This window comes from Gadus morhua, chromosome 3 (assembly GCF_902167405.1).
Source record: "Gadus morhua chromosome 3, gadMor3.0, whole genome shotgun sequence".
Taxonomy (NCBI): domain Eukaryota; kingdom Metazoa; phylum Chordata; class Actinopteri; order Gadiformes; family Gadidae; genus Gadus; species Gadus morhua.
This window is the reverse complement of record NC_044050.1, coordinates 5,967,035-6,086,849: the sequence shown is the minus strand read 5'-3', so window position 1 is coordinate 6,086,849 and position 119,815 is coordinate 5,967,035. Positions and strand designations below refer to the sequence as shown.

General features: G+C 42.8%; 7 protein-coding genes and 2 long non-coding RNA genes across 11 annotated transcripts; 7 read left to right on the top strand and 2 right to left on the bottom strand.

Annotated features, from left to right (window-relative positions):
• The first annotated feature begins 17,219 nt into the window (after positions 1 to 17,219).
• gtf2e2 (general transcription factor IIE, polypeptide 2, beta) lies at positions 17,220 to 27,892 on the top strand. Its single transcript, XM_030350654.1, has 8 exons — positions 17,220 to 17,417; positions 18,298 to 18,459; positions 24,308 to 24,399; positions 25,478 to 25,585; positions 25,775 to 25,957; positions 26,499 to 26,592; positions 26,929 to 27,044; positions 27,255 to 27,892. The coding sequence occupies exons 2-8, from the start codon at positions 18,303 to 18,305 to the stop codon at positions 27,381 to 27,383; spliced, it is 879 nt and encodes a 292-aa protein (XP_030206514.1). The 5' UTR covers positions 17,220 to 17,417; positions 18,298 to 18,302; the 3' UTR covers positions 27,384 to 27,892.
• smim18 (small integral membrane protein 18) lies at positions 19,079 to 23,138 on the bottom strand. The gene is made up of 2 exons (XM_030350656.1): positions 22,971 to 23,138; positions 19,079 to 20,723 (listed from the first exon to the last, which is right to left on the bottom strand). The coding sequence occupies exon 2, from the start codon at positions 20,715 to 20,717 to the stop codon at positions 20,376 to 20,378; it is 342 nt and encodes a 113-aa protein (XP_030206516.1). The 5' UTR covers positions 20,718 to 20,723; positions 22,971 to 23,138; the 3' UTR covers positions 19,079 to 20,375.
• Positions 27,893 to 28,112: 220 nt separating the features above from the next.
• On the bottom strand, positions 28,113 to 30,175 carry LOC115539830 (dynactin subunit 6). The gene is made up of 7 exons (XM_030350655.1): positions 30,037 to 30,175; positions 29,767 to 29,831; positions 29,554 to 29,659; positions 29,339 to 29,427; positions 29,143 to 29,190; positions 28,913 to 29,055; positions 28,113 to 28,420 (listed from the first exon to the last, which is right to left on the bottom strand). Exons 1-7 carry the CDS (start codon positions 30,063 to 30,065, stop codon positions 28,328 to 28,330), a joined length of 573 nt encoding a protein of 190 aa, XP_030206515.1. The 5' UTR covers positions 30,066 to 30,175; the 3' UTR covers positions 28,113 to 28,327.
• A 119-nt stretch (positions 30,176 to 30,294) lies between these two features.
• hgsnat (heparan-alpha-glucosaminide N-acetyltransferase) lies at positions 30,295 to 39,501 on the top strand. Its single transcript, XM_030350651.1, has 18 exons — positions 30,295 to 30,586; positions 31,303 to 31,418; positions 31,578 to 31,714; positions 31,956 to 32,071; positions 32,277 to 32,346; positions 32,575 to 32,644; positions 33,015 to 33,118; positions 33,608 to 33,684; positions 33,770 to 33,800; positions 33,935 to 34,095; positions 35,059 to 35,174; positions 35,374 to 35,495; positions 35,780 to 35,906; positions 36,753 to 36,839; positions 36,941 to 37,018; positions 37,255 to 37,325; positions 37,750 to 37,862; positions 38,467 to 39,501. The coding sequence occupies exons 1-18, from the start codon at positions 30,328 to 30,330 to the stop codon at positions 38,646 to 38,648; spliced, it is 2,037 nt and encodes a 678-aa protein (XP_030206511.1). The 5' UTR covers positions 30,295 to 30,327; the 3' UTR covers positions 38,649 to 39,501.
• Positions 39,502 to 39,893: 392 nt separating this feature from the next.
• Positions 39,894 to 49,729, top strand: LOC115539828 (recombining binding protein suppressor of hairless). 2 transcript variants are annotated; one of them, XM_030350652.1, is made up of 11 exons: positions 39,894 to 40,093; positions 40,658 to 40,696; positions 40,834 to 40,929; positions 41,085 to 41,250; positions 41,525 to 41,717; positions 42,913 to 43,050; positions 43,463 to 43,575; positions 43,815 to 43,955; positions 44,824 to 44,979; positions 45,945 to 46,048; positions 46,805 to 49,729. In XM_030350652.1, the coding sequence occupies exons 1-11, from the start codon at positions 40,074 to 40,076 to the stop codon at positions 47,148 to 47,150; spliced, it is 1,512 nt and encodes a 503-aa protein (XP_030206512.1). In that variant the 5' UTR covers positions 39,894 to 40,073; the 3' UTR covers positions 47,151 to 49,729. The 2 variants fall into 2 exon arrangements, with proteins under 2 accessions (XP_030206512.1, XP_030206513.1); XM_030350653.1 differs by having other exon boundaries at positions 39,896 to 40,093; positions 41,525 to 41,699.
• A 1,568-nt stretch (positions 49,730 to 51,297) lies between these two features.
• On the top strand, positions 51,298 to 68,438 carry LOC115540702 (stromal interaction molecule 2). The gene is made up of 12 exons (XM_030352207.1): positions 51,298 to 52,175; positions 53,678 to 53,808; positions 55,582 to 55,693; positions 55,966 to 56,077; positions 56,831 to 56,946; positions 57,677 to 57,854; positions 58,336 to 58,513; positions 59,166 to 59,327; positions 59,408 to 59,508; positions 64,822 to 65,072; positions 65,584 to 65,782; positions 66,234 to 68,438. The coding sequence occupies exons 1-12, from the start codon at positions 52,025 to 52,027 to the stop codon at positions 67,642 to 67,644; spliced, it is 3,102 nt and encodes a 1,033-aa protein (XP_030208067.1). The 5' UTR covers positions 51,298 to 52,024; the 3' UTR covers positions 67,645 to 68,438.
• Positions 68,439 to 81,524: 13,086 nt separating this feature from the next.
• On the top strand, positions 81,525 to 85,234 carry LOC115540565 (uncharacterized). Of its 2 annotated transcripts, none has more exons than XM_030351977.1 (6): positions 81,525 to 81,608; positions 81,778 to 82,149; positions 82,969 to 83,001; positions 83,688 to 83,816; positions 83,980 to 84,044; positions 84,456 to 85,234. In XM_030351977.1, the coding sequence occupies exons 1-6, from the start codon at positions 81,530 to 81,532 to the stop codon at positions 84,576 to 84,578; spliced, it is 801 nt and encodes a 266-aa protein (XP_030207837.1). In that variant the 5' UTR covers positions 81,525 to 81,529; the 3' UTR covers positions 84,579 to 85,234. The 2 variants fall into 2 exon arrangements, with proteins under 2 accessions (XP_030207837.1, XP_030207836.1); XM_030351976.1 differs by having other exon boundaries at positions 83,685 to 83,816.
• Positions 85,235 to 98,649: 13,415 nt separating this feature from the next.
• LOC115541135 (uncharacterized) lies at positions 98,650 to 100,444 on the top strand. The gene is made up of 2 exons (XR_003976277.1): positions 98,650 to 98,699; positions 100,403 to 100,444. It is a non-coding gene; the product is annotated as an uncharacterized LOC115541135 (long non-coding RNA).
• A 13,024-nt stretch (positions 100,445 to 113,468) lies between these two features.
• LOC115540973 (uncharacterized) lies at positions 113,469 to 114,131 on the top strand. Its single transcript, XR_003976244.1, has 2 exons — positions 113,469 to 113,613; positions 113,736 to 114,131. It is a non-coding gene; the product is annotated as an uncharacterized LOC115540973 (long non-coding RNA).
• The last annotated feature ends 5,684 nt before the right edge of the window (positions 114,132 to 119,815 follow it).

Below are 119,815 nucleotides of genomic sequence, written 5' to 3'. Positions count from 1 at the left end.
ACATACATATACACACAAATACATGCACAAACAAACAAACACAAACACACATATACACTCAAACACACATGGACACACACACACACACACACAGACATAGTAGGTGATTAGTCACTTTTAATAAATCAATGAAAATTGTATTTATAATTTATTTCATTATTACAAATTAATTATTAATTCATATTTTTGTGTAAAAAGAGTTACATTGGGGCGCCCTGGTGGTTCACCGAGTAGAGTGCGTACTATTGAGGCCCATCCTTTACTGCAGCAACCGGGGTTTGATTCCTGCCCGTGGTCCTTTGCTGCATGTCTTCCCCTCTCGCTCCCATAACTTCCTGTCTTACTCTACAATAAGAAAAAGGATAAAAACATAAAATACACAAAAAATCGTATATATATATATATATATTAAAAAATATATATACATTGCTACATTCCTGCAAACAGCAATTGCCTTTTTAAAGTATTGTGAAAACTCTCCTTTCTCCTTGCTAACTCCTTGCTAAAATAAAAGCAATTCATTCATCCATTTTCCAATAACTTTCCACCCTGGGCAATTATGTGTGCGGTTCTGCCACCTCTATCCAACCTTTCAATAAACTGCTCATAAAAGAGACAGGCCAAGATGTCAATCAAGGCCATGATTTGAAGCAGATTGCTGCGAGTGTGAGGAAATGAGGCAATGAAATTGGGAGTGAGAGAGCTGTGCTCAAAGATGTGAGAAGATATCAAGAATGAAGGCTGTGTTTAAAATGAGCAAAGGAGTAAAAAAAAAAAGTACAAAAAAAATTGGCAGCAAAATTAAGGGAGAGGAAAGAGACATTGAAGGAAGCAGCCGTAAATTGGCAAGAAAGGAAATAAAAGAAGGGAAGCTTTTCGCTCGGCGCACAAAGTCACAGGGATAAGAAGCGTCAAACGGAACCTGTTCCCCGTCAGGAAATAAATAATCAACTACTTTCCAAAGATATTCGAAAAGACTCCCACAAGCAACTCATGTCGGCTTTCGGAAGCATTGCCTTCCAAAGAAAACTCCTAGGAAAACTCGCCGTTCATTACAACTAATTAATTTCACTTTCTACAAGGGAGGAAAATACCCACTTTTATACCCAGTAAACAAACGCACATTTACCACTCAAAATGTATGACTATACAATGTATTCTGGTGGGTTGGTATATTCCTTCATTCTTGCTCTGTCCTGTTTTTACAAGGCAGCCTTCTCCTTGCAGCTTGATGCAGGAGGACACTCGATGGACGCCATGCCGTTCTGCACACTACTGAGGTCTGACACAAACAAAATCGGCATCCCCCTGTCAAATGGCGGGGTAGGTTGGAAGATCCTTAGCACCGTTAAAGTAATTGCCTGAAACTGCATCAAATGCCAACCCTGTCTCATTATGAGTCAATGCAGACGCCCCCTGAAACTCAGCTTCTAAATCTTCGGAAGATATCAGGCGATGCTTAAACATAAGAGTTCTTAGTGGAGTGTTAAGAGGCGGGACAGGTTCTTAAAAACAAGACACACGTCATCGTGACGTTTCCCCTCGGGCTTCAAAATTGCATCTCTGTCTGCTCCTAGTTTTGCTGGTGAAAGAATGCTTCGAGAGCAGAAATGCATCATGGGAAATTACTCAACGGTAGAAAAGCCAACATCCAAAAACGCATTAAAGAGACTTTATGTGTGCAAGCTGGAAATCCACACCCTATAGACTATATATTACTGCATGGAGACGCACTACAGGGCTTATCGTACTGCTTAAAGGCTCAGCCATATTCCTTGATATTCCTGATACACCTCTATGACAGTTATCAGTAATCACAAGCACGCTCCTCCGCTTACACTTGCATGTTTTGTAGACACTGTCAAAACTTTATACACAAGCTCACTCACAGGCAGGGAGGGAGGTGAGCCTGAAGCAAACAAAGCACCAAACCCTGACGCTCACAAAGTCAACCGACGCCGGCGTGAAAATGTGTTCCCATTTCGAGATGTGCTTATGTTGATGACTTTTGATGGTTTGATGATTCATGCGCATCTTGATTATAATTGGAATGCATAGTCAATGAGGGGCACAGGATCCTTGTGTTGGAGGTGCTTATGCGAGATGCATTTAGTACACAACCTCGTCTCCAACACCAACCCCCTGCTGTGTGCGTCCCCATTGATTGTTATTCTCTCCCCCTCTCTCCCTCCCTCTCCTCTGTTTGACTGGCTGTTTACAGGTAAAGCTCTCCAGAGGAGGATAAAAATATCCCATGAGGCAGAGAAGGAGAGATATTTTTGCTGCCTACACCTTGTCTCCGAGCGACGAGAGAGAGAGAGCACACATGGAAGTGGGAGAGCACCATAGAGATGGATAGAGAGAAAGAGAGAGAGAGAAAGGGAAAAAACAACTAGCAGCCAAGGGAAGCTAAGAGAGTGAGAAAGAGGGGGAGAGAGAGAGAGAGAGAGAGAGAGAGAGAGAGAGAGAGAGAGAGAGAGAGAGAGAGAGAGAGCGAGAGAGAGAGAGAGAGAGAGAGAGAGAGAGACACACACACACACACACACACACACACACACACAAACACACACAGACAGAAGCAGGGAGTTTGCCCCGGGAGGTGTTGCCTGGGAGCAGTGAGGAGTCATTATAGACGTGGAGGATATGGGCCGACAAAAGCCTGAGTGACACATGAAGTGAAGTGTATTCCTGCTACCATGCCATTTGCATTCATAAACATCCAGTTGGCGATGGCAGTATGATGTAAGGCGACATACCTTTCTGAAGCACAGCGTAGGTATTTCCTAGGCTGCTGATGTAGGTTATATCCATCAGAAAGGAAGTCACATCATGCAGCCCATTGGGGTTAAGCGCACATAACCATAGACATAGAGATTCTCTTTTTAATACCAACCACACTCAACCATAACCCATAACCCTAACCACACCCTACACCCCAACATACGGAACTAACTTTGTGTGCACTCACGGACATATACACACACTAGTACACACGAGCACAAACACACACACACACACACACACAAACACACACACACACACACACACACACACACACACACACACACACACACACACACACACACACACACACACACACACACACACATTGCACAGCTTTCATGTCCACTACTTGGATTCATCCATTAGCAAGGCTAAAGTGCCCAATGATTGCTTAGCGGGATGATATTTCAAACCTGTATTCATGCATGCATGTCTGTGTGTGTGTGTTGGTGGGTGTGCGCACGCTCGTGTGTGTGTGCAACTCTGCATGTTGTGTGGGAATGGATTATTATTATTGCTTAGAATTATAAAATATCTGAGCCTGCATCTTCTCTCAGCCTGCGACGGAAGACCAAATGGAGAGAGAGAGAGAGAGAGAGAGAGAGAGAGAGAGAGAGAGAGAGAGAGAGAGAGAGAGAGAGAGAGAGAGAGAGAGAGAGAGAGAAAGATAGAGAGGGGGGGAGAAAGGGAGGAGGGGGGAGAGAGAGCAAGACAGAGAGACACAGAGAGAGAAAGACAGCGAGAGAGAGAAAAAGAGAGAGAGAGAGAAAGAGAGAGAGAGAGGGAGAGAGAGAGAGAGAGAGGGAGGATTAGGTGGCTTGGAGAGATTCTAGCACGGTAGCTGTCATCCTCCTCTCACCGCTATCTGATCAACCCAAATGGAAGGGGGAATGAGTCCATCCATCCACATTAGACATACTCTAAAGATCCCCCAACTGCCTGAAGTGCTCCGCTGCGCACACGCCACCACAGCAGTCACTTCAGTCGTCTCCAGTCGGGTGGTCGGACACAGGTTCAAATCCAAGCTCTGAGATTGCAGACAAATATGCAGGACACTCGAGGAAGGGGTTCATACTGTCGTCTCACAACATAACCAGCCTGGGACCCAGACCAATCTGCCCGCTCATGTTTTATTAGCCCTGTCATTTGCGTCCGCCTCCCTTCCCGTTAAGACAGATTTCCAGCAGACCCAGTGCCCGACGGGCCAATGACAATCATTGATCTAGTTTGGGGAGGGGTTAATGAAATGAATGACAAGAAGACCACCCTATGGGAGAGGGTTGAGAGATTTTCGTTAGCAACCAGCTGCTGCTGATGTGTCACACGTTTCATTGCTCTGATTGGGTGCAGGTCGGTTGTTTTCAGAGGCCTGTTGGTCCCCGCCCGTCGATAACACTCCTTGGAACGAGAAAATGCATGAGGGGCTCAAGGCTAATGCGCATTTTCCGGATTGGTCTGACGAGGTCACGCTACAACCAAACTACAAAAACAAGTGTCATGATGATCGGGGCATTTCATGAACCATTGTCATAAATTGAAATCGCGATCATTTCTAGATAATCAAATGAAACGCTTCATGAATCTTCCACATCATTTCTTTCAGCCATTAAAAATGATTGCATTTAATCATTTGTTTGGCTGTTTAACTTGTCTAGTAAAGAGGACGGGGTAAGGAGATATATCGAGCCACTCAGATTACTGTTGTCTTGTTTTTGGCATGGGAAACACTGGAGAATGTGGAAGTCTGCTGGGAACGGAGCATGTGCCAGTTGAAATGTGGGAAACTCCAGAATAAAATAAGAACATTCACATGTGTTCACACGCACACAAACACACACACACAGAGGCAGACACACACAGAAACGCACACACACACACACACACACACACACACACACACACACACACACACACACACACACACACACACACACACACACACTGGCACACACACACAGACAAGCACACACACAGGCAAGCACACACAGACACACACACAGCTACACACACAGGCACACACACACAGACACAGCCACGAGCACACACAACCACCCACACATGCACCCACATACACAAACACACACACAGACACTAACACAAACACACACACACACACACACACACACACACACACACACACACACACACACACACACACACACACACACACACACACACACACACACACACACATACACACACACAAACACACACTCTGAGAATCACACAGGACTGGTCTTTAATGTTCCCATGACTTTTACTACTGCAAAGCCCAGTAGGAAACCCACCATGGAAATTCTAAATTAAAAAAGAGTAGACTATTGTAAGGGCATGACAATTCGCCCTAAAGTACATGATATGTAAACATTAGTCCTAGCATTACTTTAATGTTTTCACTTTATAACTCAAAACTGACTAGAATATCAGTATGCCGCATGCTGTTCTAGCAGAAAATTATCAAATTAATTATTGATTTTCATCAGTCAATAATTAATTGATGTCTTAATTGCAACATATCTTTACTGAGACAGCGAGTTATTCAAAGATTTAACCCATCCCTAATCCTAAAATAGATCATATTAATATTGCATATTTGATCCCTTTTATTTTAACAAATCAATAATGCCTTATCAGTTGGCTTTCCTGCGGCTCTCCATGGTCATGTTCAATTCACATGGAAAACTTGACATCATCATTTGGCACATTGTGGTCTCTGAGAACACGCGATCCATCTGTTTTCTGTTGGGGTTGAAGTTCACTGCCACAATTCTCTGTGTTTCCAAAGATATTTTAAATCATTCTACGCCGTACGATGAAATTAATTCCTAATTTAAACAACTAAAAAACGATTTATCTACCAGTATGTCAGATGTCAATTCTTTGTAATATAATAAATAGACAGCCAGTCGATTTGTTAGTTAGTTAGTGAGTTAATTGGTTAGTGCTATTATTATATGGACTTTCAATACAATTATGTTTTTAATTTTTTTATTATTATTCTTGCGTTGCAGTATTGGCATAAAGCAGTATTACCTGTAGGAATTGTATGGGCAAGAGTCTCTTTGGCAAATGTCATCATCTTACAAATCAAACATCAGTGTCAACTAACACAGCATCACATTCCGGAAATAAGAGCCAAATGTGGCATTAGTTGTGTCCAGACTTGTGTCATCGTGCTCCCAAAGCTTTCGATCGCATTGATCGATCTATTTATGTTGTAAGATATTTTTCTGGGAAGGGCACAGGGCTAATGCAATGGCTTGAAACTAGCTTCACGACAGAATCGCCCTGGTTTAATGGCCGTGGTTGGAAGATTCTGCCAGTAAAACAGTTCCCCGGGGCAAGGTGAGCAGCTCCTCTTCAGTCTATTATTTTACAACCTGCTGTTTTTCACTAACACATGGACTACATCTTCACCTATACCTATAGGCCGATCTACTACATCTGCATCTATACCTATAGGCTTATCTTCTACATGTTCATCTATAACTGGGCTGGTCTACTACACCTTCATCTATACCTATAGGCTGATCTACTACATCTTCATCTATAACTATAGGCTGATCTACCACAAGTTCATCTATAACTATAGGCTGATCTACTCCATCTTCATCTATAACTATAGGCTGATCTACTACATCTTCATCTACAACTATAGGCTGATCTACTACATCTTCATCTACAACTATAGGCTGATCTACTCCATCTTCATCTATAGCTATAGGCTGATCTACTACATCTTCATCTACAACTATAGGCTGATCTACTACATCTTCATCTATAACTATAGGCTGATCTACTACATCTTCATCTACAACTATAGGCTGATCTACTACATCTTCATCTATAACTATAGGCTGATCTACTACATCTTCATCTACAACTATAGGCTGATCTACTACATCTTCATCTATAACTATAGGCTGATCTACTACATCTTCATCTATAACTATAGGCTGATCTACTACATGTTCATCTATAACTATAGGCTGATCTACTACATCTTCATCTAAAACTATAGGCTGATCAGGTACTGCATGTTCATCTATAACTATAGGCTGATCTACTACATGTTCATCTATAACTATAGGCTGATCAGGTACTACATGTTCATAACTATAGGCTGATCTACTACATCTTCCTCTATACACCTATAGGCTGTTCTACAACATCTTCCTCGATACCTATAGGCTGATCTACCACCACTTCATCTATAACTCAAGGCTGAACTACTATATATTCATCTATAACTAAAGGCTGATCTGCTACATGTTCATATATAACTAAAGGCTGATCTACTACATGTTCATCTATAACTAAAGGCTGATCTACTACATGTCCATCAATAACAATATGGTGATCTACTACATGTTTATCTATAACTAAAGGCTGATCTACTACATGTTAATCTTTAACTATATGATGATCTACTACATGTCCATCTATAACTAAAGGCTGATCTACTACATGTTCATCAATAACTATGGACTGATCTAATGCACCTTCATCTATACCTATAGTCTAATCTACTGCACGTTCATCTATAACTATAGGATGATCTACTACACGTTCATCTATAACTATAGGATGATCTACTACACGTTCATCCATAACTATAGGCTGATCTACTACATGTTCATCTACAACTATAGGCTGATCTACTACATTTTCATCTATATCTATAGGCTGATCTACTACATGTTCACCTATATCTACAGTCTGATCTACTACATGTTCACCTATAACTACAGGCTGATCTGCTACATGTTCACCTATATCTACAGGCTGATCCGGAACTAGATGTAGATGCTGTTGTGTTGTCAGCGGGTGAGGCCACCAAAGTGAAGTGTAGTCCGAGAATAAAGTTTTCCATATTCATTTGAAAAAACCTTGTAAAAGTTCTGGCTTGAAAGTTGCAGAAACTGAAAAGTGGAGAAACATTAAGATTAGTCATGAAGTAGGCATAAGACACAATTAAAAGAGCATAATGGCCCTGCCAACCATGTCTGGTTTGGCCTATGGTTGCACAGTGATTGAGTCAGTCCTATCTTTCGGAGCAATTTTAGTTGATGGCTGCCATTAAATGAGGCTTCACAGTCACCACTTCATACTTGAAAGCTCAATCTACAAGTTTACCTTAGAAAAAGAGAAAACTCTATAATTTAAGCTGGACAAAAACGTTTGCCTCAAGACCAATGGTTTTCCTTGATTATAAGTGTTGTGGTTGAACTTGAAGTCACTTGATAATTCCTTAAATTTGAAGCACTACGAATATATTTTAGGGCAGATTGATAGAGCCAAACACTTTTATGTTCCCATGCTAGATGGTGCCTAAAGCAACAGTGAATGTAGCCTAATTTGACCCTGTCCACATTCATAATATGATCATATAAATGATCATATTATGGATATATTTAGATATTTTTTGCCTTTTTTTCTAAACAACAGTTGTAAAGAGAATCATATAAATTTCCCCAACTACTTAAATAGTCATTGTTCTTGTCATAGATACAGATGTTAGTGTAGTGCCTGGTTGGATAGGCCAGTTATATCTTACTTCAAATAGACCGCAGCATATTAATTTGGACATTGGTACATTGTGTCATGGCCATGTTGTAAATAATGCTGAGGAGAATTTTATGTTGAAGGTCAGGAAATGTATTTTTGTATTTTGTTCATTTGTGCGCTTTGCTCATGAAACCACATAAGTTTCTGACTCTATACATAGTGGAGCGTAGTAGTCCTATACTTTAAACCTCACTTTTGGCAATCACTTCAAAAGCATGTCTAAATCTCAGAGCGTAAGTAAAGCAAGTAAAAAACATAATACAATTCATTATATTCGACTTCCTATTCGACTACACTGATACAACACTGAAGGTCAGATTCTTCTCCATTAATAATGCTCATTTTAGAACTGGATGTGTCGATTATAAGATAATTGTCAAATTGAATAGCTTGATTTAAAATGCACTGAGAAACGTGTTTAATGTGAAAAACACAGGCCATGGTAATCTCACTGTCAATGCCATAACTTCCTCGAGGGGTATATAATGCGGAAATGCCTGTTCTAACTGATTTTTATCTATAAATTATCTATCATATATCAATATGCAATTAGCAAGGGAATTCCCTAGCATGTTTCACAGGTTGGCAAATTAAACCATTATGCTAATGAGTATCAATAATGCCAGTGCTCGGGGTCAGGAGCAGCCATGTTGCCTTGGACAAAGCCAGCGAAGTAGCAAATTAACATAATTGCTCCCTTAGCTTATTCTATCATCCTGAGAAATGCGTTCCGGCTAAGTCTAGCCTCTTACCAGTCATTTCAACGACTTAATGCTAAAAATATAAGTTACTGCGCTGAAAAAATACTATGTGTTCCTACAATTTTTAGAAATAAGTGCGAGGCGTGTCCCCGAGCAGAGAGATCCACGTGGTGGCAACAGGGAGATTCTCGGGCGAAAGTCGCTGCATTGCAGGCAGTGGCCATTACCAATTCAGTGAGAGAATGTAGAATGTGATTCTGAGTAGCGGGAAAAATAACATGCATACACTCACACACACACACACACACACACACACACACACACACACACACACACACACACACACACACACACACACCACGCACACACACACACACACACACACACACACACACACACACACACACACACACACATACACATACACATACACACACACACACACACACACACACACACACACACACACACACACGCACACACACACACGCACACTCAAACACGCACACTCACACAAACAAACACATACATGAAGAGACATAATTTACTCATGCAGTACTGAAGTAGGCCTGCCCACACATGCATGATCTCTTTCTGTCACAAACTCAAAGATACATGCTCTAACACTCCTTTATTACTCATTTACACTATGAACATACACACACACTGCCCATGAACCCCTCCCCCTCAGGTGTTGCCCCTTCTGTGACATTTAGAAAGGGCAAGAGGGGCATCACACAGACACACACACACACACACACACACACACACACACACACACACACACACACACACACACACACACACACACACACACACACACACACACACACACACACACACACACATATATGGGCACACACACGCACACACACACACACGCACACACACACACACACACACACACACACACACACACACACACACACACACAGCGCTGACCTCCATGCCACCAGGTGTCAGTGAGGCCCCCCATACAGCAGTTCAATACTCAGATTAACATGAGAAACCAGGATTAGTGGCCCCCCCATAAGGTTTGGACAACACACACAAACACACGCACACACACACACACACACACACACACACACACACACACGCACACACACACACACACACACACACACACACACACACACACACACACACACACACACACACACACATACACACACACAAACATTCACCTGGCCTGCTCTGGTGCACAGCATGATATACACACCCACCCACCCACACATACAAACACACGCACACACAGACACACACACACGCACACACACACGCAAACACAAAAACACACAAACACCCACACATCCGCAGACACACACGGAGGCCTCTCCCATGGAACCCTTCTAATGGCAGTTTCCTTTGAGGTTCTTGGAATGAAAGGGGGCACAAACAGAGTGGCGCAGTGTGAGACGCTGAACTAACAGCCCATAATGAAAAGCTTGATGTGATTAGAGACACTGAAGGCTCTCGTGTGTGTGTGTGTGTGTGTGTGTGTGTGTGTGTGTGTGTGTGTGTGTGTGTGTGTGTGTGTGTGTGTGTGTGTGTGTGTGTGTGTGTGTGTGTTTGTGTGTGTGTTTGTTAATGGGTGAGTGGTTGTGACAATGCAAAAAATATATTGCAAGTATATTGTGCAGCAAATGATGAGTATGATTATCTACTTACTCATCATTATTGAATAGTATATTGCTCTTTGTATCTGTTACACATACATCGGGCAACACTTGAAAATGAATGGATGCATTAATGAATGAATTATGTGCTACAGTGAACACAGCGGTTTAAGTCCTTTTGACTCTGTACTGTCTTTAGTATAATGATGCTCAACAAGTTATTAAAAATAAATTATGCAGAATCATCATCTTTCTTTTTTAGTAATCCTAAAGCAAAGATTCCAATCTTATTTGGTCCTGTCAAAACATCACTCAAACCTTGGATAACATCATTGGTACCTCTAACAGACAGATTTCAAAGAATATCTTAAAATGGAATCGTCGAAGGCTCTAGACTTAAAAGCTAGACTAAGAGGTGATAGACTCCTATTACTATTATGTCCTCTTCATCCTCATGAAGCCTATATTATTTATATATGGGCATGATAAGGATCGCCCTGGGGGAGCATTTGATTTGAATTTTTGTTTGTTTGTTTAGATTCTTATGAGGTCATGGTGGTCTTAGCGTTGAGGTCAGCAGCAGAACTATAAAGCCCAGAGATGGGGTCATTATAGTAGGACTGGCGGCTTCATCTCCTGGTATACTCGCTATACTCGCTCGCCGGCCCAGCATCGATGTGGTGTTTAACTGCCACCCTGTGGATACTTAGGAGAAAGCAGTTAAAGACTAGCCGTTTATTTATTTGGTTTACAAATCAAAAAGGAGAAACAAATTAATGAAATTATGAAATATGCAATATAAAAGCCATTAAGTATTTGCTGGAATTTGACAGTGTATCATTATCGACTACTCAAATGTTAAAATTTGGCTTGTTCAATTTTTACAAATTGACTAACATTATTGAACATCAACACAGACATAATTACTTAATTGGAAGTGCCTTTTTTTCATAATGTGAAAGATCATGATTTATCTTTTGATCTTTTTTCATCTCTTTTTTTTTTGTTCTCAGTGATAAGGTGTAAACAGCCCTTTGCATTTAATATAGCACGATAACAATCTGATAAAGAAAGTGTTTTTCCCTGGTGTATACCTGCATGGAGCGATCTCATTTCAAAAGTTGTGACATTGAACTGTCAAGGCATACACACACACACACACACACACACACACACACACACACACACACACACACACACACACACACACACACACACACACACACACACCCACACACACACACACACACACACACACACACACACACACACACACACACACACAAAAACATTGCACTTTCACTCTTACACAAACAGACAATCAGGCACACTCACAGACACACAAGATGGCCATTTTCTCATAACGGTGTAATTGAAAGCTGTCAGGTTGAGTCGATTGTCCTCCGGGATTTTTTCTGGCTGGCTAAGGCCTCAGGAGTCCCTGCTTCTTCAGTTTAGATTAGAGTATACTCTGTCTCTCGACTCTCCCTCTCTCCCTCTCATTCTCCCTCACTCTCTCTCTCTCACTTGCTTTCTAAGTCTCTCTCCTTCATCACCCTTTGTCTCACTCTCAATCTCTCTTCAGTCTGCTTTCTTTTCGCTTCTCACTCTCTTTCTCCACCAAGCTTTCCTCGATCTCCTTAATCATTGCTATTTTTCACACACATTCCTCTTAGCCTCCACCAACCCACCAACTAACCGTTGCCAATAGAGTAATGATTCTATTTTTGTAGTACAAGAACTTTCAATAACCCGCTTTATAAATAGGACATATTTAGCGCACCCTATGAATCAGAAATATTCTCCAAAAGTACGGTGACAGTTTGGGTGTAATTGGCCCTGGCTCCATTTAGATGGGGCTAAGCTGGCGTTCTTGGCTGTGCCTTGAAAGTTCACGTCATCTGGGAAATGGAAGAAAAAGATGAATAATGGATGTACATCATCTCATCAGACGAATCATTCAATAGTGTTTATAAAGTCTGAAAACACTCTCTCCCTCTCTCTCTCTTCCTCTCTCTCTCACATGCGTGAGCATGCTCTTTATCTTCCTTTGCTGTGAGGGAACAGTGAAATTCATTCATTATGGAGTAGGCGCTAATTTGGGTTAGCATGTAGTTAATCATTTATGTGGACTCTCCTCTTTGACTGGCCTGCTAAATAATGAATTAGGAGTTTTGGAAATGTTCATTTGTTCTGTGATCCGTGGGAACATCTGAGTTACATGAATTACAGGATGTTTTTGTACCTGTGAGGAGTTGTGTGTGTGCGTGTGTGTGTGTGTGTGTGTTTCTGTGTGTCTGTGTGTGTGGGTGAGGGGGGGTGGGGCTGTCTGCAGGTGGGCGATAACGATAAGGAATACAGACTCAACAAAAAGATGTGCTATATGGGTTTGAACTGAGAATATTTTCTTCCTAATACATTACTCACACTCACAAAAAATTTCAACCGTTTACCATTGTTCAAACCATTAAACAAATCCACTTGCATCTTCAATAATATCCAATCGGAATTTCGATATTTCGATTTAGCTTAGCTACCGAGCCCCTTCCGGCAACCATTGTATGCTGTACGTCCTGGCACTTGATGTACACACGCACTTTACTTTTCATAGTACTTAAAGAGATACTTCACCGGTGGGAATATGAAGGTTTTATGAATTAAATAATTCAATGTATTATAAATGTGGAAAGAAAATTGAAATCGGTTCATCCTAGCCTGAAAAAAGGCAGAAAGAGTGTTTTCATGGTCTCTCTGGCTCAAAGTAAGAAAACCTCCAACTACCACAGTGCATTGCGCTCGCTGCCCCGCCCACCTGTCGGTCTCCCGTCCCCCTCATTACCCCTCAGTACGCGAGCTCCCGCCCCCTCTCATTCCTTATTGGTGGAAAAGTTTGCCACCAAAAGTGTGTTGTAGTCCTCGGCCCTTCTAGCGGGACAAGAGGTTTCTCCCGAAATGACGTCAAACGCGTCATTTGACGTCATTTCGGGAGAAAATTTGATGAGAAAAAATGGGCCAAGGGGAGACTGGTTTAGACTGATATTTATTTATATATTTATTTATATTACAATAGCGATTTTATAATGATAGAACGCCGGTTCTAAATGGGTGAAGTATCCCTTTAATTGTGTAGCATCTGCAGTAGCTGCTATCATTGCTGTACATGGGGAATGGGTTAGCCTAGTGATTGTTAGTAGCCTACTTGCACTTGGTTCTATGAACATCTTTACTGTACTGATAGCGATATATTGTTTCACTTCTTATGACAAGTACTTGTAAGTCACTTTGGCTAAAAGTGTCTGCTAAATGCCCTAAATGTAAATGTAAATTTACGTTGACACTGGAGCGTGATGACACACACACACACACACACACACACACACACACACACACACACACACACACACACACACACACACACACACACACACACACACACACACACACACACACACACACACATGCACACACGCACACACACAGTGCATTACCTTTGATGTTTCAGATTCTTCAGTTAAATTCATTTTACATTTCTGCATTTTTAGCAATGCTTTGCGCTTTTCATTCAGCGGTAACTATATTTGTTTCCAACCATTTACTGTTTTCTTAAATGGTGTGCATGTTTACATTGTTTGCACCATTTAGACTTTTGAGCTTTTGTTCAAATCCCTTAATTTGCCATTTAACGTTTCTTCATGTCTTAATCTATGTGGCTTTATTAAAAAAGATTTTCATGGATGTTCACTTTGTACCACAGCACTCACTGCATTTTCTACAGGAAATGCATTTTCTAGTTTTTATTGTTTTTATATTAAGATTTCCCTTAGTTAGAATACATAATTCCTAAATTATAATGAATGAATCGAATTATCAACTGATCCTTCATCCATCCAAACAGATACAACATACACCACACAAAAAAACATGCAATGTCTTGGCAACACATTAGGTGGCGCTCCATAGTAAATTTGGTAAATCCGAGTTTCGATTGTAGCCTATATATCCGCAACATCGAAAAAGGAGCTGCACAGAAAATGAGCTTTAAAAATGCAAACATCCAGTGGGTTAAAAAGAGAAACGTATATTCAAAAGATTGGCTTCTGGAACAAAATAGGCAGATCAACTCCGATAGGTAGGGTATGGGGTATGATAAGAAAGATGAGCAGCATCCAAAGAGATTGGCAGTATCCAGTATAAAAAGCGGGACAGGAAACCGCAATATCAAATGAAGATAAAGCAGAAATAATAGCACAGACGTTCACTGAAATGTCTAGCTCCAATAATCTAACAGAGGAAAGGAAACGAAGGGGAGAAGAAACTAAAGGAGCATATCCAGAGATTTTACAGAGGCAAGAGTGTAGGCCTATAGGTGGTTCAATGGATGCACCTTTTACTATACATAAACTAGACATAAATATCTCCAGGGAAAGACTAAATTTGTTGGATAATGTTAAACAATGTACGGGGTTGGACTTTAAGGAATACATAATGAAGTATGAGAGGAAGTATGGGTACCTATCAGTTGGAAAGATGCAGTTACCTGCATACCTAAAATAAAATCAGGAAAGGACCCGGCAAGTCCAACAAGCTTGACCAATTTCACTTACTTACCGACCGTGTTTGAAGGATAATGGATAGGATGATTACAGAGAGAATGACATTTTATGTAGAAAGAAGAGGATTGATTTGATTTCTCCTTACCAGAATGGGTTTAGGCAATGCAGGGGAACAATGGATCCAGTCATTTAGAAATGAGTATAGCCCAAATTAATAAATAAGCCATATTGGCAGTGCTTTTTTATGTACTAGAAAAAGCATATGATATGGGTTCGAAAGAAGGATTAATGGTTCAATTATATAAAATGGAAAGTAACAGAAAGAACTTTTAATTGGATTAAAGATTTTTTATTTGATAGATCTATTGAGGTTTAGATGGGATCAGCTATCTAACAGGTATAATGTTGATAACGCAACTACTCAGATCGGCCCAATAATTCTTTCCATTATGATTAATGATGTGTATTCCAACATGAATTTGGACATAGGAAGATTGTTATTCGTCCAAGATGGGGGCTTATGGAAAAGGGGGAAGAATGTTATATTCTTTGAAGGTAAGAATAAAGCAGGAGTTAGAGTAGTTGAGAAATGGCTATGCTCATGGGGATTTAGGTTTTTAGTTGAGAATACAAAATGGATGGTATTTGCTCGGGAGAAGGTAGGAGAGGCTGATGTATATATATGATGTAGGTTTTTGGTTTTTGGGGGGTTTATTTGATACAAAGTTGACCTGGATTGATAATATAAATAAGATAGTGAAAATATGCAAGACGGTTCTAAATGTAATGAAATGCCTGACAGGATCTGAATGGGGAGCAAGTAGAAGTTCTTTGAGGAAGATGCACTGCTTTGCTTGATTGATTGTGGGAGTGTAGTATAAAGGTCAGCGGCAAAAACATTGTTAAATAAGATGAAAGTCATACAAAATCAGGCACTGAGATTATGCTGTGGGGCCATTAAGACTTATCCATAGCAGTCCAAGTGGAGATGGGAGAAATACCACTTGGCCTAAGATACAAGCAACTAATGTTGATTTATTATGTTATTGGGCAAGTCCAAAATGAAGGAGATCATCCATCTGTAAAGGCTCTTAGTCCATGCTGGGGAGAGAGTGGGAAAGTGAAGGGTGAGTGTTATGTTTGGGCCGTAAGTAAAATGGCAAAATAAATAGGATACCATGAGAAAAGATACAGCTCCATAGTACCTTACCATGTGACTCCGAAATACTGGGTTTTCTTTTGTTGAACAAGTTCTACATCTAAACATTAAGGAAAGAATACCAGACCACTTAACAGTGTATACAGTTAGCTATTAGCTGCATCGCAGTGGATAGAGCAAAGTAAGCTAAAAAAGTTTTTATGCTCAGACTCGTTATCAGCGCTGGTATCATTGCAGTCCATGTCATCCCAAAACAGCAGAATTACACTATGAAATATATGAAACACTAATCATAATATTGAGACATACAGAAACAGCAGTCCGGTTTCTGTTGATTCCTGCTGGGGCATTGAGGGGACTGAAATGGCCAACTCTCTAGCTAAAGAGGCGCTAAAACAGACCAGAATGGTGGAGGTTGATTCCAGTAAAGCTGAAGCTAAAGCTATAGTTCAGCACCATATCATGACAGCCAAAGGCATTGGGAAGCTAGTGAACCAAGGGCGTCATTTATAAAATAAAGCAAAAGTGGGAGGAATGCAAACAACAGTCAAAAAAATCCCAAAACAAACAATCCTATCAAGATTGAGGTCAGGACATACAGCTTTACATAAAACAATGCATTTAATGGGGACACGTGTGGCTTATGAGAAGAACAGGTCATCTGTCGCCGACAGAAACACTGAGAGAAAAGTTAAAGAATGAAATAAAGAAATGTGGAGTGGGAGTATTGGATCCTGATAATCAGCATTGAGGAAGGACAATTTGAAACCTTGTTTACGTTTTTAAAAGAAACAGGGTTAATAAAGATGGTTGAATGGATTTGTTTTGTTGTTGGGGAACTTTGAGCCCCATTCCGGTCCAGTAGGGGGCGGTGATGCGTCTTAACGCTGAACGTCGTAGCCATTATACTGAAAAAGAAGGAGAAGGAAGAAGAACCTGATTGTCGGATTCAACCAACATTTCGTTGAGTTGTACGGAGAAGCATCGCGTATCCGCGTTTCTCTTGCCTAGCGGAGCGTGATCCACACACAAGGTAAAGTAAGGACGGTAGTTAACTCCACGCAGCTAGCATGCCGACACCAGCACTGTCAAAACTTTTGTTATTCCTTTGATCAGGTGTTTTCATGAGAAAGCGACACAATAAAGCCTAATGTGGCTAGAAACGTTGGGGTCCAAACCTTTTGTTTCAACCCTGTCAGAGGCGTGTTTCTGACTCCAGGGACGGGTCTATGTAGATCCTAGATCTCCTCTTCAGCTTAGTGTTGTTCTGATGTATCGTTACTATTACACAATCTAAATACTGCCATTTCTCACATGTACAGATCAAGTTAGCTCTACATACAACTGGTACTGGTCTGATGCAGTATCACACTAATACACAATCTAAATACTGCCCGTTCTCACATGTACAGATTAAGGTAGCTCAACATACAACTGGTACTAGTCTAATGTAATATTACAATAATGCACAATCGAAATACTGACAGTTCTCACGTACAGGTCAAGGTAGCTCAAAATACAACTGGTACTAGTTTGATGTAGTATTACACTAATACACCATCGAAATACTGCCAGTCCTAAGTTTTTATGTAGCTCTTGACTCTACATATAACTGGTACTAGTCCGATGTAGTAACATTATCAAATCTAAATACTGCCAGTTCTAACCTTCACAGAGCTATGTCACAGCTCTTCTCATAGACATAAGTCCAAGTAGTTGGACCAAACTGTTGACTTGATCATGCTGTTCAACATAGTTCATTTTGTATTGATAATTCTGGTGTTATGTTTTGTGTTTTATTAAGTTGTAAGCACTGTATTAATCTCATATCTGAGCAGTGTTATCCATTAGGGTTATTATCGATTAAATGAAAAGACTCTTTCACCTTATGAATTGTGTTTGTGTTTTCACAGTCGAGATGGATCCTTCTCTGTTGAGAGAGAGGGAGCTCTTCAAGAAGAGAGCTCTCTCCACCCCGGCGGTGGAGAAGAGACACGCCGCCGAGTCCAGCTCACACAAGAAGAAGAAGTCCAAAGCTGATAAAGAGGGTTCGTCGGGCTCAAAACAAGGTGGAGGTAAGCACATGTCATTCCTAGCTTCATTTATTTTCTGTTCTGTTTTGGTGCAGCCTATTTCCTGGTGCTGTTCATCCACCTGGACAGAATATGTCTTGCTCTGTGGCTTCAAGAGAGTGAGTCTGGTGTGGCAGACTTATGTGTTTCAGTATTCTCTAGTTCTGTATACTACTTGTCTCCGGTATTCAATAGGCGTACATTACGCGGCAGGGGGATGCAATTGAGCTATTATGCTCATTGTGTTACAATTTACTGAACCTCTTAATTTAATTGCTAATGGCCTTTAATAGCCAGGACCTATATGGGAGAGGGTAGATCATGTATGATGACGTACATACATCACACAAATATTTTCTGCTGCCCAAATAACATCAAGTCGTGGTCTTGGGAATATGATTTAGCCATGTTGTCTATTTAGTGCATGTACATCAAAGCGTGACCCTCTTTCGGTACTGGTGCATTCTGCTGTACGAGTTTACAATGCTAATGGGTTGCTTTTTTCCATTATAATATAGTCCATGTTCATCCAACCCACTTAGGTTTTACTATTAGGACATTATGGGATTGTGTTTTTATTATTTAGGAAGAAGGGGAAAAAAATGTGATCATTTACAAAGTGATCATTTTACCATTTATTGGACATGTTGTGTTAAGGCATATTAACACATAGTGTGCTTAAAAGGATTATAGCTACTTGCATCACTGTGCAGATGGGTTCACTGGCCAGCACACAGTGATGCAAATCAATACGTATTTACCACATTGGCAAGTCAATAATGAGAATACTGGAGTAAACAAATCCACCTAAGACAATTATATTATATATTTTTTCTGTTTTCTGTTGTTCATGGTTGTTGTCAATACAGTCCATAGAGTGATGCCACTTGAATGATTTCCCCTAAACACACAAGGGGTTCTCTAAGGGTACTTTTTCCCAAGGTGTTCTGTAGTGTCTCAAAATGTTAGGGGCACATGAAGAAAAGAAGGGGCACACAAGATGTTTGTGTCATTGAATGTATTTGCCCACTGCAAGGTCCATTCCCTAAAGTTATAATACTTTTGTCTCTTTATAATAATGTAAATAATAATAAATTAAACAAAAGTACAAAATATACTTTATCACAACAAATCGTCCTAAATTGTATTTTGGGAGCAGATCTCTATTTGTAGTTGCATATAAGTGAAGAGAATGGGCTTCAGTGTGGAGCCCTGAACACACACACACACACACACACACACACACACACACACACACACACACACACACACACACACACACACACACACACACACACACACACACACACACACACACACACACACACACACACACAATGATCCCATTTGACAGGAGATTTGCCAAATCTAAAGAATGTTTAGCATGTGGTAAAAGTTCTCTATCATCCTGTGAAATGGATGTTTAATAATGCTGTTGATCAATACAAAATGAATTCATTGTGTTAAAGCAACCGAGGTGGAGTCTTTGTATTAATATTTTCTATTTCATGTACACCAATTTGATGGCTCTTAGTTGTTATTACGGTAAAGGTAAAATAGCTCTTTGGGGCTGCGCTTGCGTCTGACATGACATGGTGTTCAGAGGTGCAGCGTTAGCTTTCTTCTGAGGGAGATAACAATCTGTAAATTACCATGCACAATGCATAGGCATCAACTCTTTATATCCATTGACTACAGTCTCTGTCTCATCTGCCCATTTGCTTGCATCGCGCTGCACCCCATGTCAGCGACGTGCTCTTAGTGTACTACGAACCGCTTCATATGTCCTTTGGGGACGGCCTTGAATGCTGTAGTAATGGACGGTTGAGAGCTCCTGCCTCCGGCCCGCCTTACATCCGCCTCCACCTCCCCTTCCCCCCCTACCCCCGACTCCTCCTCGCCTCCACCTCTCCCTCGCCCTACACCACCTCCGTCTGGGACACGTAGCCCGGGCAGTGGCAGCCACTGCAGGAGGCTGGGCTCTCCTCGCGGAGCTGCTGGTGGGTCTTGCCCTTGGCACAGCAGCCACAGTCCAGCAGCTCGTAGAGCACGGCCAGCACGGCCAGGGAGATGACGGTGAGGATGAAGAGCAGCAGGATGACGAAGCAGGCCACGTTCCAGCCGTCGTGGAAGGGGTAGACCTCCTGCACCTGCATGGAGACCCGGGAGAGCAGGGCCACCCCTGGCGGCCACGAGAGACCGCCGGGTAGGGCCGTGGCGTTGGCGGCTGTGCTGGTGAAAACGGTGGTGCTGTTGGCCATGGCGGTCTGTAGGGGAAGAGGCGCGCAGGTTGTTACTTGTCGGGAGTTTGCGACTTGACCTGTTTTTAATTGGAAGGCCACAGCATGAGGGAACTGTAGAGCGTGTTGGGAGCTTCGAGGGAAGGTGTTTGTGGTTCGGCCACCGGAGGATGGAAATTCAAAGTAAAAGCGGTTATGAGAGTGGCACGATAAATGGATCTCTTCAGTGAAGGGAGATTTTAGTAGAATTGATTAACATTATATTCATGACAGGACCAAACAAAAAGTAACCGCGCACAAATTTGCTTAAGGAACTGTTGGACTTTCAGAGAGATGTCACCCAAGAGTTTTGCTTTATAAGTCAACTGTAATTATGATCAAATGCATATCGTGCCATATCATACCATAGGCTGGATTTAAAAATAATAATAATAATTCTACGTATATTAGTTGTTTGTATAGTATGATACTTAAACCGCACGTCACAGCAGGAGACACGATAACCGCTTAAAGAACATATAACTCACATTCCCTATCCTTCATAATGTCAATCTGTCTTGTTGGATGAAGCTAGCTGCAGAGCAAACGTCCTGATCTGCTCTATAACATGCAGTCCTTTGTGGTGGCCAGCTCAGCTCATGTCCCGGGGCGAACCACTTCCCACCAAGCCACCCTCATAGCTAAAGCCTTGACAGGAGCTTCCTCCACTTTGCTGTGACATCACAGGACGTTCTTCCCCCCTGTTGTTGAAGAGTTCATGCCTTCAAGCAGAGATTGAACAATCACCTCCTCAAGATCGGACTGCATCCTAAAGCAAAAGGGCTTCAGACGTACACCAATCATGCTTGTATATAGTCCTGAGTAGCTGCACATCAGCGATTGGCTGTCTGAATTGTTTTCATAAACCTTGCGTCTGCAAAGGCACACAAGAAGAAAATACAATGAGAACCCTTGAGGATAATTTAACGATGATTGTCAGGTGTCTAGATTTATTTATGTTGTATTCAATGCTACTGTCTCAGGCGGAAAGAAATGAGGTCTGGACAGGCTTGAAGTGAGAAAGCAGCAAGCCTGTCTGAGTGGCCCCCCCTTGAGTCCTCGCATCCACCCACCACACGCACTCCCCACTCCAACAGCCTCTTCACAGCCGGCGGAGAAGCTACATGGCCTCTCTCTTCTCTTTCTCTCTATCAAATAATGTAAACAACAGACAGGGATGCCTAAGACAGAAGGATAGAAGCAACAACAATTTGGGGAATTTAAATTGGAAATTGATTCCGAATCATAGAAGATGAGAATCGTGATTCTTGCGTTAATTGTTATATTTATTTCCCACCATTCAAACTGGCTCTGGCCTCTGAAACATGTTGACGACACACACACTTCAGAAGAAGTGACTAGCGTAGTCAACTGACCCACTTTGCTTGAGTGGGTCGAACAGGAAAAGGAGGATGGGGAGGACCAGTTAGTGAGGTGGGTTAGCTTTTCCTGTTGTATTATTATTTTTTTCTCTTAAGAGTTTGCCTGTAGCATTAGCTAATTTCCAGCATGTGCATTAGAAATTGATGCATACCTTAAAGTGTGTGCGTGCGTACGCCCACCCGCCCGCCCGCATGCGGCTGCTTTGATAATTGAATTTATCCCGGCACCATGACGACAGGCTCCCTTCCACCCACCTAGTATGTCTCTCCAGGCTTTCCCCCGTTCCCCATCAGCCCCCCCTCCCTGCTCTCCCGATGAGCATCAAAACACAAGGACATATTGGGGCTATCTGCAGCATCTGCTCTCCCTGGCCTCGTGAAGTCCCACCTCAGCTCTACTACTTAAGGTGGAATGGCAGTGCAGGTCATTCTGACTGCACAGGGGGACTTCCCTTCTACACACACACACACACACACATACTATACACACATGGCTATGTGTTGGGCTTCATGCATTGGTCAGCCCCGTATTGATTTTAGCTTGGATCTCAAGCATCCTGCTGGAAAAACGACACACTTCAACGCAGATGACAAGGCTTGTTATTTTGAGTAGGATTATGTAAACATATAGTACATGCTACTACATTAAGTCTTCTTCCAAGTTGAGTAATAGAGTGAGGATGGCTTGTGCTCATTTAATGATCGGAAAGGATGTGACTTGTAAGAAGAGCTGTGTAAGAAGCATGACGTCTACACACAGATTGAATTCAGCCTGAATCATTCATGTATTCCGCTTACACTGATCACATACTAATACGCCAACAATGACAGTGCGCCTAATACACAGACTCACCTGTGTATCGGTGCTTCTCTCTCACAAAGGATGATCTCTCCTCTGGTTTGCTCCACCTTTTGCTCTTTTCTTCTGCTCGCCCCCGACACACTCCTCCCGCTCTCAGGCGCTCTCAGGCACTATTCGGCTCGCGCTGCCACTCCTTGCAGCTCTCTGCGTCTCAACCTAACGGAGCAGATGCTCCCTGCTCTATCATTGGTTATGGTTAAGAGCTGCTCCTGCATCATTAGCCAGCTGCCTCTTCAATCAAATCCCATGTCCCGCCCCTTGAGCTCGACATGGCCAACAGAAGCTCCCGCCCACACACACATGAATCATTCAGTAGTCTGTGCCAATCGGCAGGTGTGATTGGCCCGAGGCAAAGCACATAGTCTGCAGGAGGGCAGCATCTTGATTTGGACTCCAGTGGCGAGTTCACTAGGATGACAGAAGTGGCTTGTGATGGCTTGTTTTGGTACACACTGTATGTTTGTGTCTGCATGTGGTTCTGTCTGTACAATGAAAAATATATAAACATAGTTATTTGCTATACCCAATAATAACTTTACTTCTTATCCATCCCTTTTTCCAAGAAACTGCATTTTTATTTGAAAATAGTTACATTATACACACAATTAGGGGGAATGTGTACAGTCCTGACACAGGTTGACCTTCAAAATCATTGAAATGTTTTAATAAATGCATGCATTCTTCTGCAAATGTGTGTTAAAGACCACAGGTTTTAACCCCAAGTTATTTAATTTGTGGGTGGAAGTATGTACCACATTGAAAATGCATTATTTTCAATATTTTGAATTTTGTAATGAAACTTTTTCACGGAGACCAAAAACAAACACAGCTGAAGGTAAGCTGGAGCCAGAGGGAATGACAATTAGAATGGGAATGTCAAGCCTTGTTGTGGAAAACCTTCTAACTGACAGGAGGGATGGGACGCCGCAGCCACAGCATTTCTTTATCATCTTTCCGAGGTGGAGGAAACTGCCTACTATAGAGGACCGAGGACATGGAAAGATGAATCAATGTTTAATTTGCCTCAAGGCTCTCATTCTTGTCAGTGCGATTCCACTTGCCATTACAATTTCACTCTAGCATTTGTCATGCCTTCAGTTTCTTAATGTTCAAATCTGTATCTGCACATTGCATCACTAGAACAGGTCCAGTGGTTATTCCAAGTTGACAAAATGTAAATCATTTCGAAAACTGATTTGCTACATACTTGCCCCTAATGAATTCCAAACAGCAACTTGTAGATGTTAAACCTCTTGTATAATCCCTTCTGTTTTATACATTCAACTTGACGATATTAAACCTCTTGTATGATCCCTTCTGTTTTATAGATTCCAGTAATGGCAGCTTTAACCTCAAAGCCCTCAGTGGAAGTTCTGGGTACAAGTTTGGCTGCCTGGCCAAGATCGTCAACTACATGAAGGTCATACTTCTAACGCTTTGAATGTATACTTAATTGATCATCTGTTTATTGTCTTTCAAGTTCAGGATATGCAGGATTTTAAATTGAATAAATCCCATGGCTCCAGTTCTCTTAAAGGAAACGTTTGGGGGCTTGGGGACAGCAATATTTGACATCGGTTCAGAATTGAGGAAGAACGTTAAGCTGCAATTTGTGAAACGTGACGCGATATAACACTTTGGGGCAGCACATCCCATAATTGCGGGTCTTCTAATAGTGCTTGGTTTGGCACTGACATGCTCCGATTTGCTTGTGTTTGATAATATCTGACAACTTTATCAAACGGATCCCAATACAAGGGTTGCTTATCCCTGGCTTGATCCGGTGTGTTCGTTATTGTGCATAAGCAAGTCTCGATCACATTGAAGTCTCGCTCAATACTGGCATTAGACCAATGTCTAAGGTGTGTATGTAAAGAAATCCCTGCGTCTTCCTTCAATGCGTGGCCAAAGGGGCCAGTAATGAAAAGGACGTACTGATTCTTACGAAAAACTGATTCTTTTATTGCACATGATTTTGTTATGCTAAATCTATTATTTTAGTCTTTACAGCCTGACATTTTTACATCCCGTCATCTTCAGTGTTTTAGGATCAAAACAAAATGCTTTTCTCTTGTTGTGTGAAGTCTATGAGTCACTCCTGTCCTCTTTGTAACATTTGGTGCATGATAACAGCTTGTGTATCACTCTGATGCTCTGTTTGAAGTGATCTCCCCGAACCGTACTGCCTAGCTGACTCATCCTCTCCTGCCTTGATTACAGCTCTCACTTTGACACTACTAAATGCTCTTTCCAATCCTTTTGAAAATATCTCACCATTTGAGTTTTTAAAATGTTATGCTTTCTAACCAAGGTTGCACATTTCTCTGTTACTCAAATACTGTCAAGATAGATTAGAACACCTGTCATGTTCTAACTTTATATGCAATCTTTTTTCAACCCTTCAACCCAATCTTTTTAACCACCACATTAAACACTAAAACCAAATGCATGATTTTAATGTTGCCCTTGTTGTTCTGTCTATTTCTGTCCACTCTTAGACGAGGCATCAGAGGGGGGACACACACTTCCTCACCCTGGAAGAAATCCTTGATGAAACCAAGCTGTTGGACATTGGCATGAAGCAGAAACAATGGCTTATGTCTGAGGTGTGTGCGTGCACGTGCGTGTCATGAATCATCAAAGACAAAACAGCATACATGACAAAGGGATAGCGTTGGAAAGGTTGAAATTATTATCAGTCATTTTAAACCAAGAACATGGTTGCAACAAAATGAAATCAACCCATGACCTTGGATTGTGAGACTCATCCCCCAGTTTCCCTATGCCAATGCTAGGCCTTAGCCAACAACCCAAAGATCGACTCGCGAGACGGGAAGTACGCCTTCAAGCCCAAGTACAGCCTCAAGGACAAGAAGGCCCTGCTTAGGCTGCTGGACAAACACGACCAGCTGGGCCTTGGAGGAATCCTGCTTGACGATGTGGAGGAGGGGCTCCCCAACTCTGCCAAGGCCATAAAGGTACCCTGAGCCCCCTTGTGTATAATGTACGTCATGCATCCGGCCTTTAGCAAAGGCAGGTGCATAGGCTTCAGAGGAGATACGGCTGTGTTCAGGCAGCCTGGTAACCCAGAGCAGTTGGTAGCTGTGTCTGTTAAAAAAATACGAATGAATAGGCTGGTAGAATTGTCTAACCAGTCTGATAAACCCATTGTGCCCCTCTACAAAATGATCTCATGTTTATATGAAGATATATAAACCATCTTGTATCATTATTGTAGAATTTTTATACAGCCTTTCTACATTGACAACAAACAACGAAAATCAAACTATTAAATGTAACTCTATTTTTCAACTGGCAATAAAAACCCAACAGACTCGCTATTCAACTCACTAGTGTGAAGTCCCCTCCAGAGTGTTTCCACTCTCTGCTAGCGATGCCCGTAAACTGACTTCCAACTGACAGACGTCACACAGGCGACATGGTCTGAATCTCTGAATGTTATAAACGTTCTACAAGAGGTCCCTTTTCATTAAAGTATGTATAAATGATGTCCCTCAGACATTGGGAGATATGATCACCTTTGTGACCAGACCAGACAAGAAGAAGGTCTTGTTCTACAACGACAAACACTGCCAGTTCCTGGTCGATGAAGGTGAGCATCCGCTTGATTTTATTTCTCAACTGTTATATAAACGTTAATCGAATTTCCCCTTGTTTGTTGCCCAAAATAGCAAGCCAGTGTACTATACATTGCAACCACTAGCTAATGAAATCATGAAGGATCAATACACATTCCTCCAACATTTGGCCATCTCCCAAGGGCAGGTCTTCCTGTTTACAATTAAGATCATGCAACCATGCACTTCTGAAAACCTTACTGTCTAAAGTGCTTTGCACATGTTGTCGAAGTGTGGGGTAAAATCTCAGACTGTATATGATCCTTCTACACAATGGCATTCACACCTGTTCCCTGTGTCCATCTCAAAAGAGTTTCAGAAGCTGTGGCGGAGTGTTCCCGTGGACTCAATCGATGAAGAGAAGATAGAGGAGTACCTGAAGAAACAAGGCATCTCCTCAATGCAGGAGACGGGTCCAAAGAAAGTGGTCAGTGTTCCTTCTGTCTACCATACCATATAGCTGTTCCTCTCCATAAAATATTTTAGACAATGAATTCGCCTCTCCATAACATGGATGCACTTCTCCATGACATAACATAAAATTTGAGTTGAGCTTTGAGTCTTAATCAATTGCATTTATGTGCCTATACTTGGGTGTTTGGATGTGACACTAAAGTGCTTTGGTTTCCATGTGCAGTTACCAGTGCAGAAGAGGAAAAAGCCTGGTGGACAGAAGAAGAGTCGCTTCAAGACTCACAACCACCATTTGGCTGGAGTGCTGGAGGACTACTCAGAGGGTGTGCCAGTGAAGAAGGGACAGAACTAGCGCTGGCTGGCCAGAGAGCAAGAAGGCCGGAGCTTTAGCCCAAGGGATATTGGCCTTATGCGCCTCTACAACCCAGACTGTTGAATTGTTCTGAAGTGTTGGTTGGTGGTTTTATTGTTACTTTGAGTTTATTCTTTATTTTGAATTATCAAAGTTCCCGATTGCACTTATCGATCCCATCATTGCTTCAATGATCGTCGATAATGGACTCAAAGGATTGGATTGTGTTAGCTCTCCACACAAGACTTACTGCATAACTACTTTCCTCATTGGGATACTCCAATGACTTCATAGTAAAAACACAAACCAGAATACTATGGAGTTGAATTGTGGTTGACACTGCAGTGGTTAGAAAAGTCAAAAGCTCAGAAAGGTCAAATGTTCAAAGGACACGGGGACCAATTTGTTGTAAAAACTAGTTTAAGTATGCTGCATACTACACTTAAGTACTGACCATTTGTTTCATTTTGGAATTTGTATGCTTCAGATAAAGGCAACTGCTCATATGGGCTTATGTTTCATTTTACTGCATGACCTTGTTGAAGAAGCCAATAATAACACCACTTACCTCCCTCATACAACCCAGGAGATATTCAACATGTAACACTTCAAGCTGTACCGTTACCCTTCAAAAATAGGATCTTAATTGTTTGAAAATGTGCTTTAACTTTCGTTAACCGCTTCATAGCTTAAACTGCAGTAATTTATCTCTATGAAATAAAACCAAACCAAATTTTAAGCATTTAATTAGATGTATAAAATCTAAGGCATTGGAAGTGAAATTTCTAGTCAAACAAGTAGAAAATATTTGTTATAGCATTAACAGAAGAGCATCAACTACCAAAGCAGCCTGAATTTTCAGTACTATATACATTTGCACTTTGGGGAATTTAAGAAGCCTGTTATAGTTTTATAAATAGATCCGACATTCCTAGTAGTTTGTTTTAGCTAGGGTTCTGGCTAGCCTTCACGGTTTTCTTTAAGTGGTGGTAGTTGGGCAGAATCTTCATCAAAAAGTCCAACTGGAGGGTCTGGGGCTGTAGAGGAGGAAATATGAACAGAATGTTGACGTACAGCGCATACATCCATCGCAAAACAAATGGAAACCCAAAACATTGGCGATTCTTTTTTGGCGCGTTTCAAGAAAAACTGATACTTTTGTGTTGAATCACTGCATAAACAAACATTCAAATCCACTTTGTTGCCTCATACTTGGTATACACACAGTATCATTGCAGTTTTCATAAGGAAATGCATATAGCGGGCCCCTTCAAATAACTGATTACTAGACAATGGAAGGTGGTTAAAAAGTACAGTAATTTGTCCTCAGCCATCCTCACGGGTAACCGTGTGGGTCTCCATAGTGACTTTACTTCACAAATGATCATACAGCGCTGGGGAGACCCATATGTGGCAAGTCTTTATATTACTTCCCAGGGTATTAATTAAGTAGACGTTAAAGACTTAAGACATCCACACAAATGTGAAGAATCTAAAAAGGAGATGCATAGGATAATAGGATGGGATACCTGTGGTCTCTCAGTTTGAACCCTCCTCAGACACCCAGAGCCATAGAGGACCGTGTTATCAGGGATGACCTCACAGGTGTTAACTTGGCAGAATGCACCGATGATGCATCCACTGGTAAGGATAACATTTCTACCCACGTCAGCTAGACACCAGGAAAGAAGAAAATGTAGTCAATGTCAAATATTACATCCAAATGTTTATATTTGACTTTTCCTTCCACTTTACACACCTTTAGATTCGATGACGTTGTTGTCCCCAATTTTCAGGGCTTGAGATACTACGGGTGATTGGTTAAGGTAAACTTCACTCATCTAGGATAACTCACAATTTTTGAAGGCTGCACAACCTAAACATGTATTGGTATTGTGAATTCAAAAGGTTTTGGGTCCAGGATTTGGTCCCTCTATGATAACATAAAAGGATACCACATCCAACCTCGAAAACATTGTTAATACCGATGGTCATGGTCTTTGGTTCAACTCCCTCAGAGTCAGGTGTGATATTTTCTGGGTAACTAATGGACGACCAAGGAAATCAAACGGAGTAAGTAGGCATCGAAGGGCATGTAGAAGGATGAAGATATGCATGCACCATACCAATACTGGCTAGACAAGTCGACAACACAAATACAACAAATTACCTATTAATAATCAGAGCCTGCTCCTCTATCAAGTTCCCTTCCCCGATCACGATGGGCCCGGCTTCAGCAATGATCCGTGCTTTGGGGTGGACCACTGTCCTAGGTCCTACGGACACAAGACAATACATCTCACTGTGGTTCATTTTTTAAATTGTGGTAGGGATCATAAAGCAAGATAAGCACAAAAATAAATGAAGGTACAATGCCCATTACCAATCGTAACATCTCCTCTGATTTCACTTTCGACACACACAACTGCTCCAGCAGCTATTTTGACGCTATGGAATAGAGAAAGACATTGTGGGGGTTAGATTATGTGGAAAGACCATGAAAGTTTTGGCTAATGCTACCGTTGCACACTTAGCTAGTGGAGCTAACTTAAGGTTACTTTAGCCAAAGAAACGTTTATCGATGTCAGACTTTTCAGTCTGTCAAAAGTATTCCAACGAATAATTGTAGCGATAGTTATGGAGAATAAGTTACCTTTTCTGTATGTTTTGTTTATCTGTCATAGTGAAAGATTCAGGGAGGAGCACTCGGATATAGATGTATATTTCTCTACACCGTAGCTTGTGCGCATGCGTTAGACTTCAGCCCTTTTGAAGCAACTGTTCACACGAATATTTGCTGAAAATTTTAAATATGTATAAATATATTGAATAGTTAACATATATTCTCACATAATTTCATTCGACTACTACTATTCATTGGAACAACTGTAAACTGACCACATAATGAGTGTAAGTGTAGTTAAGACACAAACCCTTGACCTGTATGTACTTTGTACCTTCTCTCTCCCACTACTCTTTCAAAACAAGAAGGGACCGGAAGAGGCTGATGTACAAAAGGAGAAAAAAGGCCAAAGTGGAGTCTAATAAGGGCTCCGAGAAAGAGAGCCGAGAAACAGACCATCAGAGACCTGATGTTGTTAAGATGATGCCCAGACCACAGAACCGTGCGTCGCGTTTCATCCCACTCATTGCCTTGGTCGTAGCCATCTGTGTGGTTCCGCTAACAGCTGACATATCTTCATGTAAGTATCGCACCTTCTAAATCACTGGTATTGTTCCTTCTGCTAACATTAGTAGCGACCAAATCCATCTCTCTGAAATCCTATTCCAGACATGTGAAAGATAGACCCAACTTTGAAAAGTCTCACAGTAATCGCTCAGGAATGTCATGTTTACAACACTAAACAAACAAACCACAAATAGTCTTAAATCATACATTGAAAGATTGGCATGATTGGGCGCAGTAAGTGGAGAATGTTCAGTCTTACGTCTTTGAATGTCCCTCCAAAGGAATAGTTAATCTTCTTCAAAGCCCATTGATCTAGCATGTGACCACGGGTCCCTTGTTTCACATGCCTGGTTATTGACAGTAGCTTTCTGCCTAGCCCCTAGCCTTAACAGCTTATTTTCAGTTGTCTTGTTTTGATGATCTAGCTAATACATGCCTCACCATCTTAGATCGATGAGGTAGGTTCAGCTTCCTATATAAAAAGCAGCCATTCAAAACTTGCACCATTGGTTGCCTCTTTACTACAACAGACAAACTAGCAACTAGCAAACTAGCTGAACTTAAGCCAGACTGTGTCTGTGTCTTTTGAAAACACAGTGGATTCACACTTTGGTGTGGTCTGATGAAGATGGTTGCATGAGATATCTTCAAGTGGAGTTATCCAGCTGTAAACTAACAGATGTCAATTGAACGGATTATCATAGTGTGCTGTTCTTTCCATGTATTCAGCTTCGCTTCCACATCGTAAATCAATGTCGCTGAAAATGGATGAGGCATTCCTCAAGGTCAACAATGAGTTGGAGACCAAATTGGTGGTGTCTTGGATGTCCAACCACTGTTATCAGGTAGGCGTATTCGCATTCAACGCCCTATATAGGACTAAGAACAGATTTGTTTTTGACTGAGATTAATTACACATATATGGACAATCACATATTTGTATTAATGCTGTCAGTGATGATCTTGATGTTGGTGTAATCATTGCTATTGTCGGTCTCTGTCAGTGCTTGTACCAGACCTTGGGGCTGGTTCCTGCAGGTCCGGGCCCTGGCAAGTCCAGCTTTGTAGACTTTATAGTGGGTACGCGGCATGGCATCACCCTGCAGCTGAACAACTCAGATCCCAATGTGGAGCTCTGCAGGTGGGCTCAATACATGTAGATACATGTTCACCAAGGTTTTTGTTATAAAATGCTTATAAGGTTATTTATTTAAATAATTTGCATGACGTTAACAAGAATAACACATATCAATTACTTCATTCAATGTTTGATGTGTATACTATTTGAAGCAATTGTCTTTCAATACATTTCCGATAACATTGGATTTGCTCAAGAGGTTGTTTTTAATGGCTGGGTACCGTGACTGACATCTCTTCCTCAGGGTTCCATTCTCATTTGGGGAGCACGGCAACTACTCCCTCTGGGTGAAGAACCAATCAGTTTCAGCAGTAAACTGCTCCATGGTCACTCACTCAGACCCGGTTAACAGTTACCTGCGTATGTTTTGTCTATTTATTCCTCAAATTCACACTGCATTCTGCTGTCTGATTATGATATATGATGTATTACAATTGATGCGACACTGTATGACATTCATTTTATTTTATTTTACTAACTATAAATTTGGTGACGTCTATGTTCTGAAATCTATAAAATATATACATTTGGAAAGTAGATTTTCTGAAATCTGTTCTTTCCACAGCAATCTTGATAGCATTCATCGTGTTGGCTGGACTAAGCATGCTGTTAGCCATTGGAGGTGCAATAATAAAGTAATTAATTATCCATCTATTACAGTATTTATTTGCATTACATTTGCTGACTGGTGTTTTCATCTGTAAAAGTATTGCAACATGTGACACTTTACATATGTAGCCTATACTAGCCTATGTTAAGTAGACTCTGTGGCCCCTCTCAGTACTGCATTAGTTCCAGTGTGCTTTAGACACTGTGTTGCTGGTTGCATTGGCAAAGGAACTCATTTAATTATTTTTTCCCAGGCTAGATGTGGTCAGGGGTTTGCTTCACAGGCTGAGCAATTCCATGGAAACAGAGAGGCTCATCAACTCGGTGAGTTGTCTGTGCATGTCGTGTGGTCGGTGATTGGTTATCAGTGTACTTGCTTTGATTGGATGGCTGGTAGCCCAAAGGGAAAAGGAATTAAGGATGACAAGGGATTAATGAATGAAAATGCTGCATTATTTTATACCCATGGTTTAAGTAGCACACAAACATGGATTTGATGAAACGGCGGAGGGACATTTCTGTAAACCTGCCATTGTTCACTGGCTAACTTACATATTTCTTCATGCATGACTCGGATGGAAAAAGTGCATGACACGCATGACTAAAGGCTTTAAACGGCTTAATCATGCATTTCCATGTGTAAATGCGGCCCAAGAGCATTGCGTCTCTCATATGAATCTTGTTCGCTCTCCAGGAGCTGGGATCACCAGGCCGGCTGGTGGAGTCGAGCAACGACAACATCCTGCCTGCACCAAGTGTCCTCAGCAGAAGGCTACGATCTCTGGACACATTCAGAGGGTGCCTTTGTCTACCACATGCAAAAAACCACACCAATGATGATTGCCATTATTGTTTAACATCACATGATGATTGTTATGATCTGCTGACAATCCTGTTATTATTAAGGAATGCGCTGGCTGTGTATTACCATCATCTTTCTAGATGTATGTAACTTATGTAATATATAATAATAATAGTGGTATAGTAATAACCTGTAACTTATTTGTAGCTACTCCACCTTACCCTTTTCCCTAAAATTACTTGAACTAGGTAAATATCTATCTATAAAGAATACAACCTTACAGCTCAATAAACCCCAGGATTTGTCCAATATTTTGGTCTTTTTCAAATTATGATTTGCCAGTTTTTCCAAGAACAGCGGGACTATAATGAGAATAGGACGTACTGCAGTAGTTTAAGCGTGGTTTGTGGCTTAGTTTGCATATGCATCTTCACATTCCGAACCAAATGCTGTTTAGCAACGCTGTGTTGTATCTGCTCACCCAGGATGTCCTTGGTCGTCATGGTGTTTGTGAACTACGGCGGAGGGAGATACTGGTTCTTCAGACACGAGAGCTGGAATGGCAAGTTATTGTTGAACTAACTAGCTTCACTCTCAGTACCTCTCCTTTCACTTTGATGCATTGAGTTTATATTTTTTCATTATAGGTCTGACTGTTGCTGATCTGGTGTTTCCATGGTAAGCTTATACATATTTAAGTAATTTTCAGCTTTTCAGAAAGATAATCAAACTGAAAAAATGTGTCCTTCTAAATCTGTTGTCCATTTTTAACTCTGTTTTTAAATGATTTCTACCCTCCTTCGTGGCCCTAGGTTTGTATTTATAATGGGGACATCCGTAGCCTTGTCCATGAACTCCCTGCTTCGTTCAGGCTGGTCTCGCTGTTCTCTGCTGTTGAAATCAGTTTGGAGGAGCCTGCAACTCTTTCTCATAGGTGTCCTAATCATCAACCCCAACTACTGCCTGGGCCCCTGTAAGCAGCACACACACAAGCACACACCGATGAGCCTCATCAGGACACTGCACACTTGTGGTTTCATAGAGTTACTACATGTTTTTGAATTACAGATTTTGTCTTTTTAGCACCATTGACTAATAAACTAGTCTAGTGGCCTTGTTATAGTTGCTATTGTTATTGAACTGCATCTCTTTCTTTCGCTTCATATTGGTTAAGAACAATCATGTTGCTGGAACAAGGATCTGTCAGGGCATTATTGGCAATTGACAGCGAACGCAAACTCTTAACAGCACTAGTACATAGTAAAAAACACTGTGTAGACTATAATGATAGCAAGAATCACTTCCTCTATTCGGTAGAATAACGAAACCGGAAACGAGGCGATTCTCACTCACCTCACTTTTCTGAACTATCTTCCCCCAGAAGTTCTGCTATAACATATGAAGGCTGGATCCGAGACTACTTATAAACTAACTATATATTTTCAGATCCTTCTATAAACAACCACTAATAATGTTCTAAAAATGATATCCGTATGAATATTATTGAATAATATTACAATTAATATTATTATAGTACAATAGTCCAAAGATGATACAGTTAAAAGATAACAGGGCCTAGTATATATTTTAAATTATTTGGTATGGCTCATGATTACATTTTCTCAGTGTATGATCTCAAATCACAAACACTGCCAATGAGCTGTCTGTAGTGGAGGCAATTGCTGTCCCAGAAGGATCATAGAACATGTTTGTGTTTTATCTGGTGCAACAGTGTCTATCTATGGGTGTTTGAATATATTGAGTAGTCACTCCCTATATTATTAACACATGGAAAATGGATCAGTAGAACATGGTACCTTCGTAAGCATGCTTGTAGGTTATTTACTGATTAATTTATTAAAAATCCCAGCCCATACAAAGTATGCCTAAATAACCTCTTTCCCCCCCTTTGCGCTTATTTCCCCCTCCCCTGCAGTGTCCTGGGACGGCCTGCGGATACCAGGGGTGCTGCAGCGGCTGGCCGTCGCCTACCTCCTGGTAGCCATGCTGGATTTACTGGTGGCCAGAGTTCACACCGACAATCTCCTAGTGGTCAGTCATAACCTGCGAATACCCTGTGTTTTTACTATGATTAGAACTGCACCAATAAGGGTTTCACACTTGTTTTGCCAGTATTCCCAGAATTACTTTTGTACACATTATTCCCCACGTTATTCTCAGTCTCGGGTATTATTTTTGTTGACTTCATATAAGCCTCTCTTGGGTCATGTGTTCTTGTTACCTCTCCCAGGATGTTTGGTGGTATCCTGTTCGTGATATCTTGCTCTACTGGCCAGCCTGGATTTGCGTGCTCTGCTTGGAAGCAGTTTGGCTGTGCATCACCTTCCTTCTTCCTGTCCCTGGCTGCCCCACGTGAGTGGCCACTACTCGTGTGTGTGTGTGTGTGTGTGTGTGTGTGTGTGTGTGTGTGTGTGTGTGTGTGTGTGTGTGTGTGTGTGTGTGTGTGTGTGTGTGTGTGTGTGTGTGTGTGTGTGTGTGTGTGTTTTATTCACTATATATGTATGTCAATAGGATGATTTTATAACATACATCAGTGTTTTGAGTAAGAATACATGCATCCCTCAGTAGCTGTCATCAAGTCCTTAAGTTTGCCTAAGTCTGTCTGTGTGTTTGCCTGCCTGTCTGTCTGTGTGCAGGGGGTATTTGGGTCCCGGTGGAATTGGGGACATGGGTCTGTACTCTAACTGCACTGGTGGGGCGGCTGGATACGTAGACCGTTGGCTGCTGGGGAACAACCACATCTACCAGAACCCCTCCTCACGGGTCAGGAACTGGCAGTCATAATGCACATATTACACAAGACAGCATCACACACACTCTTTTGGTCATTAAGGCTTGAAGGCTCCGTCTGGCATTAGTGAATCGTTCTGTCACTTCTCAAGACTCCACTCTTAATAAGTGGTATCTTATGTATGAAAGAGAGTCAGATTAGGTCTTCATTTTCTACCCCAAATGTTAAGTAATTATTTATTTTGTATTTTTCATGATGTTGCACAGTAATAATACTAATAATAATGATAATAATACATTTTATTTGTAGAGCACTTTACATTCAAAAATCTCAAAGTGCTACAGAGTTAAAAGAAAGAAAAAGTGGTTGTTGAAACATATAATATACAGTTGAAGAGAAATAAGCAAAAGGCTTTTTTTAAAAAGATAAGTCTTAAGGTTTTGTTTAAAACAGCTGTAGTCCTTGGGGCCTTCAGGTGGTCAGGGAGGGCGTTCCATAGTATTTGGGCAACAGCGGATAGAAACTGAAAGCTAACATTATATCGCAGGCTTGATGGCGATATCAACCCTACCATATCATTTTCATAACTGTAATAGCTACTTGGCAAAGCAAGTGACCACAGACCAGGTGTAAATTAGCTGCTAATTGATTAGCCCATTACAGAGGATTTCAGGTTGGAAGAGAATATGCGGTTCATAAGGTTTCCATTTAGATTTTCAATTCCTTCTGAGGATTGTCATCTTATCAACCTCATCAGCTTTGCAGAGCAGTTCCATTTGGTCCTTTATAATGACGATTATTTACTTGATTTATGTTGTTATATAAATGCATAATTCTGAATTAGTGCCATAATGATGGCTTCTCTCATCTCATTCAAGGTGATATACCTGACCCACACGGCGTACGACCCTGAAGGTATTCTTGGTAGCATCAACACTGTCCTCATGGCCTTCTTTGGATTACAGGTGTGTAGTGTTAACCATATGTTATGATGATCTATTCTTGAGTACAAACTCATTATGTGTTTTTAATTTTGTGTGTTTTCGGGCGGGATGGGGTTTACCAGGCAGGAAAAATCCTCTTGCACTATAAAGACCTGCACAGCAAGATAATAACCCGTTTCCTCATATGGGCTGTCATATTGGTAAGATTGTGATTATGATGTTCCTTCATTTGTTTAGATAAAGGATCATTGAGTAATATCCTCTAGTATTGTTTCTTTTGACTGACAAGGTGGATAAGCATTACTACGAGTTTCACAAAGTACCTTCTCTGATAGTAAGCGTAGGCTAATCCGGGAGTCAAATGTGTATGCTAATGTCACTATACTGGCCGCACACGTCTCTTGACTTTGTTAAAGATTCTGCTGGTCTCACACAGGGCATATTATCAGCAGTCCTCACCAAGTGTTCCAGAAACCAAGGATTCATTCCTGTCAACAAGAACCTCTGGTAAGGGCACCTTGTTTGTTCACTGGTTGTTTCAGTGGCACGGAGTCTGAGTTTGGCGGAATGAAATTTAACCAGCTCTTACCATAATTTAGACTAAATTTGTCTGCAATTTAATTAGTGAGGTGACGTTTTGATCACCATGGATGATTGTGGTTTAATATAAACCACAATCATCCGTGTGTTATGTACATAACACACTGTCATGTACACCGTCATGTACACTGTCAACACTGTCTGCATGTTAAATGTTGAGCGAAAGTAAGACTCCATTTATGAAATGTGTTATTGCCTCGTCGTCTCCAAGAACGTCTTCTACAACTTTAGGTTTTTGTTTGTTCTTGACATAAAATATGTAGAGCGGGCCTCTCTAGATGCACATTTTTACGATGTGTGTCCGTGTATCCGTCCGTCCTTGGTAATGCAGGTCCCTTTCCTATGTCACTACACTGGCCTGCATGGCCTTTGTGGTGTTGCTGCTTGTCTACTACGTCGTGGATGTGAAGAGTTGGTGGAGCGGAGCACCCTTCCACTACCCCGGTGAGCTACAGCCTCTACCTCCTAGTTTCTGTTGACGTTGTCCATCGTAGGGGAAGAAGCATGGATGATGCTGGTTCATCATGTGATGTTGTCCAAGAGAACCTGTCTCACTATAAAAACTAGATATTTAGTGTCATATTTAGTGTTTATCTATTACCACAGTGGTTGGTTTGATGTCACGGTACCCTGGAGATGATTGTAAAAGCTGCTTATATTATTGTTCATGAATATACTGCCTGAGAATGGGCTTAAGTCTCAAGTATGTGTGTACGACCAACATATTCAACAAATACTTTATTGTTTATTCATTCAAGTCAAAGTCATTATTCATTCCAAAAAGTATAAGGTACGTTGGTCAATTTGAGCTAATGGAGCCAAATTACAGCTTTGATTTAAATTGGGTCACAGTTTACAAAACTCATTTTTCTTTATCTATTCTTGTTAATGACATGATAATATTCTGTGAAAGCCTTAGGGCCAGATCACATTGAATAAATCGTATACGACTCTTGTTTTGAGACTGGTTTCAGGTATTTCGGTACTTGTTGAGTCTCGTCATTTCTCTCACCTGACATATCACTCCTGTGTCTGCGCTCCCTTCCAGGTATGAACTCCATCCTGGTCTACGTGGGCCACGAAGTGTTCGAGCAGTACTTCCCCTTCCGCTGGCGCATGGCCGACAGCCAGTCTCACGCCGAGCACTTAGCCCAGAACCTGGTGGCTACCTCCTGTTGGGTCTTCATCTCCTACCTCCTGTACAAGAAAAGAGTCTTCTGGAAGATTTAAAGATTTAAAGCCAAAAAAAAGTGCTGAGCAGACAGGTCAAGGACAACCGATAGGATTCCCACATGTTGGATTTCTGTGAGATTTACTGACTTGCAATTGAAAAATCAAAGGACTTCTTCCTTAAAAATCAAAAGATGGAATTTATTTTTATAAATTTCGCTGTATGTATATAAAATCTATATATGTTATGTTTACTTTAGAAAAGAGCTAGACCAAGACTAAATTAAGATATTTTTCAATGACACTGGCCTATGTTGTGTGTGATCATCAAGGAGTGACAGACAAGTCCCTGTTGGACAGCAGAGGCAGCGCTACAACATTTCATGGTGGTCAAATTGTCATTTCTGTTAGATATTTTAGTCTAAAATTGTGTTTTCTCATTCCATTCATTGTAATTTTTTTGCCAAGTGAGCGTTACCTTTTGTTTTATTACTATTTTTTTATTTGGTATTTAGGCATCATATTTTTCATACTTTTTACCACTGCACAATTAGAAATACGGGAACTTTTCACTATTTTGCCATAGCCTATTATACTTCCAAATACAACATTTTAGTTTGTAAAAGTGTGCCAATGGATTGACATGCTATCATTAATGCACACACTTTACACATTCAATTGATTCTATAATGAATAATTAAATGATTAAGCTCATTCTGTGCTGGCTACATGAAGATGCAAGTGGATGAGGTGTCATATCCCCCTCCACACACACTACGTAGTGCTCTGAGTGACTTGCAAAAAAGTGCTACATAAATGCAATACATTATTATAATTATTCATAAATAAACATGTTTATACCATTAAGAAATACATAAAATGTGCCTTTTAGGACAACTACTTTTATCATGTACTTTGAGTCTGAATGTTTATTTATTTATTTACTATCACCTTATGAGATGTAGAGCCAAGGAATATTTCCCATGAATAAGTGGGTCACTTCTCAATGATCTGTTTTCTTATCTCTTGTCAAGCGCAATAGACATTCTCCATTATATTGGCCTCAGTTCATACTAATCCTTATCCCCAAGTTGCGCTTTCTAGCTCTCTGCTGTAGGGGATGTGTGGTTGGTTTATTGCTCAATAAGGCGTGGGAATCGAATTACAGTATGCTACCTTGTGAAAGCAGCTCAGGCAGGTTATAAGGGTATCACCGAATCTCGCGATAGCTTTGGCCATTTTTCATTATTGTCTATTATGAGAGTTTTTTTGTTCTCGCGCGACATTCGAACTTTCCCACGCCTGTTGTTGTGGCGTCTACCCTCTGCCCGTCGCCCCCTCCCTCCCTTCTCACCCCGTCACACCTCCCGCTTCTCCCTTTTTCTCTCCCAGTCTGGTTCTTCTGTTGTCCGACTCGCCTCGCTAAGGGGCTGGGGGAGGGATCTCGCGATTGTTGGACTTTTTTTTAGAGAGAGTTATTGGAAGATGGCGCCCGTTGTGACGGGGTAAGTGTTGAATTTCAGAACAAAACGAATTTAAAATTGTTAAAAAGTTGCACTTCTTGGTTTCGCCAAACGACTGCTCTTTGGTGGAGTTGTTGCAGAATGCCGTTTATAGTGGATCTCTTCCCCCGTGTTGTCTAAACTGGACTCTAACTACATGCTACTTTGTCTGTGGCTCAGTGTCGGGCCACTTCTCTAAAACTCGCCACCCTAAGTAGTACAATCACTACCTTATATTCCAACGGAGAAACAACAGTGGAATGGTTCATTTGAATTAACGCCAAACCCTGTGGGCACATTGTCTATGCTCCGCTTCGTTTTGAGTTACTTAGTTTGCATCCAGCGAAGACAATCGTGTCGGGAAAGTGTCGCTAAACATCAACTTAAATCAAACCAGTGGCAGCGCTACGCTGGGTTTTCCATTTCCAGTGTCACTGACTGTCTCCTCCGCTATGCAGTCACGTAACATCAAGACTGCAGCTCCACCGAGGCTTTCACACGAGTTTAATCTGTGCCACGAGAAGATTGACTCCACGATGTTAAACAAGTTCATATTTTGTTTTGCAGGAAGTTTGGTGAGCGACCTCAACCTCAGCGTTTGACAAGGTAAACCACGAACCAGAACTGTACTGCAGACGATGCTGGAGAAGGCTTTGAGAAAACATGTTCAATGTGGTTTCCGATGCTTATACGGAGTATACGCTGTTTACTGCGTTTAACATGTCAACCTATTTTCTCTCCAGGGAGGCTATGAGGAACTACTTAAAAGACAAAGACGATCAAACGGTCCTCATTCTACACGCTAAGGTTGCACAGAAGTCCTACGGGAATGAAAAAAGGTTGGTGTACTACAGACTGTATGGTATTACAGTCATTTCATTTGGGTTTTGGCCAAAAGCCCAAAGCGCTGTGATCGTCTAGCACACTTGCTAATAAGCATAATAATAGTGTTGTTGCCGTTGTGTTTACCTTTCCAATCGCTCCCTCGTCATAGGTTTTTTTGCCCTCCGCCATGTGTGTATCTGATGGGGAGTGGCTGGCAGAAGAAGCTGGAGAGTATGGAGAGGGAAGGGTGCACGGAACAAGAGGCCCAGCCCTGCGCCTTTATTGGAATTGGCAACAGCGAACAGGAGATGCAACAACTCAATCTTGAGGGCAAGGTTGGCATAAAACACCCCACACTTAATTTCCTCTTAATATTGGCTTTCTTTGCCTCTGGTAACTTATGAGGAATACGCATTTTGTTGTAAGAACTTCTGGAGGGCTGTACATTGGATAAAGGAGTTTAAATTATAACATCTTCCTGTGAAAAGTTGATTATCTATATCGAGTGGGTATTTAATATACATAATTTGCAATCCTTCTCCTGTCACAACGATTCAGATCTCAAGAGAGCAACTCATGTTTCTTGCACCTCCCTTCACTTCCTTGTAGCACTTCTGCACCGCTAAGACGCTGTACATCAGCGACTCGGACAAGCGCAAACACTTCATGCTGTCGGTGCAGATGTTCTACGGCAACAGCGCCGACATCGGAGTCTTCCTCAGCAAGCGCATCAAGGTGATCTCCAAGCCCTCCAAGAAGAAGCAGTCTCTTAAGAACGCTGACTGTAAGTGGAGAACAACATGTGCGTGTCCACACACACTCTCACACACACGCACACACACACTCTCACCCACACACACACACACAGACAGTCTCCTGTGTGTTTTGATGGGGTCTCTTCGTCCTTAGTGTGTTGTTCATGGTCTCTCCAGTGTGTTGATGACGGTCCCTCTGTCCTAAGTGTGCTGTGTGTGTTTTGGTGGCCTCTGGCTTTAATGTGTAGCACGGTTTGCTGACAGTCTCTCAAGAGTGTGTTGTTGCAGTCACTCCAGTGTGTGCAGGTGACGGTCGCTCCAGTGTGTGTGTGTGTAGGTGACGGTCTCTCCAGTGTATTCTGTGTTTCTGAGGTCTCCAGTGTGTAGTTTGTGATGTTGACGGTCTCTCCAGTGTGTGGGGGTGACTGTTTCTGCAGTGTATTCTGTGTATCTGAGGTCTCCATTGTGTAGTGTGTGTTGGCAACTGACTTTCCGGTGATTATAAGGGATGGTCTCTCTGTGTCCCCAGTGTTTGGTGTGTCTCGGTGATGGTCTCTCTGTCTCTAGTGTGTAGTGTGTGATGAGGGATGTTCCAGTGTGTGTTGGTGACTGTCTCTCCAGTGTGTGTGTGTTGGTTAATGTTTCTCCTGTGGGTGTGTGTGTTGATGAAGTCTCCAGTGTGTGGGGAGGACTGTCTCTCAGTGTCCAATGTGGATATTGCGTGTGTTGGGGATCCTTCAGTGTGTGAGAGAGAGATATGATTATATACAACTTTATTGTCCGGTCACACAAGACAGTGTCTTGCATTATACACTCCTACAATCATCAACAACATCAAAGTATATCTGAAGAACCACAACATCTGATAAATCCATCTGTTGTCATCCACGCATATACACATACACATGTCATTTTATCGCAGTCTGTGTGTGTTGGTGGATGCATAGTCCATGTGAATGTGTGATCACAGTGTGTTTGATGGCCTCTTGAGTGACTGATGTGTCTATGTGTATAGCTTGTAGATGTCCGTCCGTCTCCAGTGTGCAAAGCATCGGTGTGTGTGTTGATGTCTGTCCCTCCAGTGTATAAAGCGTGTGTGTGTGTGTGTGTGTGTGTGTGTGTGTGTGTGTGTGTGTGTGTGTGTGTGTGTGTGTGTGTGTGTGTGTGTGTGTGTGTGTGTGTGTGTGTGTGTGTGTGTGTGTGTGTGTGTGTGTGTGTGTGTTGATCCCTCTGTCTCCCCAGTGTGTATAGCGTCAGGGACCAAGGTGGCATTGTTCAACCGCCTGCGCTCCCAGACGGTCAGCACCAGGTACCTGCACGTGGAGGGGGGAAACTTCCACGCCAGCTCCCAGCAATGGGGGGCCTTCTACATCCACCTCTGTACGTCGCTCCTGTGGGCACCGCTTATTCACCTAGTCTACGCTCTTCTGCATCCCTCCTCATTGTTAATGTGTTGATCTTTTGAAATGCTGCTTCAGATGGTTATTGTGTCAATTTAGTAGTAACTTTATAAAAAGTCCTGGTGTGGTATAGATGACCCAATGCGTCAACATGAATCTGGGCTTGGAGGGACTTAAAACACACTTCTGTGTTAGAATCAAGTTCATGGGTGCAGGATAGTTTTCTTGTTTTTGACTGAAGGGTTCCGGTTCTGGGTTGGATCCTAACTGTCCGCAGCCCATAGGCCCTATCTGCTCCTTGTTGACATGCATCTGTATTCACTGTCGGCTCGATCAAAGCCAAATAACTGAATGGTAAACAAAAGCATGAATTTCTATCTGCTTTTGTGCAGTGGATGATGAGGAGTCTGAAGGAGAGGAGTTTGCGGTCCGGGACGGCTACATCCACTATGGTCAGACGGTCAAACTGGTGTGCTCTGTGACTGGCATGGCGCTGCCTAGACTGGTATGTTGCTATGCGTGTGTGGGTGTGTGTTTGTGTGTGTTGATGTCGGGTGGGCAGGGGCATGCGGGGTATACTGTGTGTACAAACGTGTCTTACAAACAGTTGATAGTTTTTAAAGCATCAGCGACACGCAAATGCTGTAGATCCTGTCCCGAGGGGAACATTCACGGTTTGTGTGCTCTTGGGTATCTGCATTCTAACCAAGTGTCTGATTCCCCACGGACCTCCCCCGCAATCAGGTCATCCGTAAAGTGGACAAACAAACGGCCCTAATGGACGCCGACGACCCCGTGTCCCAGCTCCACAAGTGTGCCTTCTACCTGAAAGACACGGACAGGATGTACCTCTGCCTGTCCCAGGAACGGATCATCCAGTTCCAGGTACCTGCGTGCACACACAACCAAAAGGCCTCCAGGCAGGCAGTCTTTCTCCAAAGCCTTTTAATTGAATTGCGTTTCTGGCATGGTGGTCGGTAGAGCTGCTCCGTGCATCAAACGTTTTGCTCGACGTTGAGTGTGTAGTCTAAATAACGTGAGAATACAATGCAAATGTATTCCCGATGGCGTTATTGATTCTTTATTGTAATTCTTATTGCAATGTTGTCCTTTGGAGGTGTAGCTGGTAATCTTGGCTAGTGGGCAGGGTTTGTTTTGGCACTGCCTCATGTTCCCCTTTTTTATTTTTCCTTTAACTACATCCAAATTATCCGAAAGTGTTAGGCTCTGTTAAGGCTGAAATGTGACTTGTTGAATATATTTACTGTATTGATTCTTCCAACAAAGCTTTTTAAATTACTTAAATTGTACCTTTTTGTGAGGTAAAAACGCAAAATAAAAAAACGAATGTCACTGAGGCACATTTGTGCAATGCACTATTTAACCTTTCCATTGCATCTATTTAGTTATTAAATCATCAGAACTAGAATATTTCCAAAATTAATTCATTTAGGGAATTGTTCTCTATGTATTGATCGTTTTATTCTTGTCCACTTATGAAGAAGGGTATTCGTGATGGTAACATTTTACTAAATAACCCTGTAAGAATCCTTATCATGAATGAGTTGCCTCTCATCCATCATACAATCCATTGTCGTGTCTGTTTCACAGAAGCAACATTATTCTTCTCAGATTTTGTCTTACACCTCCCCCAAATGTGTCCCACTTATAAAACCTCTGCAATGTTCCAATATGCTTTATAGGAACTACATTGTCCACATTTGTCTAGTTTATATTTAACCTCTGTTTGCAGGCTACGCCATGTCCCAAAGAGTCCAACAAAGAGATGATCAACGACGGGGCGTCCTGGACGATCATCAGCACAGACAAGGCCGAGTACACCTTCTATGAGGGCATGGGCCCCGTGCCCAAGCCCGTCACCCCCGTCCCCGTGGTGGACAGCCTGCAGGTACAACCATGGCCGCCATACCTGTACTACCAACCTGTCTCTTTGAGTACTTCTTCTTTTCTTTACGTGCGTTTCCAAACCCTCTTGTTCTGAGCTGGGACCTAAATTCGCCAACCGTAGATTCAAGAGGCAAAAGGTGTTTTCTTGGATAGGAAAACCAGACTCCATAAGTCCTTCTTACCTTTTCTATAGCACTGTCATTGGGCTTCCGACTAACTGTGCTATTCCCCGGATCGGTGATAGCGAGAATCGTATTATCATTATTACAACAACGTTCATATTTATTTGGTTTCAATAACAGCTCATGCAGAAGCAACCCACATTCACGCAGCAGTTATTAAAGGAAGTATGACACAGCTACATTTAAATAAGCGTGAACATAAATAAAACAATTTCATAAGTACAACTGACTTGTCATCGTAAACTCACGTTATGCTCATTGGTTGCATGCTGCTTTTGCATTAAGTTTCCCTCCTCAACTAAATTGCAGAGGGAAACGTTTCAAATTACAACGTGCCGCAAAATTGGGTCCAAGCAAGCCTGCGTTATTTTGGAGGATGTGTAATACTGATGAGTGTTATAGCGTTGGTAAAGTGTAAGTATTGCGTTGGGATTCGGACTGATCCCAGCCCAACTCTCGATAAATGCAGAACGTTTGCAAGACATAGGATGTAATTTAAAAGGGGCCTCAAATGGCCTTCTTTACGTTCAAAGCATGCGGTTGGCTTGCATTGGGAGCTATTGCCTTGTTTCCTGGTCACGTCAATCAAACATTCTGGCCTCATCTCTCAAGTCTGATTGTAGCGAGTGGGAGTGCCTTGTGAGTGAAAGTAAAAACCTTAGATGGTATAGGTTCAGTGGTATAGGTTCAGTGGTATGGATTCACTTTAGATAGTGAAAGGGACTTGTTCCAACCTGGTGTTTGGTTTATCTTTAACACACCTTTCCCTGCAACCCTGGTCTAGTTGAACGGAGGCGGCGATGTGGCCATGCTGGAGCTAACGGGACAGAACTTCACCCCTGACCTCCGAGTGTGGTTTGGAGATGTGGAGGCAGACACCATGTACAGGTGTGTGTGTGTGTGTGTGTGTGTACACAAAAGATTGAGAGAGATGGTCTTTTTTTTATAATTTGCAATGTTGCTTGCATGTTGAAATAATTGTCATACGCTCTATAAAGTGTTGCAATTGAGCAAGTGATCAGTCAATCAGAAAGCGGCACTGTCAATCCTGTCAAAGAATTGTAGATCTTAGTGTAGTTGTTGAACCAGTGAATGCACTTTAGCACTGTGTGTACCAAAATGCAATAAAAAAACATAGGAAAGGCAATATATGCATTAAATGTGCTCTAGCAGGGATCTATGTTAATTACACCGATGCTACGCGGGTAACTAAAGCCGCACTCTCCGGTATGAGTGTGTCTAATGGTGTATGTGCTGCCAAGGAGACGCTCGGGCAGCAGCACCACTCTATTGAGCGTTGTTTGGTCCAGACTTTCTAATTACAAAATATCCTTTCCTTAACAATAGCCTGACTAAAATGTAATCAAACCATAGACGTCTCACGTTTTGAAATGTTTTTAATTGATTAAGATGGCTGCTTTAGAAGTGTATCCCGCTGCAGAAAGGTAAAAAGCATGTTTGGTACTGCGTGGGCAGGTACCATTGCGTGGGCAGGGCAAGGTAATTCCAGCATCAAACGAATTGGCGCCAAAGTAAACTATGATTTAAAATAGTCTGTTTAAAAGCATTCATTTTAAAGAAACAGAAGAGCAAACCGACCATACCACCCAGCCAACCCCCCCCCCCCCCCCGTGCCCCCCCCAGGTGCGGCGAGAGCGTGCTGTGCGTGGTGCCCGACATCTCGGCCTTCCGCGAGGGTTGGCGCTGGGTGCGGCAGCCCGTGCAGGTGCCCGTCACGCTGGTGCGCAACGACGGCATCATCTACGCAACGGCCCTCACCTTCACCTACACGCCGGAGCCGGGCCCCCGGCCCCACTGCAGCGCGGCGGGGGCCATCCTGCGCACCCACAGCACCTCCTCCTCCTCGCCGCTCTCCTCCTCCTCCCCCTCCTCCTCCTCCTCGCTGGGGGGCGTGGGCGAGGCCCAGGGGGCGTACCCCACCAGCGACTCTGCCGCCAGCATGGCGTCGGCCATGTCCGTGCTGTCATAGTAGCGGCGTGTGTGTGTGTGTGTGTGTGTGTGTGTGTGTGGCGTGTGTGTGTGTGTGTGTGTGTGTGTGTGTGTGTGTCTGTGGCGTGTGTGTGTGTGTGTGTGTGTGTGTGTGTGTGTGTGTCTGTGGCGTGTGTGTGTGTGTGTGTGTGTGTGTGTGTGTGTGGCGTGTGTGTGTGTGTGTGTGTGTGGCGAGTGCGTGTTTCCCAAAGGAGGCGCATGGACCCCGGGCAGAACAGCACGCCAAGCCACAAACTGAATCAAGAGAGCAACTGTCCTCCGTGGAAATGGACAATGGTTTTTCCTCTTTTAAAAGACACAGACTTTGGGTGGGGTGGAGAGGTGGGGTGTAATATCTTTTATTTTTTTACTCCCCACTCACTCCTCTTTAGCCCCCTCTTGTGGACAGTTGTGGAGTGAGAACGAGTCCCAGTCTGAGGATTGTACGGTATAAATCAACAGCGGGGATGCACACGACTCCCCCCTGCCACCGACACAGACAGTCACTGAAGCCTTTCATGTCAAAGAACTCTTGTTTGTTTTTGTAGCTGTGGTTTTGTAGGAGGTCTTCCCCATGCTTACTTTATACTAGTGTCAAGTGTGTCTTTGGTTTTTGTACTGAAGAGCTTGGCGCCGGTGTGCACGGGAGCGGCTGTGGGGCTGGGGGAACTCATTGGGAGGGTTTTTCTTATGGTAACATAGTTTTTACGGACCAAGGAATATTATATTATTTTATTCGTATTATATTTTATAAGCTTTAGTTGAGGTACATTTTCACTTTTTTTTTTTTTTTTTTGTATGATATCGCATTAAGTTCACATTTGTTACCAAAACGAATAGGTCTTTGGACGGCTAACTTGAGTGAGATGGCGAGGGCCGGGTGGCGAAGGGGGACCCCCCCCGGTTTGCTACTCATGTTCATTGGAGCTGGAAACTCAATCCTAGTAGCCATTTCAATAACCTTCCAATAATGTAAACAAAGTACTAGTACAAAATACTCAATGCCTAGTCTTTAGGAAGAAACGGTAGAGCGCTCCCCGACATTCTGCTTCCTTAGATCTTCCACAACGCTCGCCTTTTCTGATCTGTGTGTGTGTGTGTGTGTGTGTGTGTGTGTGTGTGTGTGTGTGTGTGTGTGTGTGTGTGTGTGTGTGTGTGTGTGTGTGTGTGTGTGTGTGTGTGTGTGTGTGTGTGTGTGTGTGTGTGTGTGACGTTAAATTCGAATGCACGAGTAGTGTGCTGCTCCCACATGAGGCCTTTGATTTCCAACTAGTCCAATTTTTTTTTTTCTGAATGCTCCAACTTAAAGTTGACTTAGTTCCTTTGTAACTAGTAGCCCTGTGACCCCCTCCCCCACAGAACACCCCAACAAAAAGCGTTTCAGCCTTAGAGGCTGGTAATGAGAACTAATACATTGTGTAAATAATTTGAGTTTAAACTCAGTGTTTTTATATGATCTAGTGCCCAGCGCTTTGCTGGGGAACTTTAGAAGGGGCCTTGGGTTCCCATTGGGGGGCAAAAGTACTGAACAGCTTTAACACCACTCCTGCCTTGTAGCACAGACTGCTCCTCTTGCCCACCATTGAACTGCTGCTGTTGATGCTCAACACCATGTGGATTTTGAAAACAAGCAATTTCCTACGAAGATAGTGTTTTCTACAATCAAATCGGATCACCTTTCGGTGTTTGGATCTCTCCTGCGGTCCACTACAACAATCTTCTGTGTTCCCCAGATGTTATGTTGCTTTTCATAACCTGTGTTCATTGTGCATATCAATTTTGGTTGAGCCAATGAGACCCCCCCCCACCACACACACTTTCCTCCTTCCCGTTGTTGTTTAGATCACATTAAAACCAAACCACTACCTGTATGGTCCAGCCTCTGCCCTCTCTGTGTAGGCCTCCTTGGTTAAGCTAGGGGCTCTGTCTCCTAGCTCTACGGTAAAGGCAGCGGAGCTTCTCTGTCCCCAACACTGTTAGATGGATGGGTGGGTGGTAAGCTCCTAACCTGTGTTTTTTTGGTGCTGTAATACATATTAAAAAGGATAGACACTTGTGGCTACAGGGAACTGTCTGATACGCCATCACTGCTCACTTACGGAATAATCTGCCTGGTTTAGTTTCTGTCTGTCTTTCCTAGTACCGGTCAATCACAAACTGCAGAACTAAACTTTCCCTCTTTAATGCATTGGAAGGAGGCCCTCTCTGGTAGTTTAACCTTGTTTGGTAGGTTAAGTTGTATCGTACAATACACTCATTTTTATAAAGGTTTGAAAGTATTCCAAAAAACAGCCTGAACGCCTCATTGCCCAATTTAAATTCTCCCAACGGCGTCTTGTTTGGGTTGTTTTCCCCGTGCAGCAATAGGGCGGCTATTTATTATAACTTGGACTAATCAAGACAACTAAAAGCAGGCTAGTTTCTGGGCTTGCTCCTTTCATCATCTTCCTCGTGTATGATTCTTTCTCTATCTGCCCCTCCATTTTGTCAATGCCTCTGTCTCTTTGTAAATCCCTCTAAGGAGAATCACTGCCAGTGTTCCTCAGCGAAAGGTCATTAATAAAAAAGAAGTTGAATTTAGTTATTTGTTTTACTTCATTTTGAATTGTTTGGTGTCTTTTTACTTACAAGAACACCAGGGAATATATTCCTATTGAGACTGTCCAGGACTGTCCGATTATATAACTGTACAGGATGTGATTGTGATGACAGTCTGAACTCCTAAATAAATCTAGTGTCATGCTCTTGTGCTAAATGCCTTTAGCTATGTGCTAAAGGCATTTGTGCTGAGTGTTTCAACTTTGTTAAGCACGACAAAGGGCTTATAGAGCATAGCATACATTTCTCTTGAAATAATGTTATGCGTCCTCACATTATAGGAACTCGTGGTTAGTTTCCATTGTGCAAAGTGTGGGGGTTATATCTGCTTGTTAGGATATATTAAGCTTTTTACACACTAGCCTAGCATTGCAATTCCACCGCAAACCTCTAGACCGCCGGGGCATAATACCACTGGGGACAGCATCAGACCACCGAGGGGCATCTGACCGCTGGGGGCCACAGACTGCTGGGAGTCCACAGACTGCTGGGGGTCCAAAGACCGCTGGTAGCATGGTTTGAACAATGAACCTGCTCGTGTATGGGCACAATCTATGTACTCACCTGAACCAGATTACAGTGTTAACATGACAAACAATACTAGCTAAGGATTGGGCTATTAAAGTCATAATTGGGGTGTTGCAGGGTTTTCTATTATGTATTTTATTGTGTATTGTTTTTTTTGTTTCCTAACTGTGTGTGCGCAAGAGTTTGTTGCTTTTTTGTACACCTCTTAATATTTGATGGTTAATACCTGCTGGCGAAATGTCAGACTCACCAACAAAGTGGTCATAGGACACCAAGGGTATGGGCTACCGACTTGTTACAATATGGGGTGAGTGAGGGGGGGGGGGGGGGGATGGGGGTGGCAAACATAAACACTGAACTCCTGTTGGGGCTTTGATGGATATTTGTCATCTGCGCATGCCTCACTGAGTAAGTCAAGACAGAGCTGCTTTATATTTAGACTGGAAGGGTCATTGGAATGAAAGCTGACACTGTGTGTGTGTGGGGGGGGGGGGGGGGGGGGGGGGGGGGAGGGGGTAATGAGGTACATTTGTGCAACTCTGACAGCCACAATATCAAGTCATGAGGGAAACATCTATGTAACACAGAAAGTTTAAACAAGCAGTGTGTGTGTGTTCGTGTGTGTGTGTGTGTGTGTGTGTGTGTGTGTGTGTGTGTGTGTGTGTGTGTGTGTGTGTGTGTGTGTGTGTGTGTGTGTGTGTGTGTGTGTGTGTGTGTGGTAGAGAGATAGGGATGAAAGGGAAGAGATGAAGGCAGAGAGAGAGAGAGATACCATGCCAAATTTAGACAAAGATTGTTTGTTCACCTCACCTGTTAGCTGAGTTTATTAGATGCTAAGTACTCAGCGGGGAATCAGCGAAAATGATTGTCACCTCAAGCGCCTATGACCAAACCCTCTGAATGAACAAGTCTGTATTATTATGATATGCTTAATTTTGTATAATACTTGATACTTGATAATGATTGGCGTGGCGAGGGAATTTTTAATTGGATGTGTGTGGTGTGGGCGTGACTCTTCTTGGCGTCAATTCCGCGGAGGAACGTCCTATACCGGTGTCAACTTCTGTTACACACCGACCGAGGGATGGAAAGAAAACTGAACGACGGCGGCATGCTATATGATGGACAAGAGGGAAGCGTTGACGTCACCGTGAGAGCAGGACAGTTTGAGCCGGACCTAAGAGGTTGTTTACAGTGAGCCGAGCTACGATATGAACTTGAACCGCTGTGCGTCCTAGTCGCACCACAACGCCTTTAAGGATTTATTGGATTTATTTTAGGTTGCACTGCTCTTTTTTTGTTTGTTGTGTCCATTCGTATGGATTTAACGCTGGGCAGGAATGACTATAATCTGGATATGGACTACCCGCCCCCGAGCCATTTTACGCACAGCTCTTCAGGGAGTCGTCTGTGACCGCAGCAGCTCCAGTGACAGTTGTGCCCAAGCCAGACATAAGTATTATATACACGAGTTTCCAAATCGTCTTAATTTGTCTTCAGCTGCCCATTTTTCATAAGAAGACTTGGTAAAACACAAGAACAATCTCGTCGCTGGTTATCTAAAGTTGATCATTGGTAACCTATCTAGTGTCCGTTTTGGAGATGCTGTTAATAGCAACACAGATCGCTTAACGCTTGCGGGCACAGACGCTACGTGCTACATTTTGTGTCACTGCTGCACATTTGTTGGTTTGGCTTTTATTCCCAGGGGATTTATTCCCAGGGCTTTCTCGGCCTGTATACTCTGAGATGTTGCTACTTTCCCCGCTGCTCTTCTTTTTCCTGCGCTCCGCGCTCTTGATCGCCACGCGTGGGGTGGACGTCGGCGGCGCGCACAATGAAGACCACCGCGGGTTCGTCTTCCCCGGGGGGAGCGGGGGCGCGGGTTTCGAGCCCATAGGTAGGCCCGATGACTGATCTGCTGACAGGTGAAAGGGTTGCACGAGGTCACAATTGAGTCTGAGAACGTGTTGGTTTCTCGTGTTTGTGATTAACTGTTTTGACTAGATTAGCATCCATCTATCCATCCGAGTATAGATAAGGAAAATGCAGTTTTATTAAGGACAACTAAACTAAATTAACTTTAAAAGGTACTAGTTACGTTTCCCCATTGCCAACCTCTGGTGCCCTGAGTTGAAGTGTCTTGAGTCGTCCCATGAGAATGAGATTGTCCCATGATGGGCTGGGAAAAAGTCGACCCGAATAAAACCATTCAGAGAAATGTTCCCTGGATGGATTGACTCCTGAATGGTTTTATTTTTGATAAACTTGCTTGTGAAGATATTTCAAACGGGGCACACCATCTCAGTGATTGTTTATCTTATACTGAACGCAGCAATGAAACCAATACAACATAAATTACACGTAGCCTACATCTGCAGTCATCCTAACAATATATACAGGGCCCAATTATCGTATTTATTCCATTTATAATTGTTATATCTGAATTAGGCCACTTTCCTCTCCCAACCATCGTAAAGCGCTCTCTATCATCATACACGAAAAGTGTAGCAGGCTGCCCACGGTTAACCTATGTAATACTTTGTAGGGATACTGTCCATGCTGGATCCTATCTGTGCCCTTTTTAGAGTGCTTTGTAAAGAAACTAGACTGCTGACCTCTTACTCCAGCCTTTGCGTGCTTCTTCTAGTTACCCAATCGTTTGAGTCAGACGTGACACATCTCATGATTGCATGATGCATGCACACCCTAGGAATGTCCCACGTCATTTCCCCCTTGTTGTATGTTATTTCTAGGCCTCTTCCTGTGCAGTAGGAACTAGGGTTACCCTTTTGCATCCATCCATACGTCCTGGACCGAAGCTTCCAATCCCTGTCAATGGGTTCAATGCTTTATACCCAAAAACATTTTCAAAATGTTGAAGTAAATGTATTTTTCAACACTGACTATAAGTGGGAACTGTATTGTCAGATTAACTTGAATCAGCACTTTTAGGACAAGGCTTATTGGGGCTTATTGAGATGGAGTCATGAATGTATGTATTACATAATAATTGATTCATTACAGTTAGTCGAAATTAATGATTAAAATTTTTATTTTTTGCAGATGGGTGGAGAGTTGGACGGATTTATTTATTGATTGAGTGAATCTTTAACATACTCTTTAGTTACTGCAATCTTGAAGGTGTAAATGGCTAGATATATACATATATAACATTGTATATATGCTGGGCAATAAAGACATAAAGAACAGAAACAGAAAGAATTATATGTTTTACCATGTTCATTCTAACCTCGTCTCTGGTTATTTTCATCATTGTTTAGTGTGTAGTGATTCCTTTCTGGGGACTTTTCTGTTGCTTGTTGGAGGAACCACCAAACTTGGACCTCCAGGGAGCTGCTTGAGGGACTAAATCCTCCCCATTGTTCCTGGTCTTTGCAGACCTGTGCATGATGGTCTCCCCGCCCTGCGTGAGCGAGGCGGACCGCTACAGCCTGGAGGCCCTGCGCAGCATACACCAGATGATGGATGACGACCACGATGGAGGCATCGAAGTCGAGGAGAGTGTGGAGGTAAAAAGTCAATCTCAGTGCTGCATATTTGTGGGTTCAGGAAAAAAAGCTGGTGCTTCATAAAGCACCCATAAAATGCTTATTAGGCATTAGTTGGACAACGGAACACGGTTAAAAGATATCTCCTCATCATTAGCACTTGGTGCGGAGGTCAATTCCGGTCCAATTGTTGCCAGGCTGATGCTCTCACTATAGTATGAGGAGACACACTGTAGTAGGGTCTTTCTGGACTGATATCAGAGTAAATATAATTAGGTGCAGTGTTAATAAATTTATATTACAAGTATAATTCTCACAGCTATGGTTAATTTCCTTACATATATTGTCATATATTTAAAGCATATTTATTTGTATAGTTCTTGAAAGGATTGCAAAATATTAAACCTGCACTATTGTTCATTTGTATTGCAGCTTGTTACTCCATTAGAAAATAACTGAACTAGAAAGGTTAGAATAGAACACAGCCATCAACGAATCAAACGATCCAAGGAGTCATTCTCTTTAAACCGTTTTTTTCTGGTCCAAATTATAAAGCTACAACTGTTGCAACAACTGAAGCCTATATGGGTTGATAATGGGAATAATTGCAAAGTGCAAGGTTAAATACAGCAATGCCTAGCCTAATGCAATCCTTGGTTCCTATTGGTGTATTCCTTCATTTGCAGTTTATTATTATTTTATATTATTATTATATTATTAATTTGAGTCATTTGTTATCATGACAAACCAAACAGAGCAGATCAGCATCAAGGCCAAACATTACAAGACTATGTTAAAGTCAAGTTAGCTTTCTAAAACTGCAAACTGACAAGGAGCCAAATCTAAACATGAAACCAAGCCATAGATGAAAGCCTCCACATTTAGTCCAACAGACCTTCAGCTGTTTTGAAGCTAGAGCATAAACATTGGAGTGTACATACATTGTATACCAGTGCATATCTATTTAACTCTACATCTTCAGTCTTGGTTATCAAAGCGTAATGGAATATCTCCCAGTGAACCATGAAGGGTAGTCTTGCTGAGATAATACTTGGCCTGTAGGGAAATGTAGGATCGGCCGTAAAGCCAGAATTCCAGGATGGTGCAAAGTTTCAGAATGTTGTCCCTGGACACAGTATCCCAGGGCTCGGGTTGCGGTTGCTATGGCGATGGCAGCGGGAGGGGCCAGGGCTCTTCAAATGATCCACCTAGTCATCAGACGGAGAATCAATTTACAGCCAAGGACACATTCCAAGACAGCAGCAACACCAAAAACATAGACACACACAACTGTGCACACACATGGTCATAATTACACATGCAATCACAAGGAAATACACACACACACACACACACACACACACACACACACACACACACACACACACACACAGACACAGACACAGACACAGTCACAGACACACACGCGCATGTGCAGGCATGGGCACACACACACACACACACACACACACACACACACACACACACACGCACGCACACGCGCACGCGCACGCACGCACACGCAAACACACATTTAGATTTGGAGTACCAACTGATCCTCAAGTCAATTCTAAATAAATACGTTGCATTATCATGCTCCAGGCCCTATTCCCCGACTGAAACCTAAGTTGCTAACACATTGCAGCCTGCTCTTGCAACACAACCATTTTAGACTGCTTGATTGAGCTTGTGCTCGACCACTGCCCTTTGCACCCCTAGCCCTTATAGTTGCGCGTTAAGATCCTCTGTGAAGCATATATTTAGCATTTGCTGACTTTCTTTTTCCCCCAAAAGTTCATCATCGAGGACATGAAAGAGCAGCAGACCAACAAGCACAGCCACCTGCACCGAGAGGACCAGCACATCACTGTGGAGGAGCTCTGGAGGGGATGGAAGTCCTCCGAGGGTGTGTGTGTGTGTGTGTGTGTGTGTGTGTATAGGCATGTGTGTTTGTGTGTCTGTGTGCGTGTGGGTGAAGAGGGGTGTGTCTGCGTGTGTGCATATGTGTGCCTGTGTGCGTGGAATGTTTGGGTGAGCTGGGGTATGTTTGTGTGTTTGTGCGTGTGTTTGTGTGTCTGTCTGATAATATACACATGGGAATTGTGTGAACATCTCGGTCTTCTGCATGCTATTGTAATATATGTAGTTGTTTATGTATCATGCATTGTTTTTTGACAGTCCACAACTGGACTCAGGACGCTGTGCTGCGCTGGCTGAAGGGCTTCGTTGAGCTGCCCCAGTACGAGAGGAACTTCATGGACTTCAAAGTGAACGGGAACACACTCCCCAGGTGAGACGCACTGCTGGAATCCACCGTGCTGTCATGGCCACCGCTAACAGTGTCTAATGTTCCCTAATGCTCATTAAGCTAATGACCCCATGACATCGGACCATAGGAAATGGGGCCTTGTCCTGAACAGATTGTAACAAAATTGGTCGGCTTGTAATCCAACTTTCAATCTAGGCGACGGTTTCATAACGTCAAATTCTCCAAATCAAACTTTGATTGGTAATATCAAGTCTGATATCAAGTCAATCTACCTCAGATCTGGGTAAAACCTCAGCCCTCGTAAACCTTTCCTTGTGGGTAGACAAGCTCAAACATCCTGTCTGGACACCGAAAAGTCCCTGTAATCTTTCCAATCAACACTGTGTAGACGAGCAACTGTAGAAACACACTTATTGAAATCCATTTCTGACTGTTTCATCCACTCACGTGAAGGAGTTTCTCTTCGGTACAATATCTCATAAAAAAACAGGAAACCAGGCACGACTCCGAGTCGGACTCGGGATTAACATCACGTCAATAATGCTCTTATGTTCAGATGTGAATGCTACCATAATTAATGAACATGTTATGAGATCAACAGATTTTGCCGTAAGATTATCCAATATAGCCTGCAACTAAATTAAACTAATACCATTTCATTTATTTACAAAGAAAGACTTTTGTTGCAGAATAGCTTTTGTACCATATCTGCTACAATACCCGCACAGTATTATAGACTTCCTTCCAGTTACTGATCGTCTTCTTCTGTAATAGGATCGCAGCCAATGAACCAGCCTTCCTCAGTGGCCACCTCAGAATCCAGGACCAAAGGGACAAGCAGAAGCTTAACATCAAGGCTCTGGATGTAGTGCTGTTTGGACCACCCACACGTGAGCTCGCCCCTCCATTCACACCACCAACATGTCTTTGCTCTTTGGTTTTGTTGATTTGATCTATAATTGCTGACAGGGAAAATATGGGACGAAATGATTAGTGATGCCTGGCAGCCTGGTCCTTCAGGCTGGGTTCTGGTCCGGCAACCTGGTCCTTCAGGCTGGGTTCTGGTCCGGCAACCTGGTCCTTCAGGCTGGGTTCTGGGTTCTGGTCCGGCAGCCTGGTCCTTCAGGCTGGGTTCTGGGTTCTGGTCCGGCAGCCCGGTCCTGTAGGCTGGGTTCTGGGACGCGGCAGGCTGTTCCTAGAGCCTAGGCACTGGGTACATATCCAGCACACCTAGACCCATCACTCTCCGCAAAATGCCAGACACTTTTGTTTTCGGATGCAGACAAATATTTGAGTGCCTGTCGGCGGCCACAACAAGACCATGTCCTATCAGCCAACGGACACTACGCTGTGCTTCTCAAATGTTGTGAGGCCCAATTTAGCCCGATGTACGTAGAGTAGAACGAAACCATACCCTCCCTTTGGAAACCCTCACCCTCTCACTGTCCCACTGAAACACACAAACAAACACACGCGATTTATATGCTATTGTGCTTGGAGGTGAGATAGCACGGCTACCCCAGCACACATTCAAGTCTGTCCCTGTGGTGCTTGAATGAGTTAATTGGATTGCCTTTCGCGCTGGGCAGGACACACGCTGATGACTATAATACCGTCTAGGTCCTCCTCACAATTACATGAAGGACCTGCTGCTGATTGTTTCCGTGGTGATGGGGATCGGAGGGTGCTGGTTCGCACAGACCCAGAACAAAGTGAGCAAGATCCACATCTCCAAGATGATGAAGGACCTGGACAGTCTGCAGCGTGCCGAGCTCAGTCTCCAGGAGCTGCAGGAGCAGTGAGTAGAGGGTCTGTCTGTCTGTCTGTCTGTCTGTCTGTCTGTCTGTCTGTCTGTCTGTCTGTCTGTCTGTCTGTCTGTCTGTCTGTCTGTCTGTCTGTCTGTCTGTGTGTGTGTGTGTGTGTGTGTAATATGTGTGGTGTGCATTTTGTATAGATTCGTCGTTAGTGTTCAATCTATGTATAGTAAGTATTATTGTACATATATCTATCTATCTATATCTATATATATCTATATCTATATCTATATCTATATATATATATATATATATATATATATATATATATATATATATATATATATACATATATATACATAGATAGTTACATAGATATATTACTTACATATTACATATATGACATTTGAATTCATATATATATATAACGTGTGTGATGTGTTTGTGTGTGTGTGTGTGTGTGTGCGCGCTTGTGTGTGTGTGTGCATTCTTGTGTGTGTACTCGCGTCTGTGTGTGTCTACCAGGCTGGAGCGAGCGCAGGAGGAGAAGCGTAACGTGGCGGAGGAGAAGCACCACCTGGAGGAGAAGATGAGGGACGAGATCATGGGGGCTCAGCAGGAGGCCCACCGGCTCCACCGGCTGAGGCAGGGCGCCGTCACCGAGCTCAGCCGCCTGCGCTACGCAGAGGAGGAGCTGGAGCAGGTAGCCTGTGTGCACCCCCCCCCCCCCCCCCCCCCCCCCCCCAGAAGCCGGTCATCTATCACTTCATCTGGGCCCTGTCTCTCCGTTGATCCGTTCATTCCTCCGCCAGCCGTCTCCACGGCCATGTCTCCACTAATCCATCCATGCTCTACACCAGGGGTTTGCAAACTGTGAGGTGTGCCTCCCCTAGGGGGCGCTTCAGGGGGGGGGCATGGCGCGAGAAGAAGAGAAAATATCTTTAAAAACATAAAAATAAAAAGGATTCTTTTTTTTATTATCTTTTAATATGTGTAAAAGAAAATAAAGATATTCAAAAACACACAGGGGTTTGAAATGTTTTTAAAAAGATGTTTCTTTGTATTATGTAAAAGAACAAAAAGATCTTTAAAAAACAACAGAAAGATTTTGTTAGGGGGGGGGCGCAGCTGTTTATTTGTTCTGAGGGGGTGCTCACCATCTCAAACCCCTGCTTGGTACCACTCTTCAAATCAAGATAACCAACAACTGGATCAGGTCGACATACTCGTGATCATCTGTCCACACCCGTGTGTAGCGGAGTGTCTGTTGAGCCGGGTGTGTATTGAAAGCGCTCCACATATTTACAATGAGGTAACCTAATGAGCTGACTCCCTCTTTGGGACGGTGATGGCAGGTGCGCGGGGCGCTGAAGCAGGCGGAGAAGGACATGCAGCTCAGCTGCTCGGCCTCCGAGGGCCTGCAGCTCTGGCTCCAGCTCACCCACGAGGTGGAGGTCCAGTACTACAGCGTCAAGAGGCAGAGCGCAGAGCTACAGCTGGCCTCCGCAAAGGAAGAGGTAACGCCAGCACGCTGTCTGTCTGTCTGTCTGTCCGTCAGCCCTTCTGTCTGCTAAACGCTCTCCTCCTCTCCCTGAAGGCGGAGAAGATCAAGAAGAAGAGAAGCTCTCTGCTGGGGACTCTTCACGTGGCGCACAGCTCCTCCCTGGACCAGGTGGACCACAAGATACTGGAGGCCAAGTGAGTCCCCTTCACCAAACACAACTTTCATGTGTGGGCGTACGCGCCGCTGACTAACCATGACTTCGTCGGTGTGTGCGTTCAGGCAGGTGTACTAGTTGTACTGTGGTTGTACTGTAGTTGTACTGTAGTACTCTTCATCAGATCTACTTTAAATATCTTTAAAGGCGTATATCTAGATGGCTGCAAACTAAATATACCTCAATTTAGTAAGCCTATATATACAGGGCTCTCAAGTCTCACGCATTCGGCGTGAGACGCACGCAATTCAACCCATGCACACGCCACACTTCTTATTTCTCAAGCAGAGAAATTACCATGATAGCGCCCACCAATTTGGGCAGCTATTTAACAGTGGAACAGGTAGGAATCAAATAGGTTGCCCGTAAATAGGGTAACCAGATGTCCTTCCCCCCCCCCCCCCCCCCCCCCAACAAAATCTCACTCTGAACTCAGTTCAATACTTGAGAGCCCTGTGTATATATATATATATATGTAACGGGGGGGTTAGGCAGGACCCAAGTGCACAGACTGACAATGGTGACAGGGCAGTCCAAAGGTTTATTGTTGGCAAAGATGATCAGGATCGGGCAGGCAGAGTAAACAGGGGCAGGCAAGAGTTCGGGGACCGGCAGGCAATCAGGTCGACTGGGGGTTCCATCGGCGGGCGGGTAGTTGGGCACGAGGGGTCGGTATCAGGAGGGCAGACAGGCAGGCGAGGAGCAGGAAACAGGGGAGCAGACAGGCCGGCAGGGACTCTACAACAGGCGGGTGGTCAGAGAGGCGCAGGTTCTGGAACAGGCAGGATCAGCGTTGTAGAAACAGTTCTGGAGTTGCGGGAAAGCTCTGTGAGTAACGAGAGACGATCTGGCAGAGACTGAGTGGAGAGAGAGGATTTATATAGAGGGAGCACAGGTGAAGGTGGTTGGGTTAATTAGGGGAGATCAGGGTGGCTGGCAGGTGAATGGGAAAACCAGGGGCGGACCATGACATATATCTATATATATATTGTGGCAGACGCCAGGGAGGAGTGAGGGGAGTGGTAGGTCCGGCAACCTGCTGGCTCCACCCCCAAGCCATATATGGACTTCCTCCCTCTAACGAGGCAAGCCTGGGGATCGTTAGGCAGGGGTCCTTGGGCTTAAGACGGCGAGCAAACAGTCGGGAAGGGGAAGGAAGGCTAAGGGAAGGAAGGCTAGAGAAGCTAACGCTAGCAAAGCTAACACTAGCAAAGGACCGGCAGGATCTGTGTGATCGCTTGGCAGTGTGGTACGCTCTGAGAGAGAGAGACAGGTGGAAGGTGTTGGACATTGAACTGGAGCATAAAGGAGGTGGATGACCCTTTTCCCACCCTGGTTTGGTTTACTCGGTAAATAAACCGTTCTGCGTTTGAACTACTCTGTGTGTTGTGACATTTTATCCATCCGACTTGGTAGCGTGGAAACCCCACACCCACTGGCCCGCTACACATGGTGGAGGATGCGGGCACCTAATCCCAAGTTGAATGGATAGACCAACACACAGGGAAACCATGGAAGCACTGTTGAGAAAACTGTTGGAGGTGAACAGGGCACAGCTAGCCAGTAGCCAGGAGCTGCTGGGAATGCTGACAGCCGGTCATGTCGGCAGGGCTGCAGGTGCGGCAGTGCCCTGTCCTGGGCCCCAGCAGGTTTGTCTCGCCATGGCAAGAGACGCAGACGCAGCCGCTGCAAGAGACGCAGCCGCCGCTGCCGCAAGAGACGCAGCCGCCGCAAGAGACGCAGCCGCCGCCGCCGCAAGAGACGCAGCCGCCGCCGGCGCAAGAGACGCAGCCGCCGCCGGCGCAAGAGACGCAGCCGCCGCCGCCGCAAGAGACGCCGCCGCCGCCGCAAGAGACGCCGCCGCCGCCGCAAGAGACGCCGCCGCCGCCGCAAGAGACGCCGCCGCCGCAAGAGACGCCGCCGCCGCCGCAGCCGGAGACGAGGCCGCAGACGGAGACGAGGCCGCAGACGGAGACGCCGCAGCCGGAGACGACACAGCACAGGGGATTGCAGAGGCCCTGTCCAGGAGGGTTGCTCTAGGGAGCTGGACCGCCCCTCCCTCTAGGTCGGAGCTGAGGTGGAGGGTGTGTGGCAGACGCCAGGGAGGAGTAAAGGCCAATCCATACCTCCGGATCCGGACGAAATTCGTCCGTCGCCCAAAACGTTGCCTCCGGAACTACCCTTCATACCTCCGTCTGGTTTCAGCGTTGTTATGGATGTTACGCGACAAATCCTCTAGAGGGCAGTGACTGTCGTTTCACAAATTAACGGCATCGATAATCGCAAACATGACATCCGTAGAGATGATTTTGCTTTGTGTCATCCGAAATCTGCAAAAAAAGTGCAAAATGTGTGCGGTGGCCTCTGACACCCCTCACCAACCCGCAGATTATCTCCTCAAAATGTTGTTAAATGACCAGTTGCAACTTATTGCCAAAGCAGGGGAACAATGAAATAGAAAGGTCAGGTATGTAGTATAATATAAGTATCAAACGTTAAATACAATATTTATACATATCAGATATTATACTGCTCTATCTATTTTCACGAATGGTCTGACTTTTGACTCTATACTGCCGCCTCGATTTCCGGTGGTATTGCTTAGTTTCTCCCGGAGCACTCCGGATTCGTATGCTCAGAGGCGACGGACCCATTTACGGACGAAACACCTCTGGGACCGGACGAAACGGTCCGTATCCGTATTTACCGTAGGGTGTGAATGGGCCTTACGCCTCGTTTCCACATACGTATGTTTTTCGTGTCCGTGCTTCCGTAAATTTACGGAAGGAGTCGCTAGTGTTTTACGTACGGGCATGAATTTATTTACGGACAAAAGATGCTAGGAGAAATCAGCGGATTGCTTACTCCGGGTAGGAAATGAGTGCCCAAATGAAGGAGTTCAAGTACCTCGGGGTCTTGTTCGCGAGTGAGGGTACTATGGAGCGTGAGATTGGCCGGAGAATCGGAGCAGCGGGGGCGGTATTGCGTTCGCTTTACCGCACCGTTGTGACGAAAAGAGAGCTGAGCTGCAAGGCAAAGCTCTCGATCTACCGGTCGATCTTCGTTCCTATCCTCACCTATGGTCATGAGGGCTGGGTGATGACCGAAAGGACGAGATCGCGGGTACAAGCGGCCGAGATGAGTTTTCTCAGAAGGGTGGCTGGCGTCTCCCTAACTCGGATTAGAGCCGCTGCTCCTTTACTTAGAAAGGAGTCAGCTGAGGTGGTTCGAGTATCTGGTAAGGATGCCCACTGGGCGCCTTCCTTGGGAGGTGTTTAAGGCACGTCCAGTGGGGAGGAGACCTCGGGGAAGACCCAGGACTAGTTGGAGAGATTATATCTCAACACTGGCCTGGGAACGCCTCGGGATCCCCCCGTCAGAGTTGGTCAATGTGGCCCGGGAAAGGGAAGTCTGGGGCCCCCTGTATGAGCTGCTCCCCCCGCGACCCGACCCCGGATAAGCGGATAGGAGACCGATACTTTGGAACATGAGGATCGACATATACAGAGATAAAAACAAAACCAACAGGCTTGGAAAGAGATCGCTTGAGGAGTTTGGCCTACAAGGTACTTAGCCTACAAGTTTTGTGAAAAACATAAAAACTTTCATACGGTATCTCCGTAAAACGACGGCGAAAGTTAAATTTTTTGAACGTATATTACGGACATACCGGACAGAAATTTTACGGAGGGGAGGAGTCTCGGAGGAAAAACGGACATTACGGAGAATCACATAGGAATGAATGGACTTTCGGTCGGAGACGGTTGGATCGCATACGAGAATGTACGTATGTGGAAACGAGGCGTTAAGGGGAGTGGTAGGTCCGGCAACCTGCTGGCTCCACCCCCAAGCCATATATGGACTTCCTCCCTCTAACGAGGCAAGCCTGGGGATCGTTAGGCAGGGGTGCTTGGGCTTAAGAGGGCGAGCAAACAGTCGGGAAGGGGAAGGAAGGCTAAGGGAAGGAAGGCTAGAGAAGCTAACGCTAGCAAAGGACCGGCAGGATCTGTGTGATCGCCTGGCAGTGTGGTACGCCCTGAGAGAGAGAGACAGGTGGAAGGTGTTGGACGGACATTGAACTGGCGCATAAAGGAGTTGGATGACCCTTTTCCCACCCTGGTTTGGTTTACTCGGTAAATAAACCGTTCTGCGTTTGAACTACTCTGTGTGTTGTGACATTTTATCCATCCGACTTGGTAGCGTGGAAACCCCACACCCACTGGCCCGCTACAATATATATAGGCTTTCTAGGGCTGGCCCGAATTATTCGAATATTCGAATACTCGTTCGGAAAAATTGTATTCGAAGCTTAAATCAGTATTCGGAGCTTCGTTTTTTTTTTTTCACGTAGGTGACGTTACCAGAGCGAGGGAGGCAAACTATAAGCGTCAGCGACACCGAGCAGAGAAGCGAGAGAGGTGGTGGAAGAATAGATATTTTCCTTTACTTTATAACACAAAATTAGCGGGATCTCTGGAGGAAAAGTAATACTTGGCGAGTTTGTTTACGTTTGCTGTACAGTGCCGCGCCAATCAACTGTGACTGGCTTGCTGCAGAGCGTGAGCGTTTTGGGAATACCGGGTCAATATAAGACAATTAATGTTCGGTATTTGTTATGGATTCATTGTACAAATTCCCTTACAAGATGCACGTTCCAGGATGAATTGAAAAGCTCCCGTAAGGGCTGAGATGGCAGAGGACGGCTGATTTGGAACGGAGCAACAGCTGTTCGCTTTCACGGGGAAAAGCTAAGGAACTTCAATCTACTTAGGCCTGCTAATTAACGTTCAAAAGCTATTAAATCTTCAACAAAATATGCAGATACTTTCAAAATCGGTTCCAGGGAGTATATAGGGATTATTAATGTTGTTTTTGATGGTGTTTTTTTCTAGAACGAGTATTTGAATATTCGCTTGGAAAAACCAACGAGTATTCGAAGCCTGAAAAATGGCATTCGGGCCAGCCCTAAGGCTTTCTAGATATTGAAGTATATTTAGGTTACAGGTTGCATAGATATAGATGGATGGATAGATAGATAGATGCACTTTATGCACAATAGGCATATAGGCTCATATCTTGCTCAAGGATGCCTAAATGGAGGACACGGGAAACGAACCATTACTATTTTGCCTAGGAGCTAAACCTCCAGCCACTGCTCAATCCTGCAAGATATATTCCCTCTGATTATCATGTTACATTCCTCCGTACCCCCAGCCCGAGGGCCTCATGCGTGGGACAACACGCATGTAGTCACGGTACCACACTGCAGTAACCTCTCCGTCCGCCTCCACAGGAACGCCCTCTCCGACGTGACCGCCTGCCTGCGCGAACGCCTCCACCGCTGGCAGCAGGTTGAGCGTCTGTGCGGCTTCCCCATCTTCAGGAACGCTGGCCTGGCCCACCTCACTGCCATGCTGTACTCGGAGCCCGTCCCGGTCCCCGTGAGCCGGGGCCAGGCCTCGTACTCCTGCCAGAGCTCCCTGCATGGCTCCATGGAGGACCTGATGGAGGACTCCTCCGCCTCCATCATGTCTCAGATGCCAGGTTGGTAGAATCGGCGGCCGGTGGTAATAACAGGAGTGGCAGTTGACTCGTGTGGTGGTTACCTTTGTGGTGGTAGGGTTAATGGTTTTCATTGACACACATTAATTCTTTGCATTTATTGTATTTTTTTTATTATCATTCCACTGAAAGGCTCTACATGTCAGATTTTTTACATGCATAAATCTCTTTAAATGTCCAATATATGTTGTAATATGTTATACTTTAACCTAAAAATGAGACCTGGCAAGATTGTCTACCACATTCTGTGGAACTGACGTCTCAGTGCTCTTAAACGTCACTAATGGCAACAATGGTTGTTCTTTCATAAACTTACTAGGTGTATGTTGAAGGTGTAATGCAGTTCACTAACCGGCCGAAAGGGCCAGTAATGAGGAGTAACTTTTTTAATGTTTGCTTGGCATACCTTTTGACAGCCTTTGTATTTTATGTGGTTGGTTATACATTAAAATATATTATAAGTTTGATCATTTTTTGAAACTGAACTTCCCAGGATCGTCCCTGAAGCGCTCACCTCGGCCTCGGGGCTCCGTCATCTGTCGACTGCGTCGGCCCGGTGTCATCGTCCCGCCCCAAGCAACCATGATCTCCTCAGACCCGGACCTCCTCATCCCCATTAGAGCGCCGATGCCCCGTTCAGAAGACGAAGAGGGGCGCTTCATCAACCCCAACAGACCACCACACATGAAACAGTATGTCCTTCCACTTTCAAAAACATTTGTACGTGTTTTTCCGTAGTAAATGTACTTTGGTATTCATTTGGAATCTGATAAAAAAAAAAATGTCTTTCCTTCCCCACTTCACTGTCTTGCTTCCTCATCTCACTTCCTTTTTCACTCATCTTATCATCACACTTCCTTCCATTCTTCCTACCTCAACTCACTGCCTTCCTTCCTTAATTCCTCGTATCACTCCTTAATTCCTACTCTCACTAACTTCCTTTACCACTTCCCTTATTCCTTCCTCATCTCAATTCCAACCTTCCTCATCTTACCTCATTCCTTCCTACCCCATCTCACTTCCTCCTTTCTCCCTCAACTCACTTCCTTCCTTATCTCACTCCCTTCCTTCCTTTCTTTCATCCTTCTTTCTTTCATTCCTCATTTGTCTTCTTCCTTCCTTCTTTTCTCCTTTCACCAACAGGAGTTCCCTTGAGTTGTATCCAGACACAGATTACATGGTTCCGGGAAGCAGAACCTATCCCAGCTCCTCCTCCAATGACTCCTCCAGAAAGCTTTATAGGGATGAAGCTATGGAGCCGTTTGCAGACGCCTCCATCAGGAAGACCAGCACTACAGAATTGGAGGCTTCCATTGAGCCTCCAGTCCAAAAGATCTCTGTGGGGGAGGTTGAAGCATCTGTAGAACTTGCCCAAAGAAAAGGGAAAGATAAACCCATTGAGACTCCTGGGCTGCACATGCCTGAGGAGGCTACTGAATCGACAATGGACAGTGGCTTTAGGAGGAAATCCAACGAGAGGAATGAAGATTCACTGGAGAGCCATGGGAGGAAGATACTATCTAATGACCCAGAAGCTGATGTAGAATTTGCACCTCGCAGAACAGACGTACTAGACTCTGCTTCGAGGAACATTTACAGAGATAGAAGTGATTTATCACAGGATGCTCCAAATAGAAAGACGCTTTTGAATCAACCGGATGCATTGGTGGATGTGGCAGCGAGGAGGCTAACCAGAAATATGATGGGATCTTCAATGGACAGCGGCTGCAGAAAACTGCAGAGGGAAGGGGCAGAGCAAATACGTGACTCCAACCCGAGAAAATTAACCAGGGACTCAATGGGAATGTCTATGGACACAGGAGTTAGGAGGTTGGCTTGGAACAAGACAGACATGTTTCAGTTTGAGTCTCTTGTGAGAGGTGTGCCGAAAGATAAGTTGCCTGAGAGCATCCCCGCCAGAAAGATATCCAGAGAGGAGCTGGAGTATTGTGCAGCAAGGACAGCGAGAGATGAATATGAGATGGGTGTCGGCTCACTATTGCGAACGACACCTCGGGAAAAGATGGACATTGCTGTCGATGCACCCACAGGGAAGGTCTGCTGGGATAAAGCTGATGTTGAAACGGCAAAGCAACGGGTCCTTAGGGAGTCCGAGTTCTTGGTGCACCCTGAAGCCAACACGTGTCCCAGTAGGATGGGTCAGCCGGACCTGACCTTAACGTCTCCATGGAAACAACAACCCTCCGACCTGATGGCCCCCGGCCCGTTGTGCCAGCTCGTGTACGACGGCATACTGGAGAAGTCCTGCCCCTCGGCGGGGCCCGGCCTGAGGGAACTGTCTGCGTCGACGCCCAACCTGCCCCAGAGCCCACTGGGAGGAGAGGGGGCCTCACTGCCAGCTCCAGCACAATCAGGACCACCACCCGTCCCACCAAGGGCCTCCCACTCTGCTACGACCAGGCACGTCCCTGAAGGAGAGGAACGGAGCAAGGACAGAGACAAGGGCAAGAAGTCCTCAAAGCTGAAGAACCTGTTTAAAAAGAAAAAGGACTGCGCTCCAGAAAGACTGGAGGGTGGCCTGCAGAAACTATAACTCTCGTTGTTTCGATTTTGTGAAACTTGACGTTTAGACTTTATCTGAACAATATAATTTAGCTCTTCCTTTTAGTCCTAGATTATCAAACGGCCGATGGAGCCGGTGCCCCTGGGACCTCTGTTTTTATTAATGTGTATGTGTTGAAATACAAACCAATGAATGCAGAGGTCACGTATTTGCAAATCAAGAAAAATATGATGATTGGTTTGCAGGCTGTTTCAGTATCATGATGGTGGACGAAGCGAGTTGACCCGTGACCTTGGGAATTTGGATAAGGGAAGGGTGGGAAGGTTTTACTAATGTTAACTGAGCTGAGAATAGACAACCTTAAATTAAGTTGCATAAAGTTAGGTGTGAACCAGGGGCATCTGATCATGTATGCCTTATCGAATAGGAATATCTAGTGTTTTCCTTGTAAGCTTTTCTCAAATTTACATCACAAGTGATGAGCATATAATGGACAATCCTAATTTCAGGTACTTATTCTTGTCTACAAGTTGTGACAAGAATATTTTGTGACAACATAAATAGATATCATTGGGTTTCTGGGGAAAACATTACATCTCTATGCCAGGATGTGAATATGTAGGAAATCCTGTATGATCAGATGTACTTGTTACATATATAATTGTTCGCTACATGTCTATACGCAGAACAGTATAAATCGATTACTGTGTGTGTGTGCGTGTGAGCATGTGTGCGCGCGTGTGTGTGTGTGTGTGTGTGTGTGTGTGTGTGTGTGTGTGTGTGTGTGTGTGTGTGTGTGTGTGATGTGAGAATCTGAATCATTGAACTGTTTTGCTGGATGTGGGGCACACACTGTAAGCTAATGGGTTGATAGTGTTACCACTGGCACAGGAAAGCATTGTTGCGACCATGTGGTTTGAACCCTTTATGATAGCAGATATCTACTGGGAATGATATTGTCCATGAGTTTGCGATCACAGGCTGCAGCTTTACACTGATCAAGGTCAGTGTAAATCCTGCATAAGCTACAGGCGTTCCCAACAGATAGTGAAATTATTGATCCGTGCTTATGTTTCTAAAAATAATTATCTAACAACGAAAGCTATGTCCACAATATATCTTTATTTGAATAATTTATTTATTTTTAACAAATTCTGTAGCATGGATGAAGCGATGAATTTTTATTATTTTGCATTTGAATACTTTGTCGACCTTGAACCAAGACTTTTGGCTAATAAATCAAGACATGATGCTTAGGTTAAAAAGTGTCTGAAAAGACATTAAATCATTTAATATAAATTTGTCTTTAATATTTTGTATTGCTATAAATGATTTGCTACAAAGAACATAATATAACTTGATAATAAATTCATAATCCAGGTTGTCACAGGAAGTAGATTTTTGTGTTAACAGAGTATATAATATATTTCTGTGATTATTTGTACTATTTTAATTTGGAAGTAATTAGGAAACTTAAATAGGAAGTATGCTGGTTTTTGGAAAGCTTTAGTTTCAATGACAATGAAATGTATTTTACAAAACTTTATTAATGTACATTTTCTCTTGGCAATCCTTTTCAAATACACTATGCTTTGGTTTAAGAGGCAACCGTGTAGCTGTAAACCACAGCTTATCTTTGACTTAAACAATTGAACATATGTTTTTTTTTATGTTTTGTGTACGTTCATATTGTTCTTCATTATATGCTCTTTCCTCTTCTTCTGTTCTTTTCTGTGCTTCCACTTCTTCTTTGGGTCCGAAGCTCAAAAAACACACTACCACTCAAAATCCCTCAAGGATGTTATCCAATAAGATTATTCAACAAATTGTAGCCCAAAATATATAATTTCGTAAATATTTTACTCTATAATAACATTACCAATTTGTCAAAAAAAAATACAGAACATCTACACGTCTTGCTCAAACTTTCCAGATGACAGCACCTTAAAATGCATTTGGGTCCTTATGAAACCAATGGTATTGGTACAATTCATATACTATGAATTGTCTATTCATAGTATATGAAAAGTATTGCTGTTTTGATTTTACATTGTTTTCTTTTTTAATACTTGGACGGCTACAAGTGCTGCTTGCAGCTTTATTTCTTTGATTGTTTACAGCTCAATGAACACACTTATGTTCACATTTTTGAATTTGTTTTCTTTTATTTGTTGTATGTATTTCAAGAGAGTGTTTGGGCCATATGTAGGAAAAAAGGTTTTATTCCGGCAGTGTTGGTAAAATGTATGTAACAGAGTTACTCTGGAGAAGTTTAATGGTACCGTCATATTATTTAATAATCATGAACACATTGGGGCAGTAATGCATCATACACATTTTTCAGAACAGACATGCTCTTAAATATCTTTCTTGTTTTTTCTAAACACAACTACCAGTAACTATCAATACCCAGCCATGTAACATATGTCTCCTTTGAATAAAAATTCAAAAAGGTACCTGTTTGATTGTGTTGAGTTTTAAAAAGCAATTTTTTCCTTTCCTTTAAATTTTTCAAAGAATTATTCTAGGAAATATATACATTTATATTGTTGTTGCATCATCTTTCCGCTAGAGGGCAGCAGGGCGCTTTGAAGAGGGCAGTTTGTACAATAGCTTTAAGAAAAATAAGTAGCAAACTACAACTTTTATTTTATTTTTTTTCCCCTTTGAAATTATTTGAATGAGGAAACCACTACCTCTACCACAAATGGCAATACAACGTATTCATATTTATATTTCAATCATATAAAAAAGTATTTCAGTAGAAAGACTTGTCTTCCTCTGTTCGAACGGGTCACACTCTGTATGAAAACCTCACTGATTTATGGAAAAATATCATGACTCTCACAAGCTAGCAAAGTCGAAAGTCATACATAACATCTGAATATTTTTACAGGGGTCAACCCAGAAACCCCTAATGCATCAACAGTTATAACACATGCCCGTGGAAAGCTTTAGTTTCTGCACATTCAAACCTGCAATGCTACTTACAGACAGAGGCTGAGGATATAACAACATCGAAACATTCACAAAAACACATTCAGAAACGCAAGCGTGAACGCAGGAACACACATTGGTTCAAACAAAGACATAATATCCAGAATATCCAGAACATATCCAGAATATAAAAAACAGAATATGTCCAATTCATGCACATCCCCCAGTTTACAGAATGGAAGAGACAAGAGATACAACTAACCCTGAACATAGGATTTTTTGTGAAAGTATGAAGGCCTTCCCTTTCTCTAATGATAGTAAGGATCCAGGGTTTACTGTAATGGGTCAGCCAGTAGTTGGTGAGCCATAACAATACCATTTCCAGTTATGTAGCTTGCCAAGCTGCCATGGTCACCCATGCTAAGAACATATGAAAACACAGAATTGTAAGACAACCCTTAAATGGAATCTAATCTAAAAACGGAATAAAACTCAGGTCATCTCAGCCCATGAGGTTGTTTACGCACTCTAACACCACCTACTGGTGCTATTATGTTCTGTGGCTTATTTTCTAGCTTTCACCTGCTTCCAGCTGCCAATTGGCAATCATAGCCTTCACGTGGTGTAGGCTATTTAAGCAAACCAGACTTTGGAAAAGGCCTCCCTCTCTCTTAACATGAAGATTTGCAGATGGGCTTAAGCCTTGCCACTTCCATCTTTTTCAGTCTCCTGCGCGAGACCTTTAGTTCGGCCTTTGGCTGTTCAGTCACATGACTTTATGCGGGAACCTGAATAAAACCCAAATATTTCAGTAATTCTCATGTCTATCTATTCATGCCTGCGCCTAGACAATGGGCCATAACAATCATACACTTCACAGATTACGAACATCAGTGATTCTCACCTTGGTCTCTACTACTGTGGAACTGAAAAAACAGTTGTGCAGATGGAGACAAGATTGTTCAAAAACATATCCACAGATATGTAAATGTAACCACAAGGATTTCATTTGGTAAGTTGACTTTGTGAATATGTGCAATGGGAAATTGTAAGTATAGAACATGCTCCATGAATGATTTTTACGATTGAAATTAATTAGAAATAATTACACGTATGGACAATATTCTGTGCTATAATTACTTTAAACTACTTCACACATTCAACGTAGAGGGTAGAGAGTCTATCAATTCAAATATCAGATATTCAGTTTCTTGACAACAAGAACAACAAGGCCCAGCTCATTCTGCTCCTTGCTGAGACCTTCCAAAGAGGTAGAATCAGTGTTCAACTATGCTCTGATGATGCTGACACCTCCATCGTATCTGCAGCACTAAATTAGGCAATAGAGTCCTCTGTTGAGGTGAGGGCTGAGGACACAGACATCCTGGTTATGCTGGTCCATCATAGGGCAAACCACCCAGTCTTCCTCACGACATCTAAAGATGCATCTTATGATGTCGGAAAGATTCGAGAGGCACTCGCGGAGAGGAACCGTAAATACCTTTATATTCCTACATAGCTTTTCTGGCTGTGTTTAGCAAACCAACTTTGCTCATTAAGCTCTGCACGACTGACAAATCAGAGCGGGCCATGGATGTGTTCAGTGAAATCAGAGCCAAGAAAAGTGACATCATCAATGCTGGCTGTGAACTGTTCAAGACCATATTCCGCGGAAAACCATCTGAAGATTTGGAAGACTTAAGATTTGATATCTTCAGCAAGGAGGCCGCAGCTGGGAGCATCAAGCCTGAGAAACTGCCTCCAACTACAGGAGCTGCAGCACAGCACTCTCTGTGGGCATGTATCCAGACCAGAGATCGGCTACTGCTACAAAGTCCATCACTGGATGCCCTAGTATGGATGGAAACAAGGAAAACAAGGTTATGCACCAGTCCCTACAACATATCCATTGCACCGGACTACCTTCTGAAGTTAGTCAGCTGCAGCAGGTGACTGTGGCACTCTCAGATGCTGCTGTAAAAAGCAAGGAGTCAAATGTATTTCTGCTTGTGGGAACTGTCATGGTAGATCTTGCCAGAACATCCACCAGCCAGATGATAACAGAAGTGAGGGAGATGCAGGGGAGTTGGATGAGGTTTGTTAAAATGTCAACTGATAACGCAAGTTATCAGTTGACACAACCACTTTTTACTCAAAACTAATGATTGGGATAGATTCAGCACCCCTAAAAAAACCCTAGTTTGCCATCTCAAAAGGCACTTTTGGTGTTTTTTTTTTCTTCACTTTTTACCCAGGCCCTCTGGGCACCCCAACTTTGACCATCAGAGGTATCTGATGGTTGCATAGTTCACCTCTTACATTAATTGATATAAACACCCTGTTTTATTAAGAAGTGTGCTCAGTAGTTGTACTGTCCTAATGTCACGTTTTGTTTGTCCCTCACACACAGGATGAAAACTATAGCTGTGTATTTTATGCTGTGTTGAAAACTCCACAAAAAAAAGGATCTCACAGCTTCTTCGTTTGCAGTACGAGTGGGCTTTGAGAGGTGGATTGGTTAGAGTTCCTCCCTCCACAACACACACAGCCCAACGCACACACATAGACTCACTCACAACAACAAACAAACACACAGTCGTACACACAAACACACATTAATTGAAATTCCCTTGTGTTTCAAGGTATTTTGATGCCTTGAAATTAGTACAACTTGGATTGATTTACAATATGTTACACAGAAAACATTGAAATATGCATTTGTATATTGTTTTATACCCAAAAGTAACCTGTCTATTATATGTTTTCATTAAATGTATAAACAAATCAATAAAATCTAAAGATGTTGCATGGCAGTTTATTTTAAACTTTCATACTTGATTTGAGTCAGTCATAAAAGAAGTTGAGGTCATATATCTCCTATATTAAATCCATTATTGTAAGAATAAAACTGAGTAATATTTGCTGCCATTCTTTGCAGGATGGTGTTATGATGAGACAACGTCTGATTACAACAGTGTCAGTACAGCTATAGCTTTTCAACGTGGATGGTTCTCGCATGTATGAAGTTAAAAAACACAACTAGGAAGTTAAGGAAAACTAGGAACTGGGTGAAGCGTTCTGGAAGCTGATGTCCTGAGTTCTACTTCCTGAGTCAGGTGTTGTCGGATAAACTCTGGGGTCTTTGGTGGCTGGAGTTGGTACAGAGTCAAGATGTGGAAAAATGAGTGTTCAGTTGTTGCTATTTCTATCTTAATCATCTTTTGATACAATAGGCCCACAATATATCGAAAAATATCCATATATACATACTTAGGCATTGACAGATCAATTTGCACTATGTAACTTTCGAACTACAAGGTACATGATCCACTAATCAATTAATCCAGGAATATTTTCCCTAAAAAAACGTTCATTCTGTTTCACTCTTGTTCCCCGCTGTGGGAAAATCTATAAATATGGATAAAACTCAAGCCCCTAGAGGTGGGAAAATATAGCGAATGCCCATATTGTAGGTTTAACTCATGGAAAGTCAATGTAGACTGGTAAATATTGGTCAAAAGATCTAAACAGAGGATGAGTTTGCTGTGCTACCTTTATTTCTGCAGTGGAGGTAGACGACCGAGGTTGAGAGGAGGGAGAGGAGAAGAGCAGAGGATGGATTCAGGATGACCAGCAGCATCCAGCACTGCCCACAGTCTGGAGCAGCAGGACCGGCTGTGAAACATGGAGACAAGATGGTTTTAAAATATATCCACAGATATGGACTTTTAAAGGATATTTCAAGGAATTCATTTGGTAATTCGACCATGCGTCGATTTTCACAGCAATGTCTTATTGTAAGTAAGGGAAATTGGCCATGAATAATTGAACTCTTATTTATTGGACGGACAATATGCAATTGGGCTGAATTTTAAGAAAACAATATTTACTTTCATAAGTATTCATAAAAAAGTGTCAATAGAATATCATTTGAGTTTATCAAGAAAATAAATTCAACATGTTTTCAAGAGTGGACACTATATGCTAATCTGAGGTATTTGTGCCAATTACTAGTGATAATTTCTACCCTTTACATTACAATTCCCATGCAATTCTTAAGAAAACAACGCTTCCTGCGCTGTTATCTTCAGATATAAGTGTAGGACAATGGTAAGAAATGTTTCACTGTTATATAAATTGTAACTAGATGCTGTTCATTTTAGAGGCAAGAGAGCCTATTGATTCATCACATATGTTTCATTGATTATTAATTGATTGTTCTATTACATTCTAAATTTACATTTGCTTATTTTTGACGACATGTAGCAATAGTTTATACAGTGGTAGATTGTGAAAAGGTAAAACCCCAGTGACTTCATTTCATATTGTCTCCCTAAATAAATAAAATAAAAAATAAAAAAATGAACCAAATGGGTGATGGTTTATTTACCTAGTAAATCAAAACCAGCAGGGTGGGAAAAGGGTCATCCACCTCTGCTAAGGTAACATCCGTATTCCTAATCAGTTCACTACATTCCACCTATATCTTCCTCTTAGGCCGTAACGTGCTTCCAGGCGATCAAACAGATCCTGCCTGTCCTTTGCTAGCCCTAGCTTTCCCCTAGCTCTGGCTTGTGGTAGCCTACTCTTTCTTTAAAAGCAGGCACTCTAGCTTAATGGCCTTCAGGCCTGCCTCGTTAATTGGAGGAAGTCCATGTAAGGCTTGGGGGTGGAGCCAGCAGGTTGCCAAATGTCTCCTTTCAATCCCCAATCCCCTCACTCCTCCCTGGCGTCTGCCACAATATATATACAGATATATATATATGATATATATATGATGCCTTTCCTGCTGGTGTTGGGGACTCTGCTGCTCCAGACTGTGGAAGGTGCTGGTGCTGGTCATCCTGTGTCCCTCCTCTGCTCTTCTTCCTCCCTCCTCTCATCCTTGGTCATCTACAATGGACATGCGCTACCTGTCAAGGACAGGTACTGTTAACAGTCATCTTCTGTATCTTGAGGACACCGTTGATACATATTGTCTTCCGTAGAAGCAGCAACTGTCTCCCTTTACTGGTTTTGTGGCCTTATAATGACTGTTTGTGTTTCTTTAATATGAAGACCTCCATGTTGTCAGGGAACACCCAGCAGTAGAGATGTAGCATCAATCAGGAACCAGGTAACGTATAGTTCGTATGCTTAAGTACAGCTATTATGTAATGGTAGAGGACAGTATTGAGTACATTTACATGTTATGATGGAGCGGTTGTTATAAGACGCAGGAAAAGAAATTCATTCATCAGAGCTTCAGGTGGTTCTTTAAAAGTCAAGAGTAGCTGCTTTCTGTAGAGGTGCCTCTTTTACGGTGTTCAACGCCGTTTCTATGGACAACATCATGTGTTAAGACCACCAGTGGTTTGTGTTTTTCAGCTACAGGATGCTGCCGTGGTTTCCTGTGTACTTCTCATCAGTATATTTGAGCATGTTCTCAGGTTCAATGTTGTCGACTACATTTAAATACATCTCAATTATGTTTCATTTTCAGCTTTTGATTGATTTTATTTAGTAATGTATTTATTCAGTATGTTTGGCAATATGTTTATGATATGCAATATGTTAGAAAATGTTTTCTTTGGGCAGAGTTGGAAAAAAGAATGGAACACTTCTTATTATTCCGGTGAATTTGAAAGGTACCATCATATTATTTAGTAACCTTGAACACATTGCACATTAGTGCAGTAATGCATCATACTAATTTATTAATAACAGACCTGATCTTATGAACACAAAAACCAGCAACTACCAAAACAAATTGCTTGAATGTCTTCTTGGAATAAAAAGCTGAAAATGCTTTTTACTGTACTTCAGCTCGAAGTGCTGCAGCTGCCGCTGTGTCGGAGGCTAAGCAGCGGGTGTGGGAGAAGTTCGCAGAGGCCATGGAGAAGAACTTTCGGTCGGCACCAAAGTGTTTCTGGACGACTATCCGGCACCTCAGGAGGGGGAAACAGGGAACCATCCAAGCTGTGTACAGTAAGGATGGGACTCTGTTGAACTCAACTGAGGAGGTTGTCGGACGTTGGAAGGAACACTTTGAGGAACTCCTGAATCCGAATAACACGCCCTCTATGTTGGAGGCAGAGCTCGAGGTTGATGGTGTTTCGTCGTCAATTTCCCTGGTGGAGGTCACTGAGGTAGTCAAACATCTCCGCGGTGGCAAAGCCCCAGGGATTGATGAGATCCAGCCAGAAATGCTAAAGGCTCTGGATGTTGAGGGGCTGTCATGGTTGACACGCCTATTCAACACCGGGGTGGTGGTTCCCCTGTTCAAAAAGGGGGACCAGAGAGTGTGTGCCAATTACCAGGGTATCACACTTCTCAGCCTCCCTGGTAAAGTCTACTCCAAGGTGCTGGAAAGGAGGGTTCGGCCGATCGTCGAACCTCAGATTGAAGAGGAACAATGCGGTTTTCGCCCCGGACGTGGAACTACGGACCGGCTCTTCACACTCGCAAGGATCCTGGAGGGGGCCTGGGAGTATGCCCATCCGGTCTACATGTGTTTTGTGGATCTGGAGAAGGCGTATGACCGGGTCCCCCAGGAGAAACTGTGGGAGGTGCTGCGGGAGTATGGGGTAAGGGGGTCTCTCCTCAGGGCCATCCAATCTCTGTACTCCCAAGGCGAGAGCTGTGTTCGCGTCCTCGGCAGCCAGTCAGTTTCGTTCTCAGTGGGTGCTGGTCTCCGCCAGGGCTGCGCCTTGTCACCAATCCTGTTTGTGATATACATGGACAGGATATCGAGGCGTAGTCGTGGTAGGGAGGGGTTGCAGTTCAGTGGTCTGAGGATCTCGTCACTTCTTTTTGCAGATGATGTGGTCCGCATTGGATCATCGGCCTGTGACCTTCAGCACTCACTGGATCGGCTGGCGGCCGAGTGTGAAGCGGCTGGGATGAGGATCGGCACCGCTAAATCTGAGGCCATGACTCTTAGCAGGAAACCGGTGGATTGCTTACTCCGGGTAGGAAATGAGTCCTTAGCCCAAGTGAAGGAGTTCAAGTACCTCGGGGTCTTGTTCGCGAGTGAGGGTACTATGGAGCGTGAGATTGGCCGGAGAATCGGAGCAGCGGGGGCGGTATTGCGTTCGCTTTACCGCACCGTTGTTACGAAAAGAGAGCTGAGCCGCAAGGCAAAGCTCTCGATCTACCGGTCGGTCTTCGTTCCTATCCTCACCTTTGGTCATGAGGGTTGGGTGATGACCGAAAGGACGAGATCGCGGGTACAAGCGGCCGAGATGAGTTTTCTCCGAAGGGTGGCTGGCGTCTCCCTTAGGGATAGGGTGAGAAGCTCAGCCATCCGTGAGGAACTCGGATTAGAGCCGCTGCTCCTTTACTTAGAAAGGAGTCAGCTGAGGTGGTTCGGGCATCTTGCAAGGATGCCCACTGGGCGCCTGCCTTGGGAGGTGTTTCAGGCACGTCCAGTGGGGAGGAGCCCTCGGGGAAGACCCAGGACTAGGTGGAGAGATTCTATCTCAACACTGGCCTGGGAACGCCTCGGGATCCCCCCGTCAGTGCTGGTCAATGTGGCCTGGGAAAGGGAAGTCTGGGGCCCCCGGCTTGAGCTGCTCCCCCCGCGACCCGACCCCGGGTAAGCGGACGAAGATGAGATGAGATGTACTTTAATTGTGTGCAAAGCATTTTTTTCGATTTAATTAAATGTAAGAATCCCTTGATGTAGGAAGGAACACAACGATCCTAGGAGCGCCACACAGCAAGAGGCCCTGGTGGTGTCCTGTCTGTGTAGTATAACTGCATCTTTCCACTAGATGTCAGGCTTTTCTTTACGAGGCCAGTTTGACCAGCAATGGCTTAAAAGGCCCCTGTTAAACTACCAGGTGAGTGGGATTTGCTATTAGAAGACGTTCAAAATCGACCCTACCCTGGGACTCTGGCATCGTTTACTCTGGAGGCAAAACTGGGCAAGAATCGCATTGATCTGATCACCTCAAATCAGATTCAGGACTGATTTCTTGTAACATGACCTTAGTGTGAACATATTGAAATTCATGGAAGTTTGATGTGAATACAATAAGTGAATAAATGAAAGACAGCAGTGATGGAGGTTCACAGTGGAGGCACAGTTGGTCAATAATGATATTTTTCTCCTTTTTCTGGGGATTCGTCACCCACAATAGCGTCCGAGTGTTTTTCTCTTGAATAGCGCTATTCCTGCTGTGCAATTTCATCAAAGCTTTGCAAAATGTTTAAACCACCTTATTTGTTTGGTATCTGATACTATGGAAGCTGTGTGTCTTCGGAAACTTTGAGGCTGTATTGAAGCTCTTCCGTCAGAGTCAGACTCGGACCGATGGGTTGACCCAAAAGCCATTGACGTCCATGCCACACAGCAATCCTATGTGATATTGTAGTTTGGCTTTTTGGTAGTTTGGCTTCATTAAAATAACACGTTTTTTAAAACATTTCAAACCGCTTTCGAAATTTCAGTTGATAAAAAGAACCTCCACCGTTGTGAAAAGGTCCACACAGTATTAGTACTACTGCACATCAACTTATTGATCCCTAACTGCTGAATTCAGTGGCTTTCATGAGCACATCACCCCCATTCTGGCCTCGATGCACTGGCTCCCAGGTCTTTTTAGGATTCAGTTTAAAGTTGTATTATTTGTTTCTAAGGCACTTAATGGGCAGGACTCAACTATATCACCTACCTTGTACAGCGCCACTCAGACCAAAGGTCCCTTAGATCCCAAAACAAAGGGCTTCTGCATGTGCCGCACTCATGGCTAAAACAGAGGGGTGATAGAGCCTTTGCAGTTGCTACTCCACGTCTGTGGAACTATCTCCCCCTGGTCATCAGTACCGCCCCCACCATTTTCAGCCTGCAAATCCAGGCTAAAACCTACCAGTACTCCCTGGCCTTCCTTGGGGATTCCTTTTCTTTATGTTTTATTCAATTACGACTATTGGTCCAATCTGTTTTTTGTATTCTTTTTAGTTATCCACTGTACAGCACTTAACACTTGGTCGGTTATGCTGTGTGTAAATGTGCTTTATCAATTAAATGTAATCACTATTTACTTACTTCATGTATACGTCTGTGCGTTCTGCGTGTAACGTCTATCTTATTGTTCTTGCAAATGCAGGTCAGCTCACACACACACACACACACACACACACACACACACACACACACACACACACACACACACCAGACAAATGTAAAGTTCATACATATAATATATTGAACAGAAAGGGAGGGATGAGAAAGAGGTCCAGGGTTTAGTGCGATGGTATTATGAAGCGTACTGACTCACGCTTCATGGGTTTAACCGTTTCACAGAATTCGTAGGAATACACACACAGGCTAGCTAGTTAGTTGTCTCTCTCTGTAGAATACATGGCGAACGAGTAGTACCCAGCTGCAGCCCTGGGGCCCAGCACTCTGGTGTGGCAGGTCAGGTTTTCTCTTTGTGTGTCTATCAATGCACCAATCGCTGTATAGATACTATTGAATAGCAATACATTGAGCTATGTGATGTAGGAGCCATATTCAGTTTAGTATTATTTGTGTGCAATGTTTGTTTTTGGTGACCTCTACAGGTCTTGAGTGCCTGTGTGCATATAATAGGAGATCGACAGAGTCCCAGGTGTGGCTGATTACACAGCAAAAGTTTTTCTACAATGGCTTGGCCCACATCCTGCTCTTTGTTTGTTTTAAGTATTCTCAGTCATTTTTCTTTGATTTTTGTACAAAATAAACCACAAGACCTTTTTTGCAAACCCAACAAACTTCTGGACATTATCGTTTTTGGACTCAAGCATTGTTAGAATCTAGTCTGCAGTCAGTCACCAGTGATGTTAATTTGAACAAGGAAAACCTGAGAAACGTCACTACAGTACATGATTTAATGGTATACATTGGAGAAGATCTATCTATCTAGATAGATAGATCTTCATAGATCTATCTATAGATCAATATAGTGTGTGTATATAAATATATATATATGTGTGTGTATATGTGTGAAGATATACATATATGTGTAGATATATATGACCAAAAATGCCATATTGTAGGGGCTTGATTCCATCTGGGGCCGCCTAAGAACATATGAAAAAACAGTATTGGAAGACGGTTTGGATAAAAGATTAAATTATACTATCCTAATACTATAGCTTCAGCTATAGTATTAGTATATCGTAAAATTTAGTAATGTATTTATTTATTTATACTTATATATTCATATAGATTATCAATATTAAGAAATACATCTTTCAGGTAAGCCTATAGATGCCGGTCCTGGAGCCTCTGCTGCTCCAGACTGTGGACAGTGCTGGGTGCTGCTGGTCACCCTGTGCCCGTCCTCTGCTCTCCACTCTTTGGTCCTCGGCTAACTCTGCAGTCACATGGGTAGAACTGCCTGTGCTTTTATCCACTGGAAGTCTTTCTGCACTTCATTTGATTGCGTGTCTCTTTTATTCTAACTCAGTCTGTGTTTCGGTTCGTTCCGGAGACCGTGGCATCTCTCAGGAAACCAGACCTGCAACACCTTTTACATGAAATGATATAAATAACCTGTTCTATTAAGAAGTGTTTTCAGTAGTTGTACTGTCCTAATGTCACGTTTTGTCTGTCTCTCACACGCAGGATGAAAACTACAGCCATTTGTTTTATTCTGCGTTGCAAACTCCACAAAATAAATAAAGAAATTGAATTGAATAGTATTGAGTAGAAACAATGACAATATTATTATTGGTGGTTTGGAAAGACCTGAATGTAGAACAACTATTTAAATTATTAACAAACGTTAATTTTTCCATTGTTTTTTACATTTCACCCAATTATAGATACAAAAAAGAGAAGCATTCATTAAAGCAGAAGATCTCGTTGATATTCTGACAATCAAACCTTGCCTGATAAGCAGAGGGTAATAACCTCAACAGTTTCCATATAGCCAGCCAATCGCAAGGCTTCTTTTTTTATGTGTGTGTGCTTGTGTGTGGGTGTTTGTGTGTGTTAGTCTGTGTCTGTATGTGTAGTTTCAAATGTCTTACTCCGCAACGGATAATCACAATGAGCTGGATGTATATCTTTCTACCCATCGCCTGGGGTAAAATATGAACATTTGAATTTCTACTTAGCAGTAGGCCAGTTGCATAATAGGCCTATTATCTTGTTTAAAAAGAAACATAAATATAGATTCATGTTCATTGATTCAACTCCATTTTACCCATGTGTCTTTCTTCATTCTGACTCATAATCTATGTTTTTAATTCAAGGTGCTGTTGTGTCCTCTTACACCGTAGTGGAGCTGTACGTGAGACCAGGAGAAACCGTTACTGTACCTTGTGACTGTAAACTCTCATCTGGTGAAACTATTGTTTGGTACAGGAACTGTTCTCATGAAAATCAGCCCCCACTTATTCTGACAATGCAGGAATTAGAGGAGAATAAGGACTCCAAATTATCCAATCTAAGTGGGATGTGGAACCATTCTTCAAAAACATCCACTTTACTGATTACGAACATATCTGATACTCACCTTGGTCTCTACTACTGTCGAATTGAAAAACAGTCTCGGAAAGAGCAAGACCAGAATGATACAAAGTATAAACACAGATGTGGAAATGTTACCACAAGGATTTCATTTGGTAAGTTGACAGCGGTAGATTTTTATAGCAAGGTCAAATTGAAGGAAATTCCCTCATGCTTCAACATTTTTTTCTCTTGAAATTAATATGGAACTACGGCGCTAACGAAGTGACATAAAGACAAAAAAGAAAAAAGATGTACTGGGGACAAACACTGACTATAATTTTGCTAGATCTTGACTTTATTTTGCGAGGACTTGAGTTTATTTTGCGAGATCTTGACTTTGGTTTGCGAGATCTTGTGTTTGTTTTGCAAGCTCTCTAGGTTGATTTGCGAGATTTTGATCCAGCCCCGCCAGACCCACACGCACATTGCACTCTCCACAGCGAAACGCTGCTCTGTGTCCCACTCAGGTGCTTTGTGGCACACACTTATCAAATTCCCACCCTCTCACCATCCCAAGGGCACAACCCCCACCCCGATTGCCAGCCGGTCCCTTGGAGCACAAAAGTAAGTCAGGATCCCGAAAAACAAAGTCAAGATCTCGCAAAACAAAGTCAAGATCTCGCAAAACTAAAATCTGTGTTTGTCACCAGTCCATGGTTTTCCTTTATTTTTTTATGTCACTTCGGTGGCACCGTTAGGAACTGTTATCATAAGTAGGGACAATATGCAACTGTTCTGCATGTCAAGCAAAGAATATTTACTTTTAAAATAAAGGTTCCAAAGAATACCCTTTTTTTATAAATTTCATTAAATCAATTCAACATGTTTTCAAGATGGGCCAATATGCTAATCTGAGATTTGGGTTTCTGCCACTAACTAGAGTTACAAGTTCTACCCTAACCATTAAAATTCCTTCTCATTTTTATCTTCAGATATAAGTGTAGGTCCTACACTGAAGGACATTGGTAAGACATCCTTTCTTGTTGTGACGGATATCAACTGTTAGAATAGGTATATAGTGGCAAGAGAGCCTATATATTCATTAAATATGTATAACTGGATTTTTTATTTATTGTTCTTTTAATTTATATATATATATATATATATATTCGTGCTGTCAAGCAATTCAAATATTTAATCGCGATTAATGGCATTAATGCCATAGTTAACTCAAGATTAATCGCAAATGTTTTTTCTATGCTAAATATCCCTTGATTTCTTTGTCCCATTAATTTTTCTAATTTTAATGCTCTTATCAACATTGAGAAGTGCATCGGCTTGCCTTGCGCAAATGTTTTTTTATTGATAACAACATTGGCATATACAGGACGATACAAAAAAAAAGCCTATAGTGCAATTAAACGATGAACATACAAATATACTCCCTTGATCATAGCAGTCGGGCTGCTGCTTCTTTGTTTTGAGCCAAAGAAAAAAAAAGAGATATTTTTTTAAAATAAAAGAATTGCGTTAATCGCGCGATAAAAAAATTAACGCCGTTTTTAATTGGTTTGCGTTAACGGCGTTAATAACATGTTAAACTGACAGCACTAATATATATATATACATATATATATATATATATATATATATATATATATATATATATATATATATATATATATATATATATATGATGCTTTTGCAGCAGGTTTTGGGGACTCTGCTGCTCCAGACTGTAGACAGTGCTGGATGCTGCTGGTCATCTTGTGTCCCTCCTCTGCTCTTCTCCTCTCCCTCCTCTCATCCTTCGTCGTCTACCTCTGTTGCAGAAGGAAAGGTATTGTATATATCTCTGTTAACTGTCATCTTCTGCATCTTGAGAACACCTCAAGATGCAGCTGTTCAATTGACAGCAACTGCTCGTCTTCTGTTTGAGCAATAACTGTCTCCCTGTGCTGGTTTTGTGGAGATATAATGACTCATGTCTGTGTTTCTTTAAGATGAATCCCTCCATGTTGCTCAGACACCACCCAGCAGTAGAGATATAACATCAATCAGGAACCAGGTAACGTGTAGTTCATATACTTACGTACATTTGTGATGTATTGATAGGGGACAGTTTGGGGTACATTTGCATGTTATGGTAGAGCGCTGTACGAAGGTGTTTACTGAAGGCTGAATCAACATCAACGGACCTAATGTTCAGCGATAGTCAGGTTTTATAAGAGGCAGGAAGAGAAGTACAATAAGCAGAGCTACATGTGGTTCTTTAAGAGTCAAGAGTAGCTGCTTCCTGTAGAGTCGCCTCATAAGGACACACTTAAGCAGTGATCCATCATTTGATTTGAGACGGGAAACCAATGATTATGCTGATGATATTATGGTATAGCAAATTGTACATTATGTTGATGATGCAATGGTTTAGCAGAGATAATGATGTAATAGTAATATTAATAGTTTTATCCGTCCCTCTCAGGATGAAGATGGCCTGTTTTATGCTACACTGGATATCCCTCTACGTTCTCAGAGACCTAAAAAGAAGAGAGTCCAACCCTCAGAGTTCAGCACCTACTCAGCCATCAGTACTAAGAGGATGTGACCATGACCAAGTCTTTTAATACAAATTCAAAGTACTCTACTTTCTCAATGTGACCTTATCTTTGTGCTGTCAAGAGGAGGAATATTTTCCACTTCAGTCTCAAGAAAATGCAAACATGTCATAAAGTAAAGCTTGTTCGGAAGAATGTTTAAATACCGTTTGCATATTGTTAGTCAATGGTGCAAATCTAATAATGCTTTTTTGGCTATGTTCATTCACTAGATTATTAGATATTGTTTGTTATTTGTTGGTTACTATGCAGTAAGTATATGCAGGAAATTTAGAAAGGCCTCTGTTTGTATAAGGTTATGATCTTGAACTATTTAAAGCTATTCTGCGTAGGTTGTAATGTTTGCTTGGCAGTCTCTAATCCATGTCTTACAATTAGGACACTGGCAGCACCTTTAATATCCCATGAACACGTCGTTACAGCAAAAATACGGTAACATTTTTCAATAAGGCTACAATTTTTCACCATTATTTAACATTAGTTATTGCAGTAATACAGTGAATAAGGGCTTAATTTATACACTATTGAATCTATAAATAAAGTGATATGGGAAAATAATGGGATTTCTTCAACCTGTACCCAACATTACAATCATTTTGGTTCTAAGGGACTAATGCAAGCAACGGTTTTTGACAGTATTGAGCGAGACGGCAAACCGTAAAAAGGTTTACCGTCTTGATCCGTTTGTTATTGTGTTAAATCAAGTCTTATTTGAGGATAAGTCTCACAAGAGTTTAGTTATTGCAAAAAGAGAACGGCGGATACGTGAGGGAGAGTTGGAGAGAAGATGTAGATTAGTGTTATCTAAAAGATTTGGTGAGTTGAGATGTAATGACGATAGGGAAATTCCCTGCAACAACAAGATTTCAGAGTTCTACTTCAGCGAGACAATATAACAAACAGACCGGATGAAGTTAATGGTAGAGAAAAATGTTTTATCTCTGTAGGGTTCCTCTCCATAATGTTGTAAGCCATGTGTAGCAGTCAGTGGCAAAAACAGCCCTTTTTGAGAACATACGTTGAGGGGCGCTGTTGCCCAAAAGGATAGCCTTGGGGCCTGTCTCGCAGATTACAGCAGGAGCTTCTTGCTCGATACTGGACATATTTTCAACTATTTTCTCCTCGACCTAAAATTATCAGAAAAAAGGGTCCAAATGGAGAAAAAAAAAAATTTAGGTTGGTGAATTAGGCCTAACTCCTATGCGGCTGGAACAATCTTTCATTCAAGTTGACACATCTTAAGTTTTCAACGATGTACAAGGGTGGGGCAATATCATCCTGTCTTATTGCACATTAAGAGCCTAAGAAAACTGCCAAATGATAGTTAGCAATATGACGTTTATTCATCAGGGCTGTTGTAAAATGCAAGAGGTCTGCTAATTCAGTGACTGCATAGACTGCTATGGAAGCATATATGTAGCAAAATTCAAATGGCAATGCAATTTGCAATTCAATAAGTAAATACGTTATGCAATTGACAATGCATTATGCAATATCATAATGTAATTTGTAAATACGTTATTCAAAGTGTATTTTAATATGCAAAGTGACAATGCAATCCTCAATTACATTTGCAAAAGTTATAACAATAAAAATACAATAACATTTTGACAAATTCTTTGAGTTCCTTTATTCAAATTGAAAAGCTATAGCGTCCCCGTGATTGCAAACCACTTCGCCACGCTCCGTGTGTTGCGATATTCAAATGACATTTCAATCCGCAAAACGGAATCCAAAGAGGAAATCCAAAGAGGAATCCAAAAAGTCAATATGCAAAGTGGCAAACGTATCAGCCAATCAGCGTCTGGGCGGGAACTACGTCACTTTCTATTGTGTCTGACTTTTTTATGTGTGGGGGGAGGGAGTTCCAGAGCCTGGGTGGGTGCTGAACAGCTGAATGGCCGGGCACCCATTCGTAATGAGTCGGGATGTGGGGATACATAGTAGTCCAGCAGAGGTTGAGCGGAGGGAGCGGGAGGGAGTGTATTCTTGGAGGAGGTCCCAGAGGTAACTGGGGGCTAGGTTGGAGAGCTTTGTAGGTGAGGAGTGGGTGGAGACGGTGGGTCTCCCGACCCTATGTTTCGCACCCAGTACCTGTAGCACTTGGGAAATCTTTGTGTTTACCACACTGGCGTCAAAACCTACCAGTGAGGATAAGTCGTCTATCCTATCTCCCAGAACACGCACTCTATCTACTGCATCTGTGTCTTCAACACGATTGTTCTCCACATCATCGGCCAAACTTCGGAGCGTATCAATAATCTCCATTGGCGACCATGGACCTGACACATACGAACTAGAAATGAACAAGGAAATTACGAGCAAGTGACGTAGATCCCGCCCAGACGCTGATTGGCTGATACGTTTAACCCTTTGCATATTGACTTTTTGGATTCCTCTTTGGATTCCCTCTTTGGATTCCGTTTTGGATTCCGTTTTGCGGATTGAAATGTCATTTGAATATCGCAACACACGGAGCGTGGCGAAGTGGATTGCAATCACGGGTACGCTATAGCTTTTCAATTTGTATAAAGGAACTCAAAGAATTTGACAATGTTATTCTATTTGTATTGTTATAACTTTTGCAAATTTAATTGAGGATTGCATTGTCACTTTGCATGTTAAAATACACTTTGAATAACGTATTTACAAATTACATTCTAAAATTGCATAATGAATTGTCAAATGCATAACGTAATTCCAAATTGCATTGCCATTTGAATTTTGCTACATATATGCTTCCATAGACTGCAGCAAGTGGTGTGTTTTTCAGCTACAGGATGCTGTTGTGGTTTTCCTGTCTTCTTCTCGTCAGTTTATTGTGAGCATGTAACGTGTAGTTTCATTTGGTCACATTCGTACTAAACTAATAGTGGCATTTGCCATGGAGACTAAAATAACAGAGTAAACAAATCAAAGACTTGCAGCCATCTGCCAAGCAACACAACGACATCTGCAAGGTCCCCACTCAGGTTAATCAGTGGAGGTTTAATTGACCTTTATGCAAACAATCTATAATCCAGGTCATATAAAATAATATACATGCTCATTCATTTGTTTGTGTCATCAGCTACTCCAGCAGATAAGGTGAACAGCTGAAGGGACTCCCCCTATTTAGTTGGACCTGAATCAGGTCAACTTTCACCATGAGGGAGACATTGTGGGCCGTTCTCCCAAATATCCCACCGTTTCACAGCTTCTGTCAATGAAAATAATGAACATATTGTCAGAAATTAACAAACACTGAAGCCTTTCGAACACGGAGGTTTAACATGTTAAATGAAATGACTTGACATGGATCGAATCAGGCTCTTACTGATTTGTCCGGGTCCATCCGTTTTTGCTGGGATTCCACTTCAGATGTTACAGACAAAGACCAGCTGAAATTCATTATGCGATATTTAACTCATCATGCTATTGATATCAATAACGGCAGAGGCCAGTGTTATGCTATGCCGCAAACATGTCCGGCGTTTACAAATAATTAACCCTTTGGTTGAGTGAGTGCCTGCGCTGCACACACACTCAATTTTAATGGGGATTAAAAGTGTTAACTGATGTCTCAAGGCAGCAGTTAACAATGTCAATGTGCCTGAGCCAAGACAGACACTGTTCAATTTAGAAAAATGTAACACTTCAGTAACAAACAACCGATTTGAGAGACAGCCGTCTGGTACTTGAACACTAACAGTTGCCTGTCTGACCCCTTTCTCAATGCCCCAAGTGACAGTCCCCACCATGCAGGAAGGGGGAAGGATATTGGTGGGTAACCTTGGAGCAGAACCAGGGTCAAAATGCCGAGACAGAGCATCGGGCTTGATGTTCTTCGAGAGAGTTTCTTGGAAAATTATGGACAGGGGTAAACCTTGTTATCCGTCATGGACTGCTGAGAGAGGAGGCGTCAACCTCCACAATGAACCCCTGATGGGGATTTTCAATCTATAATTGAAAATTGAACTTTTGTATTGGACTCCAGATAATAGGAATCAATCTTGATGTCTAAATGTCTTAAACCACCTTTTCTTAGTTGTTCGCACTTGTGTTTTGGCACTTCTTTTTTATACATTCTTCCTTTCTCCATTGGTGAAATATATTGGTCCGTAGATGGTACCTGTTAAAGGATTTTGTTCAAGGTAAAAAAATAATAGGATCCTAATGGTATTCAGTTGCCATGAAGAGACACATACATGGGCAGAAAATATCACTGTCCAAAATGTGCAGTTTTTAGTTTATTGTTATAGCTCCACCAATTGCCCAATCTTGATTAACTTTGGAGCAATTCATCTGAACACATGTGCCTTTAAGAAAACCAAGTTGTATAATGATTGGGTTAGGTAAACCCTGCTTTCAGCTCCTTAAATTCTATTGGACCAGTTTGGGCTCTGGCGGCCATGTTGTTTGGTCAATTGACTCCATCTTATCCTGAGCAGTTAGAACTTTTGACCGCAAAAGTCCCAAAGTTGCTCTCACTCAAATAAAACAATCCGTCTTCGAACTATTGTAATTGTAGTCAGGGGTCACACCCATTTTCCCCTAGGTCATAATTGAAAATGTGTGGATGTCCAGAATCTAGCTTGATGTCGAAATAACCATTTTAGTCCATTAATGTTCTAGACCACACCATAAGCGCACTGGTACAGAGAGGAATCCACCCCCCCCCCCCCCAAAAAAAATCTAAACATAATAATATTAAAATACTATATATAAGTGCTCAAATAATGAATGGTTCAAAAACACGACGATCTTGGCTCCATGTTGTTACCTTTTAGTCATATTGGCTTTGTTTTCTGTTCCGTGTATTTGTGGCACCCTGGGTTCAGGATAGTTATGCTGCTTTTCCACTGCATGGTACCAGCTCGACACGACTCGACTCGACGCAGCTCGCATTTTTTGCGTTTCCACCGCGAATACATGGTATCTGGTACCTGAAGTGGCTGCTTTTTCTAGTACCGCCTCGCTCTAGGTTCCAAGCGGCTGAGCCGATGCTAAAAGGTGACGTCGGCAGACGGCCGGCCACTGATTGGCCAGAGAGTGTGACGAAGTCACGAGAGCGACATGGCAACCATGCTGGTAACAGCCATAGCAGCGCCGCAGCCAACATATTCCACTTCTTCAACATGCCAGCTAATAATAGTAATGTTATCGATGTCCTCCATTGTTGTTATGTGGGTTCTGTCCATGTGTGGGTTGCGCAGGTGTTGTTTGCGTCGCGTACAAAAAAACGTCACGGCCCTTTCGCGCAGCCGACCCCGCCCACGTCCAGGAGGTACTATTTGCGGTGGAAAACGACCCGTGCTGCTACCGTGTCGAGTCGTGTCGAGTCGAGTCGCGTCGCGTCGAGCTACATGTGCGGTGGAAAAGCGGCATTAGTAGTTCGGCTGAGTTCAACCAGTTTCTGTTAGGTTGGTTGTAAATGCACCAGCCATTCCACTAGGGGGCAGCAGCGCTATGGTACGTATCACCAGAGCGCGAAGAAGTAGAATGGATCGCGAGTTCTGAATGAAAGACGTTCATGCGAACTGTTGCAAAAAACGGAATGTGTTTTGTCTGTTACAGGTGAGCTGGTGTTAGTTGTGTGCACAATGATGCTATCAGTTAATAGAATGTAATATAACATGTAAAGGTTAATTATGCCGTTTGTTAGACTCGATGTGTTTGCGGACTACTCATTGGCGCGTAGTAGTAGGTTATGCTGCTATCCATTTGGCTGGTACGCTGGTACGAACGACGAGCTTCAGCGAGAACGTGACGTATTTCACTTGCTCCAGCCTTCCAGTTTGCCATTTGTGTTTCTTTCGAGCCACGAGGGGGAGTAGTAGCAGGCTAGTCATCATTAGCAACATAGCCTCTTTAGCAAACCAGCTTGAAAACAAAACTTTACATTGAATTGCACACAAAGCAAGACCGTGCAATGCATATATTGGTGACCGGATTAAAGCAGTAATGAAGTCAAGTGTGTAAGAGGTTTTAAAAACGACATTAAAACCACCAACGTGGTACAAATACAAAGAAAATACATCTCATCCCCCATTAACTATGGGCGCCGCCATCTTCTTTGCGAGTTGTACAGCTCTGCTCGCTCTACTTTGAAAGCGACGAGATACTACGACCAAAAGGGGGCGTGCCTCAGTGAAATGCCGCAAGAAAGCTGGGAGATTTGCGACTTTACCACTTCGTAAATCCAAATGGATAGCAGCATTAGCCGATGTTTCCCTCCAGTAAGGTCACGTGACCACGCAAGGGGATCGTACTGTTGTGTTTTATGAACAAAGTAGAATGTATCGCGAGTTCTGAATGAAAGACGTTCATTGCGAACTGTTGCCAAAAACGGAATGTGTTTTGTCTGTTACAGAAAACATGATCAAATAAATCGATTGTGAGACCAAGAAATCAACCTCATCATTGAGCCTGTTACATATTGTCTTGCCAGCCTGCTTTTCCTCAGTGTCCGTCTATGCATGGACCTTTGTGCTTGGGTCAGCCACCTTACAATATCCGGTGATGTCCGGTGATGTTAATGTTTACCCTTAACCTTTGTGCTCTGGCCAGCTGTCCCACCATCCTCAGTGGCATCTAAATGTAAACCCTTTTCTATGGGTAACCGGCCTAACCTCCTCAGAGTCAATCAAAATTTTAACCTTGGTGCTTGGGTAAACCAGTCACAAGGGAGATCCTTTTGTGCACTCTTCTGCTTGATGAGAACACAGGCATCTCTGTGTCTTGGGTAAACATTACCTGATTTGATTATTGACATCTGCAATGGGGGGAACTGTATAAATAGCTCTGTCAAACTGTATTCTGGACTCACTCTGCTAGAGAGGAGTCGTATGAATGCATTAAACCTAGGTTCATGGTCTACAAGTATTGTGTGCTTTTTGCATTTAGAAATGTCATCTGTCCTAGACGCAACATTTGTTAAAGGAAATGTCCACGTCAGGGGGAGAATGTTTCGAGCAGAACTGTAAAAAACTGACAGTGAACCGAGCACAGGTGGTATGTGGTGGTCTGAGTGAGTCCATGAAACCATTGCATTTTAAGCGTCATCTTACAAACGAACAAGCAGCCTTCTCATTAGTCTTATAACAATCATAGGCTTTTTCAAAAAGGGTGTTGGTATGCAATCGTTAAATGTGCCCCCTGCATGAGCTGAGCATAGCTGAATACAGCTGCAGGCCTATGCTACTTTATTTTGTTATATTTTATCTTTATATTTTACATCGGTCATAATGGTGGTACTTGGGGAGACAAATATTTTCTGAGGTGGTACGTGGTATAAAAAGTTTGAGAACCACAGTGCTAGAGGATTTTGAACTCAATCAAAAAACCTAATATCCTTATGGGATTTTGTGTTTTTTCCAAAATTCTAAGTGGTGGGAAATCTTTCGGAATCAGAGGTTATTGAGGCAGATTTGTTCACTATGAGGAGATACATTTGGGCATGACTTTAACACCGCCTACCAGGGGTGTGCCAAAAAATAGATTCATATAAGAATCGCGATTCTCATTTACTACGATTCAGAATCGACATAAAATGGCCCAAAAATCGATTTAATTTCAAAACTTTTCTCCTTTTTTTTTAAAGCTACTGAGACATATTAATGTTTTGTGCAACAGTTGTGTTCCACATGATATTTTTGCTACAGCAACATTCCTGTGAAATGAAAATGTATCTTGTTCAACTGTACCATTTTTATTATACAGAACCACTTTTCTTTTGTTCCAACTTATTTTATAGCTTATAGCTATAGCTTCTTAGAGTAGCAGTTGTGGTCCACACACATTCGAAAAGGCACTTTCCTTAGAATTTAAAAGGCAGCATGTTTAACTGCACTATTTTTCTTATAGAGGCTTTTATTTTTTGTTACTTAAGCAATATGTGATATTGCTTTTATGCAACAGTTGCAAAAATTCCATCTAAGCATGGATAAATGTTTAAACCGTAATTAATGTGAAAAAAGACACTTTAATGTCTCAATTTTTCATTCTGTCTTGCAAAGCAGACTGGAGAAGATCATGAGGATCCTTTGCACACCTAGGGCCCTATTTTAACGGTCTGAAACGCAAGTGGGAAGCGCAAGTAGCTTTGTGGGCGGTTCTACGGCGCTATCGCTATTTTACAGGCGGATAAATGACACTTGCGTCGCGGCGCAAGTGTCAAAAGGGTTGGTCTGAAGCAGCCTAGTTACCCGTAGGTGTGGTTTGGGCGTAACGTCCAACAAACCAATGAGAGTGCCAGCTCCCATCCCCTTTAAGAGCCATGAGCGCATTTGAATCGGACGAGTTGATATTTTGACAGCGCGTCTGCAGTCTCCGATGAGACAGATGCACATGAATTTAAAACTGCAAATGGCTCAGTTTATTGCCAAATAATATGGCCTAATTCACACATGGAATAAGGGGTTTTCTTCCGCAACTTCAGAAATACTGAGTCCTCAAATAAATTTCGGCAAAGAAAACGTAGGCCTATATGATATAACATATGATATGCGGTAACTGTGGTTCTATTTAATGATATACGCAATACATTATAAACATTGTTTCTTATCAGTATTGTATGCTATCCTAATATGCATGTGTCCCCGCGGTAATAGACATTGCCATTGATTGTATTATGCGTTACGTGTTTAGTTTGCGTGTGTTTAAACAGAGCACACACGCGCGCCCGCATTCTTTCATTCTTTTTAGCACTCACTCGCAGTAAAAACAATGTTTTTCACAATCAAATACTCATCAATCCTAAAAGTTATGGGCATGTAGGCCTACACGATGTCTCTGTCAAGAAAATATGTGTTTGCTGTACGGTGGTTGCAGATGCATTGATTTAAAAGTACAACTTATTACCGCTGCATCAGCTGTTCTTTCCCAAATAATTTACCAAGAATGTGCGGCTAGGTAGATGGGAGAAGCGAAGTGTATGCGCGAGGTGCACAAAAAGCAATCCGTATGCATCGCATGCGCATGTATGCATGCGCCCTTAAAATAGCATCTGAACAACGCGCCACTGACTTTAAACCAGGTATTTCCTGGTCAGTAGCGCAATGGTATTCAGAAACGGCAAAATACCGTTTGCGCCAGAACACGCCTCCTCCTTCCGCCGAACCGCCCCTTGGGGCGCATGATCAATCCCTAATTTACCGGCGAGTGGCGGTGGTGGGAAAAGAACGCTCTGCGCCAGTTGTAAACTAGCAACGACACATGCGCCAGTGACTAAGTCACTTGCGCCGGATGTAAGATAGGGCCCCTATAGTTTGAAGCAGAAACCATTATGAATCAAATCGATTTTGAATCGAAAATCGATTTTGAATCGAAAATCGATTTTGAATCGAATCGTAGCCCCAAAAATCGGAATCGAATCGTGAGATAGTAAAAGATTCCCACCCCTACCGCCTACCCACTGCACGGAAGGCGTGGCTGTCGGATGGGGGAGTAGTCTTTGCAGAGGCATACGCGATTTGATTGGATGACGGATCCGTCGCCACCTGAAAAGTTGAAAATTGTTCAACTTTCTTGACGGAGCCGATGGATCCAACGGAATGGATGGATCAACAATGCATTGCGGCTCCGCTCCATTCAAAGTCAATGGGATCCGTCAACGGAGGGAGGCAGTGGGCAAGAGGCGTAAGTCAGAGCGGCCAGGAGATATGCATGTTCAAAGTTTGCATTTTCAAATGTTTGCTGTATCACCCTAGACTGGGTACCACCAGCCCATTCTGCCGGCGATTTGAATTCGCCCTGGAGAAGGGTCTGGAGAGGAGCAATACATTTCTTTCTGCTTCCGATACGCTTTTGCGGGAGCCAATCACCAAGCTGGCTTTTCCCCCTGGCGCGCTATTGGCTGGTTTAACCCAATGACAACAGGGAAGCGGCGGCAAGCAGCCAATTGTGTACGGAGTAATTTGAACTAGGCCAGTTGATCACGCCTCTTGTGCTTAACAAAATGCATGTTTCAGATTGAGCATGCGTTGCCTTGCCCCACATAACGTAATGCATTCTGGGATAAAAACTTCAGACATGCTGGTGATACCTTCCCTATGTGACATGTCAACTGGCTTTAAAAACTCGCGGGAGCTGCAGGCTAACTCCCTCCGTCTGCTTTTCTGTGCATATGGTCTAAAATAAATGTGGACATAAGCCACTCCCCTCAACATATCAAAACGTTGCCCTAGTTGGTTGGAATTACCACGTGGAATTTCCCACGTGAGAAATTACAGAACTCCTTTCAAAGGGGCGTGCCCTCTCCCAAACTATGCTTATTAAATATAGACGACTTTGTGAACTTTCACTTCGTCACTCATAATGTTCATTTTTTAGGAGGGAAATGTGCTTCATACAGTTTTCAATGAAACTACAGTTGGCGAACAAAATCCCTTGGCTGCACTGGGCGGGCCATCTTCTTTTTCAAACAACGAGAAGTGCACCTGTGTCCAACTTGACATGGTGGGAACTTGACGTGTTTCTGACTAGTTCAGGCAGATCTACTCTAGTCTCGTGCATGCATGCGCTCAAATGCAGGTGATCTGAAATGCAGCCAATGACAGCAGCCTCCCCAGACCAACATGCAATCTATGATTGAGCTTGGTCTGGCAATAGCCAGGATAATAGCACCCCCCCTTTGACTCAATCAGTGTAATATTTTTATTACAGTGTTCATCTTTAGTCACCACTTTTTGCAGTGTAGGTGTTTCTGGCAGAATAATGATAATAAAAACACTAACAAATACAAAAGGTTGCCTTGCACTTTGTGCTTGGTCCCTTAACAAAGGCTAAGGTTGCGTTTCCAATGTCAAAAGTGAGCGTCATCCGGACTGAGCAGTACTCATCTCACAGTACTCCTCCGTTGGGGTACTGAGGCGACTGAAAGGGTGCCGGCAAGTTCGAGCTACACACGCCATCCGTTAATTGGTCAGCAGAATTGTCACTGCCGTGCGACAGGGGGATAATAACAAACAATCATAGTACCCGCAACGGCCATAGCTTCGTTTATTGAAGAAAATGTCTCGCAAAAGTTTGCCGTCCTTCTTGGATGTCCTACATTGTTGCTCTTTGTTCATTGTGCGTTTTCTTCTTTTGCCTTTGATTTATTAGCAGGCTACACTGTTGGTGTGATCCAGATGCCTCGGACACCAGCCTTCCGAGTTGCACTTGTGTTGTCATTTCCGGTCTCGGAGCACTTATAGTGTTCCCGGTCGTTGTTTGTTTTGTGATTGTATCATGAAATTGGCTAGTCGTTGTTTATTGTTAGCTGCATTGGGGCTCTTTAGCAAACCAGCTCAAAAACAAACAACACAAGTTTGCATTGTATTGCACACACAGCAAGACCGTGCAATGCATACATTTGTGACCGGAATCAAGTAGCAATGTAATCAAGTATGTACAATTATTTAAAGTCAACATTTAAACGACCAACGTGGTACAAATACAAAGAAAATAAATCTCTTCACGGGCGCAGCCATATTTGTTGAGAGCGTCATCACCCAACTCGGAAGGCTGGTGTCCGAGGCATGTGGATCACACCATGTGTCGGGATGCTTTGAGTTCACAATGCCGCGGTTAGCGCCATCTGGCTTAAACCCGCCCTACCATAAGGATACTGTCGGCGGTGGAAACGCGTGCCGTCATTTAGCTGGACTATACCGCACCCTCACTACTGGGCGTGCTTGGTCTGACTCTGAAGCGTGACCGCCAGTGGAAAAGCGCCATAAGAAGAACAAGTGTGTACAAGAACAAGTGGAGTGCTGCAAACAGCACTCACCTAATTAACTATCTGATTTGAAACTCAGAGCGTATAAAACTGTATCCTACTACGCAGGGGCGCCGCTAGGGATTTTGGGCCCCATGAAAAGAACAGTATAATAATTTCTGTATTATAATTTCATCATCATTAGGGGCCTCTCTGGGCCCCCCTCCATCATGGGCCCCTAGAATCCGTCTCCTTTACCCCCCCTTTTCGGCGCCCCTGCTACTACGTGATTGCATGACCAGTTCACTCCTATGGATACAAGTGCTGCTTGCAGCTTATAATACTGACTGTTTACAGGTTCAATGCTGTCTACATGTAAATATAACCAAATTATGTTCCATTTTCAGCTTTTGTTTGATTTGATTTTGTGATGTATGTATTATGAATATTTCATAATATGTTTATAATATGAAATATGTAAGAAAAGGTTTTCTTTAGGTCAAGTTGGTAAAAAGAATGGTCTTTCACTATAGGTCATAATTTTGCTCTCAGTGATACGAACATGAATCAGCTGTGATGGAGGTTCACAGTGAAGGGACAGTGGAAATAGTAGTTTAATGTGTCACGCTCTACTGAAGAGACTGGCAGATTTGAACCCGAAAGCACGACTCAGAGACAAGCAAATACAATGAAGTTCAGTCTTTACTTCGTCAAGCGAAACAACGGGGCGGGGCGGAGAACGTAGTCGGGGACAGGCAGGATCGGGAAACCGGGACAGGCGACAGGCGAACGAGGATCCAGAGGGACGAGGCGGGGAACGTAGTCGGGGACAGGCAGGATCGGGAAACCGGGACAGAAGACAGGGGAACGAGGATCCAGAAGGACGAGGCGGGGAACGAAGTCGGGGACAGGCAGGATCGGGAAACCGGGAACAGGAGACAGGCGAATTGCTGGAGAGACTTGCATGAACCAAACAAAAAAAAGACAATCTGGCACCAGGTGAACAGTGTTCAGCTAACTTATAGGCTCCACTAATCACCTGATGCAGCCCAGCTGCGAGGGTGAAAGAGGCGTGGCAGACAGACCGTGACAAAATTGAGTCAATTGGTATGGCGAATAATAATGATCTTTTGAGGCTTTGAGGCTACATCGAAACTCTGCCGTCAGAGAGTTGGACTCTGAGTAATGGGTGGACCTGAAAGCCATTGACGTCAACGCAGCAATCCTACGTGATATTGTAGTTTTGCATTTTGCGTCAAAAGTCCACATCGTTTCTGCAACTTATAAATTAAGCCCTAAATGTTGTCTCCAGGGGCCTCCATGTTTATGTCTGTGTGTGCTGCATTGGACACCTATGTTTTTGAACAGCCAAACAGTACAATCTGATTAGGCATGCAGTTTGACTGAAGCCTTAATGACATCACAAGTGGGAGTGTCTACCTTGATATATGATGGACAGATAATGGCGCTTTTCCACCGGCAGGCACGCTTCAGACCCAGCACGCCGATTCTGTCGACCAATCAACGGACGGCGTGTGTGGCTCGAACTTGCCGGCACCCTTTCAGGAGTCTCAGTACCCCAACGGAGAAGTGCTGAGAGACGAGTACAACTTAATACGGCTGAGTCCGGATCAAGCCCACTTTTGGCAGTGGCAATGCGACCCGTGCCGCACTTTTGCAGACTGAACCGACCCGCACCCTCCGGTGGAAATGCGCCATAAGTCTCAGATGCTACAGTCTACTGGGTAGGCTTGTAGACTGATGTATCCAAAATACATCTGAGTGGACACTCCCACTTGTTATGTCACTAAAGGATGGTTCAGACTACACGATTCTCAGATATTCCTCCAAGATAAAAGACCCAGGAAATCGGGCTTTGTCTTGTCGGAAGAGTGGCCACACTGCACGACTCGAGGGTGCGATGCTCCAGAATCTTTACTTTGTATCAATCACGATAGGCACAGCAACAACGCAGCAATAACGTGTCGATAACAATGGATCCCGAGTTCCTATACTAGGCATCATGATGGCGGTCCTCTGCATAGTGCAGTGAAGTCTACTTAGTAGAGAAGCGGATGACCTGTAATGTCTTCCGCACCCGCTGCTTAATATCAATAATCCACCCGCCATCCACCCAAAGCAATGTTTTTTTCAACAATTGATACCCGCACCTGCCCCATCATCAGGCTATTCAATTAGTTTTGAATGGGGGCCGGTTGGTGGAAATCCAGAATGAGGGGCCAGAAAAAAATGCCTAAAATTGATGAGCATCACATCAATAGCTACAGATACTGTAAAACACTACAACGACATAGGAGTGCATATATTTTCTTTATTTTATCAAATAAAGACCAAACAATCCCTATTTGATTAACGTCATAGGCTGCCTGTTAGTGTTTAACAATCTTATCAGTTCAGGAAAAGACAATAGGTAAACTCTGCAACAACTTATCAAATGACATAGTTATAGGTTAACTCAAGAGTGCAACAGCTTATCAAAATACAGGTAGTAATAACAGCTTATCAAAATACAGGTAGGCCTAGGTTTACTCAAGAGTGCCACAGCTTATCAAAATACATGGTAATAGATTACTTTAAGTGCAACAGTCTTTTCAAAAACAATCCTTATTTAATAAACATAGGCTGACTTATAGTGTTAACTGGCATGCAGTGACCCACTTGGTCAAATGTGCCATCTAATGAGAGAAATTACATTTCTTGATTTAGCAAGAGCAGTGAAATCGGGAGTATATGACGTCATGGCAATATGCATACAGTGGTGCAGGTGCTCGGCAGTGAGGGATGCGCGATTACTAGTTTTAATGGCATCCATGTGTGAGAATGCGGATTCGCACTCGTAAGTTGATCCAAACATAGTGAGGACAAAAAGCGCAAGACGCCTTGAATTAGGGAATTTCTGGTGGCTGACTTCACGAGTCCAGAACTTTTCTGAAGCTGCCAGCTGTAATGACTGTCGCAGGTCAGCTGATGACTGAATGTCAATGAGTTCCAGTTGTAAACATGCCTCGTTTAAAGACACAACCAGCTCCTTTGCTTTCACTGCAAACTCCCCCACAACGTCTACACAGAAGGGGTCGTTCACAAATCTCATCACTTCAGTGGGGAAACTGAAATTTTCAAACCTTTTTGCAAAGTTGGTTTTCAATACATTTATCAATCCTGTCATTGCCTCAGTGGTTTGTAGACCTGCAGTGCGCAATGCTGGGAAAAGTTGCGCCACTGTTTTATCTCTGCCCTGCAGCTCCGTATTGAGTAGGGTTCAGGTGGTTAAAGACGTCGCTCAAAAATCAAACGGCTGCGTGAAACTCTGCATTATCCATTAGACACAGAAAAGTGTGAGCTTTTTTCTGCTTTGAATTACGGGGAAACATCAGGATCTCTTCCTTAAATTTGTAAAATCATTATAACGCATTCCCTGGCGGAAAAGGCGGTGCTGTAAGCTAGACGTAGAACGAATTAAGTTAAAAATTGCCATGACAGTCCATGGTCTCTTTTAACTCCAACCATTTAGTTTTGCACACAGGAGGCTTTGGTGGATAAGACAATGCAGCGATCTCTGCTGTGGCGCCACATCTGCCAACCTAGCGGACAGTCCCCGTGTCCTGCCCGACATCGCCGGCGCACCGTCCGTAACCAGCATATTGATACGCTCCAACCTCAACAGGTTCTCTCTGAAGAATGAAATTACTTTTGCGAAAAGTATCTCACCTGTCATTTGTCCATCCAGTGGAATTAATCCAAGTATACCCTCACAAAAGCACTCGCCATCAAAAAATCAAACATAGAGTCACAGCTGTGCTACATCGCTGCTGTCGGTTGATTCATCAACAGCTAGCGACATCACCTCCGCTTTTTTGAGTTTGTCCAAAAGAGTCTCAAAAACATCTGATGCAAGGGTCTCTACTCTCCTTCATGTTGACGTGTCAGAGATGGGAATTTTCTTGATTGAATCAATCACGCTGTTTCGGGTTTTCTCATCTGTAACCACCTCCTCGATTGATGCAAGCATACACTCTTTGACGGTCTCAGCATCTGTAAACAGCCTTTTCTTTTCGCCTAATGTCCAGGCGACTCGTAGTGATGCTGATGTTGCTCTCTCTTGTTCTGAACAAGGGTTAGGGTTCGGCGTCTCTGTTCATAGCATGAAGTTAGCCCCAAAATCTTCTGGCGGCGAGCATCAGAGCCCAGTGGGAAAGTGGTGTCGAAGTTAGCATGATTTATCTTAAAATGCCTTCTCAGTTCTTTACACACCAATATACACTCGCTGCAGAGTAAACACACAGGCTTCCCAGTGGCAAATCCAAACAAATACTTCTGTGTCCATTCGCTATTGAATTGTCGGTTTTCTGAGTAAACTTTGCGCTTTTTCAGAGTAGAAAGCGACATTGTGTTGATTCAACCAGGCAGAATGATCATCAAAACATTAGGCGCGAATTTCGAAGCGGAGCGTGCCAAGCAGTTGAGAGGAGCAATGCAAAATCTCACAAAGAAGAGCTTAGTGGGAGCGTGCGGGGAGGATTGTTGTGGCCGCGCGCCTTGCGGAGCAAGTCTACGCAGTGCTGCACGGAGATGATAGAGGGCAGTTCATATCGGCCCCTATAAGGCCAGCAGTTAAAAAATAATATTTATTTTTTTCACTAAAAGGGCCAGTAAATATTCCTCCGCGGGCCGGGCCCGGGGGCTGCCAATTGAATAGCCCTGCATTAGTGTGACTAGACGTCCCAGTTTTGTGGGGACAGTCACGATTTTGATTTGCGTGTGTGTCCCGGCAAAAGCTTGTCGGCATGCTAAAATGTTACACCACTATGAAATGTCCGCTGTTGTCAGCGATTACATAGCCACCATGGTCTTCTTATAACTCGATCATAAACTAAAAGCCACATAGAAAGAATAAAGCATCCAGCATATGATTTCAACAATGTGTTTTTTGTGCTTTACTAGTAAACACTGCCCGTGAACTCCAGCTGTTGGCGGGATTCCGTCGCACAACTGGGTGCGGGGTTCCCTCCATGTCAATAATGGATGTGTCATTGCGATTCCCCTTAAATTCTGGCATGCCAAATTTTTCATCGTGGGGTTTTCGAATGGCGCAGATGAAAAAATCACAGATCGCAAGCATGCCACATTACAAGAACTCGTCTCGTCGCCGACTTTTCAAAATCGTGTACGATTCGCAAATTTGTCTGCGACGAAGGAATCAGGGCAAAATCAGTCTGAAGTCGTGTAGTCTGAACCAGCCATTAGTCACAGGGCAGGTCCGATTTTGAAACGGCTTGCAATGGCTAAATACACTCACACCTGGTGGTTAAATAGGGTGAAATAAACAGAGAAAACGGGCGGGAAGGAAGGAGCGGGAAGACAGTGAAGGAGCGGGAAGACAGTGAAGGAGCCCGGCGGTGTGCGAGGCGAAGTAATGCGGTTGCATGCTGGTTTTTCCGTTTTGTTTTGTTAGATAAGTTTATTACCAAGTTAAGTTTAGTACCAAGTTGTACCAGTCAATCTGGTACTGTTTTGCATCAACTCGGTCGCTAAGAAAAGAGGCCCATGTGATTATTGCGAACACACACTCACACACTTTAGGGCAGGGCTATTCAAGCTCCTTAACAAGTGGGCCGAAAAGGAAAACCACTGGGGGTTCATTGGCCACACAGAGTAAAACTACGTGAATGCATCGCTACAAATAAATCGTATTTAAAGTAGTGTTAACTTAATATATATAATACTACTACATGGAATAAACTTGTCTGGGATCTGTGTGTGTGCCATGGAATATGTGTGTCATCAACTTGTATTGGAGCAAAATCCGTGGCCATATCAGAGAAATTGTCCTGTTTCCGTGAGGATTCCACGGATTTTGAGTTAAGCGTCCGTGGTCATTGCAAGGCTTCCTGTGAGACCAGGTTGCATTGTTCACCCCTTACATTAATTGATATAAACACGCTGTTTTATGTGTGTGTGTGCTCAGTAGTTGTACTGTCCTAATGTCACGTTGTGTTTGTCTCTCACACACAGGATGAAAACTATAGCCGTATATTTTATGCTGTGTTGAATCTCACAGCTTCTTCGTTTGCGAGTGGGCTTTGAGAGGCGGATTGGTTAGAGTTCCTCCCTCCACAACACACACAGCCCAACGCACACACATAGACTCACTCAACAACAAACACAGTCGCACACAGAAACACAAATGAATTGAATGAGTTGTGTTTCATGGTATTTTGATGCCTTGAAATTAGTGTAACTTGGATTAATGTACATGTTACACAGAAAACATTGAAATATGCATTTGTATATTGTTTTATACCCAAAAGTAACCTGTCTGTTATATGTTTTGATAAAATGTATAAACAAATCAATAAAATCCAAAGATTTTGCATGGCAGTTTATTTAAAACTTTCATACCTGATTTGAGTCAGTAAAAAAAAGAAGTTGAGGTCATATATCTCCTATATTAAATCCATTATTGTAAGAATAAAACTGAGTAATATTTGCTGCCAGCCTTTGCAGGATGTTGTTATGAAGAGACACCGTCTGAATACAACAGTGTCAGTACAGCTATAGCTTTTCACCGTGGATGGTTCTCGCATGTATGAAGTTAAAAACACAACTAGGAAGTTAAGGAAAACTAGGAACTGGGTGAAGCGTTCTGGAAGCTGATGTCCTGAGTTCTACTTCCTGAGTCAGGTGTTGTCGGATAAACTCTGGGGTCTTTGGTGGCTGGAGTTGGTACAGAGTCAAGATGTGGAAAAATGAGTGGTCAGTTGTTGCTATTTCTATCTTAATCATCTCTTTTGATACAATATATATATCGAAAAATATCCATACATACATACGTAGGCATTGACAGATCAATTTGCACTATGTAGCTTTCAAACTACAAGGCCCATCCTTTAGTCAATTAATCCAGGAATATTTTCCCTAAAAAAAACGTTCATTCTGTTTCACTCTTGTTCCCCTCTGTGGGAAAATCTATAAATATGGATACAACTCAAGCCCCTAGAGGTTGGAAAATATAGCGAATGCCCATATTGTAGGTTTAACTCATGGAAAGTCAATGTAGACTGGTAAATATTGGTCAAAAGATCTAAACAGGATGAGTTTGCTGTGCTACCTTTATTTCTGCAGTGGAGGTAGACGACCGAGGTTGAGAGGAGGGAGAGGAGAAGAGCAGAGGATGGATTCAGGATGACCAGCAGCATCCAGCACTGTCCACAGTCTGGAGCAGCAGGACCGGCTGTGAAACATGGAGACAAGATGGTTTTAAAATATATCCACAGATATGGACTTTTAAAGGATATTTCAAGGAATTCATTTGGTAAGTTGACCCTGTGTTGATTTTCACAGCAATGTCTAATTGTAAGTAAGGGAAATTGGCCTTGAATAATTGAACTCTTATTTATTGGAGGGACAACATGCAATTGGGCTGAATTTCAGAAAACAATATTTACTTTCATAAGTATTCATAAAAAAGTGTCAATAGAATATCATTTGAGTCTATCAAGAAAATCAATTCAACATGTTTTCAAGATGGGACACTATGCTAATCTGAGATATTTGTGCCAATTATTAGTTATAATTTCTACCCTTTACATTACAATTACAATAAATGTCCTGCAATGTTATCTTCAGATATAAGTGTAAGACAATGGTAAAAAATGTTTCACTGTTATATAAATTGTAACTAGATGCTGTTCACATATGTTTCATTGATTATTAATTGATAGTTCCATTACATTCTAAATGTACAGTTGCTCATTTGTGACGACATGCAGCAATAGTAGGTTGGTTTATACAGTGGTAGATTGTGAAAAGGTAAAACCCCAGTGATTTCATTTCATATTGTCTCCCTATATATATATATATATATATATATATATATAGTACTAGTTGGCCAGTGGGTGTGGGGTTTCCATGCCACCAAGTTAAACGATGAAACAACACAACACAGAGCAGTTCAAATGGGTGATGGTTTATTTACCTAGTAAATCAAAACCACCAGGGTGGGAAAAGGGTCATCCACCTCTGCTAAGGTAACATCCGTATTCCTAATCAGTTCACTACATTCCGCCTATATCTTCCTCTTAGGCGTAACGTGCTTCCAGGCGATCACACAGATCCTGCCTGACCTTTGCTAGCCCTAGCTTTCCCCTAGCTCTGGCTTGTGGTAGCCTACTCTTTCTTTAAAAGCAAGCACTCTAGCTTAATGGCCTTCAGGCCTGCCTCGTTAATTGGAGGAAGTCCATGTAAGGCTTGGGGGTGGAGCCAGCAGGTTGCCAAATGTCTCCTTCCAATCCCCAATCCCCTCACTCCTCCCTGGCGTCTGCCACAATATATATACAGATATATATATGATGCCTTTCCTGCTGGTGTTGGGGACTCTGCTGCTCCAGACTGTGGAAGGTGCTGGTCATCCTGTGTCCCTCCTCTGCTCTTCTTCCTCCCTCCTCTCATCCTTGGTCATCTACAATGGACATGCGCTACCTGTCAAGGAAAGGTACTGTTAACAGTCATCTTCTGTATCTTGAGGACACCGTTGATACATATTGTCTTCCGTAGAAGCAGCAACTGTCTCCCTTTACTGGTTTTGTGGCCTTATAATGACTGTTTGTGTTTCTTTAATATGAAAACCTCCATGTTGTCAGGGAACACCCAGCAGTAATAATAATAATAATAATTCATTGAATTTATTTAGCGCTTTTCTAGACACTCAAAGACGCCTACAGTGAAGGGGGGGGGGGGGGGGGGGGACCTCACTAACCACCACCAGTATGTAGCACCCATTTGGGTGATGCACGGCAGCCAATCGGCGCCAGAACGCTCACCACACACCAGCTTGAGGTGGAGAGTGAGGGATGAGGTGGAGAGAGAGGGAAAAGAACATTTAACACTACTATGGACCACATGTCAACCCTATCGACCACATTTAAACCCTATCGACTACATTTAAACCCTATCGACCACATTTAAACCCTATCGACCACATTTAAACACTATCGACCACATTTAAACACTATCGACCACATTCAAACACTATCGACCACATTTAAACACTAACGACCATAATTAAACACTATCGACCACATTCAAACTCTATCGACCACATTTAAACACTATCGACCACATTTAAACACTATCGACCACATTCAAACACTATCGACCACATTCAAACACTATCGACCACATTTAAACACTATCGACCACATTCAAACACTATCGACCACATTTAAACATGTAAACCCTATCGACCACATTTTTACCAGTAGAGATGTAGCATCAATCAGGAACCAGGTAACGTATAGTTCATATGCTTAAGTACAGCTATTATGTAATGGTAGAGGACAGTATTGAGTACATTTACATGTTATGATGGAGCGGTTGTTATAAGACGCAGGAAAAGAAATTCATTCATCAGAGCTTCAGGTGGTTCTTTAAAAGTCAAGAGTAGCTGCTTTCTGTAGAGGTGCCTCATAAGGGTGTATCAAGGGAGACACACTTTAACAGTGTTCAACGCCGTTTCTATGGACAACATCATGTGTTAAGACCACCAGTGGTTTGTGTTTTTCAGCTACAGGATGCTGCCGTGGTTTCCTGTGTACTTCTCATCAGTATATTTGAGCATGTTCTCAGGTTCAATGTTGTCGACTACATTTAAATACATCTCAATTATGTTTCATTTTCAGCTTTTGATTGATTTTATTTAGTAATGTATTTATTCAGTATGTTTGGCAATATGTTTATGATATGCAATATGTTAGAAAATGTTTTCTTTGGGCAGAGTTGGAAAAAATAATGGAACACTTCTTATTATTCCGGTGAATTTGAAAGGTACCATCATATTATTTAGTAACCTTGAACACATTGCACATTAGTGCAGTAATGCATCATACTAATTTATTAATAACAGACCTGATCTTATGAACACAAAAACCAGCAACTACCAAAACAAATTGCTTGAATGTCTTCTTGGAATAAAAAGCTGAAAATGCTTTTTACTGTACTTCAGCTCGAAGTGCTGCAGCTGCCGCTGTGTCGGAGGCTAAGCAGCGGGTGTGGGAGAAGTTCGGAGAGGCCATGGAGAAGAACTTTCGGTCGGCACCAAAGTGTTTCTGGAAGACTATCCGGCACCTCAGGAGGGGGAAAAAGGGAACCATCCAAGCTGTGTACAGTAAGGATGGGACTCTGTTGAACTCCACTGAGGAGGTTGTCGGACGTTGGAAGGAACACTTTGAGGAACTCCTGAATCCGAATAACACGCCCTCTATGTTGGAGGCAGAGCTCGAGGTTGATGGTGTTTCGTCGTCAATTTCCCTGGTGGAGGTCACTGAGGTAGTCAAACATCTCCGCAGTGGCAAAGCCCCAGGGATTGATGAGATCCAGCCAGAAATGCTAAAGGCTCTGGATGTTGAGGGGCTGTCATGGTTGACACGCCTATTCAACACCGGGGTGGTGGTTCCCCTGTTCAAAAAGGGGGACCAGAGAGTGTGTGCCAATTACCGGGGTATCACACTTCTCAGCCTCCCTGGTAAAGTCTACTCCAAGGTGCTGGAAAGGAGGGTTCGGCCGATCGTCGAACCTCAGATTGAAGAGGAACAATGCGGTTTTCGCCCCGGACGTGGAACTACGGACCGGCTCGTCACACTCGCAAGGATCCTGGAGGGGGCCTGGGAGTATGCCCATCCGGTCTACATGTGTTTTGTGGATCTGGAGAAGGCGTATGACCGGGTCCCCCAGGAGAAACTGTGGGAGGTGCTGCGGGAGTATGGGGTAAGGGGGTCTCTCCTCAGGGCCATCCAATCTCTGTACTCCCAAGGCGAGAGCTGTGTTCGCGTCCTCGGCAGCCAGTCAGTTTCGTTCTCAGTGGGTGCTGGTCTCCGCCAGGGCTGCGCCTTGTCACCAATCCTGTTTGTGATATACATGGACAGGATATCGAGGCGTAGTCGTGGTAGGGAGGGGTTGCAGTTCAGTGGTCTGAGGATCTCGTCACTGCTTTTTGCAGATGATGTGGTCCTCATTGGATCATCGGCCTGTGACCTTCAGCACTCACTGGATCGGCTGGCGGCCGAGTGTGAAGAGGCTGGGATGAGGATCGGCACCGCTAAATCTGAGGCCATGACTCTTAGCAGGAAACCGGTGGATTGCTTACTCCGGGTAGGAAATGAGTCCTTAGCCCAAGTGAAGGAGTTCAAGTACCTCGGGGTCTTGTTCGCGAGTGAGGGTACTATGGAGCGTGAGATTGGCCGGAGAATCGGAGCAGCGGGGGCGGTATTGCGTTCGCTTTACCGCACCGTTGTTACGAAAAGAGAGCTGAGCCGCAAGGCAAAGCTCTCGATCTACCGGTCGGTCTTCGTTCCTATCCTCACCTTTGGTCATGAGGGTTGGGTGATGACCGAAAGGACGAGATCGCGGGTACAAGCGGCCGAGATGAGTTTTCTCAGAAGGGTGGCTGGCGTCTCCCTTAGGGATAGGGTGAGAAGCTCAGCCATCCGTGAGGAACTCGGATTAGAGCCGCTGCTCCTTTACTTAGAAAGGAGTCAGCTGAGGTGGTTCGGGCATCTTGCAAGGATGCCCACTGGGCGCCTGCCTTGGGAGGTGTTTCAGGCACGTCCAGTGGGGAGGAGACCTCGGGGAAGACCCAGGACTAGGTGGAGAGATTCTATCTCAACACTGGCCTGGGAACGCCTCGGGATCCCCCCGTCAGTGCTGGTCAATGTGGCCTGGGAAAGGGAAGTCTGGGGCCCCCGGCTTGAGCTGCTCCCCCCGCGACCCGACCCCGGGTAAGCGGACGAAGATGAGATGAGATGTACTTTAATTGTGTGCAAAGCATTTTTTTCGATTTCATTAAATGTAAGAATCCCTTGATGTAGGAAGGAACACAACGATCCTAGGAGCGCCACACAGCAAGAGGCCCTGGTGGTGTCCTGTCTGTGTAGTATAACTGCATCTTTCCACTAGATGTCAGGCTTTTCTTTACGAGGCCAGTTTGACCAGCAATGGCTTAAAAGGCCCCTGTTAAACTACCAGGTGAGTGGGATTTGCTATTAGAAGACGTTCAAAATCTACACTTCCCTGGGACTCTGGCATCGTTTACTCTGGAGGCAAAACTGGGCAAGAATCGCATTGATCTGATCACCTCAAATCAGATTCAGGACTGATTTCTTGTAACATGACCTTAGTGTGAACATATTGAAATTCATGGAAGTTTGATGTGAACACAATAAGTGAATAAATGAAAGACAGCAGTGATGGAGGTTCACAGTGGAGGCACAGTTGGTCAATAATGATATTTTTCTCCTTTTTCTGGGGATTCGTCACCCACAATAGCGTCCGAGTGTTTTTCTCTTGAATAGCGCTATTCCTGCTGTGCAATTTCATCAAAGCTTTGCAAAATGTTTAAACCACCTTATTTGTTTGGTATCTGATACCATGGAAGCTGTGTGTCTTCGGAAACTTTGAGGCTGTATTGAAGCTCTTCCGTCAGAGTCAGACTCGGACCGATGGGTTGACCCAAAAGCCATTGACGTCCATGCCACACAGCAATCCTATGTGATATTGTAGTTTGGCTTTTTGGTAGTTTGGCTTCATTAAAATAACACGTTTTTTAAAACATTTCAAACCGCTTTCGAAATTTCAGTTGATAAAAAGAACCTCCACCGTTGTGAAAAGGTCCACACAGTATTAGTACTACTGCACATCAACTTATTGATCCCTAACTGCTGAATTCAGTGGCTTTCATGAGCACATCACCCCCATTCTGGCCTCGATGCACTGGCTCCCAGGTCTTTTTAGGATTCAGTTTAAAGTTGTATTATTTGTTTCTAAGGCACTTAATGGGCAGGACTCAACTATATCACCTACCTTGTACAGCGCCACTCAGACCAAAGGTCCCTTAGATCCCCAAACAAAGGGCTTCTGCATGTGCCGCGCTCATGGCTAAAACAGAGGGGTGATAGAGCCTTTGCAGTTGCTACTCCACGTCTGTGGAACTATCTCCCCCTGGTCATCAGTACCGCCCCCACCATTTTCAGCCTGCAAATCCAGGCTAAAACCTACCAGTACTCCCTGGCCTTCCTTGGGGATTCCTTTTCTTTATGTTTTATTTAATTACGACTATTGGTCCAATCTGTTTTTTGTATTCTTTTTAGTTATCCACTGTACAGCACTTAACACTTGGTCGGTTATGCTGTGTGTAAATGTGCTTTATCAATTAAATGTAATCACTATTTACTTACTTCATGTATACGTCTGTGCGTTCTGCGTGTAACGTCTATCTTATTGTTCTTGCAAATGCAGGTCAGCTCACACACACACACACACACACACACACACACACACACACACACACACACACACACACACACACACACACACACACACACACACACACACACACACACACACACACACACACACAACCCATGAACAACAGACAAATGTAAAGTTCATACATATAATATTGAACAGAAAGGGAGGGATGAGGAAGAGGTCCAGGGTTTAGTGCAATGGTATTATGAAGCGTACTGACTCACGCTTCATGGGTTTAGCCGTTTCACAGAATTCGTAGGAATACACACACAGGCTAGCTAGTTAGTTGTCTCTCTCTGTAGAATACATGGCGAACGAGTAGTACCCAGCTGCAGCCCTGGGGCCCAGCACTCTGGTGTGGCAGGTCAGGTTTTCTCTTTGTGTGTCTATCAATGCACCAATCGCTGTATAGATACTATTGATTAGCAATACATTGAGCTATGTGATGTAGGAGCCATATTCAGTTTAGTATTATTTGTGTGCAATGGTTGTTTTTGGTGACCTCTACAGGTCTTGAGTGCCTGTGTGCATATAATAGGAGATCGACAGAGTCCCAGGTGTGGCTGATTACACAGCAAACGTTTTTCTACAATGGCTTGGCCCACATCCTGCCCTTTGTTTGTTTTAAGTATTCTCAGTCATTTTTCTTTGATTTTTGTACAAAATAAACCACAAGACCTTTTTTGCAAACCCAACAAACTTCTGGACATTATCGTTTTTGGACTCAAGCATTGTTAGAATCTAGTCTGCAGTCAGTCACCAGTGATGTTAATTTGAACAAGGAAAACCTGAGAAACGTCACTACAGTACATGATTTAATGGTATACATTGGAGAAGATCTATCTATCTAGATAGATAGATCTTCATAGATCTATCTATAGATCAATATAGTGTGTGTATATAAATATATATATATGTGTGTGTATATGTGTGAAGATATACATATATGTGTAGATATATATGACCAAAAATGCCATATTGTAGGGGCTTGATTCCATCTGGGGCCGCCTAAGAACATATGAAAAAACAGTATTGGAAGACGGTTTGGATAAAAGATTAAATTATACTATCCTAATACTATAGCTTCAGCTATAGTATTAGTATATAGTAAAATTTAGTAATGTATTTATTTATTTATACTTATATATTCATATAGATTATCAATATTAAGAAATACATCTTTCAGGTAAGCCTATAGATGCCGGTCCTGGAGCCTCTGCTGCTCCAGACTGTGGACAGTGCTGGGTGCTGCTGGTCACCCTGTGCCCGTCCTCTGCTCTCCACTCTTTGGTCCTCGGCTATCTCTGCAGTCACATGGGTAGAACTGCCTGTGCTTTTATCCACTGGAAGTCTTTCTGCACTTCATTTGATTGCGTTGTCTCTTTTATTCTAACTCGGTCTGTGTCTCGGTTCGTTCCGGAGACCCTGGCATCTCTCAGGAAACCAGACCTGCAACACCTTTTACATGAAATGATATAAATAACCTGTTCTATTAAGAAGTGTTTTCAGTAGTTGTACTGTCCTAATGTCACGTTTTGTCTGTCTCTCACACGCAGGATGAAAACTACTGCCATGTGTTTTATTCTGCGTTGCAAACTCCACAAAATAAATAAAGAAATTTAATTGAATAGTATTGAGTAGAAACAATGACAATATTATTATTGGTGGTTTGGAAAGACCTGAATGTAGAACAACTATTTAAATTATTAACAAACGTTAATTTTTCCATTGTTTTTACATTTCACCCAATTATAGATACAAAAAAGAGAAGCATTCATTAAAGCAGAAGATCTCGTTGATATTCTGACAATCAAACCTTGCCTGATAAGCAGAGGGTAATAACCTCAACAGTTTCCATATAGCCAGCCAATCGCAAGGCTTCTTTTTTTATGTGTGTGTGCTTGTGTGTGGGTGTTTGTGTGTGTTAGTCTGTGTCTGTATGTGTAGTTTCAAATGTCTTACTCCGCAACGGATAATCACAATGAGCTGGATGTATATGTTTCTACCCATCGCCTGGGGTAAAATATGAACATTTGAATTTCTACTTAGCAGTAGGCCAGTTGCATAATAGGCCTATTGTCTTGTTTAAAAAGAAACATAAATATAGATTCATGTTCATTGATTCAACTCCATTTTACCCATGTGTCTTTCTTCATTCTGACTCATAATCTATGTTTTTAATTCAAGGTGCTGTTGTGTCCTCTTACACAGTGGAGCTGTACGTGAGACCAGGAGAAACCGTTACTGTACCATGTGACTGTAAACTCTCATCTGGTGAAACTATTGTTTGGTACAGGAACTGTTCTCATGAAAATCAGCCCCCACTTATTCTGACAATGCAGGAATTAGAGGAGAATAAGGACTCCAAATTATCCAATCTAAGTGGGATGTGGAACCATTCTTCAAAAACATACACTTTACTGATTACGAACATATCTGATTCTCACCTTGGTCTCTACTACTGTCGACTTGAAGAACAGTTTGGGAAAGAGCAAGACCAGAATGATACAAAGTATAAACACAGATGTGGAAATGTTACCACAAGGATTTCATTTGGTAAGTTGACAGCGGTAGATTTTTATAGCAAGGTCAAATTGAAGGAAATTCCCTCATGCTTCAACATTTTTTTCTCTTGAAATTAATATGGAACTACGGCCCTAACAAAGTGACATAAAGAACAGAAAGAAAAAAGATGTACTGGGGACAAACACTGACTATAGTTTTGCTAGATCTTGACTTTATTTTGCGAGGCCTTGAGTTTGTTTTGCGAGATCTTGACTTTGGTTTGCGAGATCTTGTGTTTGTTTTGCGAGCTCTCTAGGTGGATTTGCGAGATTTTGATCCAGACCCGCACGCACATTGCACTCTCCACGGCGAAACGCTGGTCCGTGTCCCACTCGGGAGCTTTGTGGCACACACTTATCAAATTCCCACCCTCCCACCATCCCAAAGGCACAACCACGACCCCGATTGCCAGCCGTGGTTGTGCCAGCCGCACAACCACGACCCCCGAATGCCAGCCCGATTGCCAAAGTCAAGATCTCGCAATAACAAATTCAAGATCTCGCAAAACTAAAATCCGTGTTTGTCACCAGTCCATGGTTTTTATTTATTTTTTTATGTCACTTCGCCGGCACCGTTAGGAACTGCTATCATAAGTAGGGACAATATGCAACTTTTCTGCATGTCAAGCAAAGAACATTTACTTTTAAAATAGAGTTTCCAAAGAATACAATTTTTTTTTTTTTTCATTAAATCAATTCAACTTTTTTCAAGACGGGCCGATATGCTAATCTGAGATGTTTCTGCCACTAACTAGAGTTACAAATTCTACCCTAGCCATTACAATTCCTTCTCACTGTTATCTTCAGATACAAGTGTAGGTCCTTCTCCGAAGGACATTGGTAAGACATGCTTTCTTGTTGTGACGGATATCAATTGTTAGAACAGGCCGATATGCTAATCTGAGATGTTTCTGCCACTAACTAGAGTTACAAATTCTACCCTAGCCATTACAATTCCTTCTCACTTTTATCTTCAGATACAAGTGGAGGTCCTACTCCGAAGGACATTGGTAAGACATTCTTTCTTGTTGTGACGGATATCAATTGTTAGAACAGGTATATCGTGGCAAGAGAGCATATATTCATTGAATATGCATATATTTTTATTTATTTATTGTTCTTTTACTATATATATATATATATATATATATATATATATATATATATATATATATATATATATATATACACGATGCCTTTGCTGCAGGTTTTGGGGACTCTGCTGCTCCAGACTGTGGACGGTGCTGGATGCTGCTGGTCACACTGTGCCCGTCCTCTGCTCTCCTCTCTTTGGTCCTCTACCTCCTCTAGAACTTCACGTGCCTTTATTCACTGGAAGTCTTTCTGCACTTCATTTGATTGCGTTGTCTCCTTTATTCTAACTCGGTCTCTGTTTCAGTTTGTGCCAGAAAACCCCCTGGCGTCTCTCAGGAAAACAGACCTTTATTACCGCAACATGAGGTATCTGATGGTTGCATAGTTCACCTCTTACATTAATTGATATAAACACCCTGTTTTATTAAGAAGTGTGCTCAGTAGTTGTACTGTCCTAATGTCACGTTTTGTTTGTCCCTCACACACAGGATGAAAACTATAGCCATGTATTTTATGCTGTGATGAAAACTCCACAAAAATAAGGATCTCACAGCTTCTTCGTTTGCAGTACGAGTGGGCTTTGAGAGGCGGATTGGTTAGAGTTCCTCCCTCCACAACACACGCAGCCCAACGCACACACATAGACTCACTCACAACAACAAACAAACACACAGTCGTACACACAAACACACATGAATTGAAATTCCCTTGTGTTTGAAGGTATTTTGATGCCTTGAAATTAGTACAACTTGGATTGATTTACAATATGTTACACAGAAAACATTGAAATATGCATTTGTATATTGTTTTATACCCAAAAGTAACCTGTCTATTATATGTTTTCATTAAATGTATAAACAAATCAATAAAATCCAAAGATGTTGCATGGCAGTTTATTTTAAACTTTCATACTTGATTTGAGTTAGTCATAAAAGAAGTTGAGGTCATATATCTCCTATATTAAATCCATTATTGTAAGAATAAAACTGAGTAATATTTGCTGCCATTCTTTGCAGGATGGTGTTATGATGAGACAACGTCTGATTACAACAGTGTCAGTACAGCTATAGCTTTTCAACGTGGATGGTTCTCGCATGTATGAAGTTAAAAAACACAACTAGGAAGTTAAGGAAAACTAGGAACTGGGTGAAGCGTTCTGGAACCTGATGTCCTGAGTTCTACTTCCTGAGTCAGGTGTTGTCAGATAAACTCTGGGGTCTTTGGTGGCTGGAGTTGGTACAGAGTCAAGATGTGGAAATATGAGTGGTCAGTTGTTGCTATTTCTATCTTAATCATCTTTCGATACAATAGGCCCACAATATATCGAAAAATATCCATATATACATGCTTAGGCATTGACAGATCAATTTGCACTATGTAACTTTCGAACTACAAGGTACATGATCCACGAGTCAATTAATCCAGGAATATTTTCCCTAAAAAAACGTTCATTCTGTTTCACTCTTGTTCCCCGCTGTGGGAAAATCTATAAATATGGATACAACTCAAGCCCCTAGAGGTGGGAAAATATAGCGAATGCCCATATTGTAGGTTTAACTCATGGAAAGTCAATGTAGACTGGTAAATATTGGTCAAAAGATCTAAACAGAGGATGAGTTTGCTGTGCTACCTGTATTTCTGCAGTGGAGGTAGACGGCCGAGGTTGAGAGGGGAGAGGAGAAGAGCAGAGGATGGATTCAGGATGACCAGCAGCATCCAGCACTGCCCACAATCTGGAGCAGCAGGACCGGCTGTGAAACATGGAGACAAGATGGTTTTAAAATATATCCACACAGATATGGACTTTTAAAGGATATTTCAAGAAATTAATTTGGTAATTCGACCATGTGTCGATTTTCACAGCAATGTCTAATTGTAAGTAAGGAAAATTGGCCATGAATAATTGAACTTATTTATTGGAGGGACAATATGCAATTGGGCTGAATTTTAAGAAAACAATATTTACTTTCATAAGTATTCATAAAAAAGTGTCAATAGAATATCATTTGAGTTTATCAAGAAAATCAATTCAACATGTTTTCAAGATGGGACACTATATGCTAATCTGAGGTATTAGTGCCAATTACTAGTTGTAATTTCTACCCTTAACATTACAATTCCTATAAATCTTCTGCACTGTTATCTTCAGATATAAGTGTAGGACAATGGTAAGAAATGTTTCACTGTTATATAAATTGTAACTAGATGCTGTTCATTTTAGAGGCAAGAGAGCCTATTGATTCATCACATATGTTTCATTGATTATTAATTGATTGTTCTATTACATTCTAAATGTACATTTGCTTATTTTTGACGACATGTAGCAATATTTTATACAGTGGTAGATTGTGAAAAGGTAAAACACCAGTGACTTAATTTCATATTGTCTCCCTAAATATATATATATACATATCTATATATATATATATATATATATATATATATAGTAGCGGGCCAGTGGGTGTGGGGTTTCCACGCCACCAAGTTAAACAATAAAACAAAACAACACAGAGCAGTTCAAATGGGTGATGGTTTATTTACCTAGTAAATCAAAACCACCAGGGTGGGAAAAGGGTCATCCACCTCTGCTAAGGTAACATCCGTATTCCTAATCAGTCCACTACATTCCGCCTATATCTTCCTCTTAGGCCGTAACGTGCTTCCAGGCGATCACACAGATCCTGCCTGTCATTTGCTAGCCCTAGCTTTCCCCTAGCTCTGGCTTGTGGTAGCCGACTCTTTCTTTAAAAGCAAGCACTCTAGCTTAATGGCCTTCAGGCCTGCCTCGTTAATTGGAGGAAGTCCATGTAAGGCTTGGGGGTGGAGCCAGCAGGTTGCCAAATGTCTCCTTTCAATCCCCAATCCCCTCACTCCTCCCTGGCGTCTGCCACAATATATATACAGATATATATATGATGCCTTTCCTGCTGGTGTTGGGGACTCTGCTGCTCCAGACTGTGGAAGGTGCTGGTGCTGGTCATCCTGTGTCCCTCCTCTGCTCTTCTTTCTCCCTCCTCTCATCCTTGGTCATCTACAATGGACATGCGCTACCTGTCAAGGACAGGTAGCGCATATATCTCTGTTAACAGTCATCTTCTGTATCTTGAGGACACCGTTGATACATATTGTCTTCCGTAGAAGCAGCAACTGTCTCCCTTTACTGGTTTTGTGGCCTTATAATGACTGTTTGTGTTTCTTTAATATGAAAACCTCCATGTTGTCAGGGAACACCCAGCAGTAGAGATGTAGCATCAATCAGGAACCAGGTAACGTATAGTTCATATGCTTAAGTACAGCTATTATGTAATGGTAGAGGACAGTATTGAGTACATTTACATGTTATGATGGAGCGGTTGTTATAAGACGCAGGAAGAGAAATTCATTCATCAGAGCTTCAGGTGGTTCTTTAAAAGTCAAGAGTAGCTGCTTTCTGTAGAGGTGCCTCATAAGGGTGTATCAAGGGAGACGCACTTTAACAGTGTTCAACGCCATTTCTATGGACAACATCACGTGTTAAGACCACCAGTGGTTTGTGTTTTTCAGCTACAGGATGTTGCCGTGGTTTCCTGTGTACTTCTCATCAGTTTATTTGAGTATGTTCTCAGGTTCAATGTTGTCGACTACATTTAAATACATCTCAATTATGTTTCATTTTATTTAGTAATGTATTTATTCAGTATGTTTGGCAATATTTTTATGATATGCAATATGTTAGAAAATGTTTTCTTTGGGCAGAGTTGTTGAAAAGAATGGAACACTTCTTATTATTCCGGTGAATTTGAAAGGTACCATCATATTATTTAGTAACCTTGAACACATTGCACATTAGTGCAGCATTGCATCATACTCATTTCTTCAAAGCAGACCTGATCTTATGAACACAAATACCAGCAACTACCAAAACACATTGATTGAATGTCTTCTTGGAATAAAAAGCTGAAAAAAGCTTTTCACTGTACTTTAATTGTGTGAAAGCATTTCTTTCTATTTAATTAAATTTAAGAATCCCTTGATGTAGGAAGGAACACAACGATCCTATGAGCGCCACACAACATGAGGTGGTGTCCTGTCTGTGTTGTATCACTGCATCTTTCCACTAGAGGTCAGGCTTTTCTTTACGAGGCCTGTTAAACTACCAAGTGAGTGGGATTTGCTATTAGAAGACGTTCAAAATCGACCCTACCCTGGGACTCTGGCATCGTTTACCCTGGAGGCAAAACTGGGCAAGAATCACATTGATCTGATCACCTCAAATCAGATTCAGGACTGATTTCTTGTCGGAACTCGGAACTCGGATCTGACGCCACGCCCACACTTCAAGCGTTTTATTATTTCGCTCGGTCGTTGGAGGAAAACATGGACGTCCCCCGGAAAGCTGTTGTCGCGGTAGCATTGGCAGACGATCAGGCGATCCAATATAAGTAGGCTATAGGCCATAGTCAAGTCAAGTCAGGTTTATTTATATAGCACATTTAAAACAACAGTAGTTGACAAAAGTGCTGTACATAAACACAATATATTTGTGTACATAGGCAGAGATACGGACGCCGTAAGGTATTGCAGTAATACGAGTGATTGAAATTACCATTTAAACCACCAAAGTGGTCCAAGCACAATGAAAACAGTTCATGCTTCAAGTCACAATGGGCGCAGTGCTTAATTTGTCAAGTGGGAGCTCCCGGAGCGCTGAGGACGAGTAGAAAAAAAGCGGCGGGGGGGGGCTCTGGTGGGCGCTTTCGAACAACCCACACTTATTTAGTCAACATCGCAAGAAATTAGCCTACTAAAGCCTCGTGAATGGGGATGTACCCAGAAAAAATAGTAAACATATGTTAGGTTGGAGAGACACACGTTACAAAGTTTACCGTTGTTTACTAACAGTTGAGGAATAGGCCTATGTCATGCACTCGCAGGTGCGTCATTGAGTCATTGTATTCTCAACACAACAAAATACACCAAGTCCTTGAAAATGGATCTCCGTCGCATCAAAAGATGAAAACAAATAGATAGGCTAACTCATAGATTATAGTAGGCCTAGTTAGAACAACAATCTGGCATGACAACTTGGCCACGTTAACAAATAGATACATATTATTAACCAGAACAATACCAGAATACCACAAAAACCATAATAATAAAGTTCACTACTTTCGCTAACTCCTCGCAGATTTATCACACATCACTCAACCGACTCGCGTCACTCCAAGTCCAACCTCTCTTGCTGCACATCTGAACAAAACACACACATGCACACAGTATTAGCCCCACACACACACACACACACACACACACACACACACACACACACACACACACACACACACACACACACACACACACACACACACACTCAAGATCCAGCTGTCGGAGCGCGCGTCAGAATTTCCGGAGCGCGCTCCCCCTTGCTCCCCCTCAAATTAAGCACCGGGCGCAGCCATTTTGAATTCTGTCTCGGAATTTCGCTCGGTCACCATGAGTTCAACCGAGATGGCGAGATCGCCGTCCGAGGAAAAGGGGCGTGTTTGTGCGTGTCGCTAGGCAACGTCCTCGGACCTCCGAGACGGATGGATATTAAAACGCACCATTAGTTTGAAAATATTGAAATTCATGCAAGTTTGATCCGAACACAATCAGTGAATAAATGAAAGACAGCAGTGATGGAGGTTCACGGTGGAGGCACAGTTAATAATGATATTTTTCTCCTTTTTCTGGGATTCGAGTGTTTTTCTCTTGAATAGCGCTATTCCTGCAGTGCAATTTCATCAAAACTTTGCAAAATGTTTAAACCACCTTATTTGTTTGCTATCTGATACTATGGAAGCTGTGTGTCTTCGGAAACTTTGAGGCTGTATTGAAGCTCTTCCGTCACAGAGTCAGACTCGGACCGATGGGTTGACCCAAAAGCCATTGACGTCCACGCCACACACGAATCCTATGTGATATTGTAGTTTGGCTTTTTGGTAGTTTGGCTTCATTAAAATAACACATTTCTAAAAACATTTTAAACCGCTTTCGAAATTTCAGTTGATAAAAAGAACCTCCACCGTTGTGAAAAGGTAGCCTACACACAGTATTAGCACTACTGCACATCAACTTATTGATCCCAAACTGCTGAATTCAGTGGCTTTCATGAGCACATCACCCCCATTCTGGCCTCGATGCACTGGCTCCCAGGTATTTTTAGGATTCAGTTTAACGTTGTATTATTTGTTTCTAAGGCACTTAATGGGCAGGACTCAACTATATCACCTACCTTGTACAGCGCCACTCAGACCAAAGGTCCCTTAGATCCCCAAACAAAGGGCTTCTGCATGTGCCGCGCTCATGGCTAAAACAGAGGGGTGATAGAGCCTTTGCAGTTGCTACTCCACGTCTGTGGAACTATCTCCCCCTGGTCATCAGTACCGCCCCCTCCTTTTTCAGCCTGCAAATCCAGGCTAAAACCCACCAGTACTCCCTGGCCTTCCTTGGGGATTCCTTTTCTTTATGTTTTATTTAATTACGACTATTGGTCCAATCTGTTTTTAGGGGTCCAAGCCAACAGGTTGGATCCCTATTGTTTTTGTAA

Excerpts from the sequence above, each read along its gene's own strand:
- gtf2e2 (XM_030350654.1), top strand. The coding sequence starts at position 18,303 with ATGGATCCTTCTCTGTTGAGAGAGAGGGAGCTCTTCAAGAAGAGAGCT. Across the intron at positions 18,460-24,307 it reads GGGCTCAAAACAAGGTGGAG|ATTCCAGTAATGGCAGCTTT; the intron begins GTAAGCACATGT and ends TCTGTTTTATAG. Across the intron at positions 24,400-25,477 it reads AGATCGTCAACTACATGAAG|ACGAGGCATCAGAGGGGGGA; the intron begins GTCATACTTCTA and ends GTCCACTCTTAG.
- smim18 (XM_030350656.1), bottom strand. The coding sequence starts at position 20,717 with ATGGCCAACAGCACCACCGTTTTCACCAGCACAGCCGCCAACGCCACG.
- LOC115539830 (XM_030350655.1), bottom strand. The coding sequence starts at position 30,065 with ATGACAGATAAACAAAACATACAGAAAAG. Across the intron at positions 29,191-29,338 it reads TGTTTTCGAGGTTGGATGTG|TATCTCAAGCCCTGAAAATT; the intron begins GTATCCTTTTAT and ends AATCACCCGTAG. Across the intron at positions 28,421-28,912 it reads TTCAAACTGAGAGACCACAG|CCCCAGACCCTCCAGTTGGA; the intron begins GTATCCCATCCT and ends CCTCCTCTACAG.
- hgsnat (XM_030350651.1), top strand. The coding sequence starts at position 30,328 with ATGTACTTTGTACCTTCTCTCTCCCACTACTCTTTCAAAACAAGAAGG. Across the intron at positions 30,587-31,302 it reads AACAGCTGACATATCTTCAT|CTTCGCTTCCACATCGTAAA; the intron begins GTAAGTATCGCA and ends CCATGTATTCAG. Across the intron at positions 34,096-35,058 it reads CAACTACTGCCTGGGCCCCT|TGTCCTGGGACGGCCTGCGG; the intron begins GTAAGCAGCACA and ends CCTCCCCTGCAG.
- LOC115539828 (XM_030350652.1), top strand. The coding sequence starts at position 40,074 with ATGGCGCCCGTTGTGACGGG. Across the intron at positions 41,251-41,524 it reads AACTCAATCTTGAGGGCAAG|CACTTCTGCACCGCTAAGAC; the intron begins GTTGGCATAAAA and ends ACTTCCTTGTAG. Across the intron at positions 46,049-46,804 it reads GAGGCAGACACCATGTACAG|GTGCGGCGAGAGCGTGCTGT; the intron begins GTGTGTGTGTGT and ends TGCCCCCCCCAG.
- LOC115540702 (XM_030352207.1), top strand. The coding sequence starts at position 52,025 with ATGTTGCTACTTTCCCCGCTGCTCTTCTTTTTCCTGCGCTCCGCGCTC. Across the intron at positions 53,809-55,581 it reads AAGTCGAGGAGAGTGTGGAG|TTCATCATCGAGGACATGAA; the intron begins GTAAAAAGTCAA and ends TTCCCCCAAAAG. Across the intron at positions 65,783-66,233 it reads AGACCACCACACATGAAACA|GAGTTCCCTTGAGTTGTATC; the intron begins GTATGTCCTTCC and ends TTTCACCAACAG.
- LOC115540565 (XM_030351976.1), top strand. The coding sequence starts at position 81,530 with ATGTGTAGTTTCAAATGTCTTACTCCGCAACGGATAATCACAATGAGC. Across the intron at positions 81,609-81,777 it reads CTTTCTACCCATCGCCTGGG|GTGCTGTTGTGTCCTCTTAC; the intron begins GTAAAATATGAA and ends TTTTAATTCAAG. Across the intron at positions 83,817-83,979 it reads CCTCTGTTGCAGAAGGAAAG|ATGAATCCCTCCATGTTGCT; the intron begins GTATTGTATATA and ends TGTTTCTTTAAG.